This window comes from Vipera berus (assembly GCF_964194415.1).
Source record: "Vipera berus genome assembly, chromosome: 2".
Classification (NCBI taxonomy): Eukaryota; Metazoa; Chordata; class Lepidosauria; order Squamata; family Viperidae; genus Vipera; species Vipera berus.
The window spans coordinates 136176657-136285929 of NC_138203.1; the positions used below are offsets into that span (position 1 = coordinate 136176657).

At 41.8% G+C, this 109273-nt stretch overlaps 3 protein-coding genes across 6 annotated transcripts; 2 read left to right on the forward strand and 1 right to left on the reverse strand.

Moving 5' to 3' along the window:
• Positions 1-22877: 22877 nt before the first annotated feature.
• Positions 22878-59386, forward strand: BIN2 (bridging integrator 2). Of its 3 annotated transcripts, XM_081316602.1 has the most exons (13): positions 22880-23272; positions 32266-32346; positions 32890-32944; positions 34260-34354; positions 34801-34896; positions 36889-36996; positions 38706-38791; positions 42501-42576; positions 43884-43966; positions 45915-46737; positions 53908-53979; positions 54233-54328; positions 57968-59386. In XM_081316602.1, the coding sequence occupies exons 1-13, from the start codon at positions 23195-23197 to the stop codon at positions 58076-58078; spliced, it is 1860 nt and encodes a 619-aa protein (XP_081172728.1). In that variant the 5' UTR covers positions 22880-23194; the 3' UTR covers positions 58079-59386. The 3 variants fall into 3 exon arrangements, with proteins under 3 accessions (XP_081172729.1, XP_081172728.1, XP_081172730.1); XM_081316603.1 differs by lacking the exon at positions 36889-36996 and having other exon boundaries at positions 22878-23272; XM_081316604.1 differs by lacking the exon at positions 22880-23272 and adding an exon at positions 30323-30597 and having other exon boundaries at positions 32266-32944.
• A 1175-nt stretch (positions 59387-60561) lies between these two features.
• Positions 60562-84904, forward strand: SMAGP (small cell adhesion glycoprotein). Of its 2 annotated transcripts, none has more exons than XM_081316617.1 (5): positions 60562-60724; positions 75558-75687; positions 77824-77916; positions 82775-82852; positions 84652-84904. In XM_081316617.1, exons 3-5 carry the CDS (start codon positions 77883-77885, stop codon positions 84825-84827), a joined length of 288 nt encoding a protein of 95 aa, XP_081172743.1. In that variant the 5' UTR covers positions 60562-60724; positions 75558-75687; positions 77824-77882; the 3' UTR covers positions 84828-84904. The 2 variants fall into 2 exon arrangements, with proteins under 2 accessions (XP_081172743.1, XP_081172744.1); XM_081316618.1 differs by having other exon boundaries at positions 77843-77916.
• Positions 84905-87299: 2395 nt separating this feature from the next.
• On the reverse strand, positions 87300-92480 carry DAZAP2 (DAZ associated protein 2). The gene is made up of 4 exons (XM_081320640.1): positions 92223-92480; positions 90214-90335; positions 89292-89534; positions 87300-88594 (listed from the first exon to the last, which is right to left on the reverse strand). The coding sequence occupies exons 1-4, from the start codon at positions 92233-92235 to the stop codon at positions 88466-88468; spliced, it is 507 nt and encodes a 168-aa protein (XP_081176766.1). The 5' UTR covers positions 92236-92480; the 3' UTR covers positions 87300-88465.
• Positions 92481-109273: the final 16793 nt, after the last annotated feature.

A 109273-nucleotide genomic window follows, 5' to 3' on the forward strand; every position in this document is an offset into this window, starting at 1 on the left:
ACCTGCTGCCGGCATCAAGTTCCCTTCGTCCAGTGCGCTCCCACAGGGAGGGTCTTCTCAGGGTGCCACCGGTAAGAGATTGCCGGCGGACGACACCCAGGGATAGGGCCTTCTCAGTGGGGGCGCCTGCCCTTTGGAAGCCGCTGCCAGTGGAGCTGAGGACTGCCCCCGACCTCCGTTCATTCCGCCGGGGCCTGAAGACCTGGCTCTTCGAGCTCTCTGGCCCAGGCTGAGGATTAATCTTATTTTAACGGGTTTTATTTAGGCAGGGACACATATAATTTTTTTTAAAATTTGTTTTTAACTTTTGTATTTCGGTTTTTTAATCACCCTGTAAACCGCCCTGAGTCCTTCGGGAAAGGGCGGTATATAAATGTAATTAAATAAATAAATAAATAAATAAATGCTTTTCCAGGTTCTTTTCTATAGAAAGAAAGTTAAATTCTATGAAACATAGGACATTACACAAACATGACTTCTGTGATTGACTGATTTTATTAAAATGCTTAGAGTTCTCCAGGTCACCAGTGCAAAATATTAATAAAGCAACTATGCCTTGAATCCTTCTGTGAAAATGAAACAGTATGTGGAAATCTACAGATGGGAGAAAAACATGGGAAGCATTTCAGAAGGGACCACCACCACCCCTCTAGTTTTCCAAAGAGTAAAAGGAGGGGAGGGAAAGAAATACTTTCAGTCTTGGCAAGATTGTGTTAATATAACCTAGCAATAAAGATAGTTAATACCCATAATTGTGCTTTTCTGAACTACCTTGCAAGGCTGACAGAAAAGGATTGGCTGCAAATATCTTTTTAGCTGTCTTTATAAGGAACATGTTTTAGTTAAGTGTAATTTTGAAAGTGCTGCAGCCAAAATGCACTCAAAAACATTTGTTTAGTGGGGCATATTCATGGGCTACCAAGTGCTAGGAAAGTAGGAAATGACTCCTATTAATTGTCATAAAATGAAACTCCTTGCCTCACTTTGCTACTTCTGTTCCTTGTTGGACAATATTTCTAAGTGAAGTTTTTGACACAATTCCTTTCTACTTTCTTGCCGCCTTATCTATAGAAGAATGTATTTCTGTCTGGTGGCTGGTGACCACGACATTTATAAGAATGAAGGAACTGAGAAGTTTCTAAGGGTGGAACAGATCTTTGTGCATCCAAAATGGAACAGCAATAATGTTGCTGAAGATTAAGGTGGAGTTGTCCTGAAAACTGCTAGGTCATACGCAGGTATGCTGAGACATTGAGACTTTCTTGGAAGTGGTTCTAAAAAAAAAAAATACTCCTGATGAATAAGGCCAGTCGGTCTGAAGCTAAACCAATGAGAAGGTTCGAATTTGTGATAAAGGTTGCAATTATGCCAGCTATTGGATAGTTGGGTTCTGAATGTGCTGAACTATTGCCCGGGTTGTCCTTGAAGGTTCTGTAGCACCTTGGCTTGTGGCTTACCACATTGCCCAAATATTGGACACAAGTAACTTCTAGTCATTGCAAACCAGTGTCTCTAGTACTGGGAAATATCTAATTATTGCCGGGGGGGGGGTGTCAGTCTGATGTAGTAATTAAAGGACCAGGATAGAACCAAGGAGACTTGTGAGTTGTAGCCAGCTGTGTGACCTTGGATCAGTCATATTTTCTCAGCTCTAGCAAGCAGGCAAGGGCAAACCACTTCCAATATTTTGCCATGAAAATTGCACGAATCTGCCAATATTGTCACTAGGAGTCAAGACTGACTTGAAGGCACAAAAAAGAACTAAATTGCCAGATCATGAATGTTGGTTTTGGAAACTCCATCTGATTGCTGAAGACAGTGGGCAACGAGAGAACGAGTGTGGTATATTTGTCACACTACTATTTAATACAAAACAGGCCTATATTCTTGTTTCTGACAAATCTTTGCTCTTTTTCTCTTCCAATTCTGGTTTCTCTGCTCCTTGGCAGCTTTGACACTGCATTACTCTACCCTTCAAAAAGTGCAGCTCTGAACACATACATGCAGCCTAGTGCTTTATGCCCCTCCAGCCAGATCCTGCCCAAAAATGTACCACCAGAAGCAAATATTATTAGAATTCATGCAATATACAAAGGAGTAATAAGAGTAGTATTCTTAGATGATCCAGAAACATAAGTGCTTAACTTGTTAGTCTTGTTGATCCCAATCAACCAATCAAATAAGATCATTAATATTGAAATGAACAAATTGTGAATAAATGGCATAGCGTGCCTGGCTGAGGAATTCTGGGAGTTGAAGTCCACAAGTCATAAAAGGGCCAAGTTTGAAGACCCCTGCTCTTGACCATACTGACACCATCAGCAAATGGCAACTCTGCTGCAAGTCTATCTCCCACCTCGTGGATCATGCTATCTGCTGCAATCCACCCTATTGGGGCTCAGCAGTTAAAGGATACCATGGTGTGTGCTTGGAGGTGATGGCACATGTGCTGGATGCCTGGTAATCTCATGCTGCTGATACATGGTGTAAAAAGCATGTACATGGTAACGACAGAAGGGAGTTTCAGGAAGGTCATTGCCTGCCGCGATTGCCTGAGTTTTTTTATCTAGGTCAGCCTTCTGCTCTGCCTTGGACCACTTCAATTTGTCAGCAAGTGTGCAAATTCAGCAATGCTAAGCTGCACTTCTCTAAACTACATGACAGGAGAAATTTCCTGTCAGTAAGAGCGATGAGTGGAACGGTTTGCCTCCAGAAGCTGTGGGTGCTCCAACACCAGAGGTTTGAAAGAAGGGGTTGGATAGGCATTTGTCTAGAATTGTTATTTTAGGGTCTCCTACTTGAGCATGGCATTGAACTAGAAGACCTCCAAGGTTCCTTCCACCTCTGTTATTCTACATTCCCATTGCTTTTCACCCATTCCAGGTTCTATGAATCTTCTTGAGATGGAGCATCCAATATTGGATGCAAAACCTGCAGTGGGGTCTGCCCTGTGCAGAGCAAAGAGAAAGAATGGTGGCTGGGGTATTAAGAGAGTTGAAATCCATATGTCTTTAAAGTTGTCAAGGCTGGGAAACTGCACTTCAGGTCCAAGATTCTTTTCATAGGTGTAATTCCAAAGTCAAAAATCCACCATCCAAAATCTGTTTCCTAAATGATGAACTCTTCCTTATCTGAGAAACCTCTGGCAAATTTACCTTGAGGATCAAACTTTGGTGATAGGATCCAGTCTGAGGATTTGGTTATTTATTCACTTCTTACTTGCAATATCTCTAGAACAATCATAGTGCAAAAGCTAAGCATCAATGGCTTAGAAAGCTTTATACAATGTCTGCTTAGTGCAGGCATGTCAAACCCGTGACGTCACTTGACGTCGCGTGACATCTTGCGACTTTTCCCCCGTTGCCGGCAATGGGGTGGGCGCGGTTTCAGTGTGATGCATCCGGCCTGCAGGCCGGCAGCTTGACGTGCCTGACTTTGTGGATCATTTGCCCCACCTTGGTTTATTTCAGCATCTCTTTCATGCTTTGTGGAAAAACCAGAGAGCACAATAGATTTGATAATGTAGCTTTCTCGCCTTTGCTTTTCACTCTAATGGGGTCCAGGAAGGCCTTTAAACAGCTTGATGAATGGCAGAGATGTTGTCCATGAAATCACTAGCTTTGTTTCCAGCAGTGGACGCAACATTTACCCAAAGCTTACTGTGTTTACTCTTGTCTCAGCTTATATTTCCTGGATGAATAATATAAGTTTGTCATACAATCAAAGAATCATCACATATAAGTGATGGGCATATCTCTATTGGTCATTTTATTCATCCCCTGGCCTAGAAATGCTTTTATGGGAACTAGATCAGGGAAAATGTCAGACAAACACTGAGAGTTTTCACAGCTGATTCTGTTCAGCTTCATTGGTTTGGTTTGTTTCTTTAATGATATGTCCATCCAACGCAAACACTACATACAAGATTAGATGACAGGAAATGAATCAAAACAGGATAAAGATATTCATTTCAAATCCAAACAGATGTAAATAGGCAACCAGAATATCACATTTACATCCTCTCTAATTTGGAGTTCCAATAATCTTGGCTTAACACCCAAGGAAAACCTCGGGGGGGGGGTTGAGGCAAAAGAGTTGTGATTAATGGTGTCATGGTAGGGGATCATTCCAGAAGGCAGGTGTTCATAACTGAAGAATTGTAGAATGATGCAGATGGATTGACTTTAGACCAACTTTGCAATATCCATTCACTTCAATATGAGCCAGCAGTGTGCTGCAGCTGCCAAAAAAGCCAACACAGTGCTAGGCTGCATTAACAGAGGGATAGAATCAAGATCAAGTGAAGTACTAATACCACTTTACAATGCCTTGGTAAGGCCACACCTGGAATACTGCATCCAGTTTTGGTCACCACGATGTAAAAAAGATGTCAAGACTCTAGAAAGGGTACAGAGAAGAGCAACAAAGATGATTAGGGGGCTGGAGACTAAAACATATAGGGAATGGTTGCTGGAATTGGGTATGTGTAGTTTAATGAAGAGAAGGGTGAGGGGTGACATGATAGCAGTGTTCCAATATCTCAGGGGCTGCCACAAAGAAGAGGGAGTCAAGCTATTCTCCAAAGCTCCTGAAAGCAGGACAAGAAGCAACGGATGGAAACTAGTCAAGGAGAGAAGCAACCTAGAACTAAGGAGAAACTTCCTGACAGTTAGAACAATTAACCAGTGGAACAACCTGCCTCCAGAGGTGGTGAATACTCCAACACTGGAGGTTTTTAAGAAGAGACTGGACAGCCATTTGCCTGAAATGGTATAGGGTTTCCTGCCTGAGCAGGGGGTTGGACTAGATGACCTCCAAGGTCCCTTCCAACTTTATTATTATTATTAGTAGTAGTAGTAGTAAGTCCAAGATGGCGGCGCGTTCACACGCAGCGGCTCTGAGCTCCCGTTACTGGTGTGTGGTGATTGGATTAATATGCGTATGGATGAATGTGCACAGTGTAGTGCAAGGCGCTAAAATAGCCTACTCACGTATAGAGCTGTTAAACATCAGGCTTGCAAGGCAATCTGAAATTACTAGTGATTTTCAGCAGTCACAAAACATACTGAACTGCATAGCGAGGCCTCCAGGATCTCCATGGATTGTCTTCGGGCTGGGGAGGAGACGACGTAAGCGAAAGAGAAAGGAGCGAAAGCAAAAACGTGGCTGCAGGGCTGGGATTCTGACTCGACTTCAAAGGCAGCCTTTTAGACCAACATTGCCGAGCCTTTTTCTGAGCAATGCCAGATCCCTCGTCCATAAAATTGACGAATTACAGCTGCAGTTAGCAGAAAGCAGGCCTCTCCAGGAATGCTGTGTGATCATTGTCACGGAGACCTGGCTACATTCAGAGATACCGAATGAAGCTGTGGAGTTGATAGGCCGAGTTTTTCACCGCTCTGACAGAGATAAACGCTCCGGGAAGGGTAAAGGAGGAGGACTGTGTGTGTACATACACTGTGAATGGTGTGTTAACAGCAGATTGGTATACACGTATTGCTCCCCAGATGTGGAACTGATGACTGTTATATGTAGGCCTTTCTATCTGCCTAGAGAAATTACTGTGGTAATTATTCTAGCTGTTTATGTTCCACCTGGTGCCAATGTCAACATGGCACTTTCTAAGCTGTATGACGTCATCACCAGGCAGCAGCAAACTCACCCAGAGGGCGCTCTTGTCGTGGCTGGGGACTTCAATCAAGCTTGTCTGAAGACAGTTCTCCCTAAGTTTGTACAGTATGTGCAAGTTTCCACCAGAGGGAAGAACACTTTGGACCATGTGTATTCCAATCTAAAACAGGCATACAGAGCTTTCCCTCTTCCCCACCTGGGTACATCTGACCATCTTTCACTCCTGTTGTGCCCAAAGTATGTTCCTCTCAGGAAAAGGACTCAGGCAGTCACAAAAAGGGTCAGAACCTGGCCAGTGGGTGCTCTCAGTCAGTTGCAGGACTGCTTTGAAACCAGTGACTGGAGTGTATTTGAAGAACAAGATCTAAATTCATATACAGATGCCGTACTCTCTTATATTAGAACATGCACAGATAGTGTAACAACGGATAAGTGCATTAGAGTTTACGGGAACTGTAAACCCTGGATGACTGCAGACATACGAACACTCCTGAGAGCCCGGGATTCTGCCTTTAAGGCGGGGGACAGGGACAGATACAGAGAGGCCAGGGCAAATCTCAGAAGAGGCATTAGGATGGCAAAACAACAGTACAAACAAAAGGTGGAGAACCATTTAGCGAACAACGATCCGAGGCAAGTATGGCAGGGACTGCAGCACTTAACCAACTATAAGGGCAGCACGAGGAGCATGGCAAACACCGATGCCTCGTTGGCTGAGGAGCTGAATATCTTCTTCGCCCGCTACAAGGTTAAAAGACCAGACCCCGTAGCCTTTGCTGGCCGGCCTTCTGACTCTCAGCCACTCACCCTGTGTGAACACCAAGTGAGAGCTGTATTGAAGGCTGTGAATCCCAGCAAAGCCGCAGGCCCAGATGGGGTGCTGGGGATAGTGGTCAGGAATTGTGCCGATCAATTAGCAGGGGTCCTGACAAGGATTTTTAACATCTCCTTGCAAACGGCATGTGTACCATCATGCTTGAAAGCAGCTACCATTGTCCCAGTCCCCAAGAAAACTGCAGTTGAGTGCCTGAATGACTACAGACCTATTGCATTAACGTCTGTAGTCATGAAATGCTTCAAAAGATTGGTTCTCCAACATCTTAGGACATGCCTCCCACTGGACTTTGATAAACATCAATTTGCCTACAGGGGAAATAGGTCGACAGACGATGCCATAGCTACTGCTTTACACTCTGTAGCAAGTCATCTCAAGAAGCCTGGAAGTTACGTCAGGATGCTTTTTGTTGACTACAGCTCGGCTTTCAACACCATTTTGCCGAGCATTCTCATCGAGAAGCTGACTGACTTGAAATTCTCCCCCGCCATCTGCGATTGGATTCAAGACTTTCTTAGGGATCGGTTACAAACAGTGAGGGTCGGGTCTGCTTTGTCCACCCCCCTGAAGCTTTGCACCGGCACGCCACAGGGCTGTGTGCTTAGGTGTTCTGAACCAGCCTGCTACCGGCCTTGCAGAAAGGCAACCCCTGTACAAACGGCAGAGGCTGGAGAGCATCTGAAGCTGGAAGGCGTCTGCCAAGATTTATTACACAAACAACAGAACAAGAAACAAAACACTGGAACTGTGATCCTCAAACGGAGCGGTTGCTTTCAGCAACCAGCCCTTCCCCAAACACTCCCTTTATTAGAGTTCAGGGCGTGGCCTCCCTGTGCCTCCTTCCGAGGAGTCCCACAGCCTTTCTCTGCTTGTTCCTGCTTGACTGCCTCCTGCGTCGGGTGTCCTTGAACAGGGCCAGCTGTGGGTCATCATCATCCGCACTGTCGGGCTCGCGCAGCTGAGAAGAGGGCCCTGGCTGGGGGCTCTGCAAAGCCTCCAAGCCATCATCAGCAAGTTCGTCTTCAACACCCTCCTCCTCCCCCTCGTCTGAGTCATCCGAGACATCCGAGCCGGCTGCCGGACCCACAGGCTGGCCCTGAATCACAACACTAGGGCTGTGTGCTACCTGTACTCTTTATACACTTATGATTGTGTATCATCTGACCCATCCACTGCGATAATCAAGTTCGCAGATGATACAACTGTGGTGGGTCTTATTACAGGTGGGGATGAGACAGCATTTAGGGCGGAGGTACAAAAACTATCCATATGGTGTAGTAACAACAACTTGCACCTAAACATCAGCAAGACGAAAGAGATGGTGTTAGACTTCCGGAGAAAAAAAGAGGAACCTGCCCCACTTCACATCGGAGAGAACTGTGTAGAGAGAGTTTCCTCCTTTAAATTTCTGGGAGTCTACCTCTGTGAAGATCTGACCTGGAAAGTTAACACAACTCAGGTGGCTAGAAAGGCCCAACAGAGGCTTCGCTTTCTTAGGGTCTTGTGGAAGAACAGGGTAGAACAACAGCTAATGACCCTCTTTTACCGGTCTACTATAGAGAGCGTCCTCTCGTATGGTATTGTGGTTTGGTATGCTGGTCTGATAGCCGCGGATAGGAAAGTATTACAGAGGGTAGTGAGCACAGCACAAGACATTGTGGGCTGTTCCCTGACACCACTGGATGACATCGCCAGGGCTCGTTGCCTTGGAAGAGTGAGGAAGATTCTCAGGGATGACTCACACCCTGGACGGTATCTCTTTACTCTCCTACCATCCGGTAGGAGATATAGGAATATAGCCAGCCGTACCAACAGGCTGAAAAATAGCTTTTATCCTTGGGCTGTTAGGCTTTTAAATGGGACATAATCTTATGCAGAATTGACTTGGGAGGCCGGTGTGTGGTGTAGTTGGTTAACATAGTGTGGTGGGATGGAGGGTTTGTTGTCACTGTGTGTTGGGGGGAGAGAGCACGGGGGGAGGCTCAGCTAATCTCAATGTACACATGTTGTACTTTGACAATAAAGGTTTATTATTATTATTATTATTATTATTATTATTATTATTATTATTATTATTATTATTATTATTATTATTATTATTATGCCATAGATTGGTAAAGGAGATCCAGTTTCACATACTGGTCTCTGTGTGTGTGTGTGTGTGTGTGTGTGTGTGTGTGTGTGTGTGTGTGTTTTAGTGAAAGTTTGACACAATTATTTATTTCCACCAAGTCTTTTCCTTAAATGATTTGGAGTACCAGCAAAAAGAAGCAGCAATTAATGTGGGTGGGAAAACAATTATAATGATTTATTTCCTTATTCATTCATTTAATTGCATATGCCCAAACCTGGTGTTTACCTCATTACAGACAAATAAAACATCCATGATAAAATAAATAAATAACATAAATCATTGTACCAAAAAGTCACAACAGATCAGTAATGATTTTAGGCCCATAAATAAAAGTTTGATTCATGGATATCAACCATAAATTGAGGGTTGGAAGAAAATAAGACTATATTCTGTACATTAAGTCATGTTAGTACAGCAAGAATTGCAAGTTGCCATCTCCTCTCATAGCCCCTGTATAATTTAGGGCATGTCCACCCATTTCTAAAACAAGAGATGATCTACAAAATAAGAACAAGGAAACTTGTTCTAGAGCTAGGTCACTCTCGTAGGCTGAGTGCCTTCACTGGGTGGGGTTCAGGGGAATAAATCTAGTCACTATCCTTTTTAACTATATTAGATTAATTTTGTTGGTAAAATGTTATTTTTTTATCCCTACAGATGTCATTTTGGCCTGAAATACTGACTATGGATATTTAAAACAAATAACATTTACAGTACATTCACAATATACATTTATGATCTTTAGTCTGTATGTCACCTAAAGATCATAAATGTTTATTGTGTATGTAAATGTTGTTTGTAGTCACCTTTTTTTTCCAATCAATTCTAGGGTTTTTAGTACATTTGAAGAAATGCATTAAATGTAGAGTTTTTAGTGCATTTGAAGAAAAAGGAAGGAAGGAAGGAAGGAAGGAAGGAAGGAAGGAAGGAAGGAAGGAAGGAAGGAAGGAAGGAAGGAAGGAAGGAAGGAATTTTTGTGAGGGCATTTGATTAATACATTTATAATCTTCTTAGATCAAAATCTTATTTAGTTTTTCTAATGTATTGGCCTTTTGCATATGTTGTAAGTGTTTGCTCTTGTTGCACTGCTTGCTAATTGGTTGCATTCAATTGCTAAGTGCTAGTTCACATATGTTGTAAGGGTTGCTAGCCGGCCCAGACTGGTTGTCTCCAGCCGGCTAAGTAGGTCTTTGGGCGGGAAACCTATGCTTCAAACTTATTGGTCGGCGCCTATCGGCCAACCATATAAATAACTGCACAGCAGCTCCCTTGTTGCTTCTGTTCTGTACTGACCTTCCATAAAGCATGTTGCTGTTTTGAACCTTCTGTCTCACTCAATGCCTGCAAAGAACTGGCTACACAACAGGTTTTTTGCTATTTATTGCAAATCCTTAAAAATATTTATTTTCTTTTGTTCAGAGTTGATAAAAGTATCCGATAAAGACTTTTCAGACTTGTTGTTCTGAAGTTATCCAAGAGCTTTAAGATGGTTAATATCCATTTCCAATGATTCAAAAGTGAGGTTTGCTCATGCTTTTTATGTAGGTTTTCTGGTAACTTAACAAGTCACAAACCATTCTTTGGTGAAAGGCAAATTGGCGACCTTACTCCCTGAACCCCAAAAGTCACTTTATCACCCTGGTTTCCTATTGGTTTTCTGTCTTCTGAGAAAATGGCGCCCTTTCTAAAGAAAGCACTGGACTGCAATTGTTCCCATTTTCACTTTTTTGCAAAAAGCCGTCAGGGCTCATGTGTGGTTCAAACGCATGCTTGGAAATGAAGATAGGGCAGAGGGCACATTTTTAAATTGAAATAATGGAAAATATATGTAAAAATGGCAAAATCAGGTGGAAAAAGAAGCCTGGTGGTGGGAAAGCTGTATCTGTGGGCCACTGATAAGCTACTTCGTTCTGCTGTGCCTTCCCCTGATGCCTTCTTTGACCTTTTGCTTTAATTTGGCAGGAGATAAATTTTATTAATTAAATCAGTGTGGAAGTAATAAGGTCCGGTCATGCACAAGACAGATGTTTACGTGTGACTGGTTGTGCCTATCATAAAGAGAGGAGGCCCAATTAAAATTTTCATCCTATTCAGTATAATGTAACGATTAGATGGCATCCATTGAAAACACTTCCCAGCATATTTTCTGTTTACAGGTATAGTTTCTGTTGGGGGGCTGAATTTATTCAGGCTATATTCTGTATCGCTTCCCCAACCCAGTGCTCTTGAAGATGATGTTGCTTTGAATTGCAATTCTCATTTTATCCATGCTGGTTTGGGATTATAAACATATATAAAGAAAGCACAAGGTGTTTTTAAAATCTGTTATTAAGATACCCAATATGCATTTGATTTTCAACATTTTGCAAAATTTCAATCTGGCAATATTAGTGCTTGTATATAATATATAATGATTCTTCATTCCATGTTTACAGTATTTCTTAAGACTAAATATAATTCTTCTTTCTCTATTCTGAAATGCATCCAAAGTCACATTAGAAAAACTGTTTTGTTCATCCTTGCTTTGATAACTCAAATTCCTGCGTGACTTGGGGCCAGTCACATTCTGTCAGTCCAACCCTGTCAGTCACAGGGTTGTTGTTCTGGGAAAAATAGGAGGAAGACGATGTGTTGGATATGCTCACTCCCTTGAGTTATTTGTAAAAATATTAAAGGTGGGATATGAACAAATAAATAAATTGTTTGAATAGTCCTGGAGGGGCCTTTGAGGGCTAAGCAGTGAATACACTTGTTTTAAAAAAGAATTGCAATTAATATTAATAACAATAAACAGGTATCTGCAAATCTTTGAGCACAATGCAAGCAGTCTTTATCTTATATTTTGCGTTCCTTATGATGAATCTAGGACTGTTATATCATTTTGCACCCCTTATTCCATTTCACAAAGAAGGAAGGGAACATGGAAAGGCATTATTCTTTGGAGAAACTGAATCATGGTTTATATATATATATATGTTGAACAGTTGATTTAGAATCAGCAGTTCTGCAAGTAACTTCTCTCATTGTCGTGGATTACAGAACTTATTCATTTTATCAAATTTCTCAAGGAGAAACACTGTGAATTGGAGAAGCACTGATAAAGCCCCCTGGATGTGAGATAATTACATGCTGGGGAAAAAAGAACTATCAAAATGTTATCCAAAAGGTGCCGTTTTTGATAGTTCTTGGAAATGAATTTGCAAAAGGTGGTTCTTTTTCAAGTTTGAAGGATAAGCTATCTAACTGCAACCTAAAGAAGTAGATAAGTCACTTGGGGAATTAAACCAGCTACCAGTTCTCTACACTTTTGTCCATTAGCAATGTTATATTTTAGCACAAACCCCACAATAGAGGAATGGTTGGTGAAAACGATGGAACTTGCAGAAAGAGCTAAATTAACATTTTTTATTAGATAAAAAAATATCTACAGCTATGGTTGACTTGAAATCCCTTACACACTTTTGCATAAAATGGAAAATAATGCACTTATGATTTGTGATTTTAATAAGCAGAAAAAACTGTATAATAGAAAATAGTGAGTTTTCTTTTGTAATCATCATATAAGAGATAAATTTGTAATTGTACTTACGTTTAAGGCAAAGAAAACCAGAAACTTGTTCTTTCTACTTTTTATTCTTTCTTTCTGAACTTTTGACTTTTTTCTCTTTTTTTCCCTTTTCTCTCTTTTCTGCCTTTATTTTTTATTGGTTTGTGTTAGTGTATGTGCTCATTGTAAAACTGTCAGTTGTTTTTTTCTTAGTTTAAATTCTAGCAAGAATGTTCTCACTGGAGTAGACAGTACTTCTGTAGGTGAGAAAATTATGTCCATTGGTTGACAGGAGCAATGGCGAGTATCTTCTGAACTGATCCTAAGATTTTAGACAACTGTAGATGATCGGGTGAGTGGTGAGGGTAGCCATCATACAAGAAGCATGCTTGGAAGAAGCTAATTCTCTAAACTTAGTTCAGGCTTGCTTCAGGCCTGACTGATGACCTTTAACAAGAAGGAGGCAAAAGAAATACTACCATGAAGATTCTCTTGGGTATCTATTTCATTGGCCTTTTCCACTGGTGATCATAGGACATTATTGGAATGGCTTGGGAACTGGAAGCCTTCTGTGACAAACTTGCAGCGGGAAATGTATGCTCAGCCCTGTGGCGTCTGCGCTGTGGAATCCTAAAGGATACTCTTCTTTCTCTCCTGCTGTTCAAGGTCTGTGTGAGCTGCATTAATAAACTTTCTCTGTGTATCCTTGAAAAGATCACGGAAGCTCATGCTGCTGAAGAATACAGTTGTCCAATTGTTAAATTATGCTGCACGACACTGGTTCTGAAAAAAATTGCCTTTCTTGCCTGTGATCTATTTATTTATTTTATTAGATTTATATACCGCCCTTTCCCGAAGGACTCAGGGCGGTTTACAGGGTATTTAAAACAACCAGTACAAAAGTTAAAAACAAATTAAAAAAGATTAAATTATCCCTAAAATTAAAAAACCCCAGTTAAAAATTCTCAGCCTGGGCCGGAGAGCTCAAAAAGCCAGGTCTTCAGGTCCCGGCGAAATGTGCGAAGGTCGGGGGCAGTCCTAAGCTCCGTGGGAAGTTGGTTCCAAAGGGCCCGCGCGCCCACAGAGAACGCCCTTCCCCTGGGTGTTATCTGCCGACAGTCTTTTATCGGCGGCACCCTGAGAAGACCCTCCCTGTGGGAGCGCACTGGACGAAGGGAACTTGATGCTGGCAGCAGGTGTTCCCTCAGATATCCTGGACCCAAGCCATTCAGGGCTTTATAGATCATCACCAGCACCTTGAATCTCACCCGGAGGGCAACCAGAAGCCAATGCAGCTCGCGGAGTAGAGGTGTTGCATGGGAGTATCGGGAAACCCCCATCACAACTCGCATGGCCGCATTCTGCACCAGCTGAAGCCTCCGAATGGTCCTCAAGGGCAGCCCCATGTAGAGAGCGTTGCAGTAGTCTAGACGGGAGGTCACGAGCACATGAGTGACTGTGCGTAGGGCATCTCGGTCCAGATAGGGTCGCAACTGGCGCACCAGGCGAACCTGGGCAAAAGCCCCCCTGGTCACGGCTCCTATATGGTCTTCAAAATTGAGTCGTGAATCCAGGAGGACGCCCAAGTTGTGAGCCCTATCAACGGAGGGTAACACCTCACCCCCCATCGTTAAAGGTGGAATAGTCTGGTTAACCCAAGATGCCGATATGCACAGCCACTCAGTCTTGGCAGGATTGAGACAAAGCCTGTTTCTCCCCATCCAGACCTGGACCGCCTCCAGGCAATGGGACATCACGGCGAGGGCATCGCTGGGTTGGTTCAGGGTGGAGAAAAACAGTTGGGTATCATCAGCGTACTGATGATACCCCACCCCGAAACCACAAATGATCTCACCCAGCAGCTCATGTAGATGTTGAACAGGAGGGGAGAGAGAACCGACCCCTGAGGAACTCCACAAACGAGAGGCCTCGGGGTGGATCTCTGCCCTCCAGTCAACACCGACTGCGAGCAGCCCAGGAGATAGGAGAACCACCATAAAACGGTGCCGCCCACTCCCAACCCCCTGAGACGCCGCAAAAGGATACCATGGTCGATGGTATCGAAAGCCGCTAAGAGATCTAATAGGACTAGGACAGAGGAGCAACCCCTGTCCCAAGCCCGCCAGAGATCATTCACCAGCGTGACCAATGCCGTCTCCGTGCTGTGCCCGGGCCTGAAACCCGATTGGTACGGGTCGAGATAATCAGTTTCCTCCAGGAACAGAGTAAGCTGATGCGCCACCACACTCTCAACAACCTTTGCTAGAAAGTGAAGGTTGGAGACTGGACGATAATTATTTAAAACAGCTGGGTCCAGGACAGGCTTTTTGAGGAAGGGTCTCACCACCGCCTCCTTCAAGGTGGTGGGAAAGACACCCTCCTTCAAAGAAGCAGTTATTACTGCCTGGAACCAGCCTCGTGTCCCCTCTCGAGCCGCATAAACCAGCCAGGAGGGGCACGGATCCAACAAACAGGTGGTGGAGCTCAGCCTTCCCATGACCCTGTCCACATCATCAGGGGAAACAGGATCGAACTCAGTCCAGATAACATGCTCAAGACCGTCCGATTCCTCCACGTCAGACTCCGCCCAGTCAGAGTCCAAGCCGGCCCGGATCTGAGCGATTTTGTCCGTCAGATGATGACTAAACTTGGCCAGTCCCTGTAAGGGATCCTTCCTCACCTCCTGGTTAAGAAGGGAGCGAGTCACCCTAAACAGGGCGGCCGGGTGATTATCTGCGGACGCGATGAGGGCAGCGAAGTAATTAGCCCTCGCCGTCCTCATCGCAGCAAGATAAGACCTTATAAAGGTTCTTAGCTGCAATCGGTCAGATTCGGAACGGCTGGTCCTCCAACCGCTCTCTAGACCCCGTCTCCGACGCTTCATTTCCTGGAGCTCTGCAGAAAACCATGGAGCCCAACGGGATCTGCGCCGGGTCAGAGGTCGCAAGGGTACGACACAGTTGAGTGCCTCAGTGGTCACCTTTTCCCAGGCATCCACCAGGGCATCAACTGGGCTGTGAGTGAGGGCGATAGGTATAGACCCAAGCGCCATCTGGAACCGTTCAGGGTCCATTAGGTGCCTGGGGCGGAACCATTTAGTTGGTTCCACCGCCCAGCAGCGGGGGGTGGCATAATGGAAGACCAGCTGCAGGAGATGATGGTCGGACCATGACAGGGGAATAACGTAAGGTAAACCCCCTCCTAAATCATCCAACCACTGTCCAGATAGGAACACCAAGTCGAGAGTGTGACCCCCCCCACATGAGTCGGGCCTTGAATTACCTGGGTCAGGTCCATGGCCATCATGGAAGCCATGAACTCCCAGGCTAACTCCGATGACCCTCCCAGGGAAGGCAGGTTGAAGTCACCCAGCACTATAAGCCTGGGGAACTCCACCGCCAACCCTGAGAGGGTGTCGAGCAGCTCGGGCAGAGGTGTTGCCACACAGCTGGGTGCCAGGTATGTAAGCAACAAGCTCATCTGAACCCGAGAACCACATCTCAGGAGGAGGGACTCACTCCCGCCAATCTGGACAATGGTGGTCTCCCGCGGACATAAAGTCTCCCTGATAACCACTGCCACCCCACCGCCCCTACCCAGAGCCCGTGGCTGGTGTAGCACACGGAAACCTGGGGGGCATAACTCGGTCAGAGGGACCCCTCCCTCCGAGCCCAACCAGGTTTCCGTAATACATGCCAGATCCGCGCGTTCCTCCTCGATCAAGTCACAAACGAGGGGAGCCGTATTAACAACGGATCTGGCATTAAAATACACCAGCCTAAGCTCAGGGGCCTGATCACCCTCACCCCCGGGCAAAAGGGTGCTAACCGGAGGGTCGGAGCGCGTCACCGCTCGCAAGCAGCGGGGGCGCGATCCCGGATGTCGATACGGCCCTCCGTGCACACACCTGCTGCCATTCCCTATCATCGTAGGGATTTGAGGCCCCACCCCCAACACATCCAGAACCAGCCGCCTCTGACCCAAACCTCGTCCTGCCGGGACCCCAAACCGGCCTGGACTGAGTGCCGGTTAATAATTCCCTCCCCTCCCTCACCCTCCGTAACCTATTAAAATAACCGGCTAAAAAGTGAATCAGAGGCCTCTTAATACATCTCCGCTTGAGGCCCCTATCCAAGCCCAGCCACCACTCGGGGTCCCAACAATTGGGCCCGTCATTAAGGGGAGTGTACTGTAGAAAAGGGCAGCGGGTCGAACCCAGGAGGGAGAAACCCCCCTGAGGGTATCTACCAGGTGTATTTCAAACTCTTGCTATCGTAAATCAAGCTATAATCTGGTTTAGCACCAGGATTTAAGAGGCTGACTGTACAGAACAATTCAAGCAATATGATCAGTAGGGGGAGGTCCCATAAGTTAGTTGTAGAGATTAAGAGAAAGGCCTTCTTCATGATAGTCCCTTCCACCCTGGCGGAATGATGTCTTGCTGCTGAAAACATGCTTCTACGTTTGCAACAACTGTTCCAAAAGCAGGTCTCATTTGTTGTTTTCTAATTGTTTTAAAAAATTATTTTATTGTATGTATTTTTGGATGGTTGCTTTTATTGTTGCTGATTTTATTTAAAAATGTTTTTGTTGTTGTTTGTAAGTCTTTAGTTTCCTTACAGGTAGTCCTTGTTTTACGACCATTGTTTAATGACCATTTGAAGTTACAACAAACCTCCCAGAGCTACTTATGACCTATTTTCAAAGTTACAACAGATATACACATCCCCTACAGTCACATGATTGCATTTTTGATGTTTGGCAACCAGCTCACTTCTACAGCCATTTTCGGTATCCTAAGACTTTATGATCACAATTTGTGGCTTTTTTTGTTGGCTTCTAGCCTTTACTTCTAGTTTCCAGAAAAAAAAATTCGAGAAAATGGATTTGCTTAATTTATTTTATTTATTTATTTAGTTATATTTATATACCGCCCTATTCCCTGAGGACTCAGGGCGGTTTACAGGGAATTAAAAATCCAAAATACAAAAATTAAGAACCAAATTAAAAAATATTAAATTAACCCTGTAGTCAGTTAAAAAGAACCCCAAATTAAAAATTCCTCCTCAGTCTGGGCCCGAGAGCTCGAAGAGCCAGGTCTTCAGGCCCCGGTGGAATGATCGAAGGTCGGGGGCAGTTCTCAGCTCCACCGGCAGCTGGTTCCCGAGGGCAGGCGCTCCCACCGAGAAGGCCCTATCCCTGGGTGTCACCCGCCGGCAGTCTCTTACCGGCGGGACCCTGAGCAGACCCTCCCTGTGGGAGCGCACTGGGCGAAGGGTATTTGATGCCGGCAGCAGGTGTTCCCTCAGATATCCCGGACCCAGGCCATGTAGGGCTTTATAGGTGATAACCAGCACCTTGAATTTCACCCGGAGGGCAACCGGAAGCCAATGCAGCTCGCGGAGTAGAGGTGTTACATGGGAGTATCGGGAAACCCCCATTACAACTCGCGCGGCCGCATTCTGCACCAGTTGAAGCCTCCGAGTGGTCTTCAAGGGCAGCCCCATGTAGAGAGCGTTACAGTAGTCCAAACGGGAGGTCACAAGCGCATGAGTAACTGTGCGTAGGGCGTCTCGGTCCAGATAGGGACGCAACTGGCGCACCAGGCGAACCTGGGCAAAAGCCCCCCTGGTCACGGCTCCTATATGGTCTTCGAAATTGAGCCGTGAATCCAGGAGGACGCCCAAGTTGCGAGCCCTATCGACGGGGGGTAACACCTCACCCCCCATCATTAAGGATGGAATAACTTGGTTAACCTGAGATGCCGATATGCACAGCCACTCAGTCTTGGCGGGATTGAGACGAAGCCTGTTTCTCCCCATCCAGACCTGCACCGCCTCCAGGCACCGGGACATCACGGAGAGGGCATCACTGGGTTGGTTCGGGGTGGAAAGAAAAAGTTGGGTATCATCAGCGTACTGATGATACCCCACCCCAAAACCACGAATGATCTCGCCCAGCGGCTTCATATAGATGTTGAACAGGAGAGGCGAGAGAACCGACCCCTGAGGGACTCCACAAATGAGAGACCTCGGGGCGGATCTCTGCCCTCCTGTCAACACCGACTGCGAGCGGCCCTGGAGGTAGGAGGAGAACCACCGTAAAACGGTGCCTCCCACTCCCAGCCCCCTGAGACGCCGCAGTAAGATACCATGGTCGATGGTATCGAACGCCGCTGAGAGATCTAATAGGACCAGGACAGAGGAGCAACCCCTGTCCCTAGCCCTCCAGAGATCATTCACCAGTGCGACCAATGCCGTCTCCGTGCTGTGTCCGGGCCTGAAGCCCGATTGGTACGGGTCCAGATAATCAGTTTCCTCCAGGAACAGAGGGAGCTGATGCGCCACCACACTCTCAACAACCTTCGCCAGAAAGCGAAGGTTGGAGACTGGACGGTAGTTGTTTAAAACAGCCGGGTCCAAAGCAGGCTTCTTGAGAAGGGGTCTCACCACCGCCTCCTTCAAGGCGGCAGGAAAGACACCCTCCTTCAAGGAAGCAGTTATTACTGCATGGAACCAGCCTCGTGTTCCTTCCCGAGCCGCATAAGCTAGCCAGGAGGGGCACGGATCCAACAAACAGGTGGTGGTGCTCAGTCTCCCCATGATCCTGTCCACATCATCAGGGGAAACAGGGTCAAACTCATTCCAGATAACGTGCTCAAGACCGCCTGATTCCTCCACATTAGACTCTGCCCAGTCAGAGTCCAAGCCGGTCCGGATCCGAGCGATTTTGTCCGCCAGATGATGACTAAACTCCTCGGCTCGTCCCTGCAAGGGATCCTCTCTCACCTCCTGATTAAGGAGGGAGCGAGTCACCCTAAACAGGGCGGCCGGGCGATTATCTGCGGACGCGATAAGGGCGGCAAAGTAGTTAGACTTCGCCGTCCTTATCGCCGCAAGATAAGACCTTATAAAGGTTCTTAACTGCAATCGGTCGGATTCGGATCGGCTGGATCTCCAACCGCTCTCTAGACCTCGTCTCCGCCGCTTCATCTCCCGGAGCTCCACAGAGAACCATGGGGCCCAACGGGATCTGCGTCGGGTCAGAGGTCGCATGGGTACAACGCAGTCGAGTGGCCTGGTGGCTGTCGTTTCCCAGGCCTCCACCAGGGCATCGACTGGGCTGTGGGTAAGGGTGATAGGTATAGCCCCAAGCGCCCTCTGGAACCGATCTGGGTCCATTAGGCGCCTGGGGCGGAACCACCTGGTCGGCTCCGCCGCCCAGCGGCGGGGGATGGCATGACGGAAAACTAGCCTCAGGAGGTAATGGTCTGACCATGACAGAGGGGTGATGGACGGAGAACCCCCTCCCAGATCATCCAGCCACTGTCCAGACAGAAACACCAGGTCAAGAGTGTGACCCCCCTCATGAGTCGGGCCCTCAATAACCTGGGTCAGGCCCATGGCTGTCATGGAAGCCATGAACTCCCGAGCTAACTCCGATGACCCTCCCAGTGATGGCAGGTTGAAGTCACCCAGGACTACGAGCCTGGGGAACTCCACCGCCAACCCTGACCACAGCATTCACTTAACAACCACTACAAATAATATTTAAAAAGTCAGGTCTGGTCATGTGATGCCTCCACTTACAACTGCAACAACTTACAACTGTAATTCCAGTCTCAGTTATAAGCAGTGCTTTTTTTCACACAAAAAAGGTGCCGGAACTCAGAGGTGCTGTCACTGGGAGCGATGCTGGTGTCTTGCTACGGCGTCGCCGCCCGTCCTTTGCACCGCCGCCCCTGCGGCTTGGAGCCACATGCCGCAGGGATTCCCCTCCCCACAGCCACCGTGGGGATTCCCCTCCCCACAGTTGCCACGCCGCGGCCTGTTCTGAGCCCCCACCCGGAGCTGCTCCGAACCCCGACCCAGAGCTGTGTTCCTCGTGGCAGTGGTCTCCGGCGCCAAACAGCCTCTTTCCAACCACATCAAAAAAAATTTGTAACAAACATTGGAATTCTTGTCATCTCTTATTTGACCACATCTAGCTTTCCTTGATTCATGGATCTTACATTCCAGGTTCCTATGGAGAAAAAATCTTTACAGCATCGGACTTTCCTTTCACCACCAGACATATCCACAGCTGAGCGTCCTTTCGACTTTGGCCCAGTCGCTTCATTCTTTCTGGCGCTACTAGTACTAGCCCTCTGCTCTTCCCCAGTAGCATATTGGACGCCTTCCGACCTGAGGGGCTCATCTTCCAGCGTCATATCGTTTTGCCTTTTGGTACTGTCCATGGGGTTTTCATGGCAAAGATACTGGAGTGGGTTGCCATTTCCTTCTCCAGTGGATCACGTTTTGTCAGAATACACATATACACACATATATATACACACACACACAACCTCTAGGCTCCCAGGTCTGTGCTGTAAACATCTGGAGGGCAACAAAGTGATACAGAAAACTCTTACTTATCTGAATTTTTCCTGCACAATCTGATAGCTGATATGTTGCTACCTGTTGTAATGACAAAGCAAAGCATGTTATATCTTTTGCTTCTGTAAGTATAGCAGCTGAAGAGGTTCTGTTAGAACAGAATAATTACTAGATATTTTAAGATTTATCTAGCATTGATATTCTAAGGCTACTAGATATCCAAAAAAAACACCCAAAAGCCAATCATCACTTAATGTTAGTGTTTGCAATAAGGATGATTTAGAGATGGAAAGCAGTGACCTCGTGTGGTAAGGTGAGCTGGGACAGTAGCTCTCTATATTAATTGATTGTTCCCCAAAGAGGAAGTCCTGTGTAAAATATAAAACCCCATCATTTGCAGAACAATCTAAAACAATATTGAAACTCCGTCATCTTTAGAATAGGCTAGAAAATGAATCTCACCTCTGACATTTTCCATTTATACACTTCCCTCTATAGATCACACAGTAAGAATTGTGCATGCTTCAAAAATAATTTTAAGAGAAGTGTTTAGGGCTTTTTGCAAGTGCACCATTTCTATGCAATTCATTCAGACAGCCACACTTTTGCAGGCTTCCAAGTGAGGTGGGAAAAACAAATGGTGCTGTGGTTTTAAGAATTCCATTCGCCAAAGTTAATTCAACTCTATAATCAAATCCTCCCCACACACACACTTTAAATCTGGCTTTGACCAAAGCTTTCCCCTCCGTCCTGTGCAAATTTGCTTGAATGAATAGTAGAGAGAAGCTGTGCTTGCAAAAGATCTAAAGCTTTCTTTCCAATTATTTTCAAGACATACAGAGTCCTATTGTGAGTCAAAATATTGAAGAAAGTAGCCCACTAACGACCAAAACTGTAGGACTCTATAGGATTAGCAAGATGGAAATACTTTTTTTTTAAATCAACAAATAATGGCACTATTTTTTAAAGAAAGACATCACGATTAATTTTCATGCTGCACAAGTAAGAGTGGCAAGCAACGAGATATCTAAACAAAAGATGGGAAATTACAAAAATCTGTTCAGGAAGATTTGTAAGATCTGTGATCGCTCTTACACAAACAAATGGGGACGAACTGACTTTGATTTAAGTCCATTCTTAGAAGGAATAAAATACATTAAATAAGAAATCAAAACCTAGCATGAGTTTAGCTGTAATTACTGAAGAAGAGATCAGTTGCCAGAGAGCATTAACCCTTGCCTGTCTTGTAGCCAACTGTGACTACAGTTGATTATATCCATGGAGTCGATGGCTTCACATCCGAGGATTATCATAAAAATAAAAAATTCTAGGCCATTCTAGAAGATGAGGATATGTGCTATTTAAATAGCCAGGCAGCACAACATACAACAACAGATAAGGCCAGTGGTGGGATTCAGCCAGTTCACACTCCTTCGGCAGAACTGGTAGCCAATTTTTTGTTGCCCAGGCCCAGAATGGACTTCCAGAAGTGGCATCGACACAGAGAACCAGTTGCTCACATGCAGTATTTGAATCCCACCACTGGATAAGGCCCAAGATGAGACAACAGTCATTGTTATGTATTGGGCTTAATTGTAACACCATGTGGTAAGCTGGAGCTAGCTAACAGCTCCCAGCAACTCAGACACCCCATCTCCAGTGCTGCTATTGGCTGCCCCTAGGTGGCAATGGTTTGCTTTAACCCTACTGGTTGCCGCCTAAGGGCCAGGCTATAAATTGCTGCAGGCTGCAGTTCAGTTCCTCAGTTCAGATCCTGCAAGCAAATAAACATGTTCATTGCTGAACTCACTCGCCTCGTCTTCATTCCTGTGCAATGAACTCACCACACAACAGTCATCATTTAGTTTTTTATAATGATGTTATGAAATCCATGAATTTGTTTGCACGTGGCTTCAATATACCTAATTGCACCTTTTGTTTTCTATTTACCTAGTGTTGGGTATTGATCTTAATTAGGATTTTTCTGGCCTGACACGTACAAGAACTGTTGTGTAGATGGATCTTTGCAGGTAATAAGCAAGATGGAAGGTTCCAAACAGAAACATGCTTTATTGAAGTCAAGCAGAACAAAACTGAAACAGTGGCTGCTGCGCAGCTACTTATGTGGTTGGCCACTAGGCAGCAGCCAATAGGTTTACTTTAAAGCAGGGGTCTTCAAACTTGGCCATTTTATGACTTGTGGACTTCAACTCCCAGAATTCCTCAACCAAGCACGCTGGCTGAAGAATTCTGGAAGTTGAAGTCCACAAGTCATAAAAGGACCAAGTTTGAAGACCCCTGCTTTAAAGGAACCCATTCCCGCCCCAAATCAACCAGTGATCTTCTTGGAGACAACAAGTATGGCTTAGTCAGTGACCGTTACACAGACACACCATTGAGCAACCTTTAAGCAGCATTCAAACAGACACGTGAATCAGTACAAGTAAAAATCCCAATACATTACAAGAACAACTTTCCAACTTACATTATATGTGAGGGAAACTTCGCTTACCCAGAACCCAGCAGAGGAAGCAAATAGGTCTCAAACCAATGGAGAGGCAGAGCCCAGCCTAGTGATCACTAACACGTCTTAACTTCCTTCCTTAAAGAAAAAAAAAACCACAAATAAAGCTGATGCTGAAAACAGAAGTTGCACACAGCAAGTCACAGCCATGGCAGAAGGCAAGACAGGAGGGGCCGGCCTGTTTGCTAAGCGGGTTCAAAAGCAGTTCAGTCGAGCCCAAGAAAAGGTATTTATCTTGAAACGTTCTTTCACTTTTATAGTTTTATTATGATCTGAAAATGATATGGGTACAGCCCTTGTCTTTTTTAGTTCTCCTAAACTGTCCCACCAAAATGAGAGGATAGATAAAGTTGAAAAGGAAGTTGGGCTGTTGTTCGTTTCTGCTTTCTGGACATTTTTCATATTGTTCTGAATATTTTTTTCATATCCTGGATCAAGCTGGTATACATACTGTAGTATACTCCAATTTTACCCCAGCAATAACTTTGTAAATCTTATAGGCTGGGATGAGACGCAATGACTGGGTCAAAACCATTCAATAAAAGTCCAGGGTTGAATGAGAAATTGAGGAAAATGGATTTTGTCCACCCACCTCATCCTAATACAAGAGCCTCATCGTCACAACTTATCAGCTATCCCTGAGCCACCCCAAAGCAGTTGCTCTCTTTCTTTTGAGAACATCCCAGTTAAAGAATGGATTTTTCTCCTATATATCTGAAACAGACAATCTAAACCAGAGGTCCCCAACCTTTTGGGCACCAGGAACCGGTTCTGTGGAGAAAGATTTTTCCGTGGACCGGAGAGGGCGTGGTTTTGTGTGTTCCCTACATTCCATGGATGGGGCTTTGCTTGTTTGTGCGGCCTGGTTGCTGGCCTGCCGTGGCCTGGTACCGGTCCACGGATTGGGGGTTGGGGAACCCCTGGTCTAAACCACCTCTGTAGTTATGACGGTACAATGCCTGGCCAGGGGAGGGAGGATAATGTTAATATACTAATTAATCCAAAGAAGGATTAGCACAGTTATACTACAGAGTTAAACTAGACAAATCACTACGACCTTGACTGAGCCCAACATTTACATTGCTAAGCGAGACAGTTGTTAAGTGAGTTTTGCCCCATTTCCCAAGCTTTCTTGCCACAGTTGCTAAGTGAATCATTGCAGTTGTTATGTTAATAACACGGTTGTTAAATGAATTTGGTTTCCCCCATTGACTTTGCTTGTCAGAAGGTCACAAAAGGTGATCACACTGCAACTTGTAGTAAACAGATGCCAGTTGGCAAGCATCCGCATTTGATCATATGACCGTGGGGATGGTGCAGTGGTTGTAGGTGTGAAAAATAGTCATAATCACTTTTTTTCAGTGCTGTTGTAACCTGGAATGGTCACTGGTTATAAATCAAGCTCTACCTGTATTCCCCATTCCAGGGATTCAGCAAATGTCATTCTGTCAAGCAGAATAGTGATCTTTTCTTGGAAACTCTTCGTCCAAAGCAGGCTAAACGTTCACATGAACAGGCCCTCCCCTGGCAGTCATTCTAGGGTGAAGGTGAGAATCTTGAAAGAAGAAAAGAAAGACAGCTAACATAAGCACCTGCTATTTTGCAGGCAACAGCTGGGGATTCACACATATCCCCACAATAAAGTCAGTTTGCCCACAGTTCAACGTGGCAGGTGCATTTTGAAAATAATTGCATCTTGTAAGAAAGAAGAGGTGTTACGTTGTTGAAGAGATTTTTGTCTGAAATGTTTAGAAATATCATGCATATATTTCTATGACATGGGTAGCATGTCTGTGCTATCCTGACTGGATGCCTTTTAGGAGCAGCATACGAATGGCGTTATTATCCAAATCACTTGCAATGAGGCAGTTAAACAGAGGATATGGTATCCAGATTGGAAGCCTAGACCACTTCTGTAATTTGTAGCTCTTTTCCTCTACAAGGTCATAGCATTTTGCAAGAGTCCTGTCCAGTGGTGGGATTCAAATATGTGAACAACCAGTTCTCTGTGTGGATGCCGCTTCCGGAAGTCCATTCTGGGCCTGGGCAACAAAAAAATAGCTACCGGTTCTGCCAAAGTGGTGCGAACCGGCTGAATCCCACCACTGGTCTTGTGTCTCTTTTCACCTTATCCTTACCATAAAGTCCAGCTGAGGCAGGTTGGGTGGAAAAGCAGGGACTATCCAGTCTCACGGGATTTCTATTGCCTGACTGTCAAATCAAACGTCAGTCTTCCTGGTCATAGTCCCACCCAGGTTTTGCCACTCCCTGCTTCTGAGGAAGCAAAATTTTGCTCACCAAGCTTACGCCTTTTCATAAAATTAGCTAGTTGGAAAAGATGCTAACAGACTCTTACTGATTTCTAGCCCAGGACCTTAGCCTCTACACTTATACTGGCTCTCAGGGTTAATATTTCCTCCAAACCTATTCCTTTCTTCTAAATCATCTTAAAGTTTCTCTTACTTGCAAGAGAATTGGCACTGGGATTGATTTCCCACTATGCCCACAGTCCACAAACCCTCCAGCATCACACAGCACACCCTGAATGGCCTTGCCCCTCCAGAACGGTAAAGAAAAAGAAGCTGAACCATCTGATGGTACAATGACTGGGAGGGGGTTATATTCAGTCAAACATAATTGAACAAAAATGAGCAAATGCTGATCAGGAAGAAGCTCCTAAACCTGATAAGCTACATCTTTTCACATTCCCTGATGGCAGAACCTGGTTATGTGGGGTCTCAAAACCCACTTTCTACAATGCTTTCTCCACGCGCAAACATTAGAAGCGTAAACTCGTAGAACTAAAGCAGGCAGGGATGCTAAAGTTCATTTAGCCCAGTCCCGTGCTTGGTTCAGGATCTACTAAAGCACCTCCCATCGTCCAACCATGGTGGGTGAAAACCTCTAGGGATGAACTCACTGCTTCATCTAGCAACCCGTTCCACTGGCTGCTAATTAGTACTGTACAGTCAGGAAGGTGCCCTGATTCTAGCCTGGATATCTTTCTTTGCAGTTTGATCACACTTTTTTTATTATTTTTTATTACATTTATATCCCGCCCTTCTCCGAAGACTCAGGGCGAAGACTCAGGGTGGAAGGTACGTCTTCTGTGTAATCACCTTTGGGACAGCCATGAACTGGATGGCTGAGAATCTCCGCAGACATTCTGTGTAATCAATGTCATCAACCTGAAATTCAGTTTGATAGCCCTATTCTCTATTCTTGGATTCTTTACCTATATTCCCTTTTTGCCACTAGTTTGTATCCAGCCTTGAAATACTATCTTTTCTTTCATTTGAAATATCTCGACAGCTTCGTTCTTGAGGATGTATGCATATACACATATGAGTTTTAGGCAGATTCTAATAGGTAATATATCTGTTGGGGTCATCCCCATGTAATTTATGTAATAAGCTTTTTACTAAATTTACAGCAGGTATCTATAACCCAAAACAAAAAAAGCATCACCCATGCACAAGATGGAATGGATCATCAGGGGTTTTTGGGGGGTGGGTGGGTGCCAAGCTTCACAGAAAATAGAGTATTCCAAAAAGAATTAATTGTGCTCAGGATCAGTGCATATTGGTTGATGGGGATAGGGAGGCGAGGCAGAATGGAAAACTGAGAAATGATGTGACATTTTCAACTGACTGGCTGACACTTTAGGAGAGAACACTTTCTTTCTGCAGTATTTAGTCAGCAGTCTAACTTGTACAATGCTTTAAGGTAAAGGAATGTGTTGTGAAATTTCACAGAAATTCAACCTTAAAGGCCTGACAGCCTGCAATAGTATATCCACCCACTAGATGGCAGCAAAGAGGTACAGAATATCCTCACAGCAAAAGTCTATAGCAGGGGTAGGCAACCTTGGCTCTTTTATGACTCATGGACTTCAATTCCCAGAATTCCTGGTCTATAGAATGAAGTCTTCACTTGGGCATCAGAAGAATAGCAAAAGTGAATCCTTAGCCATGCTCTCCAGAGACGGGGAGTTGTAGAAATGCCTCAAGGAGACTGAAACCACTCCTGACTCTGATACTGAAGATGGGGTCATCCCCAAGTAGTTTACCCGATGAACTTTTTATTTAATTTACTAAATTTACCTACTGCCTAACTTCCAGTGACTCAAGGACTTGTGAATTAGTTTGTATTTTTATCTGATTTTTAAATATCCCTTTCATCTTATAAGCTGCTTTGTTATTGGAATGAGAACATGTTAATGGAATGAGCTTGTGTTGTTGCTGACGCTGGGGTGGATTGTTACAGGGAACATGTTTGGATGGTTCATCCATCACTCTTCCTAACAGCCTGCTTGCCACATTTCTGTATTCTACTACAATGGATGTACCCAGACACCATAATCAATTGTTGGGAATAGCTGAGAAGAGCCTCACTGAGGATAATTGCTATATATCACCCAAACAGGGAAGGACAGCTTCGTTAGCACAATAAAGATTCCCTCCCTTGAGACTGGATTTGGAAGACATGCTAGCTTAGTTCATCACGAATTACTCCATTATGCAAACTGAATATTGTTCAGATCTAGTTCAGTACAGCGACACATGATAGGTGATTCTGACACTATAGCTGGCAGCTCTTTATACACACCATGTTTTATTGCTTTGCCTTAATGCAGGGGTGTCAAACTCAATTTCATTGAGGGCCGCATCAGCATTGCGGTTGCCCTCAGGGGGCCAGGTGGGTGTGGTCTGGGTGGGTGTGGCCTACTGGGTGGGCGTGGCTAGAGTGCGTATGGCCTACTGGGTGGGCGTGGCCAGCTCTACATCGTTCGCATCAAGGGTGCCTATGGGGGCCTGAGCAGGAGTGGGACAGATCTGAGGGTCTCTGGCAGGAGGAGGGTCTCTGGGCCAGGGCCAAGGCAGTGGGGGCCGTTCCCTCACTGTTTCCAGGATGGCTTCGCGGGCCGCATGAACACTTCGCGGGCCGGATCTGGCCCCCGGGCCTTGTGTTTGACATGTCTGCCTTAATGGAACTGGTAGCCCTAAGCTCTGCAAAATATTTTGAACTACAGTTCCCACAGTCCTTTGCTATGGGCCTTGATGATGGAGAGAAACTGAAACCCAAGAAGTCTGTGGTCACCAGTTTAACCACCCATTGTTGGCCAGGCTAGCATCATGAAACCTCCATCATGTTCAGAAACAATATACTATTGAAAACCAGATGCTCAGGACAATGAACAGAGGAAGCCACATTTTTCTGAGCTTTGCTTTTGAGCACTTGGCTGCTGTAGAGCTTTCATTTAAGGGCTACAAAAATTCAGATAACTACTAACAGCAGGTCTCCTGCTGTTAACAATTGGCTGCCTGGGTTTGTCCAGATATGGTAATTATGCATACCAAAAATGTTCTACCGAATAGATCTTCATTGGTCTGCTGAGCGCGAGGCCAAATTCAGAAGGCACCCTACGCATCAAACATGTTTTCATAATTAACGCTTGGATTGACTTTAATCTCCTCCAGAACATTCTGCTGGTCCTGATAGGCAATGAAGGAAGTCCTTTTATAGTAGTCAAATGCATTTTTGCTGTTTTTCTGTGCAAGTGTATTAATAGTATCGGATGGCAATGGGAGAGAAGGAAACCACAAGAAGAATGTTCCAGAATGCAGGGTGTGTCATCAACTCAGAGTGTGGGCCCTGCTCGAGATCAAGCTTTCCTCCCCCCCTCCTACCTCATTACTACTATTCTATCCAAGCCCTCATTAGACGCAAGCAAGAAAATGATACTTGCACACATAGGATGCTGTAGAAATGTCCTATTTGGCAAGGAGCATCCATCTCTACCTCTCACCTTATTAACTTGCAAGACAGAAAAATGATTAGTACCATCAAACATTGCAGTCTTTTAATTAGAGGAGTGGGGGTGGAATTTGTTTGCAAAAAAATACAGGTAGTCCTCTACCACAACTGAGTCTAGAATTCCTGTTCTAAGCAAGAAAGTTCTTAAGTGACCTTCCCCCCCATTTTACAACCTTTCTTGCCACGGTTGTTAAGCAAATCGCTGCAGTTGTTAAGTTAGTCACACCATTGTTAAACGAACCTGGCTTCCGCATTGACCTGGGTGGTCAGAAGGAGACTAAAAGGTGATCACATGACTCCGGGACTCTGTAGCCATTAATAAATATGAACCAGTTGCCAAGTGTCTGAATTTGGATCACATGACCATGGGGATGCTGCAGTGGTTGTAAGTGTGTAAAACGGTCATAAGTCACTTTTCTCAGTGTTGTTGTAACTTTGCATGATCACTAAATGAACTGTTATTAGTCGAGAACTACCTGTACGTGGTGGGACGTGGTAGTGAGATGGAATCCCAGGAGGAAGGGGGGGTGCATTCCAGAGGAGTAAGAGGCAACTCAGCCCAGAGGACATGTGTGAGAGAAAGAGGGCAAAGACAGCCCCTCCCTAATAGTTCACAGATATATTATAGAGGCAAAGACAATACAGTTCTCAGTTTGGCAAGATTTTGACTATATGTGAAATAATTTTTAGAAAAAACAAACTCAGCTTGAAAGAATCTCCAAGTGCCGTTTTTGTTTTTGGCATGACAAATTAGCTCTCTTTGTCTGGTGTGCTGTCCAAGTTCTAAAACAGCGGCTCCCAACCTTTTCTATACCCCGCACCCCTGAAATGCTTCTGATATATTCTTGCACCCCTTTTTTGTTGTTAGTTGCGAAGTTGTGTCTGACCCATCGCGACCCCTTGGACCCCATTCCTCCAGGCTTTCCTGTCCTCTACTTCTGGAGTCCATTTAAGCTCACGCCTACTGCTTCAGTGACTCCATCCAGCCACCTCATTCTCTGTCGTCCCCTTCTTCTATTGCCCTCAATCTTTCCCAGCATTAGGCTCTTCTCCAGTGAGTCCTTCCTTCTCATTAGGTGGCCAAAGTATTTGAGTTTCAACTTCAGGATCTGGCCTTCTAAAGAGCAGTCAGGGTTGATCTCCACCCCTTACCAAAGTTCAAAATAATGGCAACGCATTATGCATATACACTATAATTTTGAAAACCCAAGTTTTCACACACCTTGGAGTATCATCTCTCACCCCTGGGGTGTGACCACCCTTGGTTGGGAACTGCTGTTCTAAGATAAGATAACCTTTAATGTCATTGTTTTTTACTGTGGGCACACTGTTGCCTGCTCTCAAAAGTGTACACGTACATAACACACATACTAATATGCTATATACAACATATGTATATACCTACACCCTTACATATAAGTAACATATAACTATTAATCACTGTCCATCTTGAATACATAGTGAAAAGAGGAAGCTTTAGAGTTCACAAGGTTAATACTGTATGGAACAAAACTGTGACTGAATCTGGATATTCTGCTTTGGATACCACGGAGCCTCCTCCCAGAAGGCAACAAGGAAAACAGGTTGTGAAGTGGATGAGTAGCATCCCAGACAAGCAACACTGCTCAAGCAACACTTATGTGTCCTGGATGGAAGGGAGTGAACTGCCAATAATCTTTTCTGCCATCCTCACCACTCTCTGCACCGCTTTCTCTGTGCATTATCAGTGCAAACGTGAGCTATATTTGCATCTAACAGTGCCTGTGTTGAAATAGGTCACAAATACAGTTTCTTATTTGTATATTTAAAATGAAATGTTGAGCATGGCATGATACAGCATATGTCATAGGGTATTTTCTTCTATGTGACTATGTCATGGACAGCAGGCCAAAACTTCTTGGAGTGGGGCACATAAAACTATTAAGCCATTAAACGATAATGATGTTCTGCAAAATGCGAGCTCTGACTGCAGAGAATTATTGTTTCTCCACTGGATGGAGCCAACCTTGTTTTGGAGAACAGAGTCCTATCACTGTGAAATGTCTCATGAAGTTCACTCGCTGAATTCTTTTCTTCTTGTGCAACAAGAAATGGGAACTAGAAACCACTTTCAACATTACCTCTAAATGCTAGTTGCTCTGGGAAGGCACTGAACCAGTTCTCCTGATGTATTTCAGTTTGTCAGTCATGACAGTTCTATCAAAGGACCATTTTTATCTCAGACATTAAAAAAAGAATGTGGCCTGAAGAAGTCCATCAAGGCAGAACAGTAAAACATCAAGGAGGATATATAGATTTGCTTTATTCTTCTGTTTCAGAGAGGTCCATGCTGACTGGGAATCATTTAATACAGAGAGATGCTTGTACTTTCTTATTCATATGTCAAGATAGTATCTATTTTAAGGTTATCAGATCTGGGCTGCAAAAATCCACATGACTAAAAGATAGCCATGAAAAGGTACAGAAATTCTTTGTACTGTCATCTAGTGGTTATCTGCTAACACTCTCCTTTTATGTAAACAAGAGTTGCGCTTTCAGTACATTAAAAAAAAGCTGGGATTTTTATTATTGCTAGATGATAATATCCCAGTGAAATATACCTGGGATTACAGTCTTTGGATTTTATAGGTCTATCCATATATTTAATATCAAGGATCAATTCATTGTGCTAATTTTTATTTTGGTTAGTAATCTGAATACAGTAGAAGGAAAGTTGCATAGAGAAACCAAGAGAAGGCAGGTCTATGCCTACTCATTCTGTGCCCCTTATCTTATCCTCCATGTGGTACAAATATCTAAAAAAGGAAGGGTGCTGAAGTCATTTAGGCTATTCATGGGAACCGACAGATGGGCCCTGTGTGGTTAGCAAGCTGCATTGCACATCTGTAATGGAGGACTTTGTTTTGCATGGAAAATAAAAGCATGCAAAAGAGTAGAGCTACCAGATTTGGGCTACAAATGATTTCTAGATGGTGACAGAGATGGTAGCTTCTATATCTCTCTGCTGCTCTCTCCTGGTCAGCTGGAGATTTTCAGCTCAAATTTAACACTGTTAAGAAAGAGACCATTTGGAGGACCTATATAGGGTTCCTACTGGGTTTCAAGTTACTGGAGAGTCCATGTATGTTTCTCTCCCTGAATTTTTATATAGACACTTGTGGGATAGCAGGCACTACTCCACCCTTTCTCATGGAAAGACTAATGATTGGGGGCTTTTTGCTAGAAGCAGAACTTGATAAACCCATTTCTTTCAGTGCAGTGGCACTCATGGAAACAGGCGCACACTCACTCCATAGACGCACACCTCTAAAATAAGGCTTTGTTCTACTCCCTGGATAAGTGAAGGACAAGAATGTACAGTAACTGTTGCAGTTCTCCTTTCTTTCCCTGTCTATTCCATAGGTTCTACAGAAACTGGGGAAAACCGTGGAAACAAAAGATGAACAATTCGAACAAAGTGCCTATAATTTCCAGCAGCAGCAGGTTGTATGATGGAATTGTGGGAGCAACTTGTTTTCTGGAAATTTGGGGATGGTGGAAAGGTGACATGTACTGCACAAGCCTAGGTCAGATATATGTAGCATTTCTGGCATGCCAGAATATGAAATACCTCTTTACCAGGTTTTGTTTAAGACTCTCAAACTGTTTTTTTTAAATAGAAGCTCAACCTGACTAGGCTGCTATGAAAAATACTGATGATGCTATGTCTATAAATATGGGGGATGCTAAGTTTATGGTAATACAGTAAAACATATTTGGCATAATCTTCTTCTCTGCAGGTTCCTGTATTGTAAAAACACTGGGGGTGGGGGGAAGAGTTCTATAAAACCTCTAACGCAACCTTTCCCAAATTTGGCAGCCCTTTATATAACCTTCAATTCCCTGAATTTTCAACACTGGCCATGTTGAATGGGTAATTCTGGGAGTTGAAATTTATGGACTTGGGAATGACCAAGGTATTCTGATAGGGATGACATGCAGAAATATACTAACTAGAAGTACAATTTCCCTTTCTTTTTCCCCCAGATTGAAGGGCAAAAACTCTACAAAGAACTGAAGGCTTTCCTCATTGCTGTGAAAGGTAGAGAAAACCCAAATTCTAGAATGGCACATTTTCTAAGCTAAGTCAGCAGGCATGGGATCTTAGGTGAAGACTCCTCTGTTATCTGATGAGACACTGTTTAAAGAAAACAGATAGAAGCTTGTCTTTTATCTCCAAACGCTTGTGAAGGCCATTAAAAATCCCATCCTTTCATCAGGGAGCTTCTTGGCAGCATATATGTCTCTTTGACCCTTAATTCTTACACAAAACCCCTGTGAAGAAACAGCCAAGGAAGTTTCATTACAGAAAAGGAATCTAATATGATTCCATAAGGCCTGCCACTAACGAGGATGAGAGAACCCCTTTAATTCCAATTTGTGTACATTTATCTGCCAATTTGTTCTCTTCACAGATAGTATGGTGAAGTTTAGGAAGTTAGGAAGCTGTACTTGTTGCCCCAGAACGCAGTTTTCACATTTTTTAAAAAAAAATTAATATATATTTTATTGATTTTTTTAAAAAACTAACAACCTAGTGCTTAGTTAACAGCCTGTTGTCTGGGTTCACATTTCAAAACAATCAGTAATAGTTAATTTCTATCATATGGTACTCTACATAACGGCTCTCCTTGATTTTCTCTTTTTCCCATATTGTTGTCTTTTGCAAACATTAGGTTAATACACTGCTTAGAATTTTAGTAACAAAGAGGTTAAATATAAACAATTTTCTAACATTTATCCAATTAGTAATAGCATCAGTATAGAACTTCTTTTATAGTTAGTCCTCTTGGTTGCGTTATATGTCCTGTTTTCAACATTCTCATTTAGACTTTTTCTCCACAAAATTGAAATAATTTTATATGTTAAGATTTTCTCCAAGTTGATTTACGGTTAAATACCTAAGCTGTTTCCCTCACAATGATCCTCCCAACAATTACATATCTCATATCATTAAAAAAAATACAATACTACTCATAATAAGAAAGAAAAAAAGAGAAAAACATCTCTCACAAACATCACCAAAGAGTTGAGGTTCCAGCAACTTGATTTTAAACCAGGCTCTTTAATAAGTGAAGATTTCTACTCATTTTTCCACTTCATATATCATGTTATACCATAAGAAAGCTTCTCTTTAAAAAATAATAATAATAGTGTGTTGTATGAATCCAAACAGTTTAGTTTGTAAACTATTCTTTGTGGTTTAGCATAGTGTGTGAACCTATTCAGTTGTGGTTATTTGGCAACTTTGGTTAAAATATGGCTTAGTGTAATATGCAAGTACAGCCATTTATCAGGAGAACGTGCTGACCTAGATTAATAGTGACTTTTGCTATCAGTTATTTTGACTTTCCTAGGAATGCATGAAAGTTCCAAGAAAGTGTCTGAAACATTGCAAGAAATTTACAATGATGAATGGAATGGATATGAAGAATTGAAGGCCATCGTTCAGGTAATTATGATATATTCCAGGTATCAAGGCTGTGACTTTTTAAAGTGAAACATTAGACTTATATCTAATTCCTAGCTGTAGCTATTACAAGAAACCAGTTCTCAGAACTTGGACCTCCATCCTTAATTTTCCAGTATTCTAGAGTATCCTTGAAAATATGTAGGGTATATATCCCACATTTCAGTTTTAAATGACACTAACCATTCTTTTCTCTTCCTTTTGAATACTGTTTGTTCTGCTGCTCAATAAAAAGCCCAATAGAACAAAAGGGTCTAAAGGAGGAAACTAAACCAATTCCTCTTGTTTATTCGCAGTCTCTGTATAAAAGATTTGTACTTTTATTTTTAGAGTGACCCTGTAAACTTCTAGGTCTTCCTGGGAGAAGAGAATAACTGCAGAGGGGTTATTTCAACTACATTTTGAAAAGTGTCTCCCTTTTCTTACAGAGCAATGATCTTCTGTGGGAAGATTATGAGGAAAAACTGGCAGACCAAGCAATCAGGACCATGGACAACTACTTGAGTCAGTTCAATGAAATTAAAGTATGTATTGTACTGTACTTCTGGATTTGTGTGTGCGATACGGTATCCACTGTCTAGAACAGGGCACAGGAATTCTGGGAGTTGAAGTCCACAAGTCATAAAAGAGCCAAGGTTGCCTACCCCTGGTCTAGAACAAAATACAATGCCCAAGAAGTTTAGTTTTTTCTGTTAAAATATTTATAAGGGTTTTTTTTTGCAAAGAATTCATTTGGGCATTATCTTCATCTAACTTCTTTTGGGGGGAAATGTCACCAATCTCACAAGAGGGACCAGCTCATTCCTGAATCTTGCCTTTTCTTTTCTTTTCTTTTTTAATGCATGCAATGTGTGTTCAGACACTGTTCTTTTTTCCCCCACATGTACATGCACATCCACACGCTTCTTTTTCTTTTATTAAAAAAGTACTTTTGAAAAGATATGGCAAAGTTTCTCCCCATACTGACAGTATATGTCCTATATATCCTGTTAAGTATTTACGGTCTCTTTATTTCTTAATTTCTGTGGCAGTCCTTATTTCTAAAGAGCTTAGAAATCAGCAGGTCAAGAACTGGAGAAATACATCAGGAAAGTGCCAGACTAGGTATTCTTTTTGTTCTTTTTGGGAATAGAATAGAATAGAATAGAATAGAATAGAATAGAATAGAATAGAATAGAATAGAATAGAATAGAATAGAATAGAATAGAATAGAATAGAATAGAATAGAATAGAATAGAATAGAATAGAATAGAATAGAATAGAATAGGGAATGGAAGAATAGAATAGAATAGAATAGAATAGAATAGAATAGAATAGAATAGAATAGAATAGAATAGAATAGAATGGAATGGAATGGAATGGAATGGAATGGAATGGAATGGAATGGAATGGAATGGAATAGAATAAGGAATGGAAGAATAGAATAGAATAGAATAGAATAGAATAGAATAGAATAGAATAGAATAGAATAGAATAGAATAGAATAGAATAGAATAGAATAGAATAGAATAGAATAGAATAGAATAGAATAGAATAGAATAGAATAGAATAGAATAGAATAGAATAGAGCTGGAAGGGACCTTGGAGGTCTTCTAGTTCAGCCCCCCCTCCCCCCCGCTCAAGCAGGAGGACCTATACCATGTCAGACAAGTGACTGTCTCTAGCCTCTTCTCAAAAATCTCCAGTGATGGAGCACCCACAATGTCTGGAGGCAAGCTGTTCCACTAAGCATAAAGGTCTTTGATATCAATGGGAGAAGAGGAATCTTAATCCTGATACCTCTAATTTATGCTCAAAACCTTGGCCACCAGTGACATCAATATTTATAAAAGCACATTCTAAATAATCATTTAATTGCCTTATATAAATTGTACAATATCTTACCATATTAATTTTTATGTCAACAATTTTTAAAATTTTATCTGTAGATGATTTTATAGCTTGTCTTACTCTAGCCTTTCTGTACTGTATAGGTTATATTGATATTCAGTGAGTTAACTCTCATTTCGTTTCACTGGTCAGCGACTGAAATAAAATGACTATAAAAATAGGTAAAATGCTTACATTTTTGCTATGTCAAGACACCAGCATCACAAATCCTGAATTATAACACCCAGCATTCTGGAATCCAATGATGACATGAGTTGCAAGGAGAAATCTATCAGGGAATGTAGAAGCTCAGACTGAATAGGCAAAAAAAAGAGAGATAGCTTAGAGTTTTGGTTTTTAATGGGATTTGTAATACTGAATACACAGCCAAAAAACGTTCTCTCCCAAATTTTATCCCAGACACTGAATAAACTTTCTGCAGGGATTCTCTAGATAATCTTACAAGGCCTTGTGCAAAGAAATCCTTACCAATACTTTGCTCTTCTCCTACACACTGAATGGTGCCTTGAAGATTGATTGCTTTGCAGACCAGATTCAGAAAGGCTATTCAGATATTCTTTTAAAACAGTACACAAAGAAGACTATTGTCTCTAGATGTACCTTTGATGTGTCCTCTTCCTTTATAGGAGCGAATTGCTAAGAGGGGGCGTAAACTGGTGGATTATGACATCAGCAGGCATCACTTGGAAACCCTTCAGAATGCCAAAAAGAAAGATGAAGTTAAAATTGCTAAGGTACAAATACCCTCCTGAGGAATCCAGTTAGATACAGATCGAAGGGTTTCTATTCAGACATTTCAGCTTCCATCTTTGGCCGCCATCCTTAGGATCAATAAGTTGGAGGAATCTGTTTGGTGGAGGAATTCTTGGTTCTGTCTAAGGCAAAAAGTGTGCTATTCACACACACACCCAAACACACGCACACCAATTCCTCCAGTGGGCGGAGCCAAACATTTTAGACTTTTTTTTTTTTTGCTTTTGCACTGGAGGAAGTTCATGGAAGGGGTAAGGGGACAAATGGTCTAAAACAATTATTTCACACATGAACTGTCTTCAAAAAGATGTTGGCCTGGTTAATTTGGGGATTTCAGCTGTGGAGGTGGCAGGTATGCATTTCTATACTACAAACATTTACATAAAAAAAAAACTTTGCCAGTTCCAAAAGAGAAGTAAATAGATGATGCCAGAGGAATAGAAAATAAATGTACAGGAAAAAAGGGAACAATCAGCTGTTTTCCTCTACATTTTTAAAAACAAATTCTGCATGCTTTATTGTTTCATTGGTCAGGGATTTATCCCTTCAATTTTCAAAGAGGAAAAGCAGGGGCAATTAATTGCTAAAGGAGCAATGTGATAAGCAGAAAGAAAGAGCAGAAAGAAAAAGCTGATCCCATTTTCCTGTATAGCCTACGGAGAAGAAAAAAAACACACCACGTAATCAGCTTGAGGAAATCCAGAAGGCTGTTTCTAGTGGCAAGCAATGGGGAATAAAGAACCGCTGCCTCTTACTTCTTCTCTAGAACATTTTTTCTCAACCTCAGCAACTTGAAGATGCACGGACTTCAAGCAAGCTGTGGAATTCTGCGAGTTGGTCCGTGCATCTTCAAGTTGCTGAGGTTGAGAAACTTGCTCTAAGAGTGATTATTTTTTCCTTCTATTTTGGTAAAGGGAAACCAGGAAGAACTAAGTGCTGAAGGAAAGTTGAGTAGAGATCAATCTTTCTCCAGCTGATCTCTTCCGTATGTGTTGCCACGGCTGTGTCCAGAACTCCCAGCTCATGTGTGGGAAGTGAGTTTACAGTTCCAGTACATCTGGAAAGCATCAACTTAAGGAAAGACAGTATGAAAAAAAAAATAGCAAGGTGGGAGAAAGGCAGCTTGGGAGCTCTACAAATCCCTCTGCTTTTCTGTGCTGCATACGACCTTGCGGGATGTCAACAATCATCGATAGGTTTACGCAAAGTTAACTTTTTGTGTAAAGAGCATAGCACAAAGGGACAACATGAAGCTACAGCCAATCCACATCTTAGAAATGGGTGGGTCTCAAAAAGTCCCTACAAAAGTTACTGTGATGGCTATTTTTTTTTCCCTTCACAGAAGAGAAAACTTAAAAAGTAGACTGATCATACAACTATTGTTCTATTTATTTGGTTAAATTGAATTTTAATCACCATTTAATGAAATTGTAAAATTAAACGTAGTGGTGGGTTTGTGTGTGTGTGTGTGTGTGTGTGTGTGTGTGTGTGTGTGTTGTTTTTTTAACGTGGACCATCCACTTACTTTTCCTGGCTCTGCCTATTTCTTGGAGAACATCCTCCAGTCTGGAAAAAAAAATGTTAGTCATCTCTGCTGAAGACTGTGTAACCAGAATCTGGGACTTTTTATCCTTGACGGCCTCGCCAGTCTGCAGTTTCTGTCCCTCTAATTAATGTTTGGATTCCATAGGCTGAAGAGGAGTTCTATAAAGCCCAGACTGTCTTTGAGGAACTCAATAAAGAACTACGAGAAGAATTGCCAGTCCTTTACAACAGGTAATGCATGCTGAACATCCAGTAGGAGCTGCAGGGGAAGTGTAGTTGATAGCAACAGGCCCCTCACTTTAGGATTAGGTTGAAAACCTACAAGTCTTGACTTTACACAACTTACCTAGATTGCTAAATTCAGACATGGGAGAAGACTACTGGACATTTAACCAGCACAGCAGATACGAGTCTCTGTTACAGACTTGACTGAAACTATATTAAGATACTGACTGCTCTCTCTCTCTCTCAACATGAGAATACAATTCCTGTTGTTTAAACCTATGGCTGCTGCTTCTGTCTTTTATCATGCTCAAATGGCTCTTTGCTCTGTGCTTCATCTTCCTGAAGCCAAGTTATTTTGGGTTTTTGACATAACTGACATCTCTACCCTGAAAACCTTTAGCTCCATCTCCACTATGCCTCCCATAGGAAGAATTAGGGCTGTGATTCAAAGGACAAATATTCCCAGAGACAACCTGAAAAGAATTTCATTCTTCATTCATGTCCGTTTTCAGCCCTGGGAATATATTTATTGACTATACAAGAGGCAGTTGAGAAAGGAAAGATGGAGATGTAAAAACATTTACAGGCAGTCCTCAGCTTATCACCAAAAGTGAGCCCAAAATTTCTGTTGCTAAGCAAGACAGTTTTTAAGTTAGTTTTGCCCCATTTTGTGACCATTCTTGCCACAATTGTTAAGTGAGTCAACTGCAGTTGTTAAGCTAGTAACACGGTTGTTAAGTGAATCTGACTTCCCCATTCACTTTGCTTGTCAGAAGGTCACTAAAGGGGATGACATGACCCCAGGACACTGCAACTGTCATAAATAAGGGCCAGTTGCCAATTATCTGAATTTTGATCACATGACCATGGGGTTGCTACAACAGTCATAAGTGTGAAAAACAGTCATACGTCATTTTTTCAATGCCATTGTAACTTTGAATGGTCACTAAATGAACTGTTGTTAATTGATGACTCCCTCTATAGCATGAGTGTCAAACTTGCAGTGTCATGTGATGTGTTGAGACGTATCAAAACTGGTTTTTTTTGCTTTGCCGGAGTTGGGGTGGGTGCAGCTTCCGCATGATGCAACTGGCCTGCAGATCAGCAGTTTCACACGCTTGCTCTTAGTTGGGAAGTCATGTCCGACCCATCGCGCCCCCATGGACAACGTTCCTCCAGGCCTTCCTGTCCTCTACCATCTTCTGGAGTCCATTTAAGCTCACGCCTACTGCTTCAGTGACTCCATCCAGCCACCTCATTCTCTGTCGTCCCCCTCTTCTATTGCCCTCAATCTTTCCCAGCATTGGGCTCTTCTCCAGTGAGTCCTTCCTTCTCATTAGGTGGACAAAGAATTTGAGTTTCAATTTGCCTTTTGGTACTGTCCATGGGGTTTTCATGGCAAAGATACTGGAGTGGGTTGCCATTTCCTTCTCCAGTGGATCACATTTTGTCAGAACTCTCTGCTGTGACCTGTCCCTCTTGGTTGGCCCTCCATGGCATAGCTCATAGCTTCATTGAGTTATGCAAGCCCCTTTGCTGTGACAAAGCAGTAATCCATAAAGGGGACCCCTGCTCTACAGCGTAAAAAATACCACTTAGTAAAAAGACCAACTCAGGATAGATGGAAGACCTTTTTTCAGAGTCAAGGTTGACCTGAAAACAACAGTCAGCCATCTTTAAAAATGTACAGAATTTGACTCCATGATTCAAATCAGCTCCCCAGCAACTTATTTTAAAAACATTTTATAATGTTTTTAAACACGCAGTCTGATAGGTGCTCATATTATTATCTCCACCAATTTCTCATGTGGAATATATTTAGCTGTAGAATGCAGAAGCTGTTCTAAACTATAAAACAACAGTGAGAGTGGGAAAGAAATACAAGACTTGGGTGCTTCCCAGAGGAAATAGCAAAGGTGGCCTTCTAATGGGAATCATAGGAGACCACTCAGTCCACAGTCTTTAGTTGCACCCTTTCTGCCTGACCATCCTGGTTTACTTTTTCAACTTTTTTTCTGGTGGCAGGCTAGCTGTTACTTCTTAACCCTTCAGACAGTCCCGAAGATTAGGGTGAAGGTTCATTCTCCAAGCCTGTGGGTTGGTTTCTGAATGTAACCTCCACATCACAAGACCCATCACAAGACTCACTGATGACGCACACCTGACCCATCACAGACCCTCACTTGACACACCCACACCTAAAGAAGAACACTGACGTCCCCTAAACCAGGGGTAGGCAACCTCGGCTCTTTTATGACTCACGGACTTCAACTCCCAGAATTCCTGAGTCAGCTGACTCAGGAATTCTGGGAGTTGAAGTCCGTGAGTCATAAAAGAGCCGAGGTTGCCTACCCCTGCCCTAAACGATGCTGAAGATTTTACCTAGCCTGGTAATGAAACGTTAGGAAACTAACCCACAAGCTTGGAGAACAAACCTTCATCCCTCATCCTACACCCGAGCTATAGATATTCAGCACTATTTCAGTCCAGAAGATTGTTCAAACAGAATAGTGCAAGTGGCAGAATAAAGGCAGAGAATAAGTTGAATTTTTCAGGACTCTGCTATGAAAGCACATTATATAAACTATGCATTTGGTGCTGGGAACGTACTGAGGCCTGGTGGCCATAGGATGGCAGCATAATCGAGGTAAAGTAAGTATTAGTTCTCTGTAAAAAGTGATTTAGATTTAGAAGTAAACTACTAATGGCTTGTAGAAGGAAAAAAAAAGAAGACAACACAAGAAATCCAAATTCTCCCATTTATTCCTCTTTTCTATAACACCCAGTTCCTGAAATGCCTGATGACACCTTATTGGGCATTCTGTTCCTTCTTTCCACCTGCAATCAATACTGGGGCATTCATCAGGTTAAAGTCTCACATTCTGAAAGAAAGTAGGAGGCTTTGGTTCAGGTGATACAAGATCAAATTTTCACTCAGACTCAAAGTTGGATGGGCAAGCCTAATTTAACCACACCAAATTGTTGTAAAATGTTATGGTTTCCGGACATTTTTAGGGGAAAACAAAACAGTGACATTCACAAAGTGTCCAATCTACATTCTATTATGTTCAATACTTTATATATTTGAGTTTGCCATCCAGAATCTTTGTGGAACAGCCTTATAGAACAAATGAACGAATGAACGAACGAATGAATGAATGAATGAATGATGAATGAATGAAAACTAACTAATGGATTGGGACCACACAGAACTTTAGCTTAGTTCTGTACAGAGAACAAACGCAACTAGTAGGTTTTCTCTTGACCCAGTTAAGCGTATTGTGAGAACATAGCCATAGAAGCTATTATGCCATCCCTAGAACAGGCTTAACAGATGAAGAACTTTTTCCAAATTAAGAAAGAATGCAAAAATTCATAGGAGTGATGCTATTCTGCCCATATTGCTTCATTGCCTTACTGACAAAATATGCTAACGCTAACCCTTCAAGTAAACCAGACTTGAAAAACCAAAGTTAGGTATACCAAAACTACTTTTATTATAAGGTTACAGTAATGGAATCTTGCAAGTCTGAAAATGGCTTTCCCCTCCCTTCCTTTTATCCTAAATAGAATTAGGGAGGGTCAAGTCTTGAGATATTTTCCCATTTTCTTGCTGTAATAAGTTGTTTGGCTCACAAATTATTTTTTTTCCTCTCATTGAGTTGCTCAGCTAACTTAACACTGATTTGCCTATTTTGCCTTCATTGTTTCCTAGTCGAATTACGTGCTATGTGACAATATTCCAGAATATTTCCAATCTGAGAGATATTTTCTACAAAGAAATGAGTAAGGTAAATATGCAGTGGTGGAAAACATACCGCTTATTAAGAAAAGACTCCTGGTGTCTTTTTCCCACCCTGGGTCGCTCAGAATTCTGCAGTTGGCTGGAGAATTCTGGGAGCTGAAATCCACACATCCTCCAGGCTGCCAAGGTTGAGAAATGCCACATTAGATTATGCGTGTGGAAACCCAGCAAATGTGAAAGCAACTGTTGCTATTTAAGTGGCCAGAAACCAGGACAGAGCCAGCTGTAGACCAAATAGTATCCTTATCAATTGGTGAGAAGTTTGATTAGCTTGACTTGTGTTTTTTTTAAAAAAAAATCACCACTAAGGCGTCATTTATCCTGTGCCAAAAACATGAGATGTGAGATCTGATAAATGAGACCTGATAAACGAAACCTTCCTCATTTATTAGCAGGAAGATTCAAATCCAGGAAGCCCCCACTGGCACTTGCACAACATCTGCCCAACAATTTTAACATTGATTCTCAATGGAAAGCCAAATGAATCGCTGAACACCCAATCATAGGATGTCCTCAGGGTCACTTGAGTAGTGCAAATGGGTGTGGAGCCTTCTTGGAACTGTTGAAAGGACTGTGTTGTAGACCGGAGGTAGATGATGTCATATCCCCTGCCCCCCGTTGAGAGAGGGCTGTTCAATTTTGACATAGGTGGCCTAGGCAGCATCTCTTTGCCCTGTCTCCCAAGATCTTTCTCACATACCATTACACTCTGACCCATGAAGATTCTCAAAGCAGAAATGCTAGATCTACCAATCAAAAGAAACTAGGCAACTCTTCCACATTTCAAACAGATTCAGACAACAGTGTGAAAGCACAGCAGGGTTACAGCTGGGTGATAACATCCTAGGGATCACCACCAGCACCCCATAAATAGTGTGCATGGTGTCCAGAAAAACCATGGACTCTTCTTTAGCAATATTGCCCAAGCCTTTTCTTCACATTATTGTATTTTTCTTCTGGGTGGAAATATCTGAGGTTAGCGATGTCCTGCTAAACCCTGTAAAAGTGGAAGGATGTGATTTTTTTTAAATGTAATATTCAGAAATTGAGATTTCAATTGTTCAGCCACATGTACCATTTTCAATGAGGGAAGCAAGAGTCATTACTCAGCCAATGACACCTTCAAATCCTCATCAAGAATAAATTCAGGTAACAGAGTTAATAAGTTGAAAGAGCGATAACCTTAATCATAATAGATAGTGATAACAAAGTTGAAGTTGATGATTATGATGATGTGTCTTTGTGATTGTAGTGTATGAATGGTTTTTCCCCCCTAATTCTTCCTGCTTCTAGCTAAACCATGACTTGTATGATGTAATGAGTAAGCTGGACAACCAACATTCCAATAAAGTCTTCATCATTAAAGGGGTCTCCAGGTAAGTGATTTCCTTTCGGCTTTAGATATGTTAGGAGTCTGAGTAACATCCCAGGAAAGCTGAGAGAGAGAGAGAAATCTCCCTCTCTTTCCAAGTAGCTGTCAAGTGAACTAGCTTGACTTTTTTAAAAATGTAAGTAGCAACCCTAGAGCAGCCAGAGATAAAGCAAACAAACCCAGAAGCCATTTCAGCTTTAGTAAGCTTGGAGAAAGAAAGAAAGAAAGAAAGAAAGAAAGAAAGAAAGAAAGAAAGAAAGAAAGAAAGAAAGAAAGAAAGAAAGAAAGAAAGAAAGAAAGAAAGAAAGAAAGAAAGAAAGAAAGAAAGAAAGACGGAAGGAAGGAAGGAAGGAAGGAAGGAAGGAAGGAAGGAAGGAAGGAAGGAAGGAAGGAAGGAAGGAAGGAAGGAAGGAAGGAAGGAAGGAAGCTTTTGCAATAATTCCAACAGTCTCCAGATCTACAGGTAGCTAATTCTATCACTTCTGAACCATTGTTAATAAAGGTAAAGCCTATTCTGAAGTTCAGTGGCCGCTGAAATAACGAGGTGATTTCAGATAGCTTGAAACTAAAAGTACATTAATAATTCCACAGGCTCTTCTTGAATATAGCAGCACTTCTTCCATATAATTATCTTCAAAGGAGTGTTTTAATTACAGCTAGTACTGAATTTTACCTATTGGCAAATTTAAAAGTGGTCTTGCTGTGTCACTCAGGGAATCGTCTCAGTTTCTGCCATGCATTCTACAGGTGAAAAGGAGTCATGCAATTCAAGGGGCTTTGGGACCAGACAGCTGGCCCCTTGCAAAAGTCATGCTGTTTTCCTCACACACTGTATCATGTATGAGAATGAAGAGAGAGGCGGTTCCTTCCAGCAATTTTGGCATGTGTGTTTCAGGTGAAGCTCATTTATAGTGGCAGGTGCCCAGTTGCAGTATCTGGAACCCCCTATCCATTTTTGCTCACAGTAAGGATCCATTTTTAGTGTAATTATAAGAAAATACTTATAATTTCTACATAAAGCAAGTGTACAGAAATAGATAAACAATGTGTAACAAGGGTTTTTTTTAACATCTAGTGCAGGGCTTTTCAACCTTTTCACCCACTGTACCACTTTTAGGTTATGGCAACATCCAAGTACCACCATTCGCCTAGCTCCAGCCATCTATCGCTCAGGCTTGTGCGGTGCTGCCACCGGTTCAGCTCATTCCCCTCCCCCGCTACCACTTTTCTAGGATGGTCGCGTACCACCTGCCAGGTGACAATGTACCACAGGTGGTACCCATACCACTGGTTGAAAAGCCCTGACCTAGTGGGTAATACAACCTGGAGAAGGGAAAGTTACAGAATTTCTGATGGTTAGACTTCTACCTGAACGAGTTTCAGTACTGTGAAGAATGCAGCATCTTCAGTCATTCCAAGAAGCTGCTTCCCTGAGTTTGCTCATAACGACTGTCCCCAAAAGTAACCTTTAATTTCCAAACTGATTTAGGATGATGTGAGTGGTAGTCTAATACAATCTGAAGGGTGTTGTGAGGTGAGCTTTAATGAGGAGTAGCCTTCAAACCACATGTTCTTCCAGCCATTTCCAACTGAGCCACAAAAATTAATTAAGCCATCCAGTCATTCAGAATTGGCTGTGTTGTTTCCTACTGTTTTAAAGTATGTTAATACTTCAACACTTCTTTTATTTGGCATTTGAAACGCCCGCATATGGCTGTCATTTGGGCATAAATAAGGCTTTGATTCTCAAACGGGTTGAGGCTTTGCAAATCCCCAAATTCATAACCAGAAGTGCAAAGTGAATTCCTGCTGAGGATTGCTGGACTTGTAATCTCAGTACATATGAAGAATGCCTGAGTAGGGCATGCTGAACTAATTAAATGTCAGATTGTTGGAGGTTGCATATTCAAAAATTCTAAGACTAGCTTTTTTTTTCCCTCCTCCCAATGCAGCAACAGAGGTTCTTTGGTTATTTCATCCCCAGTAAGGCCAACCAGCAACTCTTTTCTGCCAGCAGGGAATAGCCTAAATGAGGTCCCCACATCTCTCATTGCCACGTCCCCAGATCAAGAAACAGAAACTTTTTCAGCCACCAAGGTGGCATCTACAATTGTATATCATGATGAAGCACAAGAAGAGGTCAAAGAATCGCAAAATGAGGCTGGCCAAGGTGCCGAGTTAGACTCTCAGGCTGTTAGTGGAACAGAAGGCAAAAGCCAAGAGAATCAATCGGAAGAGGTTGAGGTTGTTTCCGGCAGGACCATTGAGGTTGCGGCAGAGAACCTTGCAGTGGAGATTTTATCACAGGCAATGGTTGAAGCTTCTGGCAAAAGGCAAAGCATTTCTAAAGGTTCAGAAGACTCTGCACAGCCCTTCTTGGAAGAAAACATTGAAGCCCATGATACACCTGAAAAAGAGGGTAGTTCTCTGCCCCAGGCAAAGGATGAAATCCCAGCTCTACTGAAACACGGCCTTGAGCATGCCAAAGAGATCCAGGATGAGATGCAGATTGAGAAAGCTAAAGGTGAGGACCACAAAGGGCTGCCTGAGGGGAGCTCTTCTTGCCCTGAAGATGATGATCCCCGAGGTCTTCCCTCTTCAACCAAAGATGAAGGAGACTCAGAAGAGGTCCCATCTGCAACTGATGAATCTGCTCCACCAAATACGGAGACAGATGAGAGTAGCCACAGCGGCAGAGATGGAGAAGATTATAACAGCAGCAGTGAAGGAAGCATGGAAGAAATTGAGATTTCCCCCAAGGGTACCAATGCCCAGGTAAGAGACGAGAAGAAATCTCACCAACCCCTTTTCCAATTGCTAATTAGCCGTAAAAAGCAACTGCTGTAGCTAAAATATTCCAATAGGGTACCTAAAACAAGTTTTGCAACAATGCAAGGATGTTTGTGCTCAGTAGTAATTCAAATGAATAACAATATGATATTTTGCATATTAGACACATCAGTTTGCAGGGGGTGAACAGGTTTGCCGACCCAAAAAAAAAGCCAAGAGGAAAAATTAAATGCCACTGGCTGTCCAGCTCTTTGTTTAGCTACAAAAAGGAGAAGGCCCCTTGTCAGAGCGGGAAAATTGAGACAAAATTATTTTTGCTGTATATGTATCATAAAACTGTCATACAAAACACTTTCTCACAGTTCTTTTGCTCACCATTTAACACCCTATTCTTCTCGCAAGCAGTAGGCCCATCCCCTTTTCTTCCTCTTAGTAGTACATAGCTCAAAAATGTTCCTTGCGTGTCTGATGACATTAACTATTAGTTGGTATAGCTTCCTTGATCATTAAACCATCAACCATTTCCTCTACGTGCCCTCTTAGCTTGACCAAAAGTTTCCTAAACTTCCATAATGGTTTCCTAAGCTACCTCCGTGTTTTTTTTCTAATTAAACAACTGTATTTCCAGCAACATATTTTTGAAAAGTTCCCAACTTTCCCACTCTCCCTTTGACCTGAGGATTTTTATATATGAGACCCACTTAGTACCTCTCTAACCTGGTTTGAAATGGTCTCCTCTGAAATTTAGTTTGTATGTACGACTACACTCCAATTTCATTTTATGTAGACCCTTTAAATGCAAGACGAAATAGCAAAGGTGGCCTTCTAATGGGAATCATAGGAGACCACTCAGTCCACAGTCTTTAGTTGCACCCTTTCTGCCTGACCATCCTGGTTTACTTTTTCAACTTTTTTTCTGGTGGCAGGCTAGCTGTTACTTCTTAACCCTTCAGACAGTCCCGAAGATTAGGGTGAAGGTTCATTCTCCAAGCCTGTCGGTTGGTTTCTGAATGTAACCTCCACATCACAAGACCCATCACAATACCTCCCAAGTCTGCTAATGCTTTATTTTATTTTCAATCAGTTCTTTTCCTGTTGGTTAGGAAAGATCTAGGGGATTCAATTCCCTGGGGTCTTCTCCAGCTGTGTAGGAAATGAGATAGTCAACATGTCCTCTGAAGGACCTTGACGTTTGGGCTGAGTTGGCTTTCCAGCAGAAGTCCAACAAGTTGAAATTTTCTTTTTTCTTCTTCTTCTTTTATTTAGATTACTTTTTTCTTTTTTTCTTCTTTTATTTAGTTTTATTCATTTATAACATAAAATATGAAAATACAAAAGCAAATAGTAGGGAACAATTAAAAAAGGGAAAACAAAAATAGTGTGAAGAAAGCGGGTGGGGTGAGAAAAAACAAAAGACATTGACTTCCAGCTCTCTCTTTTGCAGTAAAATCAGACATTAAAATCAAATCTCAACTTTTTACATTTCTATAGTAGTATGCAGTAGCCATTTCTGTATCGGCACATCGGTCTAATCGGTAAAACCCAAAATCATAATATCATTTTTTTCCACCTCAAGCACAAAGTCCACAAGCGGTTTCCAAGTAGAAACAAAAGTGCTTATGTTCTTGTTCTGTACCAGCCTGCTACCGGCCCTGCAGAAAAGGCAGGGACAACCCCTTTACAAACGGCAAGAGGCTGGAATTACGCCTGCCAAATTTATAGCTACAAAAGCAAACAAGACACGAACCAAGAAACAGGAGCTTTAATAAACACGAACTATCCAAGCGGTTGCCTTCAGCAAACCAGCCCTCCCCACACATTCCCCTTATATAGAGTTCAGGGCGTGGCTTCTCTCTGCCTCCTTCCAAGAAGCCCCATTGCCTTCCTCTGTTTACTCCTAATTGACTGCCTCCTGCGTCGGGCGTCCCTGAACAGGGCCAGCTGTGGGTCATCTTCATCCACGCTGTCAGGCTCACACAGCTGGGTCTCCGTGGTGACCAAGTGGGAGGGGCCTGGCTGAGGGCTCTCATCAGCAAGATCTTCAACCCCCTCAGCAAGGTCTTCAACACCCCCCTCCTCCTCCTCTGAGTCGTCCAACCCAACTGCCGAACCCACAGGCTGACCCTGAATCACAACAGTTCTTTTCTTTTATCAGCACAGTCAATTTGGCCATCTCTGCTAATTCCATCAGTTTTTGTAACCATTCGTCCAAGGTAGGAATCAAGGCATCCTTCCACTTTTGTGCATAGAGCAATCTTGCTGCTGACACCATATATAAAATCAGAATTCCATTTTTTCCCCAGTTCTCTTTCCATTAGGCCCAGAAAGGAAGTTTCTGGTTTAATCTTTATGTTCACTTTAAGAGTTTTCTCCATTAATGTATGAATCCTACTCCAATATTTCTTTGTCTTATCACATGTCCACCATAAAGTCCCTTCTTTACATTTCCAACATTCATTTGAAATACCTTTATACATTCTAGATAACTTATCTTGTGTTAAATAACATCATTTTGTAGAAATTCTCTTTTAGGTTATAATTTAATGTGAATGTTAAGCCTTTTATCCACATATTCTCCCATTGTTCAAACATCACATTATACTCAAAGTTGAAATTTTCCATTGTTTGTACATCTCTCCTCCCTGGAAGTTCTTTCATCAATCCAGGAGGGAAGATTATGAAAATCTTCTGCCTGCCTTGCTGCTTGGTTATTGTTTTCATCCTGGTAAAAGGTAAAGGTAAAGGTTCCCCCGCACATGCATGCTAGTCGTTTCCAATTCTAGGGGCCGGTGCTCATCTCCGTTTCAAAGCCGAAGAGCCAGCGCTTGTCCGAGGACGTCTCCGTGGTCATGTGGCCGGCATGACTAGACGCCAAAGGTGCACGGAACGCTGTTACCTTCCCACCGTAGTGGTCCCTATTTTTCTACTTGCATTTTTATGTGCTTTTGAATTGCTAGGTTGGCAGAAGCTGGGACGAGTAACAGGCGCTCACTCTGTTACGCGGCACTCGGGATTCGACCCGCCAAACTGCCGACCTTCCGATCAACAAGCTAAGCATCCTAACCCACTGAGCCACCGTGTCCCTTTTCATCCTGGTATTCCTACTCAAATCCTCTTAACTGGACCCTTGGTTAAATTCCTGGATCTCTATATGTACTTTCTTCACATACAATGCTGCTCTACAGTGTGCCCTACTCCTTCAATTAAGTTACATCATTTAGTCCCTGCATTTTGCTCATGAGTTTACTCCTACATTTCAGGAATGCTTACAAAATCATCTTTGTCCTTCCACATTAGGATTTCTTGTTTGTTCCCTATATCCCATGTATTGGCATGGAGGCAGTAAAAGCCTTATGTCATACAGTATAACGTGATCTATTTCTTCCTTTTACTTGTCTACTCATTACAGTACTGGATGTCTCCATCTCTGGAGACATCACTCCTAGGTTCATTCCCACTCCTTGGCACTGCATGGTTTTCTGGGGCTTCCTCTGCTACAGGATTCATTTTAAAACCCAAACACATTCAATTTTTCAAGCCAAGCATAGCATTGCCAACACATTCTTGCCAACAGTCATGAAGACAGCTTATCGTTTGCCAGGAGAATCTCACTGCGGAAATACATTCCATGGGCTTGTTGTTGTTGTTCAGCCGCTAAATTGTGTCTGATTTTTTGTGACACACCCCCCCTCCCCTGGATCATAGCACCCTTCTGTCCTCCACTGTCTCCTGGAGTTTGCCCATTCCATGGGATACAAGTGTAATAATAGATAAAATCAGAACACAAGTATGCAACCCACACAATCTCTCTCTCTCTCTCTCTCTCACACACACACACACACACACACAGAAAGAGAGAGAGACAGAGAGACAGAGAGAGACAGAGACAGAGACAGAAACAGAGACAGACAGACAGACAGAGACCAAATTTTTCCTGGAGTTTGTTAGTAGGCTCTGCAAGAGTAGTGATCTACTTTTTCTACTCATCTGATTACGCTCAGTTCTCAAGGCCAGTTTTGCCTGCCAAATTTGCCTTCATGTTTGCCTTCAGCACATGTTTTCAAAAGCCCAGGGCTTGGTGCTTTTGGAAGGCATGACCGACATTTAAAAAGGGATCATCACATTCAGTGAGAAAAACCAGCTAGTTTCCTAAAACAGCAGAGCTTTGCTGTACCAAATCTGCTGATTCAAACAATCATGTCAATCTTTCACATTCGTATTGTCATTTTGATATCTTCAAAAGATATCTCAATAGCCTTCCATTCTTCCATATGGGACTGGTATTTGACCTCTTGGCTGCTGAAGTTCAGAGTTATGTCAGGCCCAAGGCACAAATGAATGGACAGAAAGGGGTGGGGAATAATAAAGAGATAGGTGGTTTCTGGCCATCGGAAAAAGAGTGTGCAGCATTTCTTTCTTTCCTTAATGAGGTTTCTGTAGTCAGAACATGACAAAAGAATATGCTGGAAATGTGGGCAATATGGAGTCATTTTATCATGCCTGGTGGACTCATAAAAACCCAGGAAATTTTGAGTTCAGATTTAAAATCAATATTCAGCTGAAACCAGAACTTTTCTAAAGGACAGACAATTAGAAATGAGTCATAAAACATTGTTTTTGTATACGTTAACTGCAGCAAGACTATTGTTCACACAAAACTGGAAAGACTCTGAAACATATCCACAATGGAGGAATAATTAGTGAAGATGTCAGAACTAGCAGGGATGGCAACATTACCTTGTCTGATCAGGGAAAGGACAATAACCTCATTTATTAGTGACTGGAAACCTCTTATGGACTTTTTGCTGAAGAGGGGGAAAAAGTGAACTTGTACTTTTGATGATTGAAGAGGTTAAACTATGGGACTAAGGAAATTAGGATGTAATCTTAGAGAGAAGAGGTAATATATATACAGATTTATAACTGCTGTTAAGAATATTGAAAGGTACTTCTTTATAATGTTCTCTTCGCTTTTCTTTTTCTTCCTTTTGTACATCCCTTTTAATTATTAAGATAGCCAATTTCTTTTGTATGTCTAGTGTAGCATTTTTATTCATATCATTATTGTATCCTGTCATTTTAAAATCTAGTTTCAGATCAATTTTATCTGGTAAAACTGTGCCTCTTCATAACATCCTTTAAATATAGTCTTTCTATAGAACCAGACACTCTTAAAATTAACTTCTGGATCCATTGTTTAAAAATATTCTCCAATATGTCCAATTTAAACATTTTGTTCTATGCTGTATTAGTAAGCCAAATATAAGTGTTCTTCTCCTTTAATTGAAATCTTTAGTCCCTTCTGATTCCTTCTAGTGTCCACCCTTGCAAGTTTCATCCTGTTTTTTAAAAAGAGGATTCAGAACAAAAGCATTTTCCAATGCCAATGATTCTAAATAATCCCAAATTCTTATTTCAAATGCACCTGGTTCCTTAGTCTGTAACTTTCCAAAATCAAAGTTCTAATCACCCCTTTTCTGTATGTATGTATGTGTATATAAAGATTCCTAATAGTTAAAAAGCTGTTAACAAGCAATTTCCAAAAAACTATTAGAAAAGGAAATATGCAAAGCAAGTGTATTTTGTAGAATGCCAACTGTGGTGTTTTCTACCGCAATATCCCTTTGAATAGTGTGAATTCAAACAGCGCAGTCATGGAATCCTGACAATCTCAACATCCTCCACATACTGGAGATCAAGTATGTGCAGAAGGGGTCTTGCTATATGCAAGTAGGTTTCCCACTGCAAACGTTGGCTTCCAACATAGGAAGTGCAGCTGATGGGAGATGTATCATTGGCTGAAACAGAGTGAGCTGAGTTAGTTAATTCATGTCATTCTCACTCTGTGAGGGAGTGAGCCTATTTCTGCATGCTGATGATGACTAAATTATCAAGGCAATTAATATACACACTGCAGTGTCTCACTCTAACAAGAAATTAAACAGCCAGAATTATAAGAGTCTGAAACAAAAGGATTCTAAATAATTTGGACTGTTCTGTTGGTTTCATTACAGGCATTAGAGTCTTTATTTAGTGAGAAACTCCTATTGTAATAATTTTTCACCTCATCTGTAGGTGAATGTAAAAAGCCACTCTGAACTTTTTTAAAAGGAATTTTTGGAAGTTTCCTAGGAAAGGAATCCCCCACCCCCAGTGATAGTCATCTCTCCTTTCCATTTCCTTCAGGCACAAAGCTGGGATTGCATAAAGACAGGGCTTTTAACTATGATCTGTTGAACTTACTGGCCTGGTTTATAATGGCAATCCATAATGGATAGGTAAAGGTAAAGGTAAAGGTTCCCCCGCACATGCGTGCTAGTCGTTTCCGACTCTAGGGGCCGGTGCTCATCTCCGTTTCATAGCCGAAGAGCCAGCGTTTGTCCGAGGACGTCTCCGTGGTCATGTGGCCGGCATGACTAGACGCCAAAGGCGCACGGAACGCTGTTACCTTCCCACCGGAGTGGTCCCTATTTTTCTACTTGCATTTTTACGTGCTTTCGAACTGCTAGGTGGGCAGAAGCTGGGACAAGTAACAGGCGCTCACTCTGTTACGCGGCACTCGGGATTCAACCCGCCAAACTGCCGACCTTCTGATCGACAAGCTCAGCGTCCTAACCCACTGAGCCACCGCGTCCCTATAATGGATAGGTCCATGCCTATAATGCTATGTCAGAATGACCCTGAGGCATGAGGGGAAGAGATGCTGAAAATGATCAGAAAAAAGAATGGGGGACACCAGGGGCTTAGCCATCAGAGAAAGAAACTTAGAAAGGATCCATCCTAATTGATCAGAATGTTGAAAGTGACAGCGAGAGATTGTACTCAAGACTTACAAGATTCTGTTAATGTAACTTTACAATAAAGAAGAATTATCTCATCTCGTAGTGTTTCCTGTCTAGTTTGCTTGGGAGGCTGACAATACAGCATAGGAAGCCAAAAGCTACCAAGCTACATGGATTAATAGTAGGGGAGACCTTCATCAGAATCTTGTTTGTCTGTAAGATGTTGAAAGCTCCTTTCATTTAATTGCAGAAGACTCCTACCACATCACTCCCCAGGGCTAGGAAGATCAGGGATCTGATTCCAGATCTCCCTATACCTAGGCAATATCTGTTTCCCTGTCTCTTAAATTACCACATGTTCTTTTTGCTTCAGATCATTTCTAGTTTTTTCCCAGAAGCTAAAGAAGAAAATGAGAACAAGCTTCCTTTGGGTTTCCTGTTCAAGGTAAGACCCAGCAATCAAAGAGCTGGCTTTTAGGCTTCCCCAGCTAATGAGTCATAAAAACCCAGATAATGAATTAAGGGGAGGGTGTTAATTCCAAGCCTTGCCTGCTGAGACCATTGTTGACTTTCTTTTTTAACTTTAAATATTATTTTCAGCCCTTCCTGTACTATTCAATTAGGAAATGTGATGGATGGCTGAAGAGCTGAGATGCCCATTGTGTGCTGCACTATTATTTTCACATTTTATGTTCCAGGGTCAAGCAACTCAAGCTCATGCTTCGGAAGATGACAATCATCTTCAGTTTGGAGAAGGAGATTTCATACTTGTGATATCAGACATGCAAGCGGAGGTAACACATCTGGGGACTTGCTTTGGCATGACAATTTGAAATACATTTGGCTGTGGGAAGTCAGCTCCCCAGAGAAGGAAACATTAAAAGGGCAGAAAAATATATTTCCTCAAAGGATCTTAAAGAGGCAGGAAAACATGCTCAGTTTTTCTTGATAGCCCCAGGTCTCCCTCCCCCAAGCAGAGACCAGTTCTGTACAAATGCAGATGTAAATCCAGGAAGGTTACAGGCCCCCAGCTGGGAGATTAAGGAGACAAAGACACCTAAAATCTGCAAAAAAGCAGCTCCAAACAAAAGGCTCCAGAGGGTATAAAAACCCACTCCCTACATGTGTTCAGTCCTTTTTTCTGCCAGACCATCTTCCTCTCTGGCTCACCTCTTCAATAAACTACAACCTTCTTCCTAAAGCAGTCTCCAAGTTTATTCCCAGCTTGGATGGAACCATGATGAAGACTTTTCTTCCAACATGGCAAAGGAGTTTCTAACTTAGAGGTGGGCGTCCATTAGTTCTCCCATGTCATACTGACCTTTGACTCCCAGAAGATCCAGCTAACATGATCAAATCCCTCTGCAACCTCCTACGTGGGATTGATAGATATATTTGTGATACTTATCCACTGTAATGTTTCCAACTGCTTCTCAATGCTTATGAGGTTTGGGTATGCTGAGAATTAGTGCCTGGTCCAAAAGCATCCAGTGGTCTTACAGGCCAAATGAAGACTTGGAATTAGGATTTTGCAGACCTAACACAGCATCCATAACTATCTTTTTTTTCTGCCAGTTTGGTGAAACTAAATTCTGAGTACTAAATGCTATTATGGTCTTAGTAAGGTAGTAAATTTATCAACCCTTCTGCCAGGTTCTGCTCAAGATTCATCATAATCTACTATGCCCATTGATTTATCAAAGTCTGACTGGATGTAACTTCTATCTAAAAGATTCTGACAGCCTAATCCACCAGCTACACCCTCTTGAGCCTGAAAGTGTTTTATTTTTAAATCAAAGACTGACAGCCTTGACCCCATAACTCTTGAAAGCAATGAGTGACGACTTGAAATTCACGGTCCATGGGTCACGTGCAACCCTCCAAGGAGTTTTCTGTAGCTTACAACAATGCTTTCTAGACACTGACAGACAGGAGATGCCCATAGGCTTCCTATACAAAACAGCTCTGTCCTCTGGGAATTCTCACCTGTGGAGGGCCAAGCAATGACCTCAAAGGACAGGAGGAAGTGTGCTACCAAAGCAACAATCAGATAAGAGGGGCTTGAGCCCAGGCCAAAACAATAACTTGAGAAAAACATCTCAGAAGTAGATGCACATCTAGACTTGCAAGACTCTATCACTATGGCTGCTACAATAGAAGTAGTCCTGATACAGTATGTAGGACATTGATTTCTTCACCCACCTGATTGGGCTGATATCACCTGCTGATAGATTTTATGGCAAGTGTTACTTCTGAGGTGATGCCTAAGCTTCTGACCAGTGGCAACAGGGAGGCAACTCTTGGTCCAGAAAGATCTCTACTCAGCAACAAGAGAGGAGAAAAAGTGATGCAAGATTTGTGCAGCTCTTGGGAAGACAGATTCCTAGATTATATCACTCAACATATTGGAAAAATATGTAGGATAATATAATAATAGAAAGGGTACAGAGAAGAGCAACAAAGATGATTAGGGGGCTGGAGGCTAAAACATATAGGGAACGGTTGCTGGAATTGGGTATGTGTAGTTTAACGAAGAGAAGAGTGAGGGGTGACATGATAGCAGTGTCCCAATATCTCAGGGGCTGCCACAAAGAAGAGGGAGTCAAGCTATTCTCCAAAGCACCTGAAAGCAGGACAAGAAGCAACGGATGGAAACTAGTCAAGGAGAGAATCAACCTAGAACTAAGGAGAAACTTCCTGACAGTTAGAACAATTAACCAGTGGAACAACCTGCCTCCAGAGGTGGTGAATGCTCCAACACTGGAGGTTTTTAAGAAGAGACTGGATAGCCATTTGCCTGAAATGGTATAGGGCAGGGGTGTCAAACTCAATTTCATTGAGGGCCGCATCAGCATTGCGGTTGCCCTCAGGGGGCCGGGTGGGTATGGCCAGGGTGGGCGTGGCCTACTGGGTGGGCATGGCTAGAGTGCGTATGGCCTACTGGGTGGGCATGGCCAGCTCTACATCGTTCGCATCAAGGGTGCCTATGGGGGCCTGGGCAGGAGTGGGACAGATCTGAGGGTCTCTGGCAGAAGGAGGGTCTCTGGGCCAGGACCAAGGCAGTGGGGGCCGTTCCCTCACTGTTTCCAGGATGGCTTCGCGGGCCACATGAAACCATTTCGCGGGCCGCATCTGGCCCCCGGGCCTTGTGTTTGACATGTCTGGTATAGGGTTTCCTGCCTGAGCAGGGGATTGGACTAGATGACCTCCAAGGTCCCTTCCAACTTTATTGGAAGTTGATCAGAGTGTGCAAGTGGATATTATAAACTTATTATTATTATTATTATTATTATTATTATTATTATTATTATTATTATTATTATTAATATTATTATTAATATTATTATTAAAAATATGATATTGGGAAAAATACAGTGTGTATCAACCCAGTAAGAAAAGAAAATTAAAAACTGGGGCCAGCTATGAAATAACAGTCTTGGTATTTTTTTAAATGTATTTAATATGTATGTCTTTAATAGTAATACCATTTGCCAGTAAGTCATAATTTTGTACATTTTAAATGTACAAAAAGGTTTCAGGCTAATGGCCCTTGGGCTAATTAACTAGTCCTCTTGCACACCTATGGTAATTTTGAATCCGGAACCCCCGACCTAGGAGAGTTCAGGAGGGGCAGCCACTATACCAAACTGCAGAAGAGAGATTAAAGGAAGAGCATTTTCAGTGGGGGAGCTGACTTCTTGGTCCAGTGTTGAGCTCCGCATAGTATGGTGATGTATGCCTTGCCTTCTTCAAGTCTTGAGCCTTGGGCCTTCTCCTCCTTGCAAAGTAGGACCTCGGTTTGACAAAAGATAAGGTGTAATTTGGAATCGCCTGTTCTGCAGCTGTTCTTGCTGAAAATGCCATGCTGTCTAGAGAGAGTACAGAACTGCTATTGCTGTTGCCATTAGATTTTAAGTTTATTTACTTCTCTCTCTTTGTATGTTTGTGTCTGATATGACCACAGCCCTCCATTAATCATTAACTCTCCCTTTAGCAGAAGCAACGCTGAGCAGTCCTTTCCTATAAAGTAGCTGTGTGTGTGTGTGTGTGTGTGTGTGTGTGTGTGTGTGTGTATAGGTTACGGCACCACGTTAGAAACTGGGAGACCATAAATTATAGTCCCACTATAGATACAAAGACAGCCAGGTGATTTGGGGCCAGTCTCTCAATCTCAGCCCTTGAAAGGAAGCAAGGGCAAGCCACTTCCAAATGTTGCCAAGAAAACTGCAGGGACTAGTCAACCCTTATAAACATTGCACTGTTAGCATAATGATTACTATCACTTGTAATGTCGTACATTTAGCATCTTTGAAGACTTGTTTTCTATGCATAAGGATTCAAGTCACCTCTCCAAATGTCTAAATTATAACAAATAGGATTGTGCTTATGGAAAAGCTCTGACTGAAGTTTGTTTGCTTGTTTTGTTTTTCTAGGAAAAAGGATTTTGGATGGGAGTAAAAGAAAGTGACTGGAAGGAGAACCAAGACATGCTACAAAAAGGCATTTTCCCCCAAGTCCTCATCAGAGCTGTCCCTCTGAAATGAGTTCAAAGGCTGAGGCAGCAACGGAATGAAGGAAGAAAAAGTTGCATTTTCCAAAAATCTAGTTTTCTGTAATTAGTAAATATTTCTTTTCCTTCAGGCCAGCTGCCCCATGTCAATATAATACTATGCAGGTGGCAGTATTTATGATATATGAATATTTGAATAATACGAATTCCATGTATTATAAGTCAGACACTGGCAGTCTTTGCAAGAAATTTATCCTTCCGAACCCTCTACCTCAGAAGTACTTTTCTAAAATGGAACATCACCATAAAGAGTCCTATTATAGAATAGCTGGTTGCAGGATACGGTTGAAACCTTTGGCCGATTTATCCACCCTGTCTCCTCAGAGAAGTCCTCCATTCAGGCTAGTTGCAATTTCATTGCATTCATCTCTACTGCACGGGTGTCAAACTCAATCGCGTCACGTGACATATTGTGACGTATCGCGACGATTTTTCCCTTTGGCGGAAACGTGACGCATCCAGCCCACGGGCCGCCAGTTTGACACCCCTGATCCACTGGAAAGTAATACAATTAATAACTGCAGTTCAATCCTGCTATTGTAGAACAAGTTAGATGATTATTCAGAGAGTGGGAAAAGTAAGAAAGATGATTAACTTCTGTGTTGTAAAGAGGAGAGGGAGGAGAAACTTAGGGAAACTTCACATGATGATATGATCACTTTGGATAGGGAAAATCACACATTAAAGTTCATATATAAAACATATTGCACAGAAAAAATATATATACTGTATATAAGGGAAAAGACTCCTTCCCCAAAATGTAACTCTGTGTGCGCTGGGACTTTTCTCCCGTTTATGAGGAATCACTTAATTATGCTGTTTATCTGTTTATAGTTTGAAGCAGTTACTTCTTCTCTTTATATATATATCCAATTGGGCTGGCATTAAGGAATAAAACAGAGGATGTTTATAAAATCCTTTTGAATCCTGGAACTCCCCTGCTCAATTGCTTGTGAACCCTGTTTTTCCAAGATTGCCCATTTTGTCATGTCGTCAAGCACACAATATTCTGTCTTCTCTTATTTTAGACCATAGTTTTAACCAGAAATGTCTGCTTTGGAGCACCTACAAATGAGGCATTAGGATTATGGCTGTCATCTGTTGCTTGCTTGAAACATTTTATTATGATCATGGGTAGTAATCACCGATCGACTTGTCTCCTCCACCTTGATCCCTTGGATACCTTTCGAGAGGTATTGCAAATACATCTGTACCTGTAGTAGTTAATACAAACGTAGTTCTTTTCTGCCTAACATATAATAAAATATGCCTGCTTTTCATATTCAAACACCTGCATCTGATTCCTTCAACCTGGTGCTCTATTATATCTTTGGAGGTGTAATTGCTTGCTGACTTGAGGAGAAGATGCTGATTTGGGGAAGATGGATCTCATGAGCCAGCAGTGTGCTGCAGCTGCCAAAGAAGCCAACACAGTGCTAGGCTGCATTAACAGAGGGATAGAATCAAGATCACGTGAAGAACTAATAGCACTTTACAATGCCTTAGTAAGGCCACACCTGGAATACTGCATCCAGTTTTGGTCACCACGATGTAAAAAAGATGTTGAGACTCTAGAAAGGGTAAAGAGAAGGGCAACAAAGATGATTGGGGGACTGGAGGCTAAAAAATATAGGGAACGGTTGCTGGAATTGGGTATGTGTAGTTTAATAAAGAGAAGGATGAGGGGGGACATGATAGCAGTGTTCCAATATCTCAGGGGCTGCCACAAAGAAGAGGGAGTCAAGCTATTCTCCAAAGCACCTGAAGGCAGGACAAGAAGCAATGGATGGAAACTAGTCAAGGAGAGAATCAACCTAGAACTAAGGAGAAACTTCCTGACAGTTAGAACAATTAACCAGTGGAACAACCTGCCTCCAGAAGCTGTGAATGCTCCAACACTGGAAGTTTTTAAGAGGAGACTGGACAGCCATTTGCCTGAAATGGTATAGGGTTTCCTGCCTGAGCAGGGGGTTGGACTAGATGACCTCCAAGGTCCCTTCCAACTTTATTATTATTATTATTATTATTATTATTATTATTATTATTATTATTATTATTATTATTATTATTATTATTATTATTAACATTGAGAAGCATTTTCTGTGCAGAGCTGCTGAACGGTCCCCAAAACATTAGTAGCTCACTACTTTGTATGTCCTGCTGATCACAAATGACATAACTCCAGAAAAAAATGGTGGTTTGGGGCTACATAAGCTGTTCTGGCTTGCAGGAATCTTCTATCCTTCCCCCCCCCGCACCCCCATCTTTAATTTTGGCCACCTCAACAGCTTTGAATAAAGTGGCTCCGGCTGAACCAAACTGTCCGGCATTATTAGTAAGTGACGTAAGAACATTATGGGCCTTGTCTCTCTCATCGGCATTACAAAGAGTTAAGGAATAAGCACTCTGATGACTTGGCTGTTTATTATCAAGGTAGTGAAACTGGAAAGGTGAGATGGGCAGGGGAACGCCTTAGCCTACTCACTAGAAAGCTAGGAAGCAGCTACAGGAAGAAACTAGAGTGAGAAGAAATATCCATGCTAGCTGGAGCCGGGCAAGAAATTCAACAAATTTGTCAAGCCAATATTATTTTCCCACCATCCGGGATTGCTCCAATCAGGTAAGAACTGATTAGGGAACAATTTAGCCCCAGGATTAATAGAAAAAAAATTATTTCTGCATCTGGGATAATGTAAATGCTCTGAATTATGTTTACACATAAATTGAACTAGTGCTGTTCCCGAGCATGCTCTCCGGCACACTAACAGGAATGTAAAATACATGCATCACTGGCTTCATACAGTGTGCTGGTTATCCACCATCCCCAGTCTTGTTCTTGTCTGCAGTGTTGTTGTTTTTTTTACTGAGATTCCCATAAGGTCACTTAATGTTTCTTAAATGTTGCCATATACTTTTGATGAAAAGCGGGTGAACATAAAGCTTTGAAACCTGCAAAGGTGAAGGCATTGATGCAAAACTTTTCTCTTTTGTTCTAATTGCTTTTTGATATGGTGGGGTAGTGATAGGGGAATATAAAAACAAATCAAGTGATTTAGTCCTTTGCTATCAAATTCAATATTTATAATTGCATAATTTTCAAATCTGGCATCCATCAATGGGGATCATTTTTATTTCATGAATTAATGAGAAATATAAATAAGAAGTTGGAAATGTAAGAAGAATTACTAAGAATGTTTCATACTATGGAACTGATTTCACTTTTGCTTAAAAAACAACCTAGATATGTGAGGATATTTTTAATATGCAGCACACTTGGAATACTGCATGCAGTTTTGGTCACCATAATGTAAAAAAGATGTTCAGACTCTGTACAGAGAAGAGCAACAAAGATGATTAGGGGACTGGAGACTAAAACATATAAGGAACGGCTGCTGGAATTGGGTATGTCTAGTTTAATGAAGAAAAGGACGAGGGGGAAACATGATAGCAGTGTTCCAATATCTCAGGGGCTGCCACAAATAAGAGGGAGTCAAGCTATTCTCCAAAGTGCCCAAAGGCAGGACAAGAAGCAGTGGATGGAAACTAACCAAGGAGAGAAGCAACCTAGAACTAAGGAGAAACTTCCTGACAGAACAATTAATCAGTGGAACAACCTGCCTCCAGAAGCAGTGAATGCTCTAACACTGGAAGTTTTTAAGAAGAGACTGAACAGCCATTTGTCCAAAATCGTATAGGGTTTCCTGCCTGAGCAGGGGGTTGGACTAGATGACCTCCAAGGTCCCTTCCAACTTTTTTATTATTATTATTATTATTATTATTATTATTATTATTATTATTATTATTATTATTATTATTATTATTATTATTATTATTACTGTTGTTGTTATTATTATTATTATTATTATTATTATTATTATTATTATTATTATTATTATTATTATTATTATTATTACTACTACTACTACTACTACTACTACTACTACATCATCGGTCATTTTAGACCAATCCCTCCATCTCCAGTTGAGTGATAAAAGAGTGCTGATCAATTATGCAAGGATATGATATCATGGATGCAGGGGAAAATTTTTTTCTCAAGCTTATAGCATTGTATCTCCAGAACTGAAATCCTGCACTCCTTACTAGTAACCATGCTACTATATATGCACAATTTTGTAAGATGCAGTTGCAACATTGTCTTCCTATCCACCAACATATTTTTAAAAAATCCTTTTCTTCAAAAACTACTTTGAGAGAACAATTGGAAACAAAGGAAGAGGAATAAGAAGTGATAAGTATTTTGGAGAGGAAAGGAGACAATTTATTAGTTAGTTGTAATTAATTGATATAGCCATGATACTCAGTGGTAAAGGGTGCAACGTTCCTAGCTCTATTAAAAAAAAAATAACAAGGAACCAATGAGCAAATCTGCTCATCTACACAACAGGCCCTTTGATAAGATGTTTAGCTGACATATATGCCACCACTTTGCACATCTGGCTAGAGAGCAGTAGATAGGGAGCAATTTTTACACTGCAGATGGTGCTTGCTTTCCTTGGCTAATAGGCTAATAGGGTAGTTTCCTGTTCTTTTTTAATTATTAATATCTTTCATATTTCACTCCTGGACAACTTAAGCAGAAAAACCAAATGCTGCAATAAACATATATTTCATTAGTTTGGGTTTTTTCCAAAATTGTGTTAAGGCTACCAGAATTGCCCCCCCCCAAAAAAAAAATGGAAAACGTTCAGATGAATACATGTGGTTTGCATATATCAGTGATTTACTGAACTAGTCAAATAATGCTGTTCAAATTTTTCTCAGTGGATTGTGCTATTTGTCCATGCAGAATCTGGGTTCATGCAGTAGTTCAAAACCAACATTTGGAAACAAGCATATAACAAAATCATCCTCATCCTCATCAATGGAATTCAATAATTCAAACCAGGCTTGAAGTTTTGGAAGAGATACATGTGAGGGAAAGGCCAGCTTTAAAAATCTGTTTTATAAACTTTCTTGAAGGTCTTGGACCAAACTCATAAAAACAAAATCACACAAAGGTACTCCCACAATTCAGAAAACTCTGTTGCTTTTCCTCCCAACCAGCATTACCACATACCTTGACAGTGACCTAAAGGTCTTAAAATATGGGAGTGCTTCGCATGCAATTTGGAACTTCTGAATAAAAGGTGGAATATAAATCTTATAAGTAATGACTAAAGTGTTTAGATGGATGGATGATTCTTTTGTTAACCTATGGTGCTTCAGAGAAGGCTTTTATTCTATAATGGCTCTACTTGGACGATGAAATTCCACACACGCAAAAAATGATCATCTTCCATGTGTAATGTTCTGTATTTCCACACTGACTTTTCTATCTTTCCCCCCTCTCAACACATGCTCTCACACACACAATGTGTGAAAGAACAAAAGATGGAATACGCTAGTTGTGAGATGAGGTAATGGTTGGTGTAATGTATTGGGCTTGCTTTATTAAGAGAACACCATGTGGTAATTGCTGGAAGGCTGTTTGAGCAGGGAAGCTACCTAACGGCTCCCAGCTCCTCAGACAACCCGTCTCCAGCACTGCTATTGGTTGCCCTAGGACGGCAATAGGTTGCTTCAAACCTATTGGCCACCGCCTGGGGGCCAGGGTATAAATTGCTGCATCTGCAGCCCTGTTGTCCAGTTCAGATCCTGCAAGCAATCAACCATGATGTTTGCTGAACTCACTCGCCTCGTCTTCATTCCTGCACAACGAACACAACAGTTGGAGTCATTTGTCTGCAAGGATCTCAGAAAGAATTAAGTCCGCAAACCATAATTAGTACTTTGAAACAGACAAATCCAAATTGGTAAACAGTACTGTGGACACAAAGGGATGCTATGTGTTCATATTTTCTGTTCCTGTTGGCATTTGGGAAGCTGCTTGGTAGGTCAGTTAGAATTTCCAATTAACAGTAAACACCTCATGTTAATCTAGTGTAGGGATAACAAAGCAGTGGAAACTCAAAATTTAGTGAAAAGAAGGAGCTGTTTCAAGAGATAGACTGGGATGTGTTATTAAATTGAGGTCAAGGGACCATCCCTTGCATCTTAATTTACAACTGGAGCAGCATGCTTGTTGTCTCTTAAGACACAAAGCTCTCCAGACTGCCTTGTTTTTGTTTTTTGTTTTTTGAGTGTGTGTGCCTTCAGTCAGTGTTGACTCCTGGCAATTACCTAGATAAGTCCCTGCAGTTTTCTTGGCAAGATTTCAGAAGTGACTTGCCACTGCCTCTTTCCTAGGACTGATAGAGAGAGAGACGAATCAATGTCTCCTGGTTTCCAGCCTGGTGCATTAAATATTATACCAAAATATCTCTCTCTTGTTTTCTTACCAATTGCCTACACAGGATATCCCAAGAATGATATTCAAAAGGTGACTGGTCCAGAAGCTTAACAGGAGGGGACAATGGTAGGACTTATAGTGTTCTGTATGCACCTGTCCGGCCTCATGATTGGCTAATCCGGCCGGCGGGAATTCCTGGACACCGGGTTGGGTGTCTGAGGCAAGGCGGGAGATTGCAGCCAGGGGGTTGGCTAGCGTCCGGCAGTTGCCGGACATATAAGGGTTACCGGGGCATGCGAGGTCAGTTCGGCCACGTGTATGGGAATAAACAAAATAACCCCATACCAGTCTCTGAGTCATCTGTCGCAGCGCCGAACACAACAGTGGCGACGAAGGTGAGATCACGGCAGAACAGCAGAGAAAAGGATGCGTGAGCGGAAAAGCGTGCGGAGCAGGAAATTCAAAGAGCCGTCAGCAGCAAAACAAGTCTTCAGCCCAGTGGCACAGATTCGCGGACAGGGAAGCAAGAATGGCACAGGTCGGCTCAGTGAGAGAATTCGACCCAAGACACCCAGAAGGCAGAGCGGAATTACACACAAATTGACAAAGAGGCGTTAGCAATCGTGGCAGGTGTAAAGAAATTCCACGATTATCTATATGGTAGGAATTTCACAATATTCACTGACCACAAACCACTCTTAGGACTATTCACAACTGACAGACAAACCCCACAAATAATGTCCTCAAGGATGCTGAGATGGTCAATATTCCTATCAGCATATACGTTCTCCATCAAATACAGACCTGGGAAAGAAATGGGCCACACGGATGCATTAAGCAGGCTACCTCTACCAGACACAGACACAGACCCAGCATCCGTGGGACAAATTCTCACAATACAGGAACTCCCAGAATGCCCACTAACAGCCAAAGACATCGCCAACACCACCAGCAAGGATCCAGTACAAAGCAGAGTAGCATCATGGGTCCAAGAGGGGTGGAAAAGGGAAAACCCAGGACCACAATTCCAGCCGTATTTCAGGAGAAGGGACGAGATGTCATCACACTTAGGTTGCCTATTATGGGGAAACAGGGTGATAGTGCCAGAGAAATTAAGAGAGAAGGTCGTCTGTGAACTACACGAAGGGCACCAGGGAATAGTGCGCATGAAAGCCCTGGCCAGGAGCTACCTCTGGTGGCCAGGATTAGACAAGGCTATTGAGGAGAGGGTAGCAGGGTGCTACCAATGCCAGAGGTCAAGGCCAGAACAAGCCCACGCACCAGTACACAGGTGGGAGGCAACACACAACCCCTGGTCCCGAATACACATAGATTACGCAGGGCCTTTCCAGGGTCAGACATTCTTAGTAGTGGTTGACAGCTATTCCCGGTGGTTAGAGGTGGTGCCTGTTAAGAGCATGACGTCAGCAAAGACAATACAGGTCCTGAGGGGACTCTTTGCCACTCATGGGTTACCTGACGTAATTGTATCTGACAATGGCCCTCAATTCACCTCTGCTGAATTTCAGGACTTCCTCAAGGCCAACTGGATTAGGATGGATTCCATCCCTCCAGCAATGGATTAGCAGAGAGGAACGTGAGATCAACCAAGGATGCACTGTGCAGGATTATTGTAGGGGACTGGCACCAAAGATTGGCTCAGTTTTTGCTGGCACAACACACAACACCGTGCACGGCAACGGGAAAAAGCCCAGCAGAAATGAAGTGGGGCAGGAGACTGACAACCAAATTAGATAGGCTCCACTCAGATAGGGTAACAGCTGAAACAGAACAGGACTGCACAGCCAGATCATTGAACATTGGAGACTTAGTGTGGGCCAGGAACTACGGCCAAGGGGACAAGTGGACACAGGGAGTGGTTGTAGACAAGCTGGGGCCACTATCTTACATCATAGAGGGGGAAGGGGAACGCCAGGTCAGGAGACACATTGACCAACTCAGGAAAAGGGCCCCAGAGAATACCGCATCGGCATCCAACAACAGCAAAGTTACACACACTACGAACCACTCCCACTTCCAACTACATCACCTCGACCTAACTCAATGGGCAGTGCCAGGCCAACAGAGGCCGGAGCACCAAGGACTACAACAAGGGGGCCAGAGTCCCCAGAGCCAGTCACAGAGACAGTGCCAAGAGATCTCACAGGAACCTCACAGCCAGCGGGTCACCTGCAGATGGGGGAGCAGGCAGGGCCAACAAGGCCAGTCCAGGGGAGGGAGACTAGGCCTGACAGTCCACCAGGGAGATACCCTGCCAGAGAACACAGACCTCCGGCATACCTAAGGGATTATGTAAGGAAATGAATCAGGGGAGTAAGACAAACAGGGTATAGATTAATTCACAATTGGGGGGGAGGGGTGTTCTGTATGCACCTGTCCAGCCTTGTGATTGGCTAATCCGGCCGGCGGGAGTTCCTGGACACTGGGTTGGGTGTCTGAGGCAAGGCGGGAGATTGCAGCCAGGGGGTTGGCTAGCGTCCGGCAGTTGCCGGACATATAAGGGTTACTGGGGCATGCGAGGTCAGTTCGGCCACATGTATGGGAATAAACAGAATAACCCCATACCAGTCTCCAGGTCATCTGTCGCAGCGCTGAACACAACATATAGGGAGTACAGTCTCATCTAGTCTTGAGTAGCAGAACCTTGTCCTAGCTCTGGGAGTGGCAGATTGCTCTGCTTCTAGATTAAACTATAATTTCACAATCACCATCACAAAGAAAGATAGGCAGGGTGGGAGGGTGACTGTTTCCAAACATAATTTGTCTTCCGTGTTTTTCTGTTCTTAATACAGAATGGTGGTAAGAACACTTAGTAGCATCAACCTTTGAGTAGCAGAGCTACTCCAGATGTTTGTAATCCAGCAGCCCAAAGGGAATGGCAGCTGGCATATTGTTCTTCATTGATAAAATATGTGACATATTTTTTCCAGACAGTCTGAAATCCAATAGGACTGTACAATAGTATCTCTAATTCCTCAAAAGACGTGCAACTCTGCCTAGGGGTGGCTTAATGCCACACAGAGAACACATTTATTTCCCAAACTATATGTCCAAATTAACTACATATAAATATACATACCCATCATGTTATTACTTTTTGGGGTAAGCAGCATTATGCAGAAAAGAAGAAAGAAATAGTATGTCAGAAAATACAAGAAATATAACAATATCTACTTACAATAACCATTCATTCTGACTTTTCATATTTTTCTGTCCCTAAAATCACCCCCACTTTCACCATCCCCACACATTTACATTTTGCATTTTGTTCTTTTTTTCCAGTATCCATTTTTTTGGCATTGCCCAATAACCTATCCAGCACTCTATTTAGTAATAACTGCCTGTTAGTCTGCTTTTCAAAGCGTACAGTATTGTTATATAATTGCACGCTGTCCAGTTACATGATTGTACAGCTTAAAACTACACCAATGAGAATTGTTTTGAGGAATGCTAAGGGCATCACTTTAGGTTAAATATAAGGATAAGAATAAAGGGAAATTAATATATAAACAAAAATGAATAAGGAGTTTAAATTTGCACCGCAGTTTTTCTCAGACCAGAGTGTAATTTACTAAGTGAGAGGGGTTGTATTTGCAATAGTATAACTTAAAGATGGCTCAAAGATGACAATCTTGCATGCAAAAAGCAACTAGTAATGTCCTGAGTTTGGAAAGAAGGGCCTGAAGATTGAATAAGCATAATATACACTGGTAAGTTCAGATACCATGATGGCACCATGGTATCACTAATTTTGTCACTTGGTCAAAGAATGCAAGAAGATTTGTCTGGCATGATCTGTTTTTGACAAACTCATGTTGACTTTTAGTGATGACTTTGTTTGCATCAAGGTGTTCACTGATTTGTTGTTTCATTATCTTTTCCAGAATCTTCCCAGGTATTGAGGTCAGGCTGATAGGTCTGTAGTTTCCTGGATCTATTTTTTTCCCCTTTTTTGAAGATGGGAACTACATCAGCTCTCTTCCAGTCCTCTGGTAGTTCCCCAGTGCTCCAGGATCTTTGAAAAATATAGTTCAGTGGTTCTGAGATCACGTCTGCCAGTTCCTTGAGAACTTTGGGGTATAATCCATCTGGTCCTGGTGATTTGAACTCGTCTAGGCTGGACAGGTGCTCACTTACCATTTTCTTGCCTATCTTAACTTGTGTTTCTATTCTGTTTTTTATGGCACTGGTTTTGGTAGGTTGGACTGTTTTTTCCCTTTGTGTAAAGACAGATGCAAAAAATGAGTTAAATAGTTCTGCTTTCTCCCTGTTGCTTGTCACCTTCTTGCCACTTTCCCCCACTAATGGACCAATCATTTCCTTAACTTTTTTCTTGTTTCTTATATGTTGAAAGAAGCTTTTTTTGTTATTTTTGACTTTGGTCGCAAGCCTTAGTTCATTTTGAGCCTTAGCTTCCCTCACTTCATCTTTGCAGGCACGGGCTGTTTGCTGATATTCTGCCTTAGTTATGTGCCCTCTTTCCACTTCTTATACTTGTCCTTTTTATCTTTCAGTTTATCAGAGAGTTCTTTATGCAGCCATGCTGGTTTCTTTTGAAAGCTGTTATTTTTCTTCTTTGTTGGTATTGTGCTAGACTGGGCCTTTATTATCTCACTTTTCAAAATTTCCCAAGATTCTTGAGTTGTTTTCCACTTTAGGATTCTCATCCATGGAATTCTTCCCAAGGTCTCTCTAAGTCAGACATGTCAAACACAAGGCCCGGGGGCCGGATCTGGCTCGCGAAGTGGTTTCATGTGGCCCGCGAAGCCATCTTGGAAACAGTGAGGGAACAGCCCCCACTGCCTTGGCCCTGGCCCAGAGACCTTCCTTCTGTCAGAGACCCTCAGATCTGTCCCACTCCTGCCCAGGCCCCCATAGGCACCCTTGATGAGAACAATGTAGAGCTGGCCATGCCTACCCAGTAGGCCATATGCACTCTAGCCACGCCCACCCAGTAGGCCACGCCCACCCTGGCAATACCCACCTGGCCCCCTGAGGGCAACTGCAATGCTGATGCGGCCCTCAATAAAATTGAGTTTGGCACCCCTGCTCTAAGTTTATTGAAATTAGCTCTGTTAAAGTCCAAGACTCTAGTTTGGCTGTGTTCTATTGCTTGTGCTTCCAGAATGTTGAATTCCAATATTGCATGATCACTTTCCCCCAAGGTTCCTGTGGCTTTGACACTTTCTATCATTTCATCTCTGTTAGTGAGAATTAAATCCAATATGGCTAATCCCCTAGTTCCCTTCTCTACTTTTTGGGAGAGAAAGTTGTCTGCTAGGTTTGTCAGGAATCTGTTTGATCTTCCACTTGGTGCAGAGTTTGTCTCCCAGTTGATATCAGGGTAATTAAAGTCCCCCATTAGTATTGTGATGTGCTTCCTACATACCTTAGTTAGCTGACTAGCAAAAAGTTCATCTATTTCCTCTGCTTGGTTGGGCGGCCTATAGTATACACCTATGGCAATGTCATTTTTCCCCCTTTTATATTGACCGAAATGCATTCAAGTTTACAGTTTTCATCACTGTTGTGCTCTATTTCTGTAGAAATAAAGTTATTTCTTATATATAGAGCAACTCCAACTCCTCTTTTGTTTAGTCTGTTTCTTTTAAATAGTTTAAATCCCTCTAGCTGTGTGTTCCATTTGTGGGTTTCATCCCACCATGTTTCCGTAATGGCAACAATATCATATCCGCCCTCATTTACCTGAATTTCTAGTTCACCCTGCTTACTGTTCATACTCTGTGCATTGGTGTATAGACATTTGAGTCCTTTATGACTGACCCTGTGTTTACTTGCTACATAACTTGTGTGGTGCCTGACTTCCCCTATTTTCTTAGATTGCCGGGGAAAGTGATGTTCTATATCAATTAACTCACTGTCCCCGTTGTTTAGTTTAAATGTTCCTCCAGAAAAGCTGTGAATTTATTGCCAAGTAACTCAGTCCCTTTCTTGGATGGATGCAGACCATCTCTTTTGTACATTTTTTCATTGGAACAGCTACAGACATCGTGACTAATATAACCAAAGCCTTCTCCTTTACACCACTCCTTTAGCCACATATTAAATTCTGCTATACGCTGGCCTTTTCCATTTTGCTCCTTATACACTGGTAAAACGTCTGAAAAAGTAATCCTACAGCCTATTCTGCTAAGTTCTTGCCCCTAGCTCTAGAAATCATTCTGCACAGAGAGTACATCTTTTTGGGACAGATCGTTAGTGCCAAGATGTACAATAGCCTCCACATCACACATCACAGTCCTTGCTGGCATTCTTGATTATTTTAGAAATACGCTTCTTGTCCCTACTGGCAGTAGCACCTGGAAGACACCTGACCTCTTTCGAACCCTCTGTGTCCTTGCCTAAATTTACATCCCTTATAATTGAATCACCAACCAGAAGGTGGCTTCTCTTTTTGGATGTCTTTCTGTTCTTGCATGACTGGTGTGTAATACCAGATTCGCACTTCTTCCTGTCGAAAACAAGTTTTTCATCTTGGACCACGATCCCCTGCTTATTTGAGTTATTATCACAGATACCTTTACCTGTCTCCTTAATGTCCCTATTAAGGTCAGAAAGGACACTGTATCTGTTGTGCAGGGACACAGTGAAAGCTTTGTGTTTATGGTTCACAGATCTCACCCTGCCAGATCCCACGGTTGTCCACACTGCCCTTCTCCTGCAGGATCTTTGTGGTAGAGGGGGCTGATAGCACGGAGGCTCAATAGGGTAGAAGGGCTGAACTGGACATCTAATTTCTGCCTGAAGACCACAGATTACAGACCCTAGATAAATAACCTGTCCTTGTAGACTAGTGATTTGTTTTTGGTTTTTTTATTAAAGAGTTTTACAAAAAAAAATTTTACAATACATATCCCCAAAACCCACCCACCCCAAAACAACCCCCTCCCCCCCCGCTTCCCAGAGCTAAATACAGGGTTATAGATATAATAATCATATTCTAACTAAAAATTATCCATAATATAAAATTAACCAAATTGATAATGTGCTTTAACTCCCCTTTAACATAGATACATACAAAGTACTAACACTAAAATTAATAACAATATCCCTCTAAAATCTACTCATAAGCTAAATGGAACTTTTTAGTCCCATATTTATTCTGAATATAATCTATCCATCTCCTCCAAACTGAAATATATCTTTCTTGTGAATGATCCTTCAAATAAGCAGAAATCTTAGACATTTCTGCAAGATTCGATACTTTAAACACCCATTCTTCTATGGTAGGCAAACTATCCTTCTTCCAGTATTGTCCCACCAGTAACCGTGCTGCTGGTATCAAATTCAACATCAAGTTGGTTTCTTTAACATCACAATCTACAACAATGCCCAATAAAACAATTGCGGAGAGAACTTTATCTTTCTCTTAAAAATCTTTTGAATGTTCCACCAAATTTTAACCCAAAAAGCTTTTATATTTCTGCAAGTCCATCACATATGCAAATAGGTGGCTTCTAAACTACCACATCTCCAGCATTTAGACTGTAAGTTAGGATACATGTTAGACAACTTTTTGGGATCCAGATGCCATCTATAAAACATTTTATAAAAATTTCTCTTAAATTTTGAGCCTGAGTAAATTTAACATTTCTAACCCAAATTACCTCCCAAGTATCCAATGGAATTGGTTCCTGGATATTTTGTGCCCACTTTATCATACAATCTTTAACTAATTCCGTTTCCGAATCCAATTCAATTAAAACATTATATATCCTCTTTATATGTGCACAATTTAAATCTCTAATTTGTTTTACTAAATTTTCATCTGTAATTGTGATGCCAACCTTCTGATCCAACTTCCACCTAGCTTTCAATTGGGTATATTGAAACCAAGAGTAACTTATGTTTTCTTGTCTTAACTCATCTAATGATTTAAGTTGCCAATCATTCCCTTCCAATCTAAGTAATTCCTTATAGGAAAACATATCCAAACTCACTCCCATAGATACACCTTCTATCGCGTGTCCAGGAATTCCCCAAATCGGTATTTTATAATTTAACTTATACTAATACTTTTTCCAGACATGTAACAAGGCACTTCTAAGAATATGAGATTTAAAAGCCCTATCCACCTTTTTATCATAAAGCAAATATGCATGCCATCCATATACCAAATCCCAACCCTCAAGGTGAAGTATTCTCTTATTAGTTAAATTAAGTCAATCACTAACCCATGTCAAGACCACCGCATCATAATACAGTTTCAAATTCAGCGCCTTGAGTCCCCCTCTTTCCCTAGCATCTTGTAAAATCTTAAATTTAACTCTTGGTTTTTTCCCCGCCCAAATAAATTTATTAATACCCTTCTGCCATTCATCAAGGTTGGCATCCTTTTTCAATATAGGTATCATTTGAAACAAAAAAAGAAACTTCAGCAGAACATTCATTTTAACAACTGCGATTCTTCCCAATAAAGATAATTGTAATTTTTTCCAATTATTTAAATCCCTTTGTATCTTCAACCATAATGTTTCATAATTATTCTTATAATTTATAATAATTATAATTCTTATAATTCTTATTCTTACATTTGAAGCTGCAATATACACTCCCAAATACTTAACCTTTTTTACTATTTCAAAACCTGTTAATTTAATTAACATTTCCCTTTCACTCATAGATATATTCTTAGATCATATCTTAGTCTTATTACTATTCACCTTAAACCCAGAAACCTTACCATACTGAGTTATAATTTCCATCAAATCTATAACCGATTGTATCGGCTGAGATACTGTCACAACCAAGTCATCAGCAAAAGCTCTCAATCTATAATCATTCTGTTTTATTTTAATTCCCTTTATCATAGAAGACTCTCGAATTTTAATTAATAAAATCTCTAACGTTAAAACAAACAATAATGGTGATAGGGGGCATCCCTGTCTTGTACCTTTTTCAATTTTAAACATCTCTGTTAGCCCCCCATTAATTATAATTTGTGCAGTTTGTTGTTGATATATAGCTTTAATAGAATGTAGGAATCCTTCTCCAAAATTCATTTCCTCAACAACTCTCAATAAGAATTGCCAATTCAATTGACTAGTGATTTGTTTACATATAGGACAACTTCTCTTGACAACTTGATTATATGCCTTACAGTAACTTGTAAAATATTTGCTTTTGTTTTATTTTATTAATACTTAATCCTTCATTCCATTTTAAGATTCTTTTAGATTTCCTTGTTCACTGGACTTTAATGCATTATTTATTTCTCAAGGTTTCATGTCCACCCGTTCTCTATGTCATTCAGTTAATAAAACAACAGGGGCTGCACAATCTCACAGGTGATGAAGAATGCCCATGTCATCCTCTAGATCAGGGCTTTTCAACCACTGGTACGGGTACCACCTGTGGTACATTGGCACCTGGCAGGTGGTACGCGACCATCCTAGAAAAGTGGTAGCGGAGGAGGGGAATGAGCTGAACCGGTGGCAGCACTGCACAAGCCTGAGCGAGAGATGGCTGGAGCTGCAGGGCTGTCAGGGCTCAGCGGAAGTGCCAGGATCAGCGCTTCTTCGGGCTGTCAGGGCTCAGCGGAAGCACCAGGATCAACACCAGGCTCCAACTGGAGCTTGGCGCTGATCCTGGCGCTTCTGAGCCAAGAAGAAGCACCGATCAGCTGGAATGTTGCAGCATCTCCAGGCTCTTGTGATTTACATTCAGATGCTTGGCAATTGATTCATATTTATGATGTTCAGTGTCCCAGGGTCGTGTGATCTGACCAAAACCTGCTGCAACCACCCAGCAGACGGGTGGAATAAAAACCAAACACCTCCCCCCCACCCCCACTGCCAATCCTCAAGAGAAATGCTCACAACAATGAAAACCTCGGACAGGAGGAAGAGCGCCGCCGGGTGGGCAGGTAGGTGTCTTGCTCGGCTGTGGCTTGGGGGGCACTTTTTTCAGTGCCATTGTAACTTCAAACAGTCACTAAGCGAACTGTTGTAAGTCGAGGAATACCTGTACGTCATCACTTTTTACCATTTGGGGGGGGTCATCAAGGTTTTGACACCTTGCTAGGCGACTGGTGGTACTCGGATTTTGCCATATCCTAAAAGTGGTACAATGGGTGAAAAGGTTGAAAAGCCCTGCTCTAGATAAAAAGGGATGGCAAATCTTACCAATCTGGAGAGTAAACGGAGGAGTGGTCTTAATAGCAAACAAGGGAACAGCACTAAATACTGATCCAACCCACAGAACCAGTGGCTGCCTTTTTCATGAAGATAAAAAGATCATTGCTGGCTTTCTTCAGCTACAATCAGCAATGGCATAATTAAACTGGCATAATTAAACTTACAGTTTATGGATACAACTTTTGTCTCTTAGTGCTACAGAAATTCTTAAAAAGTCTTCATATTTGAACCTTCTCATCACTTCCACAAACACGGTAGCTTGTGGATGTTGTATTCATTTGGTATATTTAAATCATCCCTTGATCGTATTCTTGTGGTGTTTCATAAAATGAACCAAACAACTAAAATGTAAAACAAAATGGAACATTTTAAGTAATTATGTTAAGTAATACGTAAATGAAGTATTAAAAGGCATACAGCTATTTATTTTTTACAGCATAGCATCGTTTAAAGTTAAACTGTATTTAAAATATCTCAGAAAATAAAAATGGTCTTCCATGCCAAAATGACTATGAAGAATAGACGCATCACAAAGTATTCTGGCTTCATTGTGATTATTGGCGCTGGATAAAATCTCCAAAGGGAAGGAGCATGACCCATGTGCACACACACATTCATCCTCTCTAATATATCATTTAAAAAGTGATGAGTTTTACGACTCAGATTTGGGGGTGCCTTTCAAACATTTGAAATTGGAAATAGTAATAATTAATATGGAGAAATGATTAATGGAGGGCAGCTAATCTTGTCACTCCAGGTTCCATTTCGCATACAATTTCTTTCGAAAGGGTGCTGTTTCAAACTAGTTCCCCTTTCAAGCTTTCCTGTGATGGATTACGAGATGGGTACTTCCAGTGGAGTCTTGTGGTCTTGTTCTTCTCATGACACACCAAGCACAAAGTGTTTCCTATGGCTTTGCAGCAGCAGTCTGATGCTCAATTTTTCCAGTCCTTCTGTTCCTAACTTTTTGCCCTCCTCTCTCCTAGGCCCAGACCAGAAGGTGTGGCTTCTGTGTGCATTTCTACGGCTAGTCTCTAGTCTAGGCCTTTGATGGGGCCTGACAGGGTCCCTCTGCAGATCTGAGTTATTGGGGAGAAAAGGAAACAGGACCAGGAGGTAAGTGAGGCTTCCTCCTTCTACAGTCCCTGCTGCTCTTCTCTGCCTTTACTTGCCACCAAACTGGATCCGACCACCATTGAACCAAAACAGCACTGCAGAGGCCTAGAGACTAGGCTAGGTAGTGTCTTACATGCTTCTGCCCTCCCTGGATCATTTATTATAGGCTGAGTTCAAACAGCACAGTGAACTAGGCAGTGGTTGCATTTGTACAACTGTCTAAGTGTGTATGGCTTAACGCATAAAGCCAATCTAGCCTATGAATTTTATTGTATAGGTTTGGCATGAGCTCAAACAGTGGGCTAAATGTGTAACCTAGTTAAATGTCTGGGATGAACTCAGATATAGTCAACCCACATGCTCCTAGATCCCTTCTATTTAGGGGGTAAAGAAACCTCCAGAATTCAGGTTTCCTCACCCCCTAAATATTCAATTACCCTTTTTCCTGGTTTGTCCTTTATTTTTTTCCAAGAAAGTATGGCCACTGGCCGAGCGGTTTTAAGACATTAACCAGAAGGTTGGTAGTTTGAAAGCAAGTACTGCATGATAAGAGTGAGCTCCCTTTTTTTGCTCCAGCTCCTGGCAGTTTGAAAGCATGCAAATGCCAGTAGATAAATGGATATTATTTGGTGGGAAGATAACAGCGTTCTGGGCCCGTTCGGCATATAGTCATGCTGGCTGCATGACCACGGAAGCATCTTTGGACAACGCTGGCTCCCTTGGCTAAGAAACAGAGATGAGTTGGACATGAGTGGCAGGGGAAACCTTCACCTTTACCTGTTTATTGCACCTGAAACAGCAGTTAGCTTTGAAAGCATGTCATCCTCCTTTGTAGTTAGTTCCCTTTTCCCTGTTGAATATATGGGTGAGCTAACCCAGTAACCCACTCCAAATGTTAAGTCTGGACATACTGTAGATCTCCCACTTGTTTCCTCCTGTTGCAGAATTCTTGGAACAGATGGTGGATTATTATTATTATTATTATCATTGTGGTCATCCTTATCATTCTATGAGTCAACTGCTTTTTGCCATCTATCCCAATCTTCCTCTCTTAGCTTTTCACCTTTTAGCCTTCACCTAAACTAATGACTCCTTGCTGTGGTGTTCCTGGTCTTCTCTCAGAACTGTCCTGCCTCTTAAATTTTTCTACTGGGCAGCTCTCTCCTCTGATCCCATTTTTATCTCTTTTTATACCACTCATTTCTCACAGATTTTTTTTTATGATCTGTGAGTCTTTACATGTTGATATATTTGATTTTCATTTTTGTTTTAGAAATTCTCCTTCCTCCATTCTTTATTAACTCTTTATGATAATCAGCCCCTCGGGTTCTTTGTTCTATTATCCTTGCTCTAAATGTATTACCTGCCAGACTACTTCTGGAAATAATTTAAAAGCTTCAGTCAGAGCAAGATGCAGTAGTCAAGAGACACGGTTATTTCTGGTTGCTCTGATAACTTGCCAATTTTAAAAGAACTTCACAGACTATTTGCTTATAGTCCCTGTTCAGAAGTGCTGGTGCATGCTTTTAACCGGTACTCTCTTTCCTCCCTTTTTGTCTGTGACCTGTCAAAGTCACAGAAAAAAACTGCACTGCTAATGCTTAAAATTTTAATGAGTAGTCAGCTCCTTGGGGTGTGCTCCTTAGTAAGTCTGTTTAGAAATTCAGCTGCTATTGCTTAACAGTTCTAGTCCTGCCTTAGGCATGGAAGCCAGCTGGGTGACTTTGAGACAGTCAGCCTCTCTCCACCATAAGAAGGCACTGGCAAGAAAAACGTTGCCAAGAAAACTGTAGGGTTGACCTCATGGAGCTAATAAAGTCCATGGGGCATACTTTTTAATAAGCTTGCTTAAAAATGCAAGCAGTGTTACTAAAGTTACCAGTCTGTAATTTATATGGAGAAGGGAGGAGGAGGGAAGAAGAAGAAGAAGAAGAAGAAGAAGAAGAAGAAGAAGAAGAAGAAGAAGAAGAAGAAGAAGAAGAAGAAGAAGAAGAAGAAGAAGAAGAAGAAGAAGAAGATCATAATATCCACTTGCACACTCTGATCAACAGTAAGGACGAACTGATAAATTTCTGTTCATAGCATTACCTGGATAACAGCATTATCTTTTGGTTTTCTTTCTTTTGGTTTCCACAGCTTCAAATTTTTTTTACAGTTTTAAAAGTCAAAACTCCTTAACGAAGAAGGGTGATGCCATGGCAGCTATTCCAGCAACATCACCAGCCACAGGTAAGTGCGCTCAGGAGTAAGGGGATGATAAAACAGAAATTTTTTTAGAGAAAGGAAAAGTTGTTATTTTAATCTGTATAGGGTGTAGGGTGAAGAATAAGCTTATTCATAAAATGATGGATGTAGAAAATTATTTTTCCCCTGGCCCCCTCATTTCAGCAGCTCAAAGTATTTATTGTTGAGAACCCATGGATAACATATTTAGCCATTTTATAACAAATTATGGTAGTAGGGGAGAAGGTGATTATCTTTTTTCACTGTTAAATCAAGACGTGGAGGTGGCTGTACAGAAACAAAGGAGAACATATTCAGGAAACATCATCCTTATAGTTGGGCCCACATAAACCCATAGTTGATTTTAAACATGGTTTGCTGCACCTAAGCCATACTGTAATACATAACTCTAAGCTACAAATCATGGTTCCATTCCATTAGATTTTGTTTGTAATGAGATTTTTTTATAACAAAAGATAAAATATAACTTGCAAATCCGAAACAATTGACCTCACCATTTGCAAGTTAAGTAAAATAGTTGTCTAGCTTTTTAAAATTTGCAACTGCAAATAAAGTTATGCGATTAGTGATATCAATATTGCAGAATACAAGAGAACAAGCTGTAGATTTTCTCAGTTGGGGTCCCGCACAATATTCTTCTAAACCAGTGGACAAACAAACATTTCCCTGGAGGTGGAATTCAATTCCCTAAGGCAGTGATGGTGAACCTTTTAGAGACCGAGTTGCCCAAATTGCAACCTAAAACCCACTTATGTATCGTCGGGTGCCGGGTGGGTGTGGCCTTTGGGTGGGTGTGGCCAATTGGGTGGGCGTGGCTGTGGTGGTAATGGCAGACTGGGTGGGACTAAAAAGTTCAATCAATCAATTCTAACTTTGTGAGACCTTTTTTTCCCCGCAAGAAGCTGAAATTGATTGATTGATTGAACCTTTTTTATTTTTTGCACACGGTGGTGGAGGCCTAAAGCGAAAATGTTTTATAAAACCCAGCTGAAGGCATAGGACTGGGGCGACAGCATGCATGCCCACAGAGAGGGCTCTGCGTGCCACCTGTGGCACCCGTGCCATAGGTTTGCCACCACGGCCCTAAGGTTTCTGAAGATATGCAGATAAAAAGCTGGTTAAATATTGGAAGGTTAGCATATCTCCCATTATAATAATCAGAGGCTACAATCAAAAGCCATAATTCTGTCTGCCCACAACTAAAGGAACCCAGCTCCAGTGGCAGGCCTTTGAAATTGAGCCCTGTTACCTCTGCTGAGCAGCAAATACCAAAGTTTAGAAGAGTGGCATGTTCACTATCCTCTGCAAAAAAAAAACAGTATAGCTATATTTGCCCCGATGGAAAGAATTGGAAATCCTTTTTCAGTAATGACAGCTGCTGTTGCGTAGGCAGAGAGTGCTAAGATTTATCCTATAAATATATGCTGCACTTTTTTTCAATTCACAAACAATCCACAAACATTCTCAATGCAGGATAGACCTGTCTGTCTGGTTGTTGCTGTGTTGGCTTTACTGGCTTGCTTCTGACATTCTCAGAATCTGACCAGAAAAGCGAATGCTGAAGTACTTAGAGAGAATGATATATTCCGCTCTGCAGTATTCTTTAATTTATCAATTATAGATGACAAGATAATAGACCACCTATGGTGTACAAGCTGTATGACTTTGATACAATTTTTGTGGACATATGTGCAGGGAGAAGATAACTATATTGCATCAGGACATCAGCATCTAAATGTCACAAATTATAGTCTCTGTCTGGACATTTTGCAGTATGCAAAATAACACCAGTATGTAATTCACAACATTTGCACAAGAGCTTAATTAATAGTTTTGTTACCACTGTGGCTTCTACTAGAAGCCTAGATCAAAGAAGCTAGATTACTATTTAGTGTAAACTATGAGCCCAGCCTCTTGCCCAAATGATAAGAATGTAGATGTCTCTATGTGTAAAAATATTTGTAGAAATGCTTGGTTTGGGTCAATTTCCTTCCTCTTTCATTTTTGAAAACATAAGCAAGCAGTGTTTCTCTGCTGCTGAAACAGCCACTAGAAGGGAGGACTTGTAGGCAACCTTGGCTCTTTTATGACTCGTGGAATTCTGGGAGTTGAAGTCCACGAGTCATAAAAGAGCCAAGGTTGCCTACTCCTGCCCTATATTGACTCTAGCCCATTTAGTTGGCATTTCCTCTGTTCCCACTAGGCTTGATTCACATATAAATCAATTGTTAGATGTCACCCACTGTACTGAGCCGTGATTTTTAACCATGGTTTCCTGACTGAGCCAAAATAGGTTCTGTTCATAAAAAGCCTGGTTTGCAAACCATCCAATATTGAAAATAGAACATGATCTTAAGATACTAGCCATCCTACTCTTCCTTTGGCGAGTAGCTATAATAATTTGCAATAAATGTCACAGAGTATGTTACAGCACCCAAAAGTTATTTGACAGGCAGACAAAAGTTATCATTTCTAATATCATTTCTTTATTTGCTAATAAGAGGACCTTTATTTAAGAGTTGGGCAGTTCAGAAATGTGATGGATGATAGAGATAGAGTGTGTGTGTGTGTGTGTGTGTGTGTGTGTGTGAGAGAGAGAGAGAGAGAGAGAGAGAGAGAGAGAGAGAGAGAGAGAGAGAGAGAGAGAGAATTATAGATAAATGCAACATAGATTGTGAGCTTTACATGCAAAGGAACACATCTATTCATTCTGCTTTTTTTTCCTTTTGGCGTCTTCTCTGACTCCATTTCACTTACTCCAAATAATTACTGGATGAACTGGCTATAATTTCATAGCATGTTTGCAGTCATTCTAATGTCTCAAGAAAAGCTCAGAGTTCTTCAGAGAGAGTAGCCTATTTATTTGGAAATAAATATCTCTTAAACAACCTAGGCTTTCACATCATGCTGAACCATTGTTGTTATGGTCATTGTTTACTGAATAAATGACAAATAAACTACAATTAAACAGATTCACCCACTGAATCTGCTAAGTTAAAACCAAACTATATTATTGCTCAGCATATGATGCCAAATTAAGGTTGGTTCCAAGACAGACTTCAAGTCAAAATGTGGTTTGCTTGTTTATATTGTTTTAAACCTGGTCAGTGTGATTTATAAACTATGGGTTACAGCTTAAATTGGATATAAATTTCACCATTTATGTTCTAGTAAAAAAAATTGAGGTTAAACAAATGTTATTTTAGCATGTTGTACATATATACATAGTCTAAACACTGTGTATTGTTAAACAGATGTTCATTTCTGCATAGGTGAAAATGCTGGATAACCTGGAAAGAGAGCTTTGCAAGGGACAAGATGAAAAGGCATAATTCCACACATCAGTTTTCGCTAACCAGACATTAGATAGATTGCTGTCTTGCATAATGTTTTGGTTTGTGCCTACTGATGAATTTGATTGGAAGGAGAGGATATAAATTTAGTGCTTCACAAATATAATTCAGTTTTGCAGCAGGGGAAAGGAAGAAAGGGTGAGATGTGTATATGGCTGGATCCCTTGGACTTGGCCACCATTTGGAGGAAATAGGTCAGACATGTCAAACACAAGGCCCAGGGGCCAGATCCGGCCCGCGAAGTGGTTTCATGTGGCCCGCGAAGCCATCCTGGAAACAGTGAGGGAACGGCCCCCACTGCCTTGGCCCTGGCCCAGAGACCCTCCTTCTGCCAGAGACCCTCAGCTCTGTCCCACTCCTGCCCAGGCTCCCATAGGCACCCTTGATGTGAACGATGTAGAGCTGGCCATGCCCACCCAGTAGGCCATACGCACTCTAGCCACGCCCACCCAGTAGGCCACGCCCACCCTGGCCATACCCACCCGGCCCCCTGAGGGCAACCGCAATGCTGATGCGGCCCTCAATGAAATTGTGTTTGACACCCCTGAAATAGGTAGTTATTTGCAGCCTGGAAAACTTTGGTCTGGCTCAGAGGCCCTTATGATAAGATCCCTCGATGTCATACATCCTTGTAAAGAGTTTGGCTCCCAAATAGCTGGCATGTCTTAGAAATCTTTAGAAATGAGTTGCTGGCAGAACATTTGTTCCTGTTGGCAATTCCACTGTTGTACATTATTAGATATTCACTGAGTAAGCATGATTACCTCAGCCCTGAAACACTACAGAACAGACCTGTTTCTGCTCTGTAACTGGAGCCAAAGGTTGAAGGCTTTTACTGAGCAACTCTTCCATCAGCCTCAATGGCATTTTTCTTCCCCTTTCAATCTGGCCAGTTATTCCACCAAAAGTACTTGCCCCTAATTATTTTAAGCCCTGGCTTTGCAATTGTTGCTGCATATTATGTCTCGACATCTCATCTTATTTAGCCTACGCATTTTTTTTCCTGTAGAAAAAAAAACCTTGGTGTTTTGTTTGTTTGTGTGTGTGTGTGTGTGTGTGTGTGTGCGCGCACACACACACACGAGCAGGATGGACACACACCTACTTCTGGAAGATGCAGTATATTTATTAGTATACTGCAGGGGTCTTCAAACTTGGCCCTTTTATGACTTGTGGACTTCAGCTCCCAGAATTCCTCAGCCATAAAAGAAGGCCAAGTTTGAAGACCCCTGAAGTAGACTGTATTTACTCTCATTCCTTCAGCAAGGATATCGTTGCCCCTTCCTGCTGTTCTCGTCAGTACAGCTCTGGGAAGTCGGTTAGCCTGAAAGTAGCGGGGTGAGGGGGTGGAGAGAGAGCCTGTTGCAAGGTCATCCTTCCCCTCTTCCATTTTCATGATGGAAGGGAATTTGAATCTGGACTTCCTGGTTCAAATCAAGCACACTATCTGCTGCTTATATTGACATCTCCCTCTTTTCTCCTCTATGAAGGGGTGCTGACCAGTCCATTCATGAAGAAGATGAACACACCTACGTCCCAAGAGGATGCCAATATGGCTGTTATAGGAGGTATTAGTAATATCTTTACAGAGCTAATTATGGGGTGCATTCCAACATGGCCCCAAAGCACTAACGGTAAAGCCAGCAGCATAGATGGCAGGTGGTAAAAGTGCCAGTGTATCCTACGTATTAGGAACTACTCCCAGATCAGACCTGTGTATCGTTGACACAAGGACAGGTATTTTTTTCAGCCCGTGGCTGCCTTTTATTAGTATGTATGTGAATTCATGCACACATGTACATACTCATGCACAGTGTGTACATTTTGGGGCACCCAAGGACAAAAGTGTGATGCTGGTCTTGTTTATCCCTTGAGGTTAGCTAAGACTACCCATCCTCTTGGCACATTTTATTTCTTGATACGCAGGGTGTTATATCATTCATTTTAGGTAGTGCTTTTGGAGGTAATGATCCCAGGAGTAATGGCTGCTTCCATCCTTGCTCTGAGCTTTTTTTCTTTTAAAAAAAATGCACTGGAATCATCCAACTTCCCTGTTCAAAGGCAGGTTTCTGCCTCCCGTGAATGTTTTGCATGTTTTGACTCAAAAGAAATGGTTAAGCAGTTCTAGAGGGGAACAAAGTTGTTCATCTAGTGCAGGGGTAGGCAACCTTGGCTCTTTTATGACTCGTGGACCTCAACTCCCAGAATTCTGGGAGTTGAAGTCCACGAGTCATAAAAGAGCCAAGGTTGCCTGCCCCTGATCTAGTGCATGAAGCTATTATGCAAAAGCCCCCACTTCTTTACCCCAGTGCTGAAACCTTGACTAACACCATTTTCAAGTCGCATTATTGCATTTGACATATCTCTACTGCCTGTTTGTAGAGGTTCAGGCATACAGCTCTGGGCAGAGAATTCATTCAGGGGGGACCATCGCGTTAGAAGCCTATTCTGCTGCTCCCCAGATAACATCTGAAGGAGCCACGCTATCATCCCATTCAAGGCTAGGAAGTTAAGCCTTTTGTAGATCAGGGCTGTAATTCATAAGAGGGCAGAATCCTGTATCCTATCAATTTCATCATTTGTATTGTTATGGAAACCATATAACCTTTCCATAATTGAATCTGAAAAGTGAAGGCCTGCAGATTCAGGAAGAATGTGACTTGGCAGGACTTGGCACGCAAAAGCGAAGTCGGTGCAAGAACATAAAAACCAACAGGATTGTTGATGCGATCCATTCGCTACATGTGTCCACTCCTTCAGTGGAAGCTAAAGGTAGACCACGATGCATGTGCAGGATTTTGATCCGATTCCCATGTTGTCTAAAATCCTGCATATGTATTAAAGCACGGGGAATTCTGGGAGTTGGAAGTTCACATAGCTTAAAAGTTGCTGAGCTTGAGAAAGATGGATCTAATGTAGAAGTTTAACTGCACTCTTGAGCATGAACCTCAATTACTTTTAATTATAAATAACATGTAAGGAATGGGCTCTAGGTTCCTTCCTCCATAAATTCCACATCGCTCAGTGCTGTTCTGCTTGCTTCATTCCTTTTAATCCTACCATTTAGAGTCATAGGTAGGAAGGCCCTCAGACTAAGAGGCTTTGGGGTCCCTAGGTTGCTGTAGTTCTAACACTGTTAACATTAGCTCGCCTTAACGATCTCTAGCTTTTTGCTTTCAAATGTTATCTTTCTGGCAGCAAATGTTAATGGTAGATAAAATGGTAAAGGGAAGGCGAGGTTTTCTGTGCTAGGGGGGGGGGGAAAGCAGGTAAGATAGAAGCTTGTTCTCAGGCTAACGATTGCTTGGTTGGCTAGATCTGCTCAGAAACAATCTGTCCTAAAGTTTCTTTTCTGTTTTGTTTCAAGCTGTTATCGCCGTGGTTTTTCTCACTCTCCTTTCAGTCGTTGGGATAATTGTTGTTTACCTGTACAAGAATAAAGGCAACTATCACACTTATGAACAGCCTGAAGCAGATCCAGAGGGATCAGTCCAAATGGAAGATTTCCCCTGTAAACGTGAAAAAGAAGAGTACTTCATATAGAAGGGGACAGACCGCTGCCATGTTTTAGACTGTCCTAACTTAAATAAACTGAAGTTTTAGGTTTGTCATTCTTTTACTCAAGGAATTAAATGTGGATTAGTCAATGTTGTTTATATACTTGGGGAACTCTGGCTTGAATAAAGTAGTTGAGCTAGGAGTTCCACACCTTGGTGACAACACAAAAGTTATTTACGGATTGCAGTGATCCAACCCTGAGATTACAGTGCCGAGTGGTCATCACGCTGTCCAATTCTAATTATCTAAAATTAGAATAGGCAAATAGGCACCTCTTAACCCCAGAGAGGTTGCTATCTGGTATAGGAAAGAAAACACCAGGGTGAGGATTGACCCAAACGGCAGCTATCTTTTTTCACATCTTATCCACAGGTGAAGCAAACACTAAAACCCACTTCAAACCAAAAATATATTTAATATACAAAACTGCTTTTTTTTTGCTGTTATAATCCTCGACACGTAGAAGAGAAGCTTTATGAACTTCTAATGTCAGGAGAAACTGCTCTAGTGAAATAAAATATTTATAATAATAATAATAATTTGGAAGGGACCTTGGAGGTCATCTAGTCCAACCCCCTGCTCAGGAAGGAAACCCTATACCATTTCAGGCAAATGGCTGTCCAGTCTCTTCTTAAAAACTTCCAGTGTTGGAGCATTCACCACTTCTGGAGGCAGGTTGTTCCACTGATTAATTGTATCGTTGCATTCAGGCCTATATACAGTTCTAAACATTTTTAGAAGCATACTGGTGTACTGCATTCTTATTAACAGAAGCAGGAAAAAGATTTCTATTGGAACTGTGGCATACGGAAAGGAAAAGTTTTAAAGTTTTAACCCTTTCTCTCCCACGACTCAGTCCCAAAGAAAATAATCCACTCTACATTGCTGTCCTCTGAGAAAAGAAAGCACGCATGGCTGTTAATGACAATTCTTTCCTGGGACTAATAGCAATTTTAGGGAAGGAGGAGGTTTTAACTGGCCTTGCATTAATTTAAAGAAAGAATACTAACTGGCTTCCTAATGACACACTTAACATTGTTATGTAGCAGTACATGTGTTCGCAACATCCCTATATCATATAATGAAACCACTGGGCGAGCTCATTCGTGGCTTCGGGGTGGGGTATCATCAGTACGCTGATGATACCCAAGTTTTTCTCTCCACCCCAAACCAACCCAGTGATGCACTCGACGTGATGTCCCGTTGCCTGGAAGCGGTCCGGGTTTGGATGGGGAGAAACAGGCTTCGTCTCAATCCTGCCAAGACTGAGTGGCTGTGCATACCGGCATCTCGGATAAACCAGGTTGTTCCACCACTAATGATGGGGGGTGAGGTGTTACCCCCCGTCGATAGGGCTCGCAACTTGGGCGTCCTCTTGGAATCACGGCTCAATTTTGAAGACCATATAGGAGCCGTGACCAGGGGGGCTTTTGCTCAGCTTCGTCTGGTGCGCCAGTTGCAGCCCTATCAGGACCGAGATGCCCTACGCACAGTCACCCATGCACTCGTGACCTCCCGGCTAGACTACTGCAACACTCTCTACATGGGGCTGCCCTTGAGGACCACTCGGAGGCTTCAACTGGTGCAGAATGCAGCTGCGCGAGTTGTTATGGGAGTTTCCCGATACTCCTGTGTAACACCTCTTCTCCGTGAGCTGCATTGGCTTCCGGTTGCCCTCCGGGTGAGATTCAAGGTGCTGGTAATGACCTATAAAGCTCTAAATGGCTTGGGTCCGGATTATCTAAGGGAACACCTGCTGCCGGCATCAACTTCCCATCGTCCTGTGCGCTCCCACAGGGAGGGCCTTCTTAGGGTACTGCTGGTCAAGGAATGCCGGCGGGTTATCCCCAGGGGAAGGGCGTTCTCTGTGGGCGCGCGGGCCCTTTGGAACCAACTTCCCACGGAGCTTAGGACTGCCCCCGACCTTCGCTCATTTCGCAGGCACTTGAAAACCTGGTTTTTTGAGCTGTCTGGCCCAGACTGAGGGGTTCTAATTATTTATTAATGGGGTTTTAGTTTAAATTCAGGGACTTAATTTAATCTTAGTTTTAATCGATTTTAACTTTGTATGTTATGTATTTTTAATTTTTCCCTGTAAACTGCCCTGAGTCCTACGGGAATAGGGTGGTATACAAGTTTAAATAATAAATAAATAAATAAATTTATCATTTTTCACACTGACAGCACCGTGAACAAAGGAACAGATAGAAAGGCAAACTCAATTTTAAAACTTGCAGCATTGTAATGGACAGGAATTTAAGAGGCTAAATTCAACTTTGTCACTTTATTCAAATTTTCAAAATAGCCTTTATTCTACTTGTTTTTAGTATAAAAAGTCCACAAGTTAAGTGCACCACAGTGTTTACAGAGAGACCTAGAATCCCAACCTTCCATTAACAGTCAGCTGTATGGATGACCATGACACATACAACACACAGAAAATTAAGATAAAATATATTCACCAAATCTGATAATTTTTTAATTCATAAAAACAAAAGCAACAACAACAAAAGATTGAGGATCCCTGAAATATTCTTCTTAATCCTAATAAGACTTCATTGTACCCAACTCACTTTTTTAAATGTTTGCATCTAAAAAAACCAACAAAAAAAAACCCCCATCAATCCAGCAAACTTGCACACTGATTGACAACTACCGGACATTTTTTTTTGTCTCTCTAGCCTGAATAACATTCCACTTAAGAGTTTTTGTTATTACGACACTGGGTTGCTTCCCTCCCCCACACCCTTTTTTTTAAAAAAAAATGGTTTCATTTTTTTAAGCTCTTTTGTTTTGTTTGTTGAAACATACAGGAAGCATTTAATGAAATGTTGTATTTCTGGCACCAAAACATGGCTTCAGTTAGATTTTTAATGTGCAAAGGAGTCCAAAATCACTTAAGAATATATAAAAAAGGACATCCTGGGACATCGCTCTAGCTGCATACTTTCCTAGCGAAGGAACAGAGAGCAAAGGTGAGTAGAAGGAACCAACCAAGGGGTTCTGAAATGGAAAATTGAGCCCCCCCATCATACTCTTCCAACAGGCATTCACCACAGATGCCCCCCCAAAAAAACATTATGTCTGACTATCTTTCTCCCCAGCACCATTGATTCTAAGGAAAAGGAAAGATGGATCTTAGTCCTCGTCATTGGCAACGGGTGTTATCTGATCTGCAAGCTTTGTACGTTTGATACATGGAAGCCAGTTTTTTTCCAACTTCCGTTCCTCCCTCCCCCATTTCTCATCCCCAACCCCAACCCCATTTTTATATATAGTTGATTAATAAAAGCCAGACACAGAGAAAGAGAGCTGCAGTGAAAAGCACTCTCTTGGTGGAACTAAAGGGAAATTTGATAGCTTAGCTCACATTCATTTCACAATTTAACCCCCAAGGTTTAAGAGAGGCACTCCTACCATTGCATGGTTTTGTATTTTAAAATTTGCTTTTTTAAAAAAAAAAGAAAAAGTGCCTGAAGGGTCAGGGCACCAGGAAGACACCCCGCATCATCATGTGTCTAAATTGCAACTCCAGGTTAATACGACTAAAGCGGTTACATTGTGAGAAGTGCTGACAGTATGTGATGTCGTCCCTTTACACCAATGTAGCCCCCCCTCTTCCTTCACCAGATGGTGTAGCCACCATCAGAGCCCCCCATGAAGAAGTTGCCCTTCCGTTGCGTCACTAGCACGTTGGCACCCTGCATGACAGCCAGCTGGGCTGCATTGGGAGGACAGCCAGGAGGAGGAGGCTGAAAGAGAACAACAGCAACAGATTAGAGGGATGCTGTAAGACCAGCCTAACCAAGTGCAGACCACAGACTCGACAGAGGCTGCCAAGCTGGGCTGCAAAAATCGGTTTTAGCTAGCTTCTTGCATGGCTTCCAGGATGCATGAGTTACACTAAGCTAGATTTTTTTTTCAAACTATGGTTGGATGACTAAACTATAGCAGGCTAGGATATCTTTTTTTTAACCTGCTTCCCTGACAATTCTGTAGATAAGTTAGGTTTGCAAATCAAGCAGGCTATCCTTTCAAAAGGGTACCTCCTCAGTAAAGATGCATTCACTACAAGAAGATCAAAGCATCCTCAGACAAGCATCCTCAGTGTCACCTTGAGCTCGAGGAAATTTATGTTATCATTCTCACTAACGTCTACAGAGATAAAAGCATAAAAGACACTGGACCCTTGCAGGCGGCCCTTTTCCCTGCCTTTACCTCACAGTTTACATCACCTTAATACTTGAGCCCAAAAATCCTTAACATCCTTACAGGCGCTTTGTATTTACAATCGTGAAAATATATATAGAGAAAAATGATTTCATTTGCATCTTGGAAATTGCGCACAGACCGTAATATACCATTATTACCGTGAAAGGGTTAGGGAGGGGGACTAGTTGCATAATCCTCTTTCAGGGATAGCAAATACAATATTCTGTGCCTACTTACAGGGATATTAGCAGGAGCACTAGTTGCAAACCTTGCTCCAGCATCAAAGCCACCTTCTACAAGTACAGTAGATCCAGGAGGATAGACAGGGCCAACAGGATAAAAAGCCACTGGAACTGAAGAGCCCATTGGCCCCATAGCTACAGACTGAGCCATAGGAAGGTACAGTGAAGCACCAGGATAAGCTGCAGACATAGTAGGTACAGTGGCAGCTCCGGGATGTACGAAACTCGGGCGGTACAGCTGAGGAAGAAAGCACACATAAAGCATTCCTTATGGCTTTATACTCAGAAATTCTCCTTCTCAAAGCTCTCTTTTCTACTTAGAAAGAGGTTTTGCCAGAGATAATGGAAATAAGCTTCCGAAATTAAGCAAAAATAAATCAATGTAGACCAGCTGACAAGATATCTCTGGGAAGTTCAAAACAGGACATACAAAGTTTATAGCTTTCTCTCATTTGTCCTTTGCCTTGTAAAACTTTTGACTTTTAAAAGGATATCTGAACCCAAGTCCATAGTTATTCTCAAGTGCCAAATTCTGCAGTTTGAAAAATGGAAAGAGGTTCAGTATAAAACATTATTTTCATTTACATTCACCTAAAGTTGAAGTTATACACTTCTGCTTTTGGCATCAACAGGTATCTTGATCATCATGTGGACCTTGAAGTGCTCAGGCAGATGTATAATTTGCATATGATGAAATCACAATTCATAGAATGAAAACATTTTACAAAACTACCTCCAAAAGAATTGGAAACCTTCTAGAGAACATCCTTGTAATTAAATCAGCAGTATGGTAGTAACCTGTCTGGATCATCAATTATCAATCATAGCTATTATTTTGCTAAGTGAAAAGACGTTTTTGATCTGATCCAGAAAGTCTTATGTTATTTCTTACAACAGAAAGTGATTAGAGTACATACTTCTGAGTAGGCAGGAGGGGCATCAGAATAAGGTGGAGCCTGAGGAAGTGGTATGGTCTGTGGGAACACAGACGGATTACCAGGAGATTGAACTGGATAGGAAGGCTGTGTAGGGTATTGACCTAAGAAAAGAAATTAATCAATGTCAGCACAATTGTCTTTCCTGTAAAAGACCAGGAAGTGTATGAAATAAGAAAATCCCCTCCCTTGGGAGCTTCACTTGAAAGAAAGAAAAAACTTCAAACAAAAAACAATATATCTAAACAGCAAAAGAGCTGCTCTTTAATATGCAAAACTCCATAGATGAGATCCAGGTAATATCATTCAAACCAGCTCTCCCATTAAGCTTAAGAACAAAGGTAGTCAATAATTACATTGTATTTTTAAATGGACAGTGCCATCTCATGGGCACCATTAATATTTTTCAGAAGTCAACAAATTAATTACTTAACCATTCTCTATTGGATACCAAATCTATTTTAAATCCACTGGTTTAACTATCAAGCAAGCAAAACCAATGAGTTGCTTGCTTGATAGTTGTAAGGGTGCATGGGCATTTCTTCCAATATATACAATATTGCACATATAGCACCCTTACCCAGATTTTAGGGTTCTACCCCCGACACACACACCCCAAATAAATTGCCTATATTTTGCTGTTTCCAAAATAGTTAAGACTGTTCAAATGCCTCATTCTGGCCTGCCACACACAACCAAAGGAAGCATATGCCGAATTCAGCTATAAGGAACTAGATTTTACAAGAAAGTAGACGTTACCCTCCAGCCCCTTATACTTGAAACTTTTAAGTTGGCTACACTCATTAGGTTGCCCACTCCTTAGCATATAGCTTTCCTTTGGACAATATGCTCAAGCAGTCAGATTGTTTTGTGTCTTAAAAGAATTTAATTAATACTCTGTAGGTAGGTAGCATTTAAGCAATAATGTATTGAAAAAAGTCGTAGGAAGCAATGAAAAATAAGTAAAGGACATACAGAGTTAATACCATCAGTTTGTAATCATTTATACATGTATAAGCTAAATTAATTCAGTTGGGGCAACCCTTTTTACTGGGGACTATTTAATAAGCTTGAGTCACTTAAGTCCAAATAGTTCATATTCTGAGCTCCTCAAGAGGTAATAATAATAATAATTAATAATAATAATAATAATAATAATAATAATAATAATAATAATAATAATAATAATAATAATAATAATAATAATAATAATAATATTCATTTGCCCCTGGGCTTGTGTGTAAGTAAACCCTTAACATACTCTTTGCAAGCAAGGGGAGAAATTAGGTACATTTCAAAGCATCCCATGCAGGAACACCAGGGATTGTGTATACAGAACAAGAATGGGTTGGCTGTCAGTTCTGGAACTTTGGCATCTCAATCCCTTTCAGGACTAACGGGTAGAGAGCACAGTATTAGGCCCCACGCCTGCCCATTGCGGTCCTGTGCGAAAAGGGGAGCTCCCAGCAAAGGATCGACTTCAAGGGACTTTTTTTTCCTTCTACTCGTCAAAGCTGCGAGCCTCCCCTCAAAGCTCTGGCGACCAAGCTCTACCCTTCGCGTGCAAGGGGGCACCTACGGGATCCATTCCCCGAGAAACTGTGCCACCATCAAAATCTTTCGCCGTGCGGTGTCTCCGGACTCCCGTGTTTCCGGCGAAAACATCTGGAAAGGGAAAGCAAGGGCTCTTTCGGCCCACGAACACCCGTTCCAGGGGCAGCAGCCGAAGGGTTAACAACCTGCCGAGGAAGGTTACGTCATAGCCACCCAACCTGAGCCCTTCCCCCATTGCCTTCACCCCGACTTCGCCCGGCTTTCTATTGGTCAGGGCTCCCGCCAGTCATTGAGTAGGCCCGCACATAACAACACTGCGGCGGTAGCCTTAAAGGAGCAGCGACCCTGCTAAAGGTTAGGCGATTGGGTGGGGTTGTTGGGGGGGGGGAGGAAGGGAAGGAAGGAAGAGGAGGAGGAGGAGGAGATCAGCCTCTTGCCTTTGCTGTTCATGATGGCGGCGTTGCAAAACGAACGAACAAGAAGGACGGTTCACCCGACTACGAAAGGTTCAGGCGACTCGCTAGCTTTAGCAACGGCAGCGACCCTCTTCGCTCAACCACTTCCTTGTTGTTGTCGCCGCAGCCCTGATGAAAGGGGTTACGTTACCAGCGCGTGACGTCACGCCGCAGCGCTGCCGCGAGGAACGGAACGGAAAGAGCGACCGGCTGTGTCAAGGGGTGTGGCCACAGAGGCGAGGGGGCGTGGCGCTCCGTCTCGAACAGGCAGCGGGCGGAGGAGGGGAGCCGAGGGAGCTGTTCTACATACTGCCTTCCCGATTGTTACCTATCCCTTCGTGTTTACACAATCGCATTCGTGTGTTTATTTAGCATGTTTATAGAGCCGCCCATCGCACAAACATATGACTCTGGGTCTCATACAACAACCGCTAACTCCACAACAACCTAAAAACAAGCAAACAAAATAAAACAGATGAAGCGGTTAAACATAAAAAAGGGGGGGGAAGCAAACATTACTTAATATGCAGCCATCTTGCAGCAGCCGCCCACCCCCAACATGGGATCACCAAAAAATCAGGTTTTAAAGACCTTTCTCAAGGTTTTCAGAGGTGGGCTAACTTCACTTGGAGGAGAGGGAGGGAAAACGACCCACAGCATGTCCTTCCTGCCTGGCCTGGTGGGACATGTAGATGTAATTGGGAAAAGATGGTCCTTCAAATACCCGAACCCCATGCCACGAAGGACTTTAAAGCTCAAAAACAGCACCTTGAATTGCACCTGGAAGCTAACAGGAATTGAGGTATCATGTATATGCCCTCTTAGGGACACAGATAACAATCTGTGCAGCCACATTCTGCACCAGCTGAAGGTTCTAACCTAAATAGTCTTCAAAGGCAGCCCCTCGTACAAGCCATTATAGTAATCCATTCTGGATATGACCAAGGTGTGAGTGAGCAATCCAGGAAAGGATGCAACTGGTGTACAACGTGAAGCTGTGCAAAGTCTCTCCTAGTCAAGACTGCCACCTGCAGTTAAGGTTAAGAAGGAGCCCCAGATTGCAGACTGTCCCCATTACTTTAGACTGGTCCCATCCAAAACCAAAGGTGATACAAGTCCCAAAGCCAAAGAGACCACAAACCTAGATCCATTTAGTCTTGCCAGGGTTCAGCTGAAGCATGTTGTTCCCCATCCAAATCCCTACAGCCTCCAGGAAACTAGAATAAGACATCAACCACATCACTTAGTTTGCCAGGTGTGGAGATAATAACTAAGTATCATCAGTATGCTGATGATATCTTACCCCGTGGCAACAGATGATTTCATACAGTAGCTTCATAGGAGTGGAGAGAGTACCAAACTCTGTGGAATATAATAAGGGTTGAGGGCAGGACCTCTCATTCCCAATTAACTCTAACCGTGTACTGGTACCAGCTCCGCTGAAAGGAAAAGAACCAGCACAGTACTCTGGCACAGTACTCTCAACCCAGAGAGCCATGCCAGAAGGATACCATGGCCAGTGGTGTGGAAGGCTGGCAAGAGATTATGGAGAGGAAAGACAGATGGACTACCTCGTCCCATTCCCAGCATAGATAATCCAAAAACACGACCAGTGCCATTTCCATTCCAAGTTCAGGCCTAAATCCCGACTGAAAGGAGTCCAGATAATATGCTTCATCAGGGGCTCTAAAGATGCTTTACAACCGTCTTGTCCACAATACTTGTCCACAATTGTCCAGTGTAGTAGGATCCAGTGATGGCTTCTTGAGGGGGGGGGGCAAACCAATGATGCTTTATTCCAACCCCCTCTTTCAAGGAAGAATTAACTACCACTCAGATGCAACCACACAAGACCTTTCGGGCAGCTGCAACTAGTATGAGGGCAGGGATCTAAGGAGCAGTCTCACTATTCTAAGCACCTTGTCCACTTCCTCAGGTCCAACAGGATCAAACTGTTCCCAGATAACCAATCAAGACAGATAACCAATCTGCCCTGGACCTGTACCAAAATTGGCATCCAACCTGGAATGATTGTGAATGATTTTGTCCAACAGATGTTGTGCAAATGCCGCCACCTGGCCTTGTAAACAGACTTCTGAATCCTCTTTCCCTAGGAGAATGCAGGTCACCTTAAACCAGGTTGGCCTTAATACTGGCTCTTGTGTTTGGTCAAGTTTAATTGCCAAAAAAAAATAAAATACAAATGCAATACAACTAACAATAGCAATAGCACTTAGACTTATGTACCGCTTCACAGTGCTTTACAGCCCTCTCTAAGCGGTTTACAGAGTCAGCATACTGCCCCCAACAATCTGGGTCCTCATTTTACCAACCTCAGAAGGATGGAAGGCTAAGTCAACTTTGAGCCAGTCAGGATCAAACTCCTGGCAGTGGACAGAGTTAGCCATACAATACTGCATTCTAACCACCGTGCCACCACAACTAAGAGAAAGCCTTAAAAACGTGTAAGTTCCTCCGAAGCATTGAAGCTCCAAAATTAGAATGCCACTACAGAAAAGACCTTATCCAGTCACTTAGTTAAATTAAAATTTTAAATTAAAAAGTTATATTTTGCCTTCTTGATCTGTTGAAAATCTTCTCAGTCTCTCATCCACAAAGTTCTTCTCCTAAGAAAAACTGCTTCTAGCCGGACATCAACTAAGCTCATTTTAGTGCAATATTTGTACTAGAGAGGAATAAGTTATTTTAAATAAAGGGGTTTGTTTATATAAATTGAGTGTGAACAAACCAAAAATACATTCAAAATATGTAATCCTAAATGCCACAGCATACAAAAAGATATGACGAGTGTTTAATTTCTTAAATATTTTATAATATGTTTTTGTATATTTGCTCTAGAAACAGTCTCACTACATGCAGTAATGCTTATTCCAAATAAATGTGAGAGAGTTGCATCCCAAACTATTTGTCAGATGTGACAAGGAACAATCAAATATGCCCTCTTTTCTAATTCTGTATGCTGCAAGATCTCAGTCAAATGAAAATAGAGGCACCTTTATACATTTACTCCTCGACTTACATCTACAATTCTAATCAGAATTTCCACTGCTAAGCAAGGTGGTTAAGTCATGCCCAATTTTGCAACCTTTTTTTGCCATGGTTATTAAGTGAATCACTGAAGTTGCTAAGTGAATCATGAAGCAAATCCATTGACTTTGCTTGTCAGAAGCCATCAGGGAAAGTAGCAAATGATGATCAACTGTTGTGAATACATGCTCGTTGCCAAGTGCCAAAATTTTGATCACATGACTGTGGGGATGTTGCGACAGTCGTAATTGTGAGGACAGATTGCAAGTCACCTTTTTCAGTGCTGTTTTAACTTTGAATGGTTGCTAAATGATTGGTTTTAAGTTGAGGACTACCTTCCAAGAAGTAGCTTTACTTTACATAATTCATTTAACAGCAGTTTGACTGCAATGAAACCTGGAAAGTTCTCATAGTAACGCCTGAGGGTGAAGAGTGAATGAACGGTTTTAATTATTACCAACTTACGGTATGTCTCCTACAAAGAATGAGGAAGAAATGTGATGGCTCTTTTGATGCCACTCTAGGCAAAGATTCCCAAGATCAGAAAATACTCTACAGTAATTCCAGAACACTGCACAATTATCTATATTGCAGAAGACTAGCTCTCTTTTACCTAGGGCTTTCAGGTTACAGTATGTTACACTGCAACTCCCATTAATCATGCCAATTATGGATAATTGTAGTTGTATCCCAGCACTTACGGAGGGAATCAGGCTAGGATATGCTGTAGTAGGCCAAAATTACAAGCACAAAGCAGCACATTACCCTGACACTTTGTTTAATTTAATCCCAGTTTGCTGAATAAGCCACAATGGTTGATCTCTTATATTGTGTTTAACCAAAATCCTGAAAAATCACATTATGGCTTATTATAATGTAAGAAGTAGGTCTTAGTGTTTCATTGACTCTAAAGCCAATAAGGAATATATATCAACTCTGTGTGGCCCGTTGGGAATACATTATACATTAAGAAGCTATTTTCATATATTGATTAATACAAATCAATTTGGTTCTCTTTTTCTGCAAAACAACCATTCTCAGGGAGATAAAAATCACATGGGAAATTCTCAGGCGTTTCTTTCCCAGTTGACAAACTGCACACATGTCCGAATCCATGCATATGAGATCAGTGGAAGACCTTGCACATAGATTTCAAGTTTAATTATGCCAGAAAGATTTTAATTTGCGCTAGAGAGTACTGTTCTTTCACATCAAAAGCAGGCTTTCTCACACTGCTGTTTTAACATCAGCCTTAGCTAAGGATAATACCGTAGTTATTTTAAGGGATAACCTCATGGATTTTATTGTAGCAAAAAAGTGGTACAGGTAAACCTAGACTTTCAACCACAACTGAGCCCAAAATGTTTTAAGCGAAACAGTTGCTAAATGTGTTTTGCCTCATTTTACAACCTTTCTTGCCACAAGAAAGTTGTTAAGTGAATCACTGCAGTTGTTAAATTAGTAACATGGTTGTTAAGTAAATCTGGCTTTCCCATTGACTTAGCTGGTCAGAAGGTCGCAAAAGGTGATCATGTGACCCCGGGACACTGCAACTGTCATTAAGTATGAACTAATTGCCAAGCATCTGAATTTTGAACACGTGGCTATGGGAATCGTCGTAGGTGTGAAAAATGGTCATAAGTCAACTTTTTCAGCCTTTTTGTAACTTAGGATGGTCACTAAATGAACTGTTGTAAGTCTGAGGACTACCTGTATATTATTCTCCCATGCTTCCTAGGTGTAGACAGACTTATCCCAAGGTTTCCGGTTACTTGCAATATTTTCTTGCAAAGTACTTATTCTGAGAACGATGATCAGCTTTTCAATCCAAGCTGTCCTTCACATTCCTTCTTGGAAGCATTGCATTTCTTTTCCAAAACCCAATTGATGTTAGCTATCCTTCTTCTCTCATCCACCAGATGGCTGTACTGAGTTTTTCAAACCCCAGTGCTGGAAATTCGTCCAATCCCAGCTTCATTCAGTGCTTACGACCCAGAAGTGTTTGCTTCAGGGATCCATACTAACAAAATGAAGCTTGAATAGCCCTGATGTTGAGGCTGGTAAAAATGCCACCTGAGTTTTTCATTAAAAAAAAGGTAATAATAGCATGCAATTTGTTTTTTCTGAGGAATGAAATTAGACTTCTGTAATGTATTGCACATAGAGCAGCTTTTGAAGAATATTACAGTATAACAAACTGTAGCAGTTACGTAGGAGTAAGTGTACAGTATGGAGTCTCTTCACCAGTTTTTTAACAATGCTGTTGTCTTCCAGTCTAGTTTATGCCACTCTTTCAAGCGCTGGTGCTGAACTATAAAGTTCAAGATTCATCTCCCCAAATATTCTGTTCAACATAGGAAGCTCCTCTCAGACACCTTCAAATATTTAAAGTATATAGGTCTAGTAAAGAGTGGAGTTATTTTTTCCCCTTGTTATTCACAGATGGAATATCCTCCTCAAGGTACCCTGCATGATATAATTCTAGGATTATCTGGGGAAAATATTTTTTAATTTCATCAGAATGGTTAGCCTCTTCCCTATTGATTTTTCATTGATTTTTTTTAAAAAAAATATTTTATATTTTGCTGTATGTCACTTTGATAGCTTTACTGAGGGAGATTTAAAAACATTTTCCTCACTTTAAGATAAAACAAATGAGTGCTAGATAAGATCTCCCCCAAACATATAAATTCACCATGGTTTTTGATGCAGACTCTGCCTCATAGCATAATCCTAAGCAAACTACTCAGAAGTTAGACCCCACTGGCTCGATTTTGTATGAACCTAAATGAGGAATAAATTATAGTATTACATGTTACAATATTAGGCTTAAGTGATCATTATAAAACCTCAACAGATGTCAACTGTTCAGGGGTGTCAAACTGCCGGCCCGCAGGCCAGACGCATCACGAGGAAACTGCGCTCACCCCATTGCCAGCAATGGGGGGAAAGTTCCAATACGTCGCATGAAGTCACGTAACCTCACGAGTTTGACATGTCTGACTAGTTGATCTTCCTTGAACTCAAGTATTAAATAATACTGGGCAGCTGGTTCATATTTGGATGAGAGACCACTAGGAAGTCACAGCTGTATGCTAGGCAGGATAGTTATAAAACCTAAAGGATTTTTTTACTCTTCATTCATTGCACTCAGGTGGCTCACATGTTAGGATGCTGGGTTGGAGGTTATCAAGCCCACGTTCAAGACTTGAGTGCTGTTGTGTGGCGGGGTGACTCCTCTTATTTGCTCCACCTCCTTGATGGGGACTGCAAAAAAGGCTCCATTATGGTTGCAAGTCAAGAGCTACTACTTGTATTTATACTTACCATCTTGTCATGTCATCTCTTTTAAAGAGCATCTAGAATTTTGGAGTAGATGGTTGTGGTATATTATAGAAGTATTTCTTGGTCAAAATGTAATCAAATTTACAAATATAATTCCCGCCAATTACATTTGGTGCAATTAAGTCTATTATTGTATATAGGTAGTCCTTGACTTAAGACCACAATTGAGCCCCAAATTTCCGTAGTTAAGTGAAATATTTGTTAAATGAGTTTTGCCCCATTTTACGAATTTTCTTGCCACAGTTGTTAAGTGAGTCACTGCAGATGATAAGTTAGTAACCTGGTTGTTAAGTGAATTGGGCTTCTCCCATTGACTTTGCTAGTGAGAAAGTGGTTACATGAGCTTGGGACACAGCAATGGTAATAAATATGAACCAGCTCCCAGCATCTGAATTTTGATCATGTGACCATGGGGATGCTGCAAAGGTCATAATTGTGAAAAAAGGTCATCACATTTTTCAGTGCCATTGTAACTTTGAATGGTCACTAAACAAACTGTTGTAAGTCAAGGACCAGGGCTTTTTTTCTCATAGAACGCTCAGAAAAAAAACCCAGCTCTCTTATTGGCTTTCCTAAGCCTATTGCAGGGCTAGCAATCTTGGCTCTTTTTTATGACTCATGGACTTCAACTCCCAGAAATCCTAAGCCAGCCATGCTCAGGGGAAAGGGAGAGGTTTGCAAGCTGAGCCACGCTGGCTCAGGAATTCTGGGAGTTGAAGTCCTTGAGTCATAAAAGAGCCTGCAGTAGAAGAGGACATTAAAATTATTTACAGGATTACTTCTTTAGGAACTAAACTTTTAGAATCTAAAACAGCTAATTCAAAAAAGCCAACAGGAAAGAACCTCACATTTTTCATCTGCTTCTGTCTTTTGGAAGGTAAAATTAGATAACAAAATAATCTATTTCTTATGTTAACATCTCTGCAATGAAATCAAAGGTAACAGGAAAGAAATGAGAAACATTTTTCTCAATGTAATATGTTTAATTTAGCTGATTCTAGAAAAAAATAGTATCTTTTGTACACTCTTGAAAATTATTTTGAATCTAAAAAAGTCTTAAGAATGAAATATTCTTAATTTGGACTTTACTTTTACTGTTTGGACTGTTGTGTGTTTTGAAAAATAGATTATTTAGAATCTAGTTATGTTGCACTTCAGTCTTTAAATAATTAACCTAGTATATACATAACAATATATGATGTTTTCCCTGGTGAGCTAAACATCAATAACAACATTTATTAAAAAAGGGTAAAATAATTTCTGGTGATATTATCTGTATATTAAAATTTTGGACAAGCAGTGATCATGTATCCTAGCAAAAGATGTTACATATGTGCATAAGTGTAGTCAGTAGCATATGACTTTTTAAAAATATCAAACATGCAAAGAAACAAAAATAAGTCCAAAATATCTGTATTACATCCAGAAATGCCAACTTTGCAACCAATATTTCTCATCCATAACTATGGCACCCTAAGGATACCTGCATACATGCAAATGCTTCTTTTGCTTTTTCGTTCCAGTAACATATACCTAAAACCAGTTTATTGCATTTGGCAATTGTACTAAAAAAAATCTCATTGTCAACCAATATAATTCATTTAATTTGAAATCAAGTGAAAAATTGATTTAAATTATTTTATTAAAACAAATTAACGGCAATTCTTTTATAAGACGTTGCCTCAAACAAAATGAGTTTGACATGCCTGCTCTTGATAGTTGAATGCTCCAAAATAAATTCTAGACCAGGCCTGTACATGCAGCCTACCAAGCACCCTTGAACAGAGTATAGACTTTTTTTTAAGTAATAAAATCACCACCACTGCCCTGAAAGGCATGTTGCCTAGTGCCTCCATGGCTTACCATGACCACAAGCTCCAACACTGTAGATGCTCCTCTAGTCACCAAATCGTTGATTAGCCCACCAGCATTCCTTTGCAGACCACAAAGATTTTTAATTTATCAGTGTGGGCCTTTCCCTTCTACAAGTTGCACAGATCTCTTCTAGATTTTCCTCTTGCCTTTCCGAGTTAACTCCTTGGTCTGTCATTGAGCAAGAATTGACTTTGTAGGGAAGCATATTATCATTTGATATATATTTAACATATGTTCTACCTTTATTTACCAATTATATAATATTTGTATGCAATCCACATGGTGAGGTATAATTAATAATAATAATAATAATAATAATAATAATAAGAAGAAGAAGAAGAAGAAGAAGAAGAAGAAGAAGAAGAAGAAGAAGAAGAAGAAGAAGAAGAAGAAGAAGAAGAAGAAGTAGTAGTAGTAGTTGGAAGGGACCTTGGAGGTCATCTAGTCCAACCCCCTGCTTAGGCAGGAAAACCTATACCATTTCAGACAAATGGCTGTCCAGTCTCTTCTTAAAAACTTCCAGTGTTGGAGCATTCACCACTTCTGGAGGCAGGTTGTTCCACTGGTTAATTGTTCTAACTGTCAGGAAGTTTCTCCTTAGTTCTAGGCTGCTTCTCTCCTTGACTAGTTTCCATCCGTTGCTTCTTGTCCTGCTTTCAGGTGCTTTGGAGAATAGCTTGACTCCCTCTTCTTTGTGGCAGCCCCTGAGATATTGGAACACTGCTATCATGTCACCCCTCACCCTTCTCTTCATTAAACTACCCATACCCAATTCCAGCAACCGTTCCCTATATGTTTTAGCCTCCAGTCCCCCAATCATCTTTGTTGCTCTTCTCTGTACTCTTTCTAGAGTCTCGACATCTTTTTTACATCATGGTGACCAAAACTGGATGCAGTATCCCAGGTGTGGCCTTACCAAGGCATTGTAAAGTGGTATTAGTACTTCACATGATCTTGATTCTATCCCTCTGTTAATGCAGCCTAGCACGGTGTTGGCTTTTTTGGCAGCTGCAGCACACTGCTGGCTCATATTTAAGTGATTGTCCACTAGGACTCCGAGATCTCTCTCAGTTACTATTATTGAGCAAGGTACCACCTATACTATAGCTGTGCATTTGATTTTCCTGCCTAAATGTAGAACCTTACTTTTTTCACAACTGAATTTCATTTTGTTAGATAGCGCCCAGTGTTCAAGCCTGTCCAGATCCTCCTGTATTTTAAGCCTATCTTCTGGAGTATTGGCTATTCCTGCCAGCTTGGTGTCGTCTGCAGATTTGATGAGTTCCCCATCTATCCCCTCATCCAAATCATTGATGAAGATGTTGAAGAGCACTGGGCCCAGAACAGAGCCCTGGGGCACCCCACCACACACTTCCTTCCATGTACATGCAGTTCCATTGAGGACCACACGCTGAGTACGGCCTGTCAGCCAGCTACAAATCCATCTGGTAGTGATGCTATCTAACCCACATTTTTCTATCTTATCAACTAGTAGGTTGTGATCTACTTTATCAAATGCCTTACTGAAGTCCAAGTAAATTATATCTACAGCATTCCCCTGGTCCACTAGTTTTGTCACTTGGTCAAAGAATGCAATAAGATTTCTCTAGCATGATCTGTTTTTGACAAACCCATGTTGGCTTTTAGTGATAACTTTGTTTGCATCAAGGTGTTTGCTGATTTGTTGTTTGATTATCTTTTCCAGAATCTTCCCAGGTATTGAGGTCAGGCTGATAGGTCTGTAGTTTCCTGGATCTATTTTTTCCCCTTTTTTGAATATGGGAACTACATATTGGGGCAATTTACAATAGAAAAAATATATATTTAAAATCATAAGATTAAAACATAAAAGCAGGGCTTTTTTTCCTCATAGAACGCTCAGAATGGCTTTCCGGCACCTTTTTTTGCACACAAAAAAAAAGCTTTTGCACAAGCTATGCTACTCCCTCTATTGGCTTTCAAAAGCCTATTGGCTTTCAAAAGCCAATAGGAATTGCTACTGAGCGCACCAAAAGACCTGGCTAGCAAACGTTGCACCGGCTAGTTGTCTGCAGCGAAAACAAGTAGGCAGGAACTTTGCATCCCTCCCTGCTGCCCAACTACACCATCTCAACTAGGTAAGTAAGAGAGGAGTGGGAGGTGGGTTCTGTGGAGTCCATGTGCACTCCATCCTTGTGCTCACCCGTGTCAGCCAGGCTGGTGGCCTATCTGGTGCTGGACCTGCGCCACCGTTGCCTCACCCTGCGTGCATAAGTGGCCGCCCTGCATCGCCTGGCCCGCACCGCCTCCACTGCCCGCCCCGCGCAGCCCCGCCATATAGAGCGGGCCCTGCTGCTCCCACAGCACCAGCCGTGCCGGCTCCGGCCCTGAGGGGGGGAGCCTGCTGCCAACACCCCTCGCACCCGTGACCACAGCAGCGCTGCTTCACCCCCCGCCTCCTGTGCCCGCCAAGATGAGAGTTCCGGCACCTTTTTTTTTTTTTAGAAAAAAAGCACTGTCAAGGACTATCTGTACACTTTTCTTTTGACAGCAAGCTCTGAATGCATTGAATTCTATATAAATATAGATGGGTTCATTCAGGAAGTGATCTATGCAAGACAGATTAGGGACATAGGCTGCTTGTATTAGAGATTTTAAGGTGTCTAATAGACATAATGTGTATTATTATTATTATTGTTATTATTATTATTATTATTATTATTATTGTTATTATTATTATTATTATTATTATTATTATTATTTTATTTATTTTAATTCCATTTATATCCCGCCCTTCTCCAAAGACTCAGGGCGGCTTACAAGCTTAGCAGTAGCCTTCATTCTATGTATATGCCTGCTTATTAGGGCTTTCACACACACCCCAAGCGGCATTATTACAAAGTCAGCTTAATTGCCCCCAACAATCTGGGTCCTCATTTTACCTACCTCGGAAGGATGGAAGGCTGAGTCAACCTTGAGCCTGGTGGGATGCGAACCTGCACTAATTGCAGGCAGCTGGTGTTACTTAAGGAGGCATTAGCCCACTGCTCCACCAAGGCTCCACCATATTATTATGGTGATCACATAGTCAGACAGATGTTTAGACTATACTTGGCATTTTTATTTACCAATTGACTGGGATCTGGGATGGACAGGACCTGGGATAGGCAGATGTTGTTTGATAGCATTAAAAGTATTGTTGCAGAAGGTAAGCTGTTCCAAATAAAACTGCCTTTTACAATTGACTGATGGTGTTTTTGTTAATATTGATGGTGTTCAAGTCCTATTACTATGCTATATTTGCTTTCTTTTGCCACAATCATTCTACTTATATTTGCAGGTCTTTGTATTTTGTGATTTTCTTCCATTCTTTCTCTTCTTCTGTCTCCAGGTACTGCAATATTTGCTATCCAGACTTTTTTTTACTTTGTTATATCAATCATTGCTGACTCTGGTGTGTTATGAAGCAAATGCTTGCCTGTTTGAATTCCGAGGTAGGTAAAATGAGGACCCAGATTGTTGGGGGCAATTAAGCTGACTTTGTAATAATGCCGCTTGGGGTGTGTGTGAAAGCCCTAATAAGCAGGCATATACATAGAATGAAGGCTACTGCTAAGCTTGTAAGCCGCCCTGAGTCTTCGGAGAAGGGCGGGATATAAATGGAATTAAAATAAATAAATAAAATAAAATAAATTTTCTATTACATTCTCTATATTATAGTCTCACCAGTTCTTGACTGCAGGCAAATCCAAAAAGCTTCTTCAGTTGAGAATCGAAATGTCTTCAAGAAAAAAAAACCAAATAAAGTCCAGTTGCCTTTTGAGAAGCACCTTGGGGCAATCTCTATCTGGAATTATATCCCGTTGAACACAAACTAATTTATGCCTTTCTTAAGACAATCCAAATGTAAGTACCCATGACTGCAACCTTACGCTGACATATTGATGTCCACACACTTCAAAAAAAATATCTTTAGAGCTGGATTGTGATGCTCTAGATTAGTGTTTCTTAAACTTTTTACATCCTACTTTTTAAAATTATGGAGGACTCCAAAAAAGCTTTTGTTTCTATGGTTGTATTTATCAGTATCTGTGATTTGTGCCTTTAAGTCATTGTTGACTCCTGATAACTACCTGCAGTTTTCTTGATAAGATCTTGGAAATGGTTCACCCTTGTCTTCTTCCTAGGGCTGAGAGAGTATGAATGGCCCAAGGACACACACCTGGCTTTGTGCCTAAGGCAGGACTAAAACTGCCAGGTTCCCCGTTTCTGGTCAGGTGCCTTAACCACTACACCAAACTGGTTCTCATTATCAATATTTACCACATTAAAAATTAAAATTGATGTATTCGTAGAATATTTATTGAATTATGCAAAAATAACATCAAACCCGTTAGCTACTAACATAAATACTTGTAATGAAAAAAACTATATTTTTAACAAATGAAAACAATGAGAACGACATTGCTTTATTGATATCTATATCTATATCTATATCTATATCTAATCTATATCTATCTATCTATCTATCTATCTATCTATCTATCTATCTATCTATCTATCTATCTATATGGACCTTTGGTCATTCGGGTTTTTTCCCGCGTAGAAATGAAGGTGTAGGCGCAACGTATATATATATATATATGTATGTTAAATGTTTGTTAAGCATTCAGAATACACTTGCTTGGTCCCAGACACGGGACAAATCTTATTTCCTGTTTCAGCCTAGCCCAAGGCCATCTACAGGCAGTAGCCACAGCAGTGGCAGCTCATATTGCGTGCTAGTCGTTTCCGACTCTAGGGGCCAGTGCTCATCTCCATTGTCCGAGGACATTTCCGTGGTCATGTGGCTGGCATGACTAGATGCCAAAGGCACACAGAACGCTGTTACCTTCCCACCGTAGTGGTCCCTATTTTTCTACTTGCATTTTTACGTGCTTTCGAACTGCTAGGTTGGCAGAAGCTGGGATGAGTAACAGGCGCTCACTCTGCTACGCGGCACTCGGGATTTGACCCGCCAAACTGCCGACCTTCTGATCGACAAGCTCAGGGTCCTAACCCACTGAGCCACCGCGTCTATATATATATATATACACACACATGACTGACCGGTTTGATCGCCTTGCAGTCCAAGGGACTCGCAGGAGTCTTCTCCAGCACCATAGTTCAAAGGCTTCAATTCTTTGGTGCTCAGCATTTCTTATGGTCCAACTTTCACTGCCATACATTGCAACTGGGAAGACCATAGCCTTGACTATACGCACTTTTGTTGACAGGGTGATGTCTCTGCTTTTTAGTGTGCTGTCTAGATTTGCCATTGCTTTCCTCCCGAGGAGCAAGCGTCTTTTAATTTCTTGGCTACAGTCCCCATCTGCAGTGATCTTGGAGCCCAGGAAAATAAAATCTGTCACTACCTCCATTTCTTCCCCATCTATTTGCCAGGAATTGAGAGGGCCAGATGCCATGATCTTGGTTTTCTTAATGTTTAGTTTCAACCCAGGTTTTGCACTCTCCTTCTTCACTCACAACAAGAGGCTCTTTAGTTCCTCTTCACTTTCTGCCATTAGAGTGGTATCATCTGCATATCTTAGGTTGTTGATGTTTCTTCCGGCAATCTTAATTCCAACTTTTGATTCATCTAGCCCTGCCTTTCTCATGATGTGCTCTGCATATAAGTTAAATAGGCAAGGCGACAGTATACAGCCTTGCCGGACTCCTTTCCCAATTTTGAACCAATCAGTGGTTCCGTGTCCAGTTCTCACTGTTGCTTCTTGGTCCGCATATAGGTTTCTCAAGAGACAAATAAGATGGTCTGGTACGCCCATCTCTTTAAGGACTTGCCACAGTTTGTTAGGATCCACACAATCAAAGGCTTTAGCATAGTCAATGAAGCAGAAGTAGATGTTTTTCTGGAACTCTCTAGCTTTCTCCATGATCCAGCATATGTTAGCAATTTGATCTCTAGTTCCTCTGCCTCTTCGAAATCCTGCCTGTACTTCTGGTAGTTCTCGATCCACATACTGCTGTAGTCTAGCTTGTAGGATTTTAAGCATAACTTTACTAGCATGTGAAATGAGTGCAATGGTGCGATAGTTTGAACATTCTTTGGCACTGCCTTTCTTTGGAATTGGAATGTAAACTGATCTTTTCCAATCCTGTGGCCACTGTTGAGTTTTCGGGTACAGGTATGTAGGTCTTGACGTATTCGGGTCTTTTCCCGTGTAAGATTGAGAGTGTCTTGGCGACGTTTCGACGAGGTCCCACTAGTCATCTTCAGGCTGGTGTCTTCAGCTTCGTGCTTGTGTGAGCAAAGCATGATTGGAGCTGCCGTCTCTCTATAAATATTGGCGGGTGTGTGTGGAGTGCTGGCTTTGTTGCTGTAAGCGGGTTGGTTCATGCTTTGCTCGCACAAGCACGAAGCCGAAGACACCAGCCTGAAGATGACGAATGGACCTCGTCGAAACGTCGCCAAGACACTCTCGATTTTACACGGGAAAAGACCCAAATACGCCAAAACCATATATATATATATATATATATATATATATATATATATATATATATATATATATATATATATATATATATATATATATATATATATATATATATATATATATATATATATATATATATATATATATATATATATATATATATATATATATATATATATATATATATATATATATATATATATATATTGCAGACACCTGAGATGGTTTTGGGAAACCTTGAGTCACACTTTAAAAAACACTGCTGGAAATCATAGAAAACGCTGAATTGCACAACCCAACATGGCTAGTGGTAAGTCTTCTTTAGCAACATCTAGAGCAGACCTGGGCATATCATGTCTTCAGGCCACATCCGGCCATTCAGCTGTTTGTCTGGCCCATATGAGGTCAATGAGAAATTAGAAATTAAATGTAAACAAGTGCATTGGTTCGGTCGTTCACAACAGTCCCAGTTTTTCATGTTGCCCCTTGGGAAAATTAATTCCCCACCCCAATCTAGAGAAGCAAAAGCTTCCCCCTCTGCTTTAGACAGCCTTAAGCTTTCTAATCAACACTCTCTATTTCCTGGTCATAACATTTTCAGCTCTTGTAGACTCATGAACATGCAGAACAAACTGTTAGTAGGCACAAAGCTCTAAATAATTCATGAGTAGAAAATATTCTTATTTTAAAAGGTGGGAAAGATTCCTGGATAAATTTAGAGTCAAGCCAGGCTCACTGCAAATTCATCATGGCTGCTCGCTTAAAAGGAGAAGCAGTATGAAAGCACGAACCAGGTTGTCAGAGATAACGACTGCCTCATTCTCAAGATTTTCCTGGGTAGAGAGAAATGGATTCCAGATGAGCTTCTCTTCCCATTGAAACCATCTGCATTTTCCTAGCATTTTCTTTTTTTCCTCTTTATGCACAAAAAAAAAAAGATTGAAGGAAAGGCAGAAACGATCTACATTCTACAATATTTTATGCCAGCTTGGAGGTGTGAAGAGATCCCCTGCATTTTTTATCTTTTACCGGTCCTGCCTGATAAAAAGAAGAGAAACTGCTTTTATTTCCTCAAAAGACAGGTATATTTTGAAAAATTCTTATGGCTGATAGGGGATTCTTATACAGTACTTAACAGAATAACAGTTGGAAGGGACCTTATAGGTCATCTAGTCCAGCTTCCTGCTCAAGGAGATACTTAATACTTAATCTGATACTTAATCAGTAGTCTGATGGAGGTATGTAAATATCCTGTTTTTCCACTATGAAAATCTCTCATCTCCTTGCCTTCCAGTTTTTCATTTAAATAAGACCCAAACTTTCATTTAAATAAGACCCAAACTTTTTCCATTTCACTCCTAAATTAGAAATTGTGGGCAGAGGCTTTCAAAGGGAGGCACTAATGTATAAGAGAAAAGAACAGCAGTTCTCGTAGCAAACTCTGTACACTACAGTCTTCCTCAACCTAGTGTACACCAATATTTTGTATATTGTACTGGTGAAAGCCAAGCCATCCTGGAAATTACAGATAGTCCTCAACTTACGACAACAATTGTGCCCAACATTTCTGTTGCTAAGAGAGACATTTATTAAGTGAGTTTTGTCCCATTTTATGACCTTTCTAGCCACAGTTGTTAAGTGAATTCACGGCAGGTGTTAAGTTAGTAACATGGATGTTTAGTGAATCTGGCTTCCCAGTTGATTTTGCTTGTCACCAGGTTACAAATGGTGACCATTCACCCTGGGATAGTGCGACCATCTTAAATATGAGTCAGTTGCCAAATGTCTGAACTTTGATCACATGACTGTAGGGATGCTGCAACCGTTGTAAGTATGAAAAACGGTCGTCATTTTTTTCAGTGCCACTCTAAATTCGAATGGTCACTAAATGATCTGTTGTGAGTCAAGGATGTACAGAGGATGGAATTTCTAGGGATCACCAGGAAAAGGTTGCCGCTGTTGCAACTCAGAATTATTATCTTTGTTCCAAAAGGCTAAATATCTTCTAGAGAAATATATTTGTTTATTGAATATGTACCCCACTGTGATCTGATGACTCTTGGAAGTGTGCAAGATGTGAAAAGGGGGGAAATTAGAACATCCTGGGGAGGATTAAAATGCAAGCAATATTTTAAAAAGAGTCAAAATAAATGACGTAAAAGTGAAAAAGGAAAAGATGGTGTGGTAAGTGAGTGACAGTCCTTGGAAGGCTTCCTGAAAAGCCTCCAGTTTTTTTTTTGTTTTTTTTAAAAGCCTCCAGTTTTTAATACCCTTTTGAAATTTGTCAAG

Coding starts and splice junctions, on each gene's coding strand:
- BIN2 (XM_081316602.1), top strand. CDS start 23,195: ATGGCAGAAGGCAAGACAGGAGGGGCCGGCCTGTTTGCTAAGCGGGTT. Junction 32,945..34,259: donor TTTCCTCATTGCTGTGAAAG/GTAGAGAAAACC, acceptor TGACTTTCCTAG/GAATGCATGAAAGTTCCAAG. Junction 34,355..34,800: donor AATTGAAGGCCATCGTTCAG/GTAATTATGATA, acceptor CTTTTCTTACAG/AGCAATGATCTTCTGTGGGA.
- SMAGP (XM_081316617.1), top strand. CDS start 77,883: ATGGCAGCTATTCCAGCAACATCACCAGCCACAG. Junction 77,917..82,774: donor AGCAACATCACCAGCCACAG/GTAAGTGCGCTC, acceptor TCCTCTATGAAG/GGGTGCTGACCAGTCCATTC. Junction 82,853..84,651: donor CAATATGGCTGTTATAGGAG/GTATTAGTAATA, acceptor TTTTGTTTCAAG/CTGTTATCGCCGTGGTTTTT.
- DAZAP2 (XM_081320640.1), bottom strand. Junction 89,535..90,213: donor CCCCTCCTGCCTACTCAGAA/GTATGTACTCTA, acceptor TTTCTTCCTCAG/CTGTACCGCCCGAGTTTCGT. Junction 88,595..89,291: donor GTGCTCCTGCTAATATCCCT/GTAAGTAGGCAC, acceptor GTTCTCTTTCAG/CCTCCTCCTCCTGGCTGTCC.